This window comes from Leuresthes tenuis, unplaced genomic scaffold (assembly GCF_036924035.1).
Source record: "Leuresthes tenuis unplaced genomic scaffold, fLeuTen1.0.hap1 SCAF_22, whole genome shotgun sequence".
In the NCBI taxonomy this organism is placed as follows: domain Eukaryota; kingdom Metazoa; phylum Chordata; class Actinopteri; order Atheriniformes; family Atherinopsidae; genus Leuresthes; species Leuresthes tenuis.
In genome coordinates this window covers 20,133,746-20,277,924 of record NW_027325376.1, presented here as the reverse complement: position 1 = coordinate 20,277,924, position 144,179 = coordinate 20,133,746, and the positions used below count along the sequence as shown (strand labels likewise).

The following is a 144,179-nucleotide window of genomic DNA, read 5'->3' as shown; positions in this document are numbered from 1 at the left end:
TGTGAAACCTCTGCAGATGGTCCAGAATGCGGCGGCGCGTCTGGTCTTCGGTCAGCCTAAAAGAGCACACGTCACCCCTCTGTTCATTGAACTCCACTGGCTACCCTTAGCCGCCCGCATCAAATTCAAGTCACTGATGTTAGCCTACAAAGTGCTTAATGGAATGACTCCCATCTACTTGAATGCTCTTGAAAAGGCTTATGTCACAACTCGGTCCCTCCGTTCATCCCAGGATTGTCGTCTAGCAGTGCCTACACCACGCCTAAGACAATCCAAACTCTTTTCGTGTGTCATCCCACAATGGTGGAATGACCTACCGAGCGCTACCAGAACAGGGGCGTCCCTGTCTATCTTCAAGAAGCTCTTGAAAACCCAGCTCTTCAGAGAGCATCTCCTATCCTAGCACTTACCTTGTACTTTCCTACCCCCTCTATCTTTGCACTTTATCTTTCTGCACTTCCTTCTATGCCTGCACCCTATCTCTACTGTGTCAACTCTGACATAGTCAGACTAGTGGGTTCCTTCTATGTAGTTTATTGTTAGCTTTTATATAGCTTGTTATATCTTCATTTGTAAGTCGCTTTGGATAAAAGCGTCTGCTAAATACATAAACATAAACAGGATGGAGAGCTTCATGATTGCATGGCAGAAATATCTATCAGTGTTTTACCCAGACCAGATTTGACTGATACACCCTATGAAAATGCAGAAATAACTATGTTTGTTGATGGTTCAAGCAGGAAGAATCCAGATGGAACAAATGCTACGGGTTTTGCTGTAGTAACTGAAGTTCTCTTAAAGCAACCACTACCGAAGAAATTCTCTGCTCTAGTAGCCAAATTGGTAGCTTTAACTGAAGCTTGTAAATTAGGAAATGGTAAGGTTGTGAATATCTACACTGACAGTCAGTATGCTTTCTCAACTGTAAATGCTATAAATCATAAAGACTTGATTTTGGCATTATTAGATGCTATTCAGCTTCCAACTAAGGTAGCAGTGTGTAAATGTACTACACATACTAAAAGCACAAATCCTGTTTTAAAGGGTAATAGAAAAGCAGATGAAGAAGCAAAAAAAAGCTGCTCAACTACCAGCAGAGAGCCTCCTCTCCAAAGAGGGAACTCATACAGGAATAGACCATCAAGTGTTATGTGATATGCAAAAAGCTGCCACACAGACAGAAAGACAGAAATGGCTAAATAAAGGTGCCATTTAGGATACACAATCAAACTTATATGAGTGACCTGAAGTGAAACCCATACTGCCAAAAAGCTTGTTTCGATATGCTCATATGTATTGAGCCATGGACGATGTCATGTCATGTCACGAGGGTGCGGCAGAAGAAGGAAAAGTGTTATCATGTATGTAGTATGGTGGTGGTTTTCAGAGGAAAAAATTCTATCCATTATCTAGTCCACTTTACACTCTCTGGACCATATTTATTTTCCGTTATTCTAAACCTAGATGAATCTCATGAATCAACCGGGAAACCCTCTAATTCAAATAACAATAGAAAGTAATCTTATCGCCTCAGATTATCGTCTTTAAAAAGAACTGATCTCAACACTGGTATCCAGAAAACGGACCGATAAGTCCTCTCTCTCCAAAAGACCTTGGCGGTATGAGGCTGGAATCCTATTTGAGTCCTGGCTGATCAGGCACTGTGGTGCGGTCCGGTCCAGGTAAATAAGTCGAGGGATCCTGTTTGTGATGCCAAGATTGTTGTGGAAATTTTAGTAAGGCGCAGAGTTATTTTCTTCTGAGGAGATAAGAGGCTTTTATAATAATATCTTGCAAGAGAGAACAACACAGTACAAAGTACAGAATTGCACTGACAACTGAGGCAAAGACACTTCAGTTATATTGCCCATTGTCACATCATCGCTCCTTGGGTATAGTTGATAATTCTTATCTAGTCTACCTTTCCTCCCTAACCACAGTTGAGGTTAACCAGATATAATCGTAAATACCAGCTTCATCCCTTCCCAACCTAAAGTGCAGCTTTGTAATTATAATAAGGACACAATGCAGAAGACAGATTTAAGAAAACAGGACATGGTGGTATCTTGCAGTCATCTGCAGGTTATACTCAATACAATGCATATAAGATTAATTTTCCATTACAACAGGATACAATGGAGTATTACATGGAGAGTCTGAACATTCTACTATGCTTCTACTAATTTTCCACGATCAGAGCTATGCCTGACCCAGCTTCAGGTTGAAGAGAATACAGTGGATATTCTCTTTGATGTGGCCTCAAAGAGGACTTGGGAATTATAGAGACAGGTTTGACACCTTTTATCATCCCCACATCTGATTGAAACCTGTTTCGACATGGATAAATATGAAGGCCAAAGCAGTTTTAACTTGGTTTGAGTGAAGGAATTCATTTGATAGCAAAATACGAAACTTATTCTTTGATTCCTGAAGGTTTAGTGTTGTTTTTTCTTATACGAGAAAGTACAACGCTGTTTTTCTGTTGTAATATAAAGAAGTTTATGCTTGAAACCTGTTTAGACATGGATATACACGAAGGACAAAGCAGTTTTTGTTTTGAGTGAAAGAATTAATTTTATAGCAAAATCTGAAATCGGGAAGTGAAAAGAAGTCTGATAACTACCAGCTGTGTAAGGCATAACTCGTAAAAAATAAAGTGAATTCCGGTATCCTGAAGCAAAAGTGTGGTTCTTTCTTAAAGGAGCAAATATATGGAAGTTTATGCTTGAAATTTTGTTAGACATGGATAAATATGAAGGATAAAGCAATTTTAACTTGCTTTGAGTGAAGCAATTCACTTTATAGCAAAATCCGAAATCGTGCATATTTCGTCTAAAGGAACTTATTTCTGAAGCACAAGTGTGGTATACCTCATACAAGGTAACATAAAGCTTGAAACCTGTGTAGACATGGATTAATATGAAGGACAAAGTAGTTTTAACTTGGTTTGAGTGAAAGAATTAATCTTATTGCAAAATCCGAATTTGTACATGACCCGTCGAAAGGGGCTTTTCTTTTTTGTTCCTAACGTGTCTTTTGTATCCAAGATTATAGAGAAAATTGTATTTAACCCTTCAACGACTTTCTGAATGAAAGTTGAAGTCTTGATAACTTTCAATCAGGCTCCCGACCTCATCACAGCACTAAAACAGCTCTTCTCAAAGTGTTAAACGACAATATGTTGAATACTGATTCTGATTATGTTTCAGTCCTTGTTCTGTTGGATCTCAGCACTGCGTTTGATACTGTAGATCACAGAATCCTGTTGCACTGGCTGGAAAACTGGGTTGGACTTTCTGGAGCGGTCAGATCCTACTTAGAAGGCCGGAGTTATTTTTCTTACAATTGGCAGCTATGAATCTGAGCGACTGGCCATGACTTGTGCAGTCCCCCAGGGGTCAATTCTTGGACCTCTTCTGTTGAACTTGTATAAGGCTGCCTTTGGGTCAGATATTACAGAACTTTAACATCATTCTTCTCAGTTATGTAGATCACCAGACGAGCCCAGCAGACGTACTGTGTCAGTGTCTGGAGGATATAAACACCTGGATGAGAGAGAATTTTCTACAATTAAATGAAGACAAAACTGAGATCATTCTGTTTGGTAGCAAAGAGAAGACTCTTGAGACTCAGGCCCTTACAATCACTGACCAAGTTCGTAACCTTTCAGTGTTGATAGACTCATATATGACATCAAAGCCACATCAAAGCTGTCACAAAGGCAGTTTTTTACCAACTCAGAAAGATCAACAGAACTAAAGATTTTCTCTCCCAAAAAGACCAGGAGAAACTCATCCATGCATTCATCTCCAGTAGACTCGATTACTGTAATGGTCTTTTAACTGGACTTCACAAAAAGAGCATTAAACATCTGAAGCTCATTGATAACGCTGCTGCTACAGTTTTAATCACGACAAAGAGATCTGAACACATCACACTAGTTTTAAAATCTTTAGACCGCCTTCCCGTCAGTCACAGAATAGATTTTAAAAGCTCTTAGATCCAAGGACTCAGGTCCGCTAGTCCAGTCCAGAGTCCAAACTGAACAGGGAGAAGCAGCATTTCGCTGCTATGCTGCAAACAAGTGGAACGAACTGCCAGTGGAGATTAAACATTAACCAAATGTAGACATTTTTAAATCCAACATTTCTTTTCTCATGTGTCTATGCATGAAATCTGCACGGTATCTTTTAATTTATCCAGCCTGTAGCTTGTTTTTAAACATTTTAATTCATTTTAATAACTTAGTTTGTTTCTCTTTATATAATTTGATGTAGTCTTAATGCTTTTTCCACTCCCCGCTGTAATGCTTTTATTTTATGGAAAGCACTTGGAATTGTTTTGTACATGAAATGTGGTATACAGATAAACTTGACTTGACATAGAAATCTCTGAATATATTATTAATTTCTTGTGGTGATTTTGTAGGTTTCCCTGCTGAGTCCTTAATAGTGGGAAATAGTATTGCTTTTTCTTCGTTTCGTTTGATTTGATTAGCCAAATGTTTGCCAGATTTATTGTCATGGTGGAATTTTTCTTGTCGAAGTCTCTGAATTAAGAGTTCAGTTTTTTGTTTATTATCTTGATTAACTGAAGCTGATGTTTTCTCAATTCATTCTGTGTTTCTTCCGTTTAATTATGTGCATTTATTGTTTCAAGTTTTTTTGTAATTTAAGTTCTTCTTGACTTTCTTTCTTCTTTTATGAACAGATTATAATTTTTGTCTTTATATTACCTAATACTGCCTTACCGGTTTTCCAGAGTAGTGTACATGATGATTTTGGAGATTAATTTAATCCTTGGAAGAATGCCCTCTCTTTCTCAAAATAATCGTTGAAGTCAAGGTCATTAAGAAGAGATGTATTAAAATGCCATCTAGCGGTGTACTGATGTAAACTTGGTTGAGTCCAAGTAAAAGTTACTGGAGCATGATCGCTACCTATGATAAATTAATTTTTGACCCGGAGATCTCGGATAAAAGTGAGTTACTACACAGAAATAAATCAATGAGTGAATAGGTTCAATGCACAGGTGAAAAGAAAGAATATTCTCTGGCTGCTGGATGTTGTAACCGCAAACAATCGGCAAAGAGCAAAATCACTCTTGAGCTGTTTTATTGTTTCTGTGGATTGCCAAATATGTTTGTTGCTTGTATTACTGGATCTGTCCATTGATGGATTAAGTACTGTATCAAAATCACCTCCTATTATCACTGTACAGTTGGAAAGGTCTGAAATCGCTGAAAAAAAGTCCAAAAGAACAATGAATCATCACTGTTGGGGCCATAAATATTTCCAATTGTTACTGGTCTATTGTTAATCAATATATTTAAGATGATAAAGCGTCCTTACAGGTCTGTAAATGTTTTATTAGGAATGAAACGGATTCTTATGTTTATGAGGACACTCACCCCTCTCTGTTTTTAGTTATATGTAACAGAGTCAATTATACAGCAGTAATAAGTAGAATTATAATTACACAAAATCTGTTTAAATAGTTATTACCTGACATGTCTGACCTCCTGAGTCAATATGTGTACGGTGTACATTTTAGGACATCCTCAGGATCAGGCTTCAGCGTCAGACCTCAGATGAAAAGGTATAAGGTCTCAGGAAAACCTCTGTCACACTCGCACCAAAAAGGCTTCATAAAAAAACTTTTCACAATGAACGGCCTCAGAAAAAAATGTCAGACTCAACAGCATCAGCTCAAATGTTGTCACACTAAACGGCTTCAGCTAAAAAGTTGTTACACTGAAAAGCATCAGCTAAAAAGTTGAAAGGCATTGGGAAAATCAGTTTCATACAGAGCTCGCATTTAAAGTTGTTTTAAAGTTGTCATTTAAAACTGTTTCAGCTCAAAAGTTGTCATTTAAAACGGCTTCAGCTCAAAAGTTGTCACACTAAACGGCATCAGCTAAAAAGTTGTCACACTGAAAGACATCGGGAAAATCAGTTTCATACAGAGCTCGCATAAGCCTTACAGCACGGATGTCAAACTCCGGTCCTCGAGGGCCGCTATCCTGCAGGTTTTAGATATTTCCCTGCTCCAACACACCTGATTGAGATCAATGCCTCATGAGCTGGTTTGTGCAGAATGTAACAATCTTTTGAAGAGATTCAATTAATCTGAATCAGGTGAAGCAGGGAAAAATCTAAAACCTGCAGGACAGCGGCCCTCGAGGACCGGAGTTTGACATCCCTGCCTTACAGACATAGCAACAGTAACTAAGGGTGCATGGTGTAGTGAAGGGTCATATACGTCATCAAGTTGCGACCAGAAGAATGTAAAAGCAGAAGACACTCGTAAGTTTTATTTTTTCCTCTCCGTCCTCAGGACGCTCACACACACGCCCATCCATGCCCAAGTTCACCCCCACAAAACCTCATCTGACCCCTGACACAAAAATAGTTTGTAATTTTGGGCTACCGGTATATAAATAAAATTTGAGTTGATCTATTTAATTATCTACCTCTTGTGATTTTATTTCAAGGTTTGATAACCCAGAAAGGTTTTGACACCAGCATAAAAACTCTCTTAGCTGTAGACCAAAAAGGTAGGCTCGAATATTAATTGTTGTTGCAAAACAAGTAAGGAAAAGGAAACAAGAAGTTCAAAAAAAAAAATTTGACATTTGACATGAGAGATTTATTTTACAGCTGTCTGTGTTATTATTGGAATTCTATATTGCACATGGATCACATTTCTACTCTGTTCATTTTGCAGATGAACCCGGGACACCTAATGCATTTTTAAGTAAGGAACATCAAAATTATATAATGTTTAAAATAACTAGACGCTGCACATTCAGCTCCAAATGCAAAGAGTTTTATTTGACAACTGTTCGGCCTGCAACAAGGCCTTTGTCACGTCCCTCTTCCAGCATATATGATTCAAATGACAAGCTGAGTCTGATCTCCGCTCAAGTTGAATCAGATGTGTTGGAAGACAGAAACATCTGAAACATGCAGGGCAATGGGTCTCCATGGCCACTTTGCACAATGGTCAGCTTAAAGGTACATCTATATTACAGGCGCAGCAGAGGGTTTCAACAAGACCAAGAAGGCCATAGGGGGAGCTATAAAAAAACAAACAGTTTCCACTGTGCAAAAAAAAAAAATGCAGAACAGTGGCAAAGTACTGAAGGTTTGTGAACTGTATGTCAATGTCAATTTTTTTGATAGTCCTAAAATATGAATTGCTCTGTCATGTTGGCTAAAATGGCTAAACAGTGGCTGGCTCTGTTAAAGTCTCACCCAAAACGTTGTCTTGCATAAATAACTTGAAAAACAAACATGTCATCATACAATATGTCAAACTTGGGGGTCGTAACTTAATTGGGTCGTAAGACTACAGACATCAACAACAAGTTTCCCATATAAGTTTGCTGTTTAGTTGGCAGTAATGGCTGTGGGATATTGTCCTAGAGGATCTCGTCTAATCAGTGGGCAATGTGGGTGATGATGGTCTCTAATTGTCATGAGAGCAATAAAAATTGTCCTGTGCAGGTGGTTTTAACATTTTACTGTTTAAAAAAAAATTGGAAATTATCTGCACACTTGGATTATGCCAGTTTCAGTGTTAAAATGAACAAGCTTTCAGTCAGGACACTTTCTTCAGGGTTACAATCAGCACATGGGTTCTGTGGAGTCTTTTCTTTTTTCACACTTTTTGTGGTTTTCTGGCACCTCGGCAGTTGTTTGTTGTGAGTTCTGTGATTTACTCCAACTATTGCAAGTCTGTCAGTCCTGGGTGAGGGATCCCTACTCTGTTGCTCACCCTGAGGTTTCTTCATTTTGAGTTTTTCCTCAGTCGATGTGAGGGTCTATGGACAGAGGATGTTATGATGTTATGATCCCTTTGAGATATACTGTTTGTAAAAATGAGTTATAAAAATAAAATAGCCTTGTCTTGCCAATTTACTGTATAAAATCTACTTATATTTTGGATAACCTGACCATGACCTGTCTTACAGCTTCACCAACCGTCCAGGAGGGCAGTCTTGACAGACTGGGGCATGGCTAACCTAAGGGACACCGTCAGTATACGCCAAGGAAATCATCTATCAGCGCAGGCAGTAGGGCCAGCTGGTGGCACTTTTCTTTACATGCCCCCTGAATGCATTCTGCATTTTACAGAGGCCTCTGGACAGACAGACATGTGGTCCTTGGGAGCCACATATCTTGAGGTGTTGACAGGGTGTGCTCCATGGTCAGTCAGTAAGCAGCGCGAGTTGGCAATGCTTCTGAGTGCCCAAACACCACCACATGCCCTTGCTCAGCTCGATCCGAAGTTTGCTTTTCTTGGTGGTCTGTTAAGTTATGATGCCTCCTCAAGGGCTACTGCGTCTGAGGTGGTAACTTTCCTGAAATCCATCCTTGATTTTGTAAACCGTTATGGCTACAAGTGGTAGTTGGCCTCAGTGTTGTCTTCCCTTGCCCTCATAATAGTACATTACCTTGTGACTCTGTTGTGGGTTTGTTTAAATATTTACAGTGTAAGCAAAAAAGAAAAACTGTATGAAAATTGCTGGTTGAAAAGTTGTTGGCATTTAGGTTACATTGTTGTTCAACAAGGAATAAAGACACAAGTGAAGAACTACAAATACATTTTATTTATCATTTAGCATTCCTTTATGTTTCAGGGGAGGTTTTCAATAACTAATATAAGTTCCCAATTTGCCAAGAGAAATAATAAAACAACATTTCCTGCAGCTTCTGTGGCTCCTTAAACCTTTAGTAATTCCCCTCCATTATTTGTCTTTGTAATACTTTGTACACTTCATTCGCTTCCTGAAATGTTGGGGGTGTTTGAATGTCACTGCTGTTCATGGCAGCAGTGAATTCCTGGACCAGCATCAGGTAAGCAGCAAGACAACCGTCTGCTGTGCCAGGAAAGGAACTTTTTTTGTAAAATGTTGTGGCATATTTCCCAAAACTCCTGGTTTGCCACTTGTGATGCTTCCTCTCTTTCCCCGATGAGGGTTTTTGCATGGTCCAAGAGATCTTCGTCAACTAGGCACAACATGTCACCATAGCCTGAAGTTGTGGGAGGAAAAATTATGAACATTGTACCACTGAATGATAAAAGGAATCCAGTACCAGTAACATAAACCTACAACATATTTTAAAAAATTATTTTATTCTTTTATTGATGCCAATAGTGTTGTCATGACATTAGCAAAACACATTTTCTGTTCTTCAATTCCTCAAGATAAGGGAAATGTATAAACCTGCAATGCAAATTACATACCAGGAGGTGGTGAGGAGTGGAGAATGTCTGGCCTCCCAAAAGGACCTGGAGCATTGCGCTGCTTGCACATGTCATGTGTATTCTACAGTACTCTTTTCAGGTCTTCCTGGAGCAGTGGCAGGTGCGTATACTGCAAGCAGTTACTATACACAAAGAAATTAATGTCATATTTAAATATTTTAGTGGCATGTAATCAATCGGAACATTAATTTGAAGCTTCTACATAAACTTCTCCTCAAAGAACTTACATGTGTATTGCATTGTCCAATTCCAGGATGCCAGACTCCATCATGGCCTAAACAAGTGATTTTGGAAAAAGACGAGTTGTTTGTATTGGCATAAAAACAGTAAAATGTTAATTCTAAATGATACAACGTAACCCTCTGCTTTCAGAAACGTTCAAACGTAGCATGAATACAAAGCAGGTCATATTTCCTAGAGGCTAAGTCCCACAACTGGTATTCCTCTAAAGGAACAGGTGGGGATTCCTGCAAATCACAGCAACACTAATTTCATGAAACAAAAGTTTTATTACTCCAGAATAAATTCCAAAATTAACATCAGATTAGTATGTTATATCTTGTTTATATTTTCTATATCTTGTTTATATTTTCTACATCTTTGATTGGCATAAGTGTGTGTGGCCTGTTCCGTGAGGTCAAGAGGGAAAAGGAGGACATCTGATGAAATAAAGAGGTGATCCAGGATGAATCAGGGTTGTGCCTAGAGAGGATGGTAGAATCTTACAAGTCACTGTAAATACCGTAATAAAATGTAAATACCGTGATTACTGTTGGATTAAAAAAACAGGTGTGAGTATAAGAGTATAGGCATTCCTTCCATGATGCATGAATACAAAAGATTGGATTCATCTCGCAGCCTGTAATTCTTCCAGGAGTTAGCAACTCAAAACTTAACTATGGAGAATTAACCTTGCATAAATACAAACAAAAATGTTCACAGAAAAACAATGTACATGACTACTTAAACAAGGGTTAGCCCCATTAACCAAGTGTTCTGAAATGTGCTTTAATATAAAGGTCATGAAAGAATATAAGAATCATTGCATTTTTGTATTTATAATTTACAACCCAAACTTTGAAAATTTTTGGAGGGTTGTCACAAACTGGCTCAGTGAATGTGACAATGAGGGAGATCAGACAAAGTTGAATTAAGAACAAAAAAATTCTTTCTGCACTTCCTTCTATGCCTGCACCCTATTTCTACTCTCTCACCTCTGACAGAGTCGGACTTGTGGGTTCCTTCTATGTAGTTTATTGTTAGCTTTTTATATAGCTTGTTATATCTTCATTTGTAAGTCGCTTTGGATAAAAGCGTCTGCTAAATACATAAACATAAACAAATAGTTTATTAGAACTAAATCTAAAACCAACTCTACAATGAGGTGTGAAAGTCTGTAGGGTTTGTCATTAACGCAGTGCATGGATGAGTGGTCTGTGTGCTGTGGAGGTGTTGATGCAAAACCATTTTTATGTTCATTTGCAAATTACTTAGTTTTGGTACCTCAAATTTTGTCAGCCATTTCTTAATCCATGTCCTCTTTAAGATGCTGTTGAAGCTTTCCGCTCTCTAAACAACACACAAACACACACACAAAAAAAAGCCATACGTTTTTTGAATGTCATCAGTGCTTAATTACAAATATTTGTTTAAAAACTTGCCTGATTATGGACAGATGTCCCCATTCAAAAGCATAGCCGTGCCTATTTTCCCAGCTTGCGCATATGAAATGCAATCTGCATTAGACCTACAAGATGGTTTTCCTTCCCTCTGTCGCTCCAAATGAAGGAAGGACAGTCTAAGAAAATTCATTTTAAATCTTTTGTATGTGACTACATAAAAAAACAGCTTTTATCAAAAGTCCATAACTCCTATTCAATAAGAATTCCAAAAAAATGCAGTGCTTACCACCCAGCTCCTGTACTGCATCATAAAAATATCTTGCCACAACTCACTGCTTCCAATTTGACATGCCCACCTTCAGCCAAAGAAGTTTTCTAGAAAATCTGAATCACCAGAAGGAGAAGGTGCACATGTCTACACAAATATATAACTTATGGTAATCATTCTGGTTGCACATACAGTTGAGGACAAAATTATTAGCCCCCATATAAAAATCTCACTTTTTTGTAAATATTTCCCAAGTGCTGTTAAACAGAGCATGGATTTTTTTTATCCCTACAGCATAAAACTCTGACCACCATGTTTCACTGTGGGGATGATGTTCTTTGGGCTAATTAGTCGCCACTCCCTTACTTTCTCTAAGCATAAGCAATGGGTCTATGGACTCAACTGACCAAAGGACATGCTTCCAGTATTCATTATCTTTCTCCAGGTTGTCCCTAGCATACTTCAGTCTGGCTTGAAGGTGTCTCTTCTTCAGAAATTGGGTTTTTCTTGGTCTGCAACCTTGCCGTCTATTCCTGCACAGAGCTCCAGTAATTGTGAAAGGGAGAGGCAACTAACCCAAACAACACCATCCCCAAAGTGAAACATGGTGGTCCGAGTTTTATGTTGTATGGATGTTTCACTGTGACTGGAACAGGGAATCTAGTCAAGGTGGAAGGAATCATGAGGAAAGAAGGATATGTGAAGATTTTGAAAGAAAACCTTAAGCAGTCAGCAGTCAAACTGGGTGTGGGTTGTTGCTATCTCTTCCAACATGACAATAAACAAAAACATAGGTCACTCCTAGTGAAGAACGACCTCCAGAGGACCAAAGTGAATTTTATTGACTGTCCTGTACAAAGCCCTGACTTGAATCCTATAGAAAATGTATGTGGTGGTGAAGACCATGGTCCATGTGAGAAGACCATCACATCTGGAGGAGCTGGAAAGATTTCCCAAAGAAGAATAGGCTGAGACTCGACGGGAGACTTGTCAAGAGCCTTGTTGAAAAACTAAAACAAACAACTTTACGCTGTTATCCAGCAAAAAGGACACAACTGACTATTTTCATCAGAGGGCTAAAAATTTTTGTTTTTTGTGTAATAATTTTGCTTCTGTGTGCAAAGTAAATGAATGCAAGTATCCAAAATAAAGCTAAGATGTTTGAAAACACTATCTTAAAAAAAAAATCTTGGCTCTGTTTAACAGCACTTGGGAAATACTTACAAAAAAGTTAAATTTTCATAGGGGGCCAATAATTTCCTCCTCAACTGTATGTTGTCATATCCTTACTTCTACAGGGAGTCTATCAACAAACTGTTCTTCATTTAATATTAAGTATTAGATTTTTTTAACATCATGATATGGAAAAAGCTTTTTGAAGTTTTTAATCATACATACCCATCTATTCCCAGATGTATCAACATTCCAAAAAACTTGAGCTTGTCGTTCCCTAAATTGATAAAATGAATATGCCTTTGCCATGAGAATTACTAGTGTTACGATCTAAGAGGGGAATCTTTACAGTTAAAATGATTCAATTAGTACCATCAATGTGCCAGGTGTCATTTGGCCCACGGTGATGTAATTTCTTCTGACAATCTTTTTCTTTCCTGGCGATCTTCTATGGATACCACTGGTATCCAGCTTCCTCATTATTGTTGCAACGTCATTCCTGCATTATGAATGAATGAATAAAAAAAATTAGACAGTACTTGGTGACATTAACAGCATAATATAAAAACTAACCTGTAGCAGGGCTGCACTCCCCTTACATCTCGAACCCGTCTAACAGAAACAGCAAGACATAATTGTCAAAAGGTGGGCTTACCTGATTTGGTGTCCACAAGACAAAAGCGCACTTCTGATCTCTTTTTGTTTTAGACCATGTCTGAACAAGAAGTTTATCAATTTATCTGGAAACAGTTAAGTGTGACAACCATAGGCTAACTCCTCATCTACCTCTTGTATTGATCTTTAATAGCTGACCAGGGAAATTATCAACATTTGTTTAAAAAAAAAAAAAAGATAGTACAACAAATGTACAACAGAAGATATAGCTGCATTCTCTTAAAGGTAAAATATACTCCCACACAGTGAACTTCACAATTACTATATTCAGAATAGCAGAAGTACACACATCTATGAAATGTGACTATTATGAGATCAGGAGACATACACATTACATTAAACTGATAACATATGGATGCTTGTCCTCATAGCAGCTTAGTAGCTTGTAGGGTTGTCAAAAACTATATAAGAACTTTTGAGCTGATGCCATTTTATATGAGAACTTTTGAGCTGAAGCCGTTTAGTGTGACAACTTTTTAGCTGATGCTATTTTATATGAGAACCTTTGAGCTGAAGCCGTTTTAAATGACAACCTTTTAGCTGAAGCCGTTTTATATGAGAACTTTTGAGCTGAAGCCGTTTAGTGTGACAACTTTTGAGCTGATGCCGTTGAGTCTGACAACCTTTTTGTCAGGTCTCACAGAGGCTCTTGGGTTTTTGCACCTTGTCTTGTCACTTCCTGATTTATTTTGAAATTAACAACTCCTCTCGTTTCAGATAACTTGCTCTTCCTCCCGTGTCATGCGTCTCATCGTCTTCCCTGATTCCCAAGTGTTTCCACCTGTTCCCCTGGGTTCCTCATGTGTATTTAGTCTGCGTCTTCCCTTGTCTAGTTGCCAGTGTGTTGAATTGTCTTTCGAGCGTTCGTCCGCTAGCCTCCAAAGTGACAAAAGCCTAAGTATTCTAAGATCTTGTTTAATAATGATTTCCTCCTTGAGAGTGATTTTCTGTTATTAGTTTTGCCATAGTCATAGATTTAGTCAAGTGAAGTTTTGTTTGTCTTTGTCGTTTATTCAGTAGTATCTCCGGTAGAGGAGTGTCTTTGATTTATAACTATAACGTTCATAGCAACTCCATTAGAAGGAGTCTCCTTTTGTTTATTGATTTGTTAAATTTCTATAGAGCCTCCGACGGTTCGGAGAGGGATAAGTTTATTTGTAAGATTTATATAACCTTTTGTTTTGTCCTCCTAGCGTGGAGAGAACTTTCTTTTGATAAGTTTTATAGTGTCATTCTTCTCCCCATAGGTATCGAGGAGAGTGAGTTAGGAATTTATAATCTATTATTTTGCTCATCGAGTGACTATCATTATATAAATAAAATCTGATTATTGATACGACCCTGCATCTGCGTCCAGTGCTTTCACGGATTGTGACACTTTTAGCTGAAGCAGTTTAGTGTGACAACGTTTGAGCTGAAGCCGTTTTATATGAGAACTTTTGAGCTGAGGCCGTTCATTGTGAAAAGTTTTTTTTATGAAGCCTTTTGGTGCGAGTGTGACAGAGGTTTTCCTGAGACCTTATATCTTTTCATCTGAGGTCTGACGCTGAAGCCTGATCCTGAGGATGTCCTAAAATGTGCACCGTATTGCTAGCTTAAACTTGATTGACCGGAGGATTTTGTTTTTTACACCTTTTGTCAGGTATGTTTTCTGTGGTTTCATGTGTTGAATGCGGCCCCTTTTGCTGTTGTACTCCTTGGGAGAGAGGAGCGCAAGTTGATCACGACTGACCGGAGGATTTCGGGTTTTTTTTACATCTTTTGTCAGAATAAACGGAGAAAGATATCCTGGTCTGGGCCTGTTCATGTTCATTAAAAACACAACGCTAAAAGCTAACCGGTTACATATACTAAGCTGGAAATAAGTGAATAAATTGTGATGACATTAACTTGTTATGAACAGAGTAATAGAGGTTTGTTTCCTGGAGTAAACAAAACATTTATCCATATTTTCCTGCAGGTAGGCGGCTGTGCCGCAGGTTATTGTTTCCTCTGGGAAATTAGTACCACGTACCATTTTATTGACGGGCTTGTGAATTGACTGAGAATATGTACTCATCATCCTGAAAATAAAGTATTAAATGTTTCCACGTACCCCTAGAAGTATGCGTACTTCTGGTTGGGAATCGCTGATCTGGACGGGTGGCAACACCCATTCCGATATCCCACCATTCCGACATGCAAACGTCCCACCACTCCGACATCCCACTATTCCGACATTCAAACGTCCCACCATTCCGACAAGGATTTCCATATAAGGAAATGTGCGTTACTCAACAGGTGAGTCCCTTCTTTCTGTTCATGCAATTTATGTTTAACACATGTTTACAGATAAGCGTTATTAAAGACACAAAGTCTCGGCAACTGGAGGAGGAAAAGCAGTCCGCGGTGGTTTTCGATCACACACTCCAATGCCGGTTACATGCTGCCATTCCGACATCTCGCCAAGAATCTCTCGCACAAGAATCCAAAAGAAACGAAAGTTAACTAAAAGAAAGCAAATGAACAGCATGAAGTGGTCAAAATTGGTTTTACGCATGCCTATGTGCGTCTGGCACATGCGTCTTCGGACTCTCCCACATTGGTTTGTGGAAGAAAGCTATATGTTCAGCTGTAATGTCATGTAAAAACAATCTCTACATGACATCTACTCCCAGGTGTGACCAGTTACGTCCTTAAGATATCAACAGGCTGTATAAAGCCTTGCGCAACGGCTGTGTGTGTGTGCCAAATGCGCAAAGCCCATCCGCGCTTCCCATAATTTGAGCGAGTACTCATAAATCACGTGAATAACATGAATAAACGTTTTTACTGCATTTTGTTGTATTTTATACGTTCTATGCTGTCATTTCTCTCCTCTCCTATTGGCAAGGCAGAGCGCTCGCAACTGTGTCCTGTGCAGTAGCCGTGATCTGTAATTGCAATTATTACTTTTGCATATGATGACAGCGTGCAAAAGACGCATGGGCTCTGTGGAGAGCTCCGCTCCAGCCGGCTGATGTGACAGCTCACTGACACTGTATTTCTGCTTAATCAGTTTCAGTCTCGCCAGAGTTACATTCATATCTGTATTTTTATATTTGAAATTTCAGGGGATTTTGATAATAGATTATTAAAGTTTGTTTGCGAGGCTGTGGCCACTGCATGTGCAGAATTTGTGCGCCAAGGGCGTATTTGCGCCGGCATATCATTAGTGCAAAATGTTTTGGGTAAAAAATAGGCTATTAAAAGGAACTGTCGGAATGGCGGTATGTTTAAAAAAAAAATAAATAAAATACTTTCTAAAAATAAAAATACCGCCATTCCGACCATAGGAGGAAAAAAGTGTCGGAATGACGGGACGTTTGATAAAAAAAATAAGTGTCGCCATTCCGACAATTGGAGACCCATGTCGGAATGGCGAGATGTCGGAATGGCAGCATGTAACCGTTTTTTAAAAAATGTACACACTGATGCAACGTTAATTTTAGTGATCTCCAATTGGCGTAACCACGTGTCATTACCGCAGACGTGAATCACTATTTTACCGTATTTATACTTATCCTTAGCCAGCAGTTTTAAATAGGATTCTATGTCGCCCGCTCTGTAGTGTTGGGAAATTCGACTCTTTTGACTGAATCGGATAATTTACTCTCGAACAATAAACTGAACGAATATTTGAACGGATCATTTCGTTAATTTTTCCAGCAGGTGGCGCTGAAGCCCTACTGTGGACGTTGCACAAAACGGCCACAGTTCGAAACACTTAACACTGAAGGCAACATAATTTGCTTCAGCTGAGCTGACAAAATTCAATACACAAAATGCCACAAACAATTCAAACCATTTGAAAATCTGGGAAAGCAAATACATAGTAAGGTGACTTGTGTCTGTATCCTCCCTGCCATTGATGTTTAAAGCACGACAGTGACTCGTAGCTGTCACGTGACAAATTAACCAACGAGAACAATCCGTTCAACTCTGTCACCTGACAGCTGGTAGAGAACAAGTGAATGTAAAACTCACATTGATTTTGACAATTAGTAACACAATTAAGTGAGAAAAAAAGCAACAATAAGTTCCTTAAAATGTTACATGGTGCATTTATTGTGTCCTATTATTATTATTATTATTATTATCATCATCATTATTGTCTTTACTATATTCTATTATTTTATGGTAGAGTATAACACAAAATCAATATGCTGATATAATTTTCAAAAGTATTTATTCACATATTACATTATCATTTATCTATTTACACACTTCACGCATTACATACACAACAACACGATACATATCTACAAGAACCGAAGACCACTAATTAATTATGATTTCATGACAAATGAATGAACATCACAAATCAGACATTATTCGTTTCTCAGTCCACAGTAAAGCCCTGTGCGGGACTGTTTTCTTCACCCCACTCCCGCTGAATTTCTGACCATTACCAACCGCAACGTGTGTGTTACACTCCCGCCCGCGGCCGCAAAACTTTGAGAATTTATGCCCGCACGATAATAGAAATGCATTGATTTTGTGTCTTCTCCCGTCCCGCAGGAGGAAACATGTAATTTTATAGGCTATTAATAAAGAGATTCATTGACAATTGAGAAACTTCTCCAAATGTCAGACTTGCCTTGCTTTGTCTTTGTGCTGTAAAGACCTTCTTTGAGCTTCCTTTCCACATCATTTATTGACATCCTGTCGCTATAGGCTACATCCCGATCTCACAGTGTTTTTAGCCGCCCGCTCCCAATGCAGCCTGTAGTCCTCAGCCCCGTAGCTGAGCTGCAGTCACATGACAAATGAACAAAACAACGATCCATATGAATGATCCGGTTTGTGAACGAACTGTTGTGCCTACTGCTCTTCAGCCTGTCACGTGACAAATGAACGAAGACCCAAAGACTTGAGTCGTGAACGAATCAATACTGTTTCCTGTGCGAGGACCCGTCACCTGAGGAGTTGAGTCGTGAACGAATCAATACTGTTTCCTGTGCGAGGATCCGTCACCCAAGGAGTTGATTCGTGAACGAATCAATACTGTTTTCTGTCCTGGTGACTGAGTTTATGCAGCAGCCGCTTGTCATGTGGCGAGGAAGGGTACTGCATGAAAACGAACAAATCACTCTGAGACTACTCGTTACTCCCGAGGCATATAAAAGATTAGTTCATATCGAACGAATTGTTCACGAACGACACATCACTACCGCTCTGGCCCCTGGAATACATTTGACTATGGTCGCTGGTATTGGTAATGCCAAGTTTCTGACTATAGCACTGCCAATTACCAGGGTTTTGTCCTCAGTGGGTGTGTCGCTGAGTGGGGAAAATCTATTTGAAACGTGGACAGGTTGATGGTGAACCACGGGTTTGACTTTAGGACTATGACTCCTCTTCTTGACAGTCACCCAGCCACTCTTAAGTCCCGGCTGCTCGGGATCTGCTAGGGGATGACGAACAGAGCTAACTAGGCTCCGCACTGGCTAAAGGGGCCTGGCTCACTATTGGGTGGTTTTCAACAGTGCAGAGCCGAGCTTCAGATAACTTTGCCTCCAAAACTACAAAAAGACAACATTTGTTACATGTACCATTACTACTGAAGGAGGCAGAGGAGTAACTAAACATCTGACACACGGAGCAGGTGAAAGCAGGAGATGGAGGAAGAGAACTGGTAGCCATGCTACCCTAGAGAAACAGACACACCGCTAAAAAGTGAAAAATAAAGATCTGTAAGAGTGAGCGTTAGAATATAACAAGTATGCGATAGAGTTAACTATGCAAGATGTGTAAATTATAGGGAGAAATAAGGTGATTATTAGTTGTTCAAGAGGAGCAAGAAATATCACAGTGCACACACAAAGCAACAGGAAGTGATGCAATACGTCTTATCGCAAAACAAAGCCGCAAACCAATCAGTTAACTTCAAAACAACAAAAGAAACATAAGAACTGGGATGTATATTAGAAAAAACACAGGTTAGAGAATATCAACACATATGGGAGGTTGAACTAGCAGTGGTGGGCCTAAATTCTTTTTGTGTGCTCAGATATGGGAAATCCCCAATGTTTTATTGTTTAATAAGGATCAGTCTGTTGTGTCCCTTGGGTTAGGTCTTCTTTTTTCAACAAAGAAGGTCCATTTTGACCATATTTTATTAAATCTCTCCATCTGTAGATTAAGTGAGAGTGTAATTTTTTTCCATTCAATTTATGTCATCAATCGTATCCATCCATTCGCTCACTGTAGGTTCGGGATACAACCAGTGTCTAGTGATATTTTTCTTAGCTACAGTTACCATAAATATAAAAAGATATCTATTAGTGTTTCCGGTAATAAAATCTGATTTGCCTAAGATAAAGGTTTCAAATTGGTTTGGTATCTTTATGTGAAATATCTCCTCCATTGTTTTGTGAACCTCTAACCAGAAATTCTGAAACCCTGGGCATTTCCAAAATATATGCCAATGATTTGCATCTCGACCTCCACATCCTCTCCAGCATATGGGGTCTTCCCGTGTAATGGATTTTCATCTTTGGAGTCGTGAAAAATCTTATCAAACACTTCCATGAAAATTCCCTCCGTGTGTGCACTTGTGCATCTCCACAGAATTTCGCAATAGCTAAGCCATTCCTCTTTGGTTATTTCAAGTTGTCCTTCTTTTTCCCATTTATTTTTTATATATTCTGTGGCGTATGGATTTTTTGTTAGGAGACCTTGAGATGGCGCCTTTAGTTGATTAATTTGAGTTTTCCCGTAGACCTGGAAGATGCAATATTAAAAGAATTCTTGAGGTCAGTGTATATAGAATAATTACGAAGTTGCAAGAATCTGTAAAAGTCCTGCTGTTCTAAGGAAAATTCTCGTCTTAGCGTTTGGAAGTCTTTTAGTATTCCTTTATTTGTAAGTGAGTAGAATATTGAGATCCCTTTGCTTGTCCAGGTGTTAAATCTGAGGTGTAATTGGTTTGGTTTGATGTCAGGGTCATATGCAATCCAACTGATTACCCATAATTTATCCAGAAATTTATAATCTGTTTTGATTGTGTTCCAGATCTTAAATGGGAACTTAAGCCATGGCTTTTTTTTAGTTTACTTATTGTTTGTTTTATTTCCTTATTACCTATCACTGATTGAATTGGGGAATCCATAATTAAGGTTTTTTCTATATCCTTCCATCTTGCATTATATTTCTGATTACATGAATTTAATAATGGCTTGATCTGAGTAAAGTAATTTCTTAGCTGTAGGACTGCTGTTCCTCCTTCTTTTTTGGGTAGTTGCAACGTTTTAAATCTTACCCTCGGTTTTTTCTCTTGCCAGATGACTCTTGAGAGAATTTTGTCCCACTCATTAAATTGTTGGGATTTAATTCCGACGAGGAGAGCCTGAAACAGAAACAAAATCCTAGAAAGGATGTTCATTTTAATTGATTCTATTCTTTGTGCTGAACTCATGAATGGGTTTGAGTTCCATCTGGCAATATCTGCAACTTTCCTTTTTGATAAAGCCTATAGTTAGGGATGACTCAGGTGATCCTGAAACATCCCATAGTTAAGCTGCTATAGGCTTAGACTGCTGGGGGACCTCATCTGTCACACCTTTCCTCACTTTGCTCTCTTTTCCCCCTGTTTAATTTCTCAAATGATATTATGTACATGTGACATTATTGTGGTTATTAACTTGTGTTTCCCTGTTCTGACAGGTATCTTTTGAATGGTGTTTTTTCCCCCTCTTTTCTGTCTTCTCAAACCCGAGCTGGTTGAGGCGGATGGCCACCCTTCCTGAGTCAGGTTCTGCCAGAGGTTTCTTCCTGTTAAAAGGGAGCCGTTCCTTTCCACAGTCGCCACAGGCACGCTCAGGACGGGAGATTGGACTGAAGACAAGTTTCGGTGCAATCTGTTGGTTTCCTTAGCTTGGATATTGTTTTTGAATTGGCTCTATAAGAATTTATTGGATTATTTTTAAATTAATTTATTGGATTTCATTGGATTATGATTACAATGAATTGAATTCCAATTGGCTTGAATTGGACATTTGTTGTAATTTGGCGCTACATAAATAAAACTGAATTGAATTGAATTGAACTTTGACAGCTCTAATATACAAATATTTCCATAAAATAACCGACTGCAACACTTTCTGAAAAAAAAACCTTGCAGAGAGACATAAAGAGGTCACTAGGTATCTAGGGTAACCTAGATAAACAGTGAGTCACTGGAAATATTTAAATGTTGGTATACAGGCATACATACAGAAATTGTTATTTTTTTAAAGTTCACAGAACAGCATCATAGAGAGGATCTTGTTAAGTGTCTAATTACTCTCAGGTCAGTGAATCCTTTGTTAAAATCTGATACTGATATTTTTCGTGAAACAAAGCCTTTGTGAGAAAGCATTATTAATTTGACATGACATTTCGCAAACTAGGATAATTATATTTTTCTCACAGAGTGACTCATCCTCTCTACCTGCCTCCTCCATCACTGCCATTTTGTTAATCATTTTCTGTGTGCGTGAGTGTGTGAAATTACACTTACTGTGCTGGTTGGAAATTATCATATTAAAATATTTTAAACTCTGTACCTTATCTCCTTTCACAGTGTAAACTGTTATCATGGCTGAGAAATGTCATCACAAGAGTGTGACTATGTACATTGAGCAATTGAGAGGTATAAATGCTGGATGTACTATTAATTCCTGTCAGTTAACATTTTACTAGTTGCAACTGATGTTTGAAACAGACTATGAAACATAAATGATTCAGTTGAGAAAGTAAAGGGAAGTTTGTTTCTTTGGAAGACAATTTTGAAAAGTATTTCCCTAAATGTTGATTTTTGGTGGATTCTGGGGAAATAAATCAGCTGCTGGATATTTTGTGAATACCAGCTTATACTGTATATACAATACATAATATTATTTATTTAACCATAACCTGCTGGGAAAAATGATTTTTCTTTCATCTTCAGTATTATCTTGTGTTAATGTACACACAATGACATTGTGAGATGACACAAGCTGGATTTTAGTCTGAATAGAATAGAATAGAAAAATACTTTATTCAAATTTGTCAAGGAGCTCAAAAAAATATTTACAATGACAACAACAACAATACTACTAGTACTACTACTACTACTAATAATAAAAATAATCAATGACTAAATAAATAAATTTGAGAAGAACATGTCAGCAGTCACTCTTAAAAAGCCTTATGGCTGTGGGACAAAGGACCTCCTGAACCTCTCAGTCCTGCAGTGCAGTGAGATGAGCCTCTCACTGCAGCTGCTTCCCTGTCCTGCCAGGATGCTGTGGAGAGGATGTTTATTATTTTCCAAAACAGAATATAATTTCCTCCTCATCCGTTGCTCCACCACAGCACTGAGAACTGGCTTTATTCACTAGTTTGTCCAGGCGCCTATAGTTTTTGTCTGTAGTGCAATTCCCCAAGCAGACAGCAGCATAGAACAGTGCACTCTCAATGATAGTGTGATAAAACATGCATATCATATCACTACAGACATTGAAGGACCTCAGGAAGAAAAGATGACTCTGGCCCCTCCTGTACACTGTTTCTATGTTGGCAGACCACTCCAGTTTATTATCCAACACCACCCCCAGGTATTTGCAGGTCTGAACTGTCTCTATCTCCCCTCCATCAATGCAGACTGACTGGTATGGAGTTTTAGATCTCTTGAAGTCCACCACCAGCTCTTTGGTCTTCTTAGTGTTCAGGAGCAAACAGATCTTTTTGGTCCAGCCATAGGACTCCACAAGGTCCCTGTACGCCTTCTCCTGTCCACCGAATACAGAATACGTCTATATGTGGCAGGACTCTGAGTTGTACCTGAAGTCTGATGTGTACAGGGTGAAAAGAACCGGAGCCAAACAGTACCCTGCAGAGCCCTAATACTGCATTCCAGTGTTCCAGAAACACATCTCCCCATCCTGACATACTGTGGTCTGGCAGTCAGATAGTCTATTATCCATGATGTCAGTGAGGGGGCCACACCCACACCTAGAAGCTTATCTTTCAGTATGGGAAGCTGTATGGTGCTGAAGGCACTGGAGAAGTCATAGAACATGATTCTCACATATGAACCAGGCACATCCAGATGCAGCATGTACAGAATTGCGTCTTCCACTCCTATGTGTTTCTGGTAGGCAAACTGGAGGGGGTCAAGATCCTGAGCAACCTGCAATCTCATGCGGCGAACAAGGAGTCTCTCCAAGGTCTTCATGATATGAGATGTCCAAGTCACCGGTCTGTAGTCATTCAGCTACACCGGTTGCCCTAATTTGTATGAGACAAGAAGTTTTTCACAGCACTGGGACTTTTTCCATCTGAAGGTTCATATTGAGCCTATGAAGAGGGACTGCTATTTGACCAGCACAGTCCCTCAGAAGCCTTGGACAGACTCCATCTGGGCCTGCAGCCCTCCCTGACTGAAGTCTCCTGAGCTCAGCTCCAACCTCCTCTATAGTTAGACACAGATGTTGCAGCAGAGAGATGGCAACAGGGTGTAGCTGGACAGAGGAGGGCTAGTGGCGGGAGTTGCTGCAGAGGTAAAGGTCCAGCTGAACTGAGGAGGCCAGGCGGTGGGAGCAGCCACAGATGTGAAGGTGCAGCTGGATTCAGGAGGCCTGGCAGTGGAAGTTGCTGCAGAGGTGGATATGCAGCTGGGCTCAGGATGCCTGGTGGTGGAAGCTGCCGCAGAGGTGGAGATGCAGTCAGGCGGAGGAGGAGGCTTGGTGATGCGAGCTGCCATTGAGGTGGAAGTACAGCTGGGCAGTAAAAGCAGTGTGGAGGAAGCAGCAGCAGAGGTAGAAAAAGCCACACTATCAAACCTGTTGAAATAATAGTTAAAAGTATTGAAGTATACTGCTTGTTAGTTCTTCAAAGGTGGAAATACACAAGTGTGCTTTTGTTCTGCTGAATGTGTATTTGCATGGTAACAATATTCTGCCACTCTAAATAGCCTGACAACTCTTTTCTTTAGCCACTGTGAACAGTTGCTCTGGGGTGTCAGTGATTATATGTGTGGCGTCCATTGTGCTATCCACAATGAAGGTTAAAAGTCTATCATGCAAAGAAGAAGCCATAATTCAATTCAATTCAATTTTATTTATATAGCACCAAATTACAACAATTGTCATCTCAAGGCACTTAAATGATATAGTCCAATTCAAGCCAATTGGAATTAAATTCATTGTAATCATAATCCAATTCATTCATATAGAGCCAATTAAAAAAATAATATCCTAGCTAAGGAAACCAACAGATTGCACCGAAACTTATCTTCAGTCCAATCTCCCGTCCTGAGCATGCCTGTGGCGACTGTGGAAAGGAACGACTCCCTTTTAACAGGAAGAAACCTCTGGCAGAACCAGACTCAGGAAGGGTGGCCATCCGCCTCGACCAGCTGGGGTTTTAGAAGACAGAAAAGAGGGAAAAGAGGGGGGAAAAACACCATAACACCATTCAAAGGATACCTGTTGGAACAGTTCATAACCACAATAATGTCACATTATTTGAAAAATTAAACAGGGGGGAAAAGCGAGCAAAGTGAGGAAAGGTGTGACAGATGGGGTCCCCCAGCAGTCTAAGCCTATAGTAGCTAAACTATGGGATGTTTCAGGATTACCTGAGCCATCCCTAACTATAAGCTTTATCAAAAAGGAAAGTTTTAAGCCTAATCTTAAAAGTGGAAAGTGTGTCTGCTTCCCGGACATTTACTGGCAGTTTAGTCCACAACAGAGGGGCCTTTGAAGGCTCTACCTCCCATAATGTGAACCTGATCCAGAAACAGTGCCATCTTATCTAGACCAAAGCTTAAAGTGCACTGAGGCAAAGTGGAAAACTGTTCTGTGGTCAGATGGATTGCAATTTCAAAATCCTTTTGGACTGTGCAACCTCTGGAACTCTGCAACATTCCGTTTGACAGTAGAAGAATGTACACTGGAAGAGTTGTTTCCTGGGAAGAGTTCTTAATCCAAGTGTAGCTGGATTGAAATGAATTAACAACTTTATAAAAATGTCTATTATGTTAATAATTTGTGTGTATATGCACTGATGTGGCCTTGCATACATTTACGCACGATGAATATCGTAGAAAAATCATCTCATCGAAGAAATTTAAAAGGTTTAACATTTCCTTGTCGCAGATATAGAGCACAAATGGGTAAATGCTGCTCTCTAGTGCTATACCGTTGTAAGTGCATCTTAAAACGTCATCATCAGGGTGCTGGAATCTTTTACGCATGCGTCACAGGGGAGCATTTCAAACTGGACGGCGGGTGGTTGAAGCCTTCAAAGATTAAAAAAAAAACACAAAAGTTCCTTGCTAAGAATTTTACCAACAGTCTTAAGAAGATGACTAGCACTTTGAAAGGGATCACTCTCAAAGGCAGCGCAGAGCTGGTGGCTGAGTTTTTCTGTAAGTATTCATTTTAATTTCTTTCCGTAGCTCATTGCCAACGTTTTAGGCAGGCATACCATGCTAATATGCTATTCGACTTGCCTTAAGTAGCTTCGGTACATTTATCATGACAAGCGAAGCTCTGTGGAGTATGAAAAAAGTAAATCAAATATTTGGTTGAAAAGATGTAAATGCAAGGCTTTGATCGAATAGATGACTTCTTTAACTCTGTTTATTTTCGTACAATTTTTACTTTTGAGATGGAATGATGTTCACAGTTTTGAGTGCACTGCCCACCATGAACTGTGCTGGCGAGGAAGTCGATCGTAACAAAAGGAGAAGAGGGAAGAATTCACTTTATAGTTAAAAGTATATTATGTTACGTATTATTTCGACTATTATTATGTGTCTTCAGAAAATTGCAGCGTTTCACTAGGGATGTTGGTCACAGTGCGTGAACTTTATATTTTACAAGGACGCATGGTAGCCATTGTAAAATACCGTTTTATGATGCGTTTGTATACTTACCGTAAGTCGTAGATTAATACGCTTCGCTAAAAGCTAGATGTCTCAAATTTGGGTTAGTTGAAAATTGCAATAAAATGATGACACATTTGCAACTAAATACTGTTTACCAGACCATATTTAAACTGGAGCTGCACATGCTAACTTGACACGTATTTATTTTTTTAACTAACACATTGGAACTCTGAATACTCTGAATGTCCCACTCTTCGTTATATTTATCTTTGTTTTTCAGTTTAAATGTGAAGTTTTTAGTCATTTTTTTTTCCGAGTTGCTTTCAGGATTCTTTTTGCTGCTTCTTAGTCAGTCTTACTCCTAATTAACGAGCTACAGTATTGCTACATGTGTTTGACTATCTTATCTGACTCTCTTTCCTTCCCAGCATTTGGCATTAACAGCATCCTCTACCAGCGGGGCATCTATCCTCCAGAGACGTTCACCAGAGTCACCCACTATGACATGAGCCTTCAACTCACCACTGACCCCAAGCTGAAGACCTACCTGACCAATGTGGTGTCTCAACTCAAAGGTAGTCTCTATTCTAATGTCTTGCATTTTAGCCTCCTAAAGCTTAATCAGATGCTGCACTGGGAGGCAACATACTGTAGCTCAAAGTGAAAGTTGTCTTAACTGTATCTTTAAGACCAGAGTTAAACTGGTATGTAATCTAAGCGGTTATGTTTTTTGGGGAGTTTAATTTTTGGTTATAGCCAGTTTTTTTTTTTTTTTAAATAAAGGCTTACTAATAAGCATACTTCTCTCATTTATGACAAGCATGTGTAGGTTACAAAAAAATTAAAAGGCCTATCAGCACTCAGAATCAAGTTTCCTCTTAAGAATTCTTCTTTTATTGTCTGAAATCCCATTGTCAGAGTGAAAAATTTTACATCACACTAGAAAAAAAAAATTATTGTGTTAGTTAAACCAAAAGTGGGCTTTTAAAATGCACATAAACATGTTAATCAGACCAAAATCGTACAAACTTGAGCTTCTCAAAACTGGACAAATCCACCTAGATAATAAGGTTGGGGATTGAATCCACATATACACTCAACTAGACTCACATGGGCCTAACATGTCCAAAGTCCCGATAAAAGCTGCTGACATTCATATTGGTTTCTTTTATCAGATGAATAAATGTGTCAGAAATTATAACTGAAAATCTGCACATTAAGATGATAAATCATTCTGCAGTTGTTTAACGCATTCCCAGACTGTTGATCTACACCAGTGTTTCTCAATTCCGGTCCTCATGACCCACCGTCCTGCATGTTTTCAATGTTTCCCTCCTCCACCACACCTGATTCAAATGAATGGCTCCTTATTAGGCCACTGCAGAGCTTGATGATGAGCTGATCATTTGAATCAGGTGTGGTGGAGGAGGGAAACGTTGAAAATATGCAGGACGGTGGGTCATGAGGACTGGAATTGAGAAACACTGATCTACACTAATAAAATTCTGTTTTTTTACAACCACAGCTTAATCTGAGAAAATGGCCATTCAATATACAGTTTACATACACAGTTAACAGCATTTTGATGTCTGAGATGATTCAGTCAATAACACGATTTCACTCCTGGTTCATCCATACTAGGACAAGGATGGTGATCCAGTTATAGAGTCAAGTTGAGCTGTAAACTATTCATGCACTGGTTTCAGTTACCTGCCCTCTTCCATCACGTATGCAGCAGTGAACAAGCTTGTTGGGGTCTTGGCTCATTAAAAGACTAGAACCAACAAGACAGATCTGGGGCTGTGGGGTGGGAGGTTTTCTGTGAATATGATACTCCTGAGTTTTGTCGCTGTTTTTGTACAAGATGTTTTTTTTTCTGGAAATGAGAAGTGTTCTGGTGGTAACTGCTGCTATCAATCTTTAATTAGGTCACCCACCAGGTCTGAACAGCCCCTTTTTCCTCCACTTTTCTAGCTTGCTGATTACAGATACAAAGTGCATCAATATTAAACCTAGCTTGACTGACTTTACCTGTTCTGCTAAAAATGAGACTTCATTTTGTAGGGCCCAAATAGAATAATTATCCCAACTTGTTCTTGAGTCTATGAAGCATCCAGAAATAGACGATTTGATTTCTTAGCCCAGTGTGGCAGCTTCTTGGTAACAACACAGGGATGAAGGCTATTGCTGTGTTCCATCAGTTTGTTCTTTGTATTGCAGAGTGGCTTTTTGAGTGCACTGTGCAGAAGCTGGTGTTGGTCATCACGTGTCTGGAAACAAACGAGGTGCTGGAGAGATGGCAGTTTGATATAGAGTGTGACAAGTCAGCCAAGGAGAGCAGGTCAGCCCCCCTCTTCTCTGCGAGTCCTTTATTATTAAAACAGTTCAATGGGCATTTGTCACATTTGAAGACTAATCATCCAGAATTCTGTCCTGCATGTGTGTGAGTGTAATGATGCTCAAAATTTTTCACCCTGCCAACAAATACCAGGTGCCAAAATAATAAATGTATGCCAGTGATAAGTGCTGTGTATGTATTAAAGCCTATAGAGCAGCTGCTGGGCGCAGCAAAAGAGAAAGTTTACTAGAGATGGGACTTTTGACGCTAAGACTCTGAAGGCTGTTTTACTCTACTGAAGCTGACTCGCTTGAAACACTGACATTTGAGGCTTATATGCCACAATGAAACACCAAAATGGAGGTGACTGATTCAAACCTTTGGCGTTGTTTCATTCATCATAAGGAGATGCAAAATGCTCTATGTTCCATCCGTGCTTCAAAATATTGGAAAACTTTTACAATGATTCTCAGAATGAAGACACAGCTGCTTAAAACTGAATTTATCCTTTTGTGTTGGCACCAGAATCAACAAGACATGTGAATCGTTTAGAAGTTTGTGACTGCTATAATTACAGCTGACCACTAGATGTCGCTGGTAGGGGTCTATCTTGGAGGCTTTGAAGCTTCTTATCTTTTTTGGATATAATCAGGAAGAAGCCTCAAAAGCTTCACAAGGCTTTATCCACCCATTTCTTTGGTTTACAGGAGACTTAATATGCCAAATCGATTGTATACCATCAGACCTCAGTAGAAATCCAGAAGACTCAGGGCTGAAACTATCTTTTTGCTCTTTGAAAAAAATCCCTCAACATTACTCTTCTTCTACTGGATAATTGTAATATGGCCCTCCTACAGTGTAGAAGGATCTGCTGCTAAGATAGGCATAAACGATTTAATCTAAGGTAATATAGCATAACAATTTAATGAAGATAATGCATTCAAATAGAAACATAGTTCTTCATAATTTTCCTTTTTTTCAGACTTTGGTTTTTGGGTGAGACTCATTGGCAAAAGGAATAAACACCAATGGCATTTTGGGTGTTTGTTAGATTGACTCTTACCCGCAGGACCAAATTCACTTAAATTTGGTTTAGGTTTTTCATTATTAAAAGCATTTTAATAAGGTTCTTAATTACAAAATAAGCTTGGGTTTTACTCCTTTACTGATGATTCCTATAATTATCTTCTGACTGATTTTTAATACCAGTGCTGGGATTTGTCTTGAGCGAACGCTCATTTCTTCATATTCCAAGCAGCCAGACTTTGTTGTAATCTTTTGAAATAGTCTTGGGTATCAGTTCTCCAGGGGCCTCATGTACAAAGACTTGCATGGATGTCCTACTGAAACATGGCGTACAATCAAACCAAAATGCCCTCCAACGTACAAATATATCCGGATGTATCAATGTGTGCGCACGCATGCATCCAAGCACATTTCTTTTGTACATCCCAATCAACGTGGAATTCAGCGCACATGTCGTAGTACCCGACTCCTCCCTGTCCACGCCCCTATTTAGATATGCAAATAATATTTAAATTAGCCCTGCACCTGCGATTCCTCTCTGCACGATCAGAAAATAAAAAAAAAAGAATAAGTAAGACGGGATAAAAGAATAACTTAATGGAAAGCTAGATGGAGGTGCTACTTTCTGAAGTGGAGGCCCGCAAAATTGTCCTCTTTGGCACGCTGTCCTACGATATAAGCAGCAAACGTAACAGGAGTGGGTGGGAGAGCGTGAGCGAGGCCTTTAATGCTGTGGAGTATGAGACACGCACACAAGCAGAGGTGAAAAAGAAGTGGTCCGATATTATGGTGGATGTGAAGCGGAGACTGGCTGCCCATCGCCGAAGTGTGGCCTAAACAGGTGGGGGAGGCTGTTTGAACAGAGAGTCGGCACGGCTACAAGTGACACTGCTCTCTCAGGGGTGGTGGGTGTGGGAGTGTGGGTGGCTCTGATTAAAGGTAAATACCAGTATTTGTGTACTCACAACAAACGTGTTCATACAGCAACCTAGTGCAGAAGTGTTCTGGGGAAAAGGTGAGGCTGATTAAGACATTTCACACTCTACGCACGGGGTTATTAACATTTGCACACAGAGAACGATCAGGGGCTTATTAGAAGGATCTTAAGCTGTAGTTTAACCAGCAAAAAACAGCAAGTTACTAACTTTAACTAACAAAAACTAACAACTATGATGCTGTGAAGACGGGATAGAAATTGGGGGCGCACATGCTCAATGCACTTCATAGGGAATACTATTAGAACAATTACACGAATAAAGTTACCCACCAAGAAGCCACCCATCGCGCACAGTGCCAGCTTGGTCTGTTCCCAACAATTTTGTTACTGAATGTATGAATCGTGCGTTTGAACCAGGCCACCCCACAAAGCATTTGCGCATCACATACGATCTGTACATTGATGGAATGAAAATTTTTCCTGTTGATATACAAATTCATCATGTGATGGCGCTTTTATAGCACTGTGTGTGCAGTCGATCGCTCCGATTACATTAGGAAAGCTGGCTCTGCTTCAAATTATGCTTCAATGTTGGCCTGTTCAACTGCATTGTGGGAATTTGATATACCTGCTGAGATGCAGATAATTCCGTCCCACTTGGCTCGGGGTCGATTGGCACAGTCCCAATCGGTTGGCCAGCTCCCTCTGGAATGCCCCGGTTGCTTAAACCCCAGTGTGCACGCCACCTGTGCGCGACAGCGCATGGCCCCTCGCTGTGTTGCGCTCCAGCGCCGGCGGCAGCTCTGCGCACAGTTCCAGGAGGATTGCCCTCAAAACGGCTGATGAGCCAGTTGTCTTCCAACACGGCTAAAGCAGCCATTGTATTTAATAGTATGCACTGCACCACTTTGCACATACTTTTATATCCACTAGTGTAATTGCAAACACATGGGTGTGCTAATTGTTCTTCAGTGTTAATTGTCCATGTGTCACAAACGTGCAAATCACTCATTCTGAGGACAAATTGTGTTGACATTTATTTATTATAACAGTTTCCCAACATCACCTCTAAGTGTCGCCAAAGAATCAACAGTTGTAGAAAAGTGCGTACGACAGCCCTGAAGTGTGCGTGAGGCACAGCACATTTCCACGGTCATTTCGCTCTTGATACATCTGATCGTTGACGTGAAAAAGTGTGTGCGCCACTTTTTTGTGCGTACGTACCCTTTGTACATGAGGCCCCAGGTTTTTGAAGGTTTTTCCTTTTTGACTGTTCCTAAAGACTGCTTACAGAAGTAATAGAAGCTTGATGGTGCAAGTTGTGTTGAAGAATAAAGGTGCTCATACCAAATATTGATTTTCAAGCTCATTAGAATTGTACAAACTGTCTGTGCATACACTGTATTTCAATTTATGTTTGCATGTTTTAGTAAATCGTTGCATTATTCTGGAAATATATAAAGAAATGAGGAGTGGCTCAAAACCTCCCAGTACTGTGTGTTCAGAACTATCTTTTCACTGTTTAACAGCTAATTTTGTGTATTAAGTGAGTTGTCATATGTTCTTCAGTGCTCCCAGAGAGAAGTCCATTAAAACCATTCAGGATGAGATCCGATCTGTCATTAGACAGGTAACAGCCACAGTTACTTTCCTGCCGCTGCTGGAGACACCATGTGAGTAACTTCACTGTTTCTCTTTGCACTGACCCTTTTATACAAATAGTAGTAATAATTGTAGTTTGGTAGTTTCAGTTGTGGATTAGGGTCGTATCAACTGACTGTAAAATAATCAGTTCTGATCTTCCTTCTCCCCTGCAGGTGCGTTTGACCTGCTGGTCTATACAGACAAGGACTTGGTGGTTCCAGAGAAGTGGGAGGAGTCTGGGCCACAGATCATCGACCAATCGGAGGAAGTGCGTTTACGCTCCTTTACCACCTCCATCCACAAAGTGAACAGCATGGTGGCATACAAGAGGACCGACTCAGTTTAAGCCTCCAAGCAACACAAGCTGTAGATAGCACCAACCACTGCCACTTATAAAAACCAGTATATTTATCAGTGCCCTGTCGTACCTCACTGCCTGTATACAGAGGATCTGCTTCTCTTTCTTGAACTTCACTTCATCTAATTTGTCAGAGAATGATTTGATGAAATTCTGCTCCGTCTACACTGATGTAAATATTTCTCATAACCATTTGTCTGTTAGAAACAACTTTCTTTTCTTTACTGTCCCTGTTTCTGAAGTTTCTTTCAGTCTCTGTTTTAGAACATAGTTGTTGAAAAGTGCAACTTTTAAAAATGACAAGAAATAAATTCCTTTTGCTTTTCCCTAGTAGTATCTACTTATCCTTTAGTGTTTTTTGACCAGATGGTGACAGTATAACATACAACTTACACAGACTTAACACTTGGCACAATACAGAACAATCCACTGGGAGAATTCTTTTATCAGGCAAACTTTTTACTTGGCTCACTGTGTATAATGGTGTGGACAGATGCAGATGAGCAACACCTCCTTCATAACGGTGCCGTATCAGTACATTACATTTCATCACCTGCAGAACGTGTATGTGCAAACAAACACTCAGAGACTGAAGCAGTAAGGACATACAAGTTTTTAAAAGCACAAAGATCAGGCCACGGCACATGTACAGTCCTGTAGGGATAAAGGTAAAAAACAACTGCAGATATGGATGAGCTCTCTGAGAAAGTGTATTTACAAATATGGTGTCATTAAGATGGGACTGCTGTACCCGTTTGTTGCTCCGAGGTGGCATCTGTGCATACTGAGCACTACAGTTTTGTAAGAGAGTGTGAGACAACTGATGGCAACGATGAACAGCCTCTATCATTAACTTTGAGGTTGAATAAGAATTTAGGATGTGCATATTAACACAGGTAGAATTCAGTGTTTTAGTTGACATGCACAAATATTGTCTCATTGTTCTGCAGTAGCAGCCATATGCTGCTTAATGCCAGGTAGATTCACTTAATCTGGGATGACTTAATTTTTTCCTGCTGTTTTTGGATTGTAACCCTGGTTATGAATAAGTAATCATTCATCAGAGTTTAAACTTGTTAAACTTAATCCTGGTCAAGTGAGACAATTTATGAACCAAAATCCCCCTTTACTATTAGAATTAGTTCACTCACATATTTTTTGTTAGACTACACATGAGCAGACGGGGATATTGTTTAGTTATTTTGCCTTCTTTACTTTTCAAACTAATAACCTGAGGGTGTATTCAGTGTTCTCCTCTAAGAGGAGCCGTCCTCCAATTTGCATCAGATTTCTTTTGACAAAATGTAATGACAAAATTCTCCTCTAAGTCTCCTTTGTAGTTTTTGTGTTTCTTTAAAGACAGTGTTTGTTTTAGTGGCAAGCTGTGCATTATTTAATCTGAGAATTTACCTGAAATGTGATTGTGAAGTGTACTGTTTTCATAGGTGTCACAGTTTCTACAAAGAGAGGAGCCTTCCCTTTAACATATATGTCTTCTAACAGCATTGTCACAGACAAGCCAGTTTGCTGAGATGGCATCCTCGCCTGCATAACTGTTTGTGTCCAGAATGACAAAACAGAGCAATCTCTCACTTACACTATGCTGTGTTAGTTGAATTGTTCATCAGTTCATTTTCATGTTGACAGAGGCTTTGGTGGTTACAGGTTTATTCCAGAAACTGACTGTATATATTCATTTACACAGAGAAATGCCCCTCAGTTAAACATTTGTGGGCAAAAATATTTGTTCAGCTCTCTTCACGTGGTTTTTAAAAAAAGTTAGACACAACGGATTTAAACTTGTTTGTCCTTGTTTTTCCTTGAGTGTAGTGTAGCACTGTTGTTAATGCACTGCCTTCACTCTTTTCATTGTTTATATAAGATGGGTTATAATTTTTTTAAATTGCCCATGTGTACCATTTGGTTTTTGGTGCTCGACTTTGTTTTGTGTTTTCTGTATTCTGTAATACACCTCTGGTTGGGGCTTGTTTCATTGCTGTTCGTAATTTATAAGCTCTTCAGAGAGCATCTCCTATCCTAGCACATACCTTGTACTTCCCTACCCCCTCTATCTCTGCACTTTATCTTTCTGTACTTTCCTCTATGCCTGCACTCTATCTCTACTCTGTCACCTCTGACAGAGTCTGACTAGTGGTTTCCTTCTATGTAGTTTATTGTTAGCTTTTTTTATATAGCTTGTTATATCTTCATTTGTAAGTCGCTTTGGATAAAAGCGTCTGCTAAATGCATAAACATAAAGTAATTGGTTGATTTGGGTGTGTGAAACCCTTTTTGCACTTTAAAGAGTGACTTCACCCGTCATAGTTTGAACTGGACACATTTGGAGTCTTATTACAACATATGTAGGGAATTTCTTGCCAAATTGCACCATAAAATCAAACTTGTAACATGCACTGAATATGACCAAAGAATCATAATTTTGAGTCCTTTTTTCACTTTTGGAAAACATCTTGTACCCTGTGTGGTGAAGTTGATGATAGAAAATTAATGAAGTCATGTAAATTTCCCTCTCAGATTTAAACAGCTGGTGCGAGATGACATCTACACTGACATCTTATTATATGGTTTTTCAAGTTCTGTTAGTTTGACATTAAACTTATAAATCAAATTATATTGAGTCAGGAAGCCCATATTGAACAGAAATAATTGAATCATTCAGTCTGTAAAAACTGGGAGATAAAACCAGCATTTTTGGGGTGGGGTGGGGGAGTGGTATGGGTGTAGAGAGAAATTATATTGGTTTTACTTTTAATAGTGAATTTGTCCTATTTACCACAACAAGGCAGTAGAAACCAATTTCCCTTTGAAACATACAGGTCTAATCACTGTTAAAATTTCTTCCAACCGAGTTGTTTCTAAGAAAGGCCTTTCATAAAGAAGCATAGATGGAATTGTTTTTTAGTATGAAACTACATTCCCTATAACAATCATGTGCTCTTGACAAAAGGATGCCTTTACAATATAGAAATTCTAATAAATATAAAACAAAAATAAATATGCAATAGTTAAGACTGAGTGAAAAATGTATAAAAGACTTTTCCTATGTGGTGTGTGTGTGTGATGTGAAACAAAGACATCTAACAAGCGTATCTTGTAATTGTGACACAATGTAAAGTATATAGGTAATATAACATCTTGATCCCACTGGAAGGGTGTTCATTTCTGAGGATCTATGTCAAACGGAAGTCAATGCCAAATACAATAAAAATAGCCATGGTAATATAGCTTAGTGATTACACTGCTATTATCTATGGTAAGTGACAGAAAGAACAGGAAGACACTTCTTGAAAACTATGAAATGTACTTGACCTCGGAAGCACATTGCATACTGTATATACAACACATCATTACTTCCTGCTTGTTATGGGAGTTTGGAAAAATAAGCTTCAAAGGACATTTTAAGTTGGATTTAATTTCTTGTTGTAGCTCTTTTCTTATATCAGTAATGATACTAATGACATCTTGGAGTATAGCAAAAATGGTATCACAAAGTCTGGGTGCTCTGATAACAGACAGCTAACAAATTAACTAATTCTTCTGTAGTTTTTATTATTTATTTATTTATTTTTTAAATCCATGCTTGTGGCACTGCACTATGGATTGCAATGTTGGGAAGTCCATCTGCAGTTAAGTCAAACGTGACTAATGCGTCTGCCATTAAATATGCACTTTCGTAGTTCCCAGAGAATGAAGCCACGGTGATTTGTGTGGCAGTACTGAGTTTACTCACCAAATGCTTGTAAAATTAAAGGCCCATTTCCTCACTTTTTGTTTGTGTTTAATGCTAACTGGCAAATTTGACCATACTAACATGCTAAAAAAATATGGTGACCATAGGAACCGGTATACAACATCTCTGTTGTATCTGAAACATTAGCATGTTAGCATTGTCCTTGTAAATCTGCGTTTGTTAACATTTAGCTTTGTGCAACTAATAGCATGACTGTATTCCCAGATCTGTGAAAATAACTTGCTACGTGAGTACCACACAGAGGAAGGATGAACAAACCTGATGGTGGGTTTCCCTTTTCAAAGTAGGAAATTACTTTTCTAAGACACTTTCAGTGCAGATAAGATGTTATCCATCCATTCTAAATATCATGCTATTGTCATAAAATTCTTGTAAAATCAGCTTAGACTAGGAGAATCTTGAGAATTTAAACTGGTTGAAAGCCAAACTGATGCTGGGATCACACTAGGCCATTGACCAGCCCCTTCTCACAGTCTTTAGCCAAGCGATTCCAATGCTGTCGGTTTTTCTGGCATCCTTCCAGCAGTGGGGAGCAATACTCTGACATGCCAGCTAAGGTCTGTAACAGCAAAAAAGACAGTTTAGCAAGTGGGAAACAACAGAATGAACTCCAAGCAGATGGCTTTTCTCCATCTATTCATCAGGTTGTTTAGAGGGAATAGTAATTGCTCAATTACCTCATATAGCTGAATGCAAATTGCATCGATGAATGACACTTGCATACTGGGTATCTTATCTCTTTTCTCACGATTCATCAGGTCCTAAAACCAAAGGCATAAAAGAGTGACTATAACCAAATAACAAAAGACAAGTACAGATTTGTAAGAATATGTAGTTACTTATTACTTACTTATCACCAACTGATATAACTGCATATTTTATAATGTGTGACTAACAGATTATTTTTGGAAGTCTGAAAATGACAGGTGATACCAATAAACAGACTTGCAGCAGTTTTTTTTAAGACTTGCAGACAATTTATACCTGAGTCATTGTTTTCTGAGACTGTGAATATGAAATTAAAGTTAAAAGGCCAAAAAAGCTGTAATGTGTGTAATAAACTTTATTTTCTATATTTTGGTTATTATTGAGGAGATGTAACGTAAATTCCGGACTTTAAGCTGCTACTTTTTTTCCAGGCTTCGAGCACTAATACGTTTTTTTTCTTCTTTTTTTTCATGCCACCAAAAACATTTTGCTTCGTAACATTAGACCAAAAAAATTAACAAATGGTACCAGTGGTCCAATGAAATTGTACGATAAATCAAACACACTTACACTACTAAATTATTGTAAATCGGCCATTTGTACTCATCCTCAACATGGAAAACAAACGAAAAAATGCATATGATGCAGCTTTTAAATTAAAGGCAATCAATCTGAGATGAGATTGTGAGAGCGACAACGAAGAGACTGAAGTGAGTGTCAAAGTTCTGAGGCAGTTCAATTTGGACACTGAAGAGGATGACTTTGATGTTTTTAGTGCGCGGGAGGAAGATGAAGAAGGCAATCGATGACTTTTCCTGGTAGGCTACTTTTTTTTTTAGTTTTTTTTTGCACTGTTTGAAAAAAAGCATTTACGCCACATATTTGTGCGTTACTGATGGATCCATCCATCCATTTTCTATACCCGCTTTATCTGTCAGTCGGGTCTCGGGGGCTGGAGCCTATCCCAGCAGTCATCAGACGAAAGGCGGGGTAGTCCATCACAGGGCCACACAGAGATAAATGAGACAAACAATCATGCACGCTCACACTCACTCTTGAGGACAATTTTAGAGTTACCAATTAACCTAACATGCATGTTTTTGGATGGTGGGAGGAAGCCGTAGTACCCGGAGAGAACCCACACATACACAGGGAGAACATGCAAACTCCACACAGAAAGTGTTACAGGCACTGTTTGGGAAAAAAAGCATTTGCAGTATGTATTTCTTTATGTTACCATACACATTTAATTGAAAGTTTAAAAATTCTCACGTGCAACATCTTTCTGTGTAAATATCTCATATTACAATGTGGACACCAGTGATTTATAATTCGATGCAGCCTATACAAGTACAAAATGGATTTTCTTTTTAAAATTTGAAGGTGCGGCTTATATTCAGGTGCGTTCCATAGTCCGGAATTTACGGTACATTCTGATATGCAATTTCTCATACCATGCAATGAGGATAGTCTTTGTATTATTTTAAGCTTTTTAATTTAATACCAGACCATTTTTTTAGCATGACTATATTTGATGATTTAAAACAGACTTTCATTTAATACTGAAAGTAATTAAAAAGCTTAAAATATTACAAAGACTATCCTCATTGTACGGTATGATAAATTCTTAAGAAGGCTGGAAAGGTCTCAGTTTTGACTGAAGAACATACCTGAATTTTGTTGTGCTTTGAACCAAAAAATGTATATATTAAAAACCAACTGGCACAAATTAGATCCCTGAGATACACCACAACTTAAATTGTATATCCGACAAGATAATCCATATAAAAAACCCATTTAATGTAAAATAACCCCTGGAATGATACACAGTACTTACAATAGGCTCAATGTTCAGCTCTCGCCTCTCCTTGTCCCCCTGTTCAAAGAACTCAGTAGCCACCAGCTCTGCAATCTGTATCAGAAAGAAGAGGTCAGCAAGTTTTTATCATATCTTTAAACTCAGGCATGCACTAGATTTAAAAAGGTGGGTGTCTGATATTAAACGACAGAAGCTGTAGGGAAATAAAAAAAAATTTCTTTCTCTTTTTTTTTAATCTGGAGACAAGAAAATGCTTCTGCCAGAGTCAATACTAACTATTGATTAAAACTTATGACATTACTGGGAAAAAACATTCAGAATAGATATAAAAAAGCGCTAAGAAAAGTTACGGTGGCAAATGTCAGAAACAAGAAGTCTGTAAATTAACTATCTCTTTCTGTTTACAGAGATAAAAATGTGATCTGACTGCAGCCTAAGGCTCCGAGGCTCTAATTAGCATCACTCTGTGTGTATGTGCTGAAACCTGCATCTCTTGAAAGGCTTGGTAATCAAGCCTCAGCACTGTTACGCTGCAGGGGAATTCAGCTTGAGAAAGAGCTTATTATAGCTGACTAAATGAAGCATCTTTATTTACTTAATCTTGTGTCAGTGAAAAAAACAAAGTTCTTTATGTCCACATAGCACAATAAGTTAGATCCAAGACTCATTTAACTGGCAGTGGATAAGGAGTGGTTTGCTTAACTAAACTTCAAACAAGACCTACCAAAGGGTCATTTCAGCAGGACAATGCTGAAACCAACCATGCTGAACCATTCTATTCAGGGTTACAGGGGGCCTGGAGGCTATCCCTGCTACTATCAGGCAGTCATAAAGGTCAAAACCATCCAGAATTATTACAGAATATTGAAACTCATTTTATGAAATGGAATGAATAGCTTAGCAAATGGATTTGGTGAGGAAACTATTTGACATGTGGTTGCGTTCAGTATGGGACTGTGATAATCAGTGATGATTGGTGGTGATACTAACTGGGCTATCATAAACATTATGAAATGCAGCTGATTACATTTAAACAACAGATATACAATTTCTTGTACCATGCAATGAGGATCGTCTTTGTATTATTTTAAGCTTTTTAATTAAATACTGGACCATTTTGTAAAGATACAAACCTTAGGAACAACATCATGTACTATTTTACCACAACAATATTATAACAACCCCCCCAAAAGAATGACTTTGTATGTAATTGTCACACCGCAGTGAGGTCATCTGGGTTCGTTTTATTTTGTCTGGTCATTTCCTGTTTTATTTTGAAAGAGTAACTCTTCTCTCATTTTGGGTCACTTGCCCTTCCTCGTGTCACCAGTCTGATTGTCTCCCCTGATTCCCGATTGTGTCCACCTGAAAATTCAGTATGTCCTAATCAAAACAATAAGTAACCATGGTAAAAGTAGCTGATTTTTTGAGAGACAGACAGTTAAAATAGTAAAGGTCAAGGAAGAGAAGTGCACTGGCTTAGGTCTAACTTAATTGAAGAGAGGTTCGTACCAATGGCTTTTCTGTAAGATTAATCACCATTTCGCTGAAATTAGTTTTTTTTTTTTTAATGAAGTACTGCTCAATATAGAGTACAGCCACGGTATTCAGTTTGTTCTGTTCCATAAAATGGATTAAAGCTAAGACTTTGGCATTTGTCCTTTTTTATTATTGGAATATTTTCTGGTTGATTTTCTGGTTGATCCGCCTTCTCTTCGCTTAAAGTTTCCCCTCCAAATACATTGAGCAAAAAAATGGATGACAAAGAAAATAGACAATAGAGGCTATAACCTGCCATTGTAATGTTTCTTCATCCACTCATACAGCATAAATAGCAACTCTCTTTACGTCCCATGCCATTGGCCAAAGTCTGTGGCATTTGGGATGAACAAATTTAGCCCAAATGGGCATCAAATTAGGGGGGCATGCCACAACCCTGCCACCTACTGGGCAAAACGAAGATAAACAAAAACTTGTGCTACTGTATTTGGGTTTTAAAATACTTAGCCCATTTAGAAGGATTCTGTTGTTCTCATGGCAAGTATTTGGTGTTGTATCTACTCTAAATTGATTTTCTCAATGTGAAATAAACTTTTCTTAAAGTCAGTACTTCCAAAACAATTACACTTCCTGTTCACGGTGGGCGTGGTGAAGGCACTGAGGGAACGTTGGAGTGTATAGCTGCTCAGGAAGGGACATGATATGTACTGATTGCTTTGGCGCGAATCACTTGAATTATAACTGCTTATAACGTCATTATAGCTTTTTTTTGTGAAGCCATGAAGTCAAAATTCACCACTGACACCATCCTGCGATGAGTCAAAATTACATCTTGTCAACACTTTACCGTATTTCTGACTACTTTTGAAGTTGGTGTGGTGAACAAGGTCAGAGTAATAATCCAAAAAACAAATGAACAACTTCCTTTCAAATTGGGACTAATTCAACTTTGAGCTGCTGGGAGCTGCTGTCATTGATAACTCCGAATGACAAGGGATTGTATGTAGGCATGTATGTATGCCTCAGGATGAAACAGGAAATCCTTATATCTTAAGCATGAAACCTCCAAGCTTCACCAAACTTTTGCATGTTTCCCCTACAATGTTACAGAAATTCTGCCCCGCCCTCTGCTTAAACCAATATGTAGGAAAATTGTCTCACACATCTAACATACTAAGCTCTACAAAAAAGGGTTGTGGAAACACCTAAATGAAACAGGAAGAAAATGGAAAAGAAGAAGAAAATGGAAAATTTTAGGTGCAATTTTGGCCTTTTTTTAAGCCTCATATTTGAAGAAATTCTTACAAATTATATATATCACCCTGAACTTAAAGTATTTATTAGTGATCACATGTAAAGTATATTGCAGTGCTGGACTCGGAGTGCCAGAGCTCCCGCAGGAAATCCGTCAGGCCGAGCATTTCACATTTCTCACAGAGGTTGTACTCACACTTGTCAGAGTATAATTGGCCAGTTTTTAGTGGCATGAGCAGGCCAACCACTGTCCTCATTGTGTTCTTTGGATGTGATAAACAATGTGTGTGTGAGTGCTGTTTTAGGCGTGTATCTAATGTACCAGACCTATCTACTCCAATAGAGATGTTTTGTCTGACCCAGTTGTTTCGTCTTGCTATGTCATTCTAAGGTCTTGGACCATTTAAGGTCATCTATTGTGCAGTATGAGCAGAGTGGAAAAGTACCAGCTACGAACATAGGTTATTTAGTAAAATACAGAATATGAATACATAATGTCTAAGAACAAAGCCAATTATAACAGTAATGATTATGAGTCTCAAAATTCAGATGGAAGTCTGTAAAGTTATGACGTATGAATAACGAACCAAACAATGTTGTCTTCCTGTATTAAACATGGAATACAAGTAGAAACAGCAGGAAACATTGGTTAGCAGTTACATTACTTGATATAAATGTCAAATGTCATATAAAAGTTGTTGACTTCGTTTTGGGTTAAACTATTCAGTACTACAGACCACTAGGGGGCAATGTGGTTCCATAGGCCGATTAGTCATTTTCCAAAATAATGATTTCTTTCTTATTCTTCCAAGTACGATCGTGAAAAAAGGTCTTAAAATGCAGCTTGTAATCTCACTGAGAACATGAAAGAACTTGTACAAAGATATAAAGTACAATTAATACAGTTTCAAGATTCAGCTGCAAGTGAATCTGGGTGAGGTTATTCTAAAAGTTCCTGTCTCTGGTTTGGATCAGAGTCAGGGCAACTGTCACCGGTCGTTTACTTTGTCCATATAAGGTCGAAAGTGTCCTGGTCTGGTTTTCTCCAATATTCTCCTAAAGAGGGTTGTTTATTGTAGTCAAGTCATTGTAATGCATCCACCTAAATTTATGACACAGGTCAAAAGAGAGACTAGAAACTCCCCCAAAATGCTTTCATGGGCCAGAGGTTGGTGTAAATTTCTTTTCCTTGATGTAGAAATTCCACATCTGGTATTTACGCACGGACATCTCCACACCGGAATGTGGGAGATATCCAAAGTCTTAAGTTTGTATTAAATTTCACACTTGAGTTCGCTACACCGACAGGACATTTTTCCTAACCACAAAAGCGGCAGATGTTTGCAGGTTGGTGTACAGTGTGACAGCCCTTGAGGGTTTTCCCCAAACTTAAGAACACCTGAGAGGTGTTGGGCTCTGAGTCTTTTTTTCCCTCTGTGCAGCAGGGTTGCTGAAAATATTCTGGAAATTGTTGAGCACAGAGGTGCTGAGTGTTTGAATTAGGACAACAATTGAGCAAACCTCTGAAGCAGGTGGCTGTGAAGGAAGCCAGCCATGCTGTAATGTGAGATGATGCAAGTCCACTGTAAATTATGAATTGTGAAGGACTAGTCGCTTGGCCCTGCCCAGATTGTGTTAAGATGATGAACTTGTAACTGGAATTGTGGATACGCTTTTGGAGCGAGTAAGGTGTAGTAAGAGGACGTAAAGCAAGATGAGACCTTTACGTATTGGTGCCAAAGGCCAGCCTTTAATGCATAGAAGGGCAATAACCCATGGACCAAGGCACTCACTAGTTATTATTTATATGTGGAAATTATTTTCACTAGTCAAGGAGCAGACGGATACTGATAACTGATTTGATGTGAGAACAAAAAGGCTTGAAGATGGAATCTCAAGAAGTGTCTCAAGAAAACTCTGAACATGTATTCTGTTTCTCTAGTGGAATGTTTTAATATATGTGTTAATATTAATATAATATCTGCTTAGAACTCTCTGGAGTTATCTTGGTAGAGAAGGAAATTCAAATTTGATCATGAATTGGCCACAGGAGATATTATGAGAGGTCACAGGTGAGGCTGATGAAGCACACGTCAGCTTCATCTGATTCCCTGAATAAAACTACTAAAGGTTGTGAATAATTGAGGAATGACTGACTGACTGTTGACTTTGTGTGTGTGTAAAGCAGTTTGATTGTGTTAATTTGTGCTTCTGTGTGTGAAATCCTGCTGTTGTGTGTGGATTAGAAAATGGTTTTGTGTGAAAATCCAGCTTCCAACTCAATCCATCCGTTCACTCTCTTCATTCTTTTTTACTGCTTATTACATGATTAAACACACACATAGATTTAGTAATTACACCCTAAATACACACCCACACACACACAAGCTTTGTATATGTCACGAGTGTGATTCACTACTTGTTTTATATTTTATGTTATGTGCTGTGTTGGATTTGGTTTAAGTTGCATGTTTATTTATATTTTGTGTTTTGGATTTTTTGTTACAATTGTGTTTATTATGATTTGAGTTATTGCATGTATTATGTTTTTTTACGTTAACAAGTAATAGTGGATACACCTGTTGGCTGATCGCGGCGCCAGCCAAAGCTGTGAAGTCCCTGATGGACAATGCACTGTTAGTTGTAGGGCACTCCGGAGGAGAGCGAGTGACCCTCCTGTCCGTATAGTTGTATTAATAGTTGTATTATCCGTATTAATTGTGTTTTTAAAGCGGAATCCCACCTATTTTAAAGAGCGGACATTGGTTTTTATAATAAATGTGTTTTAAATTGTGCATCTAAGCTGTGGCTCATCAGTACCGCTCACTATCGTAGTTATAAGGAAAGAACTGCAGTCGGTGGAGAGGGGTGGTTTGTAAGTCATCGGTGGATTATTGCGAGGGAACGACCTCCTCCCCGTTACATATATATATATATAGTATTGAACTAAATAAAAGAGAAGCTAATGTTGGAAACATCTACTGTTGAACATCTACTGTTTTACTGAGGTTTTATTTTGTCATATTTTGATTTAGATTTTTGCTGGGTTGATGTGTGATCTGTATTTGTGTATCTATATTCTGTTTTGAACAGCCTAGTTAGGCCTGTTTCTGATTTATGTTGCTGGTTTGGGTTATATTGCATTGGGGCGGGCCCCTTGAATGCTTCAATAGTTTTATATTCTGTGACTGCAATGTCATTGCTATAATCATATGGTCTTCGGTTTCTAGAATATAATAATTAAGCTTTAATTAAACTGTATTTCTCACTGTCTCCAGCCTGTGAGATTGTATTTTGGCCATTCCTTAATTTGTTACTAGAGTGTTACAAATGCCATTTTGAGTTGAAGAGTAGGGTGTTGTTCAGTTGTTGTTTTTTTACCTACTAGATTACAGATTGGGAGGAGTTAATAAGACCCTGTGAGGCAGGCTTAGTGGTATGTCCTTGCAGGGCTGGTTGCTAGATTGTCTGATGTTCATGAAGGTGTAAATAAATGGATAAAAGCTTTTGAAGAAGAGACTGTGGGTAAGTTGTTAGATTTGGAAGAGATGAAGGCAGTGTGGGTTCATTGTTTTTGAGCTCCCACCATGGAGAGAATTTTGAGATACAGTGATAATGGTTGGATGTTGAACTACCGAGCAGTTGGAACGGAGTTTAATGTATATCGAACTACACTCTAGAGAGGATTACAAGCTGAGTATCCTGCAAAAGTGGACTCAAAAGCATTAAAGGGGGAGCCACGGTCAGAAACAGAGAGTCGAAAAAATACAGACATGATGAACTAAAAGTGAAGGAGCAGGATAAGAATATTTAAAGGAAAGGAGAACTGCAAGGAAACCAAAAAGTAAAAAATCAGACCATGATTACCGTAGGGGCACCTGAACAGGTACTTTCATCCTCGGGTGCAAAAAATTCCACCCCAGCTGTTGTGACACAACCGCCAAGTCCACTGCAAACACAGCTGCCAGTACAATCACCTTCAGTTGTCAATGTCTACCAATGTCTACTGATTACCCACAGCACCACACACACAACATTCAGAAGGGCAAGTTTGTTATCGACCCTGTCAAGGGTTTAGAAGGCACACCTGGAGGATGAAAGTCCACAGGAGCGTGTTGGGCTTGTGGCGAGACTGAACATTTTTCTGACAACTGCCCGAGAGCACGAGGAAACACAAATACTTGGCATGACAGTGACCTGCCCTTGTGGGGTGGAGCAAGAGGCCTGGAAGATCCATGGGTGAGTCCAAATTTTGGTTATTAGGGGTGCCCAGAGAATCCTAGATGGGAGGGTCAGTTCCCGGTCATAATCGTAGGAACTGATGAATAACTGATGCTGCAGGTTCCAATCAAGGATAAGCAAACTCCAATGTTGGTAGACACTGGAGCCACATACACTTGTGTTCTGTCAAATGCTGCACACCTCACGATGTCAAACAAATTAGTTGGAACAATAGGATTCTTGGGAATTAAGCAGCTAATCCAGGCAACTACTCCAGTGTGTTTAGCTACAGAGGGAAGTGAAATTAGAATACCAATCTTGGTATTTCGCCAAGGTATTTGGTATTTCGCCACTCCGATTAACTTGCTGGGGAGAGATGCCCTGTGTAAACTAGAAATTAAAATTTGGTGTTCACCGCAAGGTGTAATCATGGATAAAGACGGCCTTGAGTTTCCAGTGTTAACAGAAACGGATACAGCAAGAATCTGTTGGTTGGGGGACATTTCTGAGCCAGTAACAGTTGCACTTAATAAATAGGAAAAGACATTCGAGCCCAGTGTCAAAAATCTAGAAAACTGACACTTATTGTACAATTTATTATGATGTTTCCAAAAGTGGAGAGTTTGAAGAGCGATGGGACAGACAGACAGCACATTCAGAGATTATAAAATTTGACAAGTTAGTTCATTATCATTGTAAAACAAGGGGCAGCTATGAATGTGGAACCAAAAGCATTTTTTTTTTAATGGTACAATGTGCCAGAATCTGCTCCACATGTTAGTGAATGAGAATTTCAAAGCAAAGGATCTGGGGCCCATGATGAAAACTGCTTTAGGGGTAAAATGGGAACAAACATAACAAAAATTCAAAACAAAAACACGTTAATCTTCCAATCACAAGATGCAACAATGATCAAAATCTTGTGCAGCGTATCAGCGTAGCAGCGCATTGACAAAACCACAAGCAATAATGGCATTGGCAAATCAAACAGTTCAAACAACAAAGCACACAGAAGCAAAAACTAGTGAAAGTGATTTGTTGGAGGAAATGACATCTCCCCGTCCCAAACCAGGTGTGGTCTAAAAATTATGCTGATGTTGGTTGGTGAAATCTACTAATCCAGTGAAAGTAGAGTTGAGACCCAATTGTAAAACTAATCATCCTCAATATTTACTCAAACCAGAAGCAGAGGAGAGTGTGGGTGATACAGTTGAGGGCTTTGTAGGAAAATTAGTTTAGATTGAGACAGATAGAGTTTATAATACTCCAATATTTGCAGCCTTGAAAGCAGATAAGTGCAAGTACAGGCTAGTGCATGATTTGTGCATGATAAACGCTATTGTCTAGGACTGGCCAGCAGAGGTGCCAAATTCTTACTCAGCCGATGGGTTGAAGCAACTCCATCCAAGAATTTGGGAGCTGAGACAGTAGTAAACTTTTTGGTGAGGGGAAGGGATTCCCCGGTTTGGCATACCATCAGAGATTAGCTCAGACAATGGCTCAGCGTTTGTGCAGAAGATTCTTCAGCAACAGATGAGTGCAGAGTTCCGGTGATGGGGCTGGACTGGATGAGCTTCATCACATCGCATTATTATTGTCTGGTTCTTCCCGATTTTCTGTATTGTATGTGGTACAAAACTGTGGTTCATTCATTTTGATATTTTAGCTTATTCATTTTATGTTCATTACCAATCATAACTATTCACACATACGTCCATTGCCACTCGTGTGAATCAACTGTTCAATCACCCTTACTGAAAGGGTGATTAAGTGATCGGTCACCAAGTGGGGATAGGGCCATAGGAGAATTTTCCCGTGGTTTTTCGCTCCTCTGTGCTACGAATAGGGGATGATCCAAATGATAATGTTAAAGGTCTTTTTTGTGTTTAAGTATTATTTGCACTAAGTTTTGGTAGTGGAATTTTTGGTTCAGGGTTTAAGTTCACATTCTATATGATTTTCAGTTTTTTTTGTTTTTTATTCATCATTGATTATGTTTTATATATTTTTCTTTTTGTTATATTTTCATTCCATTTCTGGGTGAATTTGTTTTAATTATTAATTTTTATTTTTAATAATTTTGTGTTGACTATGTGTAGTGATAGTTTAGGTTTTAAGGTTACGTTGTTTACTTTTCAAATAATTGATTAGTGATTTCAGGGGGGATATGTTGGGGGGAGCAGGGCCTTGACACTGCTCGAACCACATATTGTTTACGGTCAAAATGGATCTCTGTCTTGGCGAGGACAAAGATATAGTAGCAATCTCAGACAAAATAAATTCTGGCTGATGATGAAGAAGAAAAACAAGTGGTCAGCCATTAGCTAACTACAGAAACCAGCTATAAGGACAGAGGGAGCTGTGCACCATGAAAGGACAAAAAAATGCAGGACAACACAATAGAGATAAAGAAACAGATTCTTTTTTTTGTTTACCCTTTTTTGCACAGGCCAGGGCTTGGTGATAGCTGAGATGTCACATGCAGTCATCAGCATGGACCTAGAGGTGGGGGGCAGAGTGACACACAGTGATTTCCACAGGCCCACTCCCTACACAAAAGGCTGTCAACACTTCCTTCTTACAGCATTCAATTGCTGTGAGTGATCATATTTGACTGAATGTGTCATTATATACATGACGTATTATATCATATTTGTTTTATTAATGTAACTACAGGGAGTTTTTGTACAAGTCATAGCACCTACGACATGAAGCAAACAGGGTTCTTACCTCCATTACTTTCTTAAAAAGAAAAAATATATATATATAAATATATATATATATAAATATTTTGGGAATCCATGCTCATTTCAGTTGATGAAATGAGAGCATGGATATCATGCTTATGTGTTAAGGAAAGAGAGTCTGAGTAGCCTTTTCATAATGTCTTTTTAAACCCACCACTTTCTTTTAGGGCCATATTGGGACGTTGCCTCACGTTGCCTACCATTGCTTCCATTTTGTGTGTGAATGAATACATAGCACGTAGTTATAGACTTAAGACGTGCTGTATGAATGGGTGAATATGGCATGCAGTGTTGAAGTGCTTTGAGTGGTCAGTTGGACTAGAAAAGTGTGATACAAGTACAGTCCATTTACCATTCATTGCTCTGAGAATGTTCTCATATATGTCTGCTGCTCACAGGAATGAGTGGTGTTCAGTGCAGAGATAATTTGCTTAACAGGCAAATCACACAGTAGCTACTGCAAAAAAAAAAAGAGAGCTAAACCAAAGTTAACAAAGAAATATTTCCATAACTACACTTAAAACATTTATTCAATAATCAGGATAAAATCATGTGAAAAACAAATTACATTCTCTTTAATTTAAATTTCCAAACAATTTGGAATTCTACAGTAAATAAGATTAGTCACAAGTGAAAAACATTCAAGACAGAGATAGGCTCTTCGCTAGAAGAGAAAAAACTGACGCACGGGTTTGGTTTGCATCTGAACAGTTACAAGACTCCTGGAACAATGTCCTTTGGTCAGACAAGATCAAAGTGGAGATAATACTGTGTCATAATACACAGCAGCATGTTTGGATGAACCCAAACACAGCTTGTGAGCGCAAACTCCTCTCACTAACTGTCAAGCAAGGTGGTGGAGTGTTGTTGATTTGGGCTTGTTTTGCAGTATTCTAAAATCAGATGTGAGTCCTTCTCTAGTAAGGACCTGATTTGTATGTGTTTTTGCAGTTGTTGGAAATTATGTGCTCACCTCAGTAAGTCTCGGTGATGTTCAATCTCCCAAACAAACTGGCTGTTCTTGGTGAGTTCAAAAAACTCCTCTCGCCTCCTGAGAACATACATGTATGTCAGTATTAGACAAATACACACCTGCCACTCTCCCCATCAGCAGCTATGCTTCCAATTTAACTTTGTCTTTTGGCACCTACTTCATGTAGAGGGCGAGGTCAGTGGCCAGAATTGCCCTCTCAATCATCTTTAAAGTGGCCTTGTACTCGTCCAGAGAGAGACCACTCAGGATCTGGTTTCCCTGAAGACAGACAGAGACGCTGAGTATCAGATATTTCTGTATAATGTTTTAGGATTTCAGTCGGCTGCATACAGGGAGCCATCCCAAGGAATAGCAATACAGTATATACTCGATAACACTGATTGTGATAGACCACCAAAGCATTGCCATGACAATAAATTAACAACTGATTCCAATCCAGGTTTTGAGTGAATTTTTATACCTTTATTTTGACACTTTATTCCACTATACTGAATGGACTATAAAACCAAATAAATCCCAGGAGAATGGGTCCAGTAAAGCTTCAAAATTTGGTAATAATTATCTGTGTATTAGACCCAATAAACACCCTATTTCATATCACAAATTATTAAGGGTGGGCACATTAACGCTGCGTTAAGTAATGAATTCATTATCGCCGACAATTATTTGTCCCACTTCCCATTCCCATTAACGCCATTTTCATTATTCATTATTTTTATTGTAAACGTCTGTTGCTCACTGGGTTTTATTTTGAAAAAGTCCATTGTGGTCGAGCCTAGTATGCTTACTTCTGTGGCGCAGCTGACAGAGCCAAAGTTATTTGTAAGCACTGCAACGTTGAATTGTCTTATCACCGAAGTATTTAATTTCTTTCAGTGTACAGTTCCAATAAAAGTGCGTTATATGGCACTTTTGAATTAATTATTGGATTTTGCGTATAACAACGTGATTAATCACAGGAAATCATGCGATTAAAGAATTTAATATTTGCCAAGACCACTTGCAGATGCTGGTATGGCTAAATACATCAGACCAGACAAGTACAGCTTTATTTTCTAAATTAGAAATATTTTCTGTTACTACTTAAATATCTACAGTTTAGTCATTAATTCAGCTTCAGATCATAAGTTTGTTATTCTGTATCTTCTGTTGGTCATACATTTTATGCATTACCTTTAAATTTGCTCAAACCCTATTCTCATCACTTTTGGGTCTTCACACAGTCCAGTCTGTAAATATTCCATCCATCCATTTTCTATACTTGCTTAATCCAATTTAGGGTCACAGGGGGCTGGAGCCTATCCCAGCCTTCATTGGGAGAGAGGCAGGGTCACCCCTGGACAGGTTGCCAGTCCATCACAGGGCCACACAGAGACAATTCAGACACATAACCATTCATGCTCACACTCCCTCCTAGGGATAATTTGGAGTCACCAATGAACCTAACATGTTTTTGGGTGGTGGGAGGAAACTAGAGTACCCACATGCTTATCTCAGATGGACAGAAAGACAATGAACATTTAGTGTGTTACTGCATTAAATTTTGAATTTATGTTTATGTCAAAAGCCATTTAGATATAATATTTTCTCTAATCTGGTATTTAGTTGGAGGAGGGATGGTACAGGGTAAATAATAATTAACTGACTGAAATTTCTCACATGTGAATCATAGCCCTGAAATCATCTGGAGGAGGTACAGGTTAGAATACATATCTGAATCTGTCAAACTGGAAATTGAGCGGACTTGACTTTAAAAGCTCCTAATTATACAAAGTTCATGTGTGGAAACTAGTATGTTTGAGTGAATGCACGTACAGGGCTGTTGAGGATCATAAGGCAATGGTCGAAGTGGTGATGCTCCATGGTGGAGTGGCAGTAGAGCTGGGCTAGTGGGTGGTCACTCCTGGACAACACACACAAAAGAAACCCACAGTGTGAACACATTATAGTCCCATACATGCATATACAACTATACATACACCTCTGTGCCTCTCCTGCTGTACCTCTGTATGTAGGAGTTGTTAACTCCTCGGTGGTCCAGGTCGTGGCTGAGAGTTGCAATCATCAGAGCCAAGATCTCCAGATCGCTCAAGTTACTCTGTCCGAAGTCAGGTGGAAGAATTAAGAAAGCACAGATATTAGGAAAAAAAAGATTGGAGGAGAGAATCATCCACATTATGGTAAATGACAATCTGTTGCTTTCACCAAACCTTTGGACTGGGGGATAAATCTAACTTAATCGGTTAATCAAATTTGTCGTTTAAATTTTTTTTAAGGAATATGTATTACCTGTTTAACTTACAATACAACTGTATCAAAAGGGCACTTTAAATCTGCCAGAAGTTTGACAATAGATATGATTAGAAATAGAAATATTATTTACTCTTGTAATAGCTCCCATCTGATATGTTCAATATTTACAAGTTTACAGGTGTTATCAAAAACAGAAAACATTAATTACCAATAGGCGGTTCTGTTTTGAAGTGAGTTTGAAGGTCGACTGTGTCACTGTAAGAGATCTGTAAATTTTCTGCAGTACATTTTCTAAATGGCGAAAAATTATGCCACTGGGAATTGAAACAATGAAGTTTAAAGAAAGTAAGTTAGTTTTCAGTGCTTATGACAATGAACTGCTTTGTTAAATTTATTATTCATCTCTTAAAGCAAAACAACTTTGAACTTTGTTTTGGAAAGCAAAATCTGTTTTTAATCATTCCTTTATTTTTTTCTGTAGTTTGATCTTTTTGAAGAACGAAGCCAAAAAAAGGAAAAGAAAATAGATAAAAAGACATCAAATTTTCGATGTCATATTCATCATTTTTTGTAATCTTTTGGAATTTTTAAAAAAAAATTTGATTTCACCACTCCCTGAAAAATTCTACTTACACTATAGGTTGAAATGCAAGAATACTTGCAAGCCACTGTTCTAGATTTGTTTGTCAAAAGAGATAACTAATTCATTCAATAGTGAACAGTTTTTTTGTTTGTCTTACTACCAAGTGAATTTTCTTGGTATAAATGTGTTTGATTTCTTACAATATAGAGCAATGACCTGAAATATATAGACTATAGAGACTGTTGGTACACCCTGTTTGCAGTTACAAAAAAAACCTGACAGTTTTCCTTTAGAGAAAATATGAAAATACATAAAGTATGTTGGTTTGGATGAAAATGACTCAATGATTTAAGTGTTTTAATAAACAGCATAATTCAAGGTAACCCTTCTTCCCATCCAAAGTGACAACTGCCTGTCCCTACCTGTAAGTGTCCTGACTTGAGGAGTGCAAACATGCACTGAGCTGTGTTGAATGCATGTCTCCAGTTGTGATACGCCACATTCTTCCTGTAGTTCTTCTTAACACTAAGAATCCACTGACATAAACTCTACAGAAGAGAAAATATGCAGAAAAATATCAAATCAACCACCCTGAAGCGAGCTACTCAGAGCAAGAAGATAGTAACTTTTTTTTTGTTATTGCAGATATGAAACCAAGATATTTCATGTTCTGTCTTGTCAACTTAGTCTCAATTGTTAAAAACGAATCCATCTTTGCATTTCAGGATTGCCAGATGTTCCAAAGAAGAAGTGAAGCTTTTACTATTTCATAATGTTGCTAATATTGCTTCCTCTCCATAATACTTAACCCTTTAACATCCTGAGTAGGATATTAAAGGTAAAGGTCAGCACATTTTTCACTGACTATACTTGATACATGCATAAACCATCTCTAAAACTTGGTTTAGATAATTTTGGTAATGTGAAAAGAAAGCATGTGTTGTGACATTACTTTTTCAAAAGTTCCGACTTTTACCATAAACTGTCCGACAAACATTTGTGAAAAAAGTACTGATTTTGATTATTATTGCTCCAAGGAAATTAAAAAATGTAAAGAGACATTTTTCCTTTTCTTTTTTGTCAGTGTCGAAGTTAAATGGTTAAAATACATTCTGACATTGGATACCAAGTGATGAAGCATTTCAGATGTTATTTTGTCACTTTATTGTTGCCAAAACATCTTAAGGTATGCAACTGTATGGTGTCATCAATGAACTTTTCTGCATTATTGCTGCCATCACACAAGTGGAAATGAGCTTTGTCAAGGGCACTGATACAACCCTATACCATCACAGAGTCTGTTCTTTTAGACTTGTTGCTGAAAACTATCAACAAATATCTTGAACACTGATTGGTCTAGTTCTAGACAAAGGTTTCACACAGTAATCCCTCACCTATGTGGTTGCATCAGCTATAGATTAATGACGGCTCTTTATGTAGTGCCGTCTGAAGGATCAGCGATCACAGGTATCCAGCTAAGGCCTAAAACCTTCCCTTTTTTCTGCTGACACTCCAGATTTATTTGATGGTTAAAATTATTCTGCACTGCAAAGGAAGAAATATGCAAATCCTATCAAATCTTTCTATGAGGAACATTGTTTTGAAACATTTCAGTGATTTTTGGCAGCCTCTGGCCATCTTTGCTCTTCAATGACTCAGATTTTCATAGATACTGCTTTTGTACCAAATCATGATTAAAATCAACTGTCAACATTGCCTCTTTGAAATACCATCATCATTCTCATTGTTTTTAACCTCTTTACTAGCTCTAAATTGCCCTGGTCTTTTTTTAGAATGTTCTGTAGGCCTGAAATACAGGAATGGATGTATATTCACAAATTAAACTAAGCTGATGGGACAAATAATGAAATGTTTGGGTTTATACTACCTGTAACAAAATAAAGAAAATTAAGTTTCCAAGTAAGAATCACTGTTTCTTTTTAAATTGGAATTTTCCATTTCATCTACATTTAATTTGTGGGTCTATAAAAATATCAGTTCTAATTTGTGTGGCATCCATATTAGATGTGACTGAAGCCACGTAAAACTAGTTCAGTCTCAGACACCATAAGAAGCCCCGAACCATGATTCTGCTAGTCAAATTCCAGCTCATTTTCTCCTTAGGGATCATTGTAATATGATCAGAGATCAGAATACATTACTGTGCAACATTTAATATACTGCAATAATAATTCAATAATATGTTGTGCAGGTCAGCTCCCACGGTGAGATGCTTGAGGGTGGCTGATGTGTCAGCTCTCGGTGTGAATGTTAAACTGACAAACTGCTCTGCTGGAGGGCCCAAATCTTCTCAAATCAAATCTTTTCTTTGTGGAGCCTCTTTCCGCAGGCACTCCGGAGGTCAGCCAACAGCATACAAGGACCTCTTCATAAGGATAACATACTGAGGAGAAGAGCCAAACCCACCACCGATGCTGGTGCCGAAGGGGAGCCTGGGGTCAAACAGACATTGGTAATGGAGGTGGTGTGAGTGAGTAATTTTTGGAGGGGAAGTGTTTTAGGCATATGACACAACTATCTACGTGTGTGGGTGGGTGGGGGCATGTGTGAGACATAGGGATGCAGTTAGACAGAACAATTAATTAATCCTCCTGGCCCCTCCCGCCCCGAGCAGCAACCAGGAAGCAGGGGTGTGGGAAGAAGACCCCTCCCCTCACCCTTCTGGCTCTTCAATATTTTCTAATAGTGAGCAATTAAAATTGAGGGGCAGCCAAACTTGTAGAACTGGGAGCGCGGCCCTCTGGGCGGGCCTACATACCCAAAGAGCCCCGCCCACCAGATGCCACTCAGTGTAACCACCCCCCAAGACCTAATGTGTGTGTGTGAGTGTGTTTGATAAGTAGTAATGTCTAAGGTGTAATTAAAACAGGGGCGGGGAACTGCAGAGTGCAGCCAAGGGGACCACCTACGTGGCCCCATCCACTACACCCCACAGAACACACATGCCCCCCCAAAGCCCTTCATGTGTGAGTGTGTGCTGTGTACAGGAGCCAAAAGGGAGAGGGGTATGGGGATATACACCGGGGGAGCTACTCTCCCCCGGAGAGGGCAGCCAGGGACTGGCTGCAATAGGCATCCCCGCTACCTGGGAGCCAACACAGGGCAGGAGGGCCTGATGTCCACCAGGCTCGGGGCATGCAGCGACCATATTCCGGGAGCTACTGTACCCCCAGAAGGTACCCATCCCGCCCCGCCCCACCCCACTCAACCCAACCCCACCCCACCCCGGAGGACCTCTACAAAAAACAAACAAACAACAACAAAAAACAAACTAACAAACCACCCGGTCACACCAGTCGCAGCAGCCCGGGCCTGAGACCCTTGTTCTTCGCTTTCCAGTTCATGAGAATAGTTTTCTTTGCGATACATAACACTGTGAGAACCATGTGTGCTGAGTTAATTTCCGTGTTGATGTTGTCTAAGTCACCCAGTATGCACAGTGTGGGGCATGCAGGGATGCTACACTTGTTGATAGGTCCGTACAGACTTCACGCCAGAACTTCTGGACAGGCGCACAAAACCACAAAGCGTGTGCATAATCATCAGGTGTGTTATCTGTGCAATGTGAGCAGATGTTTGAGTGTGTTAGACCCATCCTGAACACCCTTTGTCCTGTATAGTGTGTTCTATGAAGGATTTTGTATTGTATGAGCTGTAAATTAGGATTTCGAGTCATTCTGAAGGTGTTCAAACATATTTGTGGCCAGAAGCTATGACTAGAACTGATGGATAAATCTGCCTCCCATTTTGAGGATGGTAGAGACATTGTGTCATCTATCTTAGACAATCATTTATATAATTTTGATAGTAGTTTTGGGGTGCAGATGCTTAAAAATTCTGCTAGCCTAATCGGGAGTTGTAAGTCTGGTTGGTGGAGGATATATTTCTTTGTTATTATAGACTTAAGTTGTTGATATACTAGGAATTTATTGCTGCCTATCTCATGTTGTGATATGAGCTCATCAAATGAAATAAAATTTCCATTTTGGATTATATGTTCCAGATGTTTGATTCCTTTGATCTTCCACAGAGTAAAGTTTAGCTTTTTTTTGTTTTGTAGTATGTCAGGATTGTTCCAGATGGGTGTAAACTTACACGGGACAAGTGAGGAGTTTGTTATTTTAAGAAATTCCCACCAGGCTGTCAGAGAGGTGCTGATGTTAATGCTTTTGAAACATTTGTGATTTTTTACATTTTGACTAATAAGTGGCAGGTCAGAGATTTCCAGATTATCACACAATGCTTGTTCTATATTTATCCATGGTTCATCTATTGGGCTAGGTTTAAACCATTTTGATATATACTGTAACCTATTGGCTAAGGAATAGTGCTGAAAATTAGGTAAATCCATTCCACCACAGTCCTTGGTCTTCTGTAGGGTTTTCAAGCTAATACGTGGTGGTTTGTCTTTCCACAGAAATTTGGAGATGCATGAATCTAGTGACTTAAACCAAGTAGCAGATGGGGGATCATTGAGAACAAATAATTAACTTTTGGTAGTATCATAATTTTAATGGTTGTAACTCTCCCCATAAGTGATTATAGGTAAGGACTTCCAACGAGAGAGATCGTCCTCTACTGTCTTTAATAATTGCACATAATTTAGCTTTGTTAGCTCTGAGATCCTGGAGGAAATGTTTATGCCTAAATATCTAATATTTCCTGACTGTAAAGTGATCACAGGTATATTCTGGACCCTACAGTTAATGGGCAGAACTGTGGTCTTAGACCAGTTGATAGAGTAGTCAGAAAGTGCTGAGAATTTATTTATGAGTGTGATCGTGTGAGTGAGAGATGTTTGAGAGTTCTGAAGGAAAAGTAAAACATCATCAGCATAAAGACTTATTTTATGCTCAATATTTTGGGGTTGGGTGCCTTTAATATTTCTATCTTGTCTGATAGCAGCTGCTAAAGGTTCGATGAAAATAGCAAAAAGTGAGGGAGAAAGTGGGCAACCCTGTCTTGTACCTCTCTGCAGACTGAAGCTTGGAGAGGTTTGATAATTTGTCCTGACACACGCATTTGGGGAGCTATATAATATCCTTATCCAGTTGATGAAGTGTGACCCAAACCCAAATTTGTTTAATGTTGCGAATAAAAATTTCCAGTTCACTCGATCAAATGCTTTTTCTGCATCTCAAGAGACTATTGTGGTTTCCAGGTTGTTGATGGTAGAATAGTCTATAAGATTAATTAGCCTGCGAGTGTTAGTGGATGAGTGTCTACCCTTTATGAAACCTGTCTGGTCAGGATGTATTATAAGTGGAGTTATTTTTTCTATTCTTTTGGCAAGGGCTTTACAAATTATTTTGAGGTCTGCATTTATTAGAGATATTGGGCGGTAGCTGGATGGAAGTATGGGGTCTTTTCTTGGTTTCTGTAGCAGGATAATGTTAGCAGAGTTCATGTGTGGGGATAATCTGCCATTCTGCTTAACTTGTAATACCATTTTGTGAAATGCAGGTGCCAAAACAGTCCAAAATTCTTTGTAGAACTCTGCTGTAAAACCATCTGGTCCCGGGGCTTTGTTACTAGGCATATGTTGAAGGGCTTCATGGAGTTCTCCTATTGAGAGAGGTGAATCCAGAGCCATTGCCTGTTCGGTTTGTAATTTTGGAAGGTTGATATTACTAAGAAACTGATCTATGTTACTGTCTGATGGATCATTTTGTGATGAATATAAGGTTTTATAGAAGTCCCTAAAAGCATTGTTGATTACATCGGGGTCATGAGTGACATTTCCTTTTGAGTCTTTAACAGAAGTGATTGTTGTTTTCTCTTTGTTTCTCTTTAGTTGGTTAGCTAGGAACCTTCCAGATTTATTGCCGTGCTCAAAGTTCTCCAAGTTAAGTCTTTGTATCAGAAACTGTGTTTGTTTATCAATAATTTTGTTTAATTCAAGTTTAGCTTTTCTTAGTTCATTCAGTATGTGTTCCTCTTTGGAGGTACTGTAGACAATTTCTAATGATTTAATCCTGAGTTCTAAATCTGGTATCCTTGAACTTTCCCTCTTTTTCTTATTTGATGAAAAAGAGATTATTTTGCCTCTCATAACTGCTTTTCCGGCTTCCCAGAGAGTACAAGCTGACATTCCTGGCAGGTCATTATTTTCTAAATATACAGACCATTCCCTTTTGAAATAATTAATAAAATCAGGGTCTTTTAGTAATGATGTATTAAATCTCCAATTCCTAGCTGGTGGTGTAACTCTGTTATTCGTCAGTGTGATAGAAACTGGAGCGTGATCACTGATAGTGATGGGGTGGATTTTGGTGTCTGAAATATCCCTCATCAAGGAACTGCTAACTAAGAAATAATCTATTCTTGAATATGAGTGGTGTACCGGTGAGAAGAAGGTGTATTCTCTAAGAGTGGGGTGGTGGGAGCGCCAAGCATCACAAAGACCAAAATCTTTCATATACTGTTTAACAATATTCGTGGACTGCCAGTTCCGCTGACTTCCTGAAGTACTGAGTCTGTCTACTCCTGAGTCTAATACCATGTTAAAGTCCCCTCCTATGATGAGTGTGTTATCTGAGTGATCAGAGAGTGAAGTGAAAAAGGAGTGAAAAAATGAGGGGTCATCCACATTTGGACCATATATATTTGCAATGCATAAATTCATATTTTGAATAGTTAAATTAACTATTAGAAATCTACCTTCTGGATCTATAACTGTGTTGTTTACGGTGAAATTTACTCTTCTATTTATCTATTTATGGCTACACCTCTTTCCCTGGAGTTGCAACAGGCTGAGTACACATGAGGAAACTGTGCTGTGGTGAGAACATCAGCTGCAGTCTTTGATAAATGAATCTCCTGTAATAAAACAATAAACCTGTAAATCCTTCAATTTATTGGAGATTTTTAATCTCTTCTCCCTGGACCCAACTCCATGCACATTCCATGAGATAAACCTCAGCATGGACATGCTCAGACTAACGCAGTGAGTGCTGGATGCTTGCTAAAAGCATCCCGTGCGTGTGTGTGCATATATGCTTCCATGAACATGCCATTGTTGGTGTTTCAGTTGTCAGTATGAGCTTGCTACAATATGTACTTGCGCTGTTGATGCTGTGTGGAACTTGATTATGTGCTCTGCTCAAAACTCTATGTGCGCCGTGCTTGTTAACATTACTTATTAAGGTGGAAACGCAGCGGGTTGGGGAAGAAAGACAGAATAGAAAAACAGTGCAAAAGAGTGGAAGAGTGAGGTAGAAAAAACAAAAACAAAAACAAAAAAACCTACCCAAATAAACAAATATGAACTGCATATATCCTGTGCTGGTGAGACTGGCAGTGAGCTATATATTTTGCCTTGATAGATAACTGTGAATTGGATAGATTATTTCATCTTACTTATATGTCATCTACAGTGAAATGATTCATACAAGTTAACGAATACAGATCACCTGGAGTTTAGAAGAGCCAAGGAGTGGTTTCCTGTCCGTTGATGAATAATTTATCCACCACGATGACAGCCTCCTTCCATGAACTTTCTCCGGATGGGGAACAGAACCCTGCGTCTTTCCAGGATTTCTTTGGGAAACTGGTCGTTGACGCTGAAGCCCGTTCCTCTCAGCTCCCTGCAGCGGCCCCTCACCTGGACCTTCTGTTGGAAATGCTCGAACTTGGCTACAATCGGTCTCGGTCGGCGGGCATCAGGTCTCTTCCCTTCCTTCCCAGGCGGTGGAAAGTAATGTTTTTCACTACATCTACTGGAAGTTTCAGTTGATTTTGGATGAAGTTTTTCACTGCCAGTTCAGGATCCTCGTCTGCCTGCTCCGGGATTCCAGAAAACACCAGATTGTCCCTTATACTACGAGCCTGTAGATCAATAATTGATTCTTTCATCCTCTTGTTCTCATCAGAGATCCGGCTCATTCCTTCGGTGAGTGATTTCACCGATCCTCTGAGGGCTGCGTTTTCTGCAGCCAGCGTCTGCACCTGTTGCTGGCTGAACTCAAACGACTCCCGTAATGCCTGGAACTCTCTGTGTAGAATTTCTAACAGAGACATACGGGCGTCGAAGCTGGATAATTTGTTATCGATCGATGTTAAACTGTCCGTAGAATCATTACCAGGTGGAGACGTCGCTCCGGGTGACTCTTCATTACGACTTCTCTTTGAGGTTGAAGCCTTGCTGCTAGCAGATGGGGTTTGGTTAGTTTTCCCCATGACGATCCTGTCAAAACACTCGTCGATGAAATCCGAGAGGCTGTCCAGGCTTTCTTCACTGTACTCAAGTGTTTTGTTTTTGTTTCACCCGATAATATATTTATTTAAACAGTAGTTATTGGCGTAATTATAATCTTAGTATATTGTTTGCTCTATTTGAGGCGCGCCTTGTTTGAATCTGCCGATAGTCTCACACAATCTCGCGACACTACAGCATAGCTCTCCACTCTCAGCATCACTCTCCACTCCTGGTTCGGTTCTGCTGGTTCGGGGTCTTTGGTGGCTTGGGGGCTGCTGGCCCCCTGGTGTGCCCGCTGCACTACACCCCAGTGGAGTCGAGCGAAGGAGGACGTGTGGATGTATGGGACGTGAAAGTGTGTGTGGTGATGATTGGGCCTGGATCTGGGACTAGCTGTCGCCTGGCCTGCCTGTGCTTTTCCCGATGGGGGGGGTGGCGTTGCCTCTCCCCGCTGCTCGCGACTTCACCCACCTGTGGGCACGTCTTGACTCCCAGGGCACTTGGCCAGGGGTGCTGGCGCAGGCGCTGACCCACTGTGTGGCTGTCTGGGGCGCTTGGCCCTCCTGGGTATTGGGTGGGGCCTCTGCCGGGGGGTTTGGGGGCGCTCGGGCTCCTGGGGCCCAGGTCCAGTGCACGGCCCATGTCTGGGCGGCTGGGGCCTGGCGGGGTCGGTGGGCTGTTGCCCCTGGCTCCCGGAGGGCCTCTGCCCTATGCTTATGGGGGCTCTTTCCGGGGGCTTCCTCTGCAGTCTTCTGGGTGGATGCGTGGTTGCCCCTGCGGTGGGCTGCCTGGGTTCTGTGCTCCGTGGGGGCTGCTAGTGGCCTGGGTCTTGTGGCCCTCTCTGCCTGCTTCTAATTGCTTGGGGGGGCTGTGGATTGTGGCCCTGTACGCTTATACACTCATAACTAAGCACGGTTATCATGTAGGTCCTGTGCCATGGGTGTTGCATGTTCTCACACACACACACACACACACACATTCATTAGTCCAGTAGCATGGTCGCTAAGCAGTGAATGTATTATCATGTCGTCTCAGGTCATCTATATCCACAGCTGTGTTGTATGCGATTGCCGCTTCTTGTGCTTGTTTTTGTTTGTTGGTGTGTTTGTTTTTTCTCTGCTTGTCTGCTTTCAGGTGCTCCTGGTGGCGCTAAGGCTGGATTCCCCTCAGAGGCCATGGATTGTTGTCTGTTTTGTTTGTTTGTTTTTTACAGGTGTAGCAGCTGGTTGTCTGGTTTTTGTTTCTATTTTTGTTCTGTTTCCTCTTCTTTCCTCTTCTTCTTTCCTTGTCCCCCGGTCCGGTTCAGTTCTATTACATGTCATATATTGTAAACAGAAATAAATAAATGGGCATCAAGGGGAGCTTTACATTTATAAAACTTCCCTTGGCAAAGCAAATCTGTTTGGCATCAAAGGTATTCAGACTACAATTCTGCTGCCATAATGCTGAACAGGACAAGGGGAAAAAAAAAAAAAAAAAAAAAAGAGAAATATCAATTCAGTTGTAAATGCATGCACTCGCGTTCCAAGACAAACGCACACACTCACGTTCTAATGGTCTAATGCTGCTGACGAGAAGCAGCTTGTTCTCTGCAGTTCATAAAACAGGAAGCTGCCTTTCTCCTCTCCCATGACATGAAAACAGGATAGCAAATGGCTTCAATGTTGTTAGAGAGAATTCTGGACTGCTACAACTACCTTCATGGTGTATATTTTATTCATGGTTTGCTCTGATGTGTGTATGTAAGCCTTTATTTTTCTGTTAAAAAAAGAATAAAGGTACCCCTGCTGAATACTTCTGTCATTGTGAACAATAACAGAAAGATGAACTGGTGTCACGTCACATTTTGAGTTTTGTTTTGTTTTGTTTTTAGGTTCTGGTCATGTTTTTTCCCCTATCACGTTAGGTTCACTCACATCACCTGTTTTTGTTCACAGCTGCACTCCATCAAGAAAAAATAAAGAAAATGAAGAAACAAAACACAATCAGGGCGTTTTTGCCCAGCAATATGTTCAGGGTAATGAAAGGAGGAGAAATATTTTTGGGTACTTCATTGAATCTGCTTCTAGAAAGTAAATTTGTTTGGCTGCACTATAAGGAATTCCTAATAGTACCACTAATATCATTAAAAATGTGAGTTTCATTGACAGTATGCATACTTAATTATATTTATAAAAATATGTTGTGGTTTCCAGTTCACACACAAATGTTTAAATAAAACATATTTTGCGTGAAGCACGAGGTTTTGGTGGGTGATTGGTGTTCCAGACAGTTTCATAATGCATGGCTGGTGTTAATCGGATAGGCCTTTGTTTTACAATGTTCATTGTTGTTTATCCTTGATTTCAAATAATTCTACAATTACAAAAGTAACTACTTGAGCGCCCAAATTACTCAAAAATAACTTCTTGTCATTTGTTGACAGCTTGGGGGCACCCAGTTCAAAAATCCAATCCCTGATTTCACACATTCTTTCTGCATAATTTCTATTTCACCCTGAAGGTCAAGCAAGAAGATCTGTATTTCTTTTATAGAAGCAGGACCTCGTCATGGATTCTTTTGAGAGTGAAAAACATAGATCAACAAAAACATCACATTTACTGTCTGGGGAACAATTATAATAATAGTCATTCTAAAAAAAAGTTGCTTGCAGTATGAAATAAAACATGTATTCTTAATGGAGAGTGTTTTAAGCATTGCATAACAAGGAATTTCAGTTCTTACTGTGTGTTTCATCTGGAAGTTTTGGACAAGGTTGAGGTCAACAAACATGCGGATAGTCGCAAGCGTGGTTTCAGTGTCCGATAATTCAAAGTCGCTGAAGCTGAAGTCCAGGATATGCAGTGACTGTGCTGATGGAACTGTGGCAACCTTCAAACACAAATAACACACATAAAAATAAGAGGGAATTAAAAAGAGGCTGCAGATTCAATGTGACAAATCTAAAAGTACAATTAAACTGGACTAATAGCATCACCTTGTTGATTCTAATTCTGGTTTCTGTTGCTGTTACATAACAGCTTAAACAACCCAGTTATGATATTTTTATCTGTGCCACACTGCATGTAGTGACCTACAAATCAAGTTTGTGTCCTTTAATCAGTCTGTGCTGTTAGTTCAGACACTTCAAAGAGAACAGAACAGGTCCTCTTCAGACAGTGGTGACTTTGTTAAGGCTGGGCAGAAAGCTCGGCTGCACAGCCAGAAAACAAGTTAGGTACAACAAATAAACTACTTGACAAAATCTTCTGGCTGCAGGGAAGTTATTATCTTTAATTACTGGATGTGAAAGATATACAATATACTTAGTGCAAACAACTTTCATCATCCATGAGAAAGCAAACAATAACCAGATGGAATGCAGCAACATTGCTGAAATCTGTCCAATAGGGAGAGACTTGAAAAAGGTTAAAACACACAGAGGTTTGCTCATCTTGTAATCTGTAATCTTGCAATATTAAGAAGAAAAAAAGAAAATGAAAACCAACAGTGAGCTAAGCATTTTAAATATCCATTACAGCTCTATGTGTAATGATCTATGTTTTGAGTTCAGTTTTTCCTGTATTTTCTCCCATAGTTTTGTATTTTTATGATCTGTAGTTTGTTTTGTGTTTCCATTGTTTTTGTCTTTTGAGTTCCTAGTGTTTTTCCATAGTTGATCATTTATTCTTCTGGTACTGTATTCTTAATTAGTTTACCTTTTCATGCTTTCTGATCTGTAGCTGGTCTTGATCATTATTCTATAGTTTTCTCAGTTTTTGCTCCACTTCCTTCACTTGTATTTATTATCCTCAGCTGCCATCACACACCAATCAATCATCTTTATGTAAGATCCCTGGTTTTCCTCAGTCTTTGTCAGATTCTTGCCGTTCACATTTTTACCCTGTGGGTTTTTGCCTCCCCGGCTTGTTTTCAGTTGTTCTCTGTTCGAGGGTTTTGTTCACAGTCTAGTTTTTCATGGTGTTGCGGCATGTTTTCTGTTTAGTTTCTTCTACTTCCAGTTTCATTTGTCTGCATCTAGGTCCTCCACATTGTTACCTAGCACACATCATGACACTGTTTGCTTTAGGTGAGTGATCTAGCAAGAGCAAACTGGCTAAATTGTTTAAATATCAAGCACGTTTTAATCTACTTTGCAGGGTTTTCTCATTAAGATTAGCACATGAGCTTAAGAATGTCACACATACTCTCACATTAATAAATCAAATAAATCTCAAAGTTAATAAATCATTATAAAAGTAGAGTAAAGTTCTTTTAATGACCTAAAAAATGTTTTGTAATCATTTTAGTCACAGTGTACCCAACAGTAACCCTAAGCCAGAGTGAGTAAGAGCAGAGTAGAAAAGTGAAAGAACAGGGGAAAACATGAAGGATGGGACTTGTAGGAATTTGTAATGTAGAGAGATATAAAATGTTGGCATAATGATGGGTGCAGTCTGAGTCATCATCTACTAAGATAGCCTCTAGGACAGTGGTCTTCAACCTTTTTAAGCTCAAGATTGACCTCCATCTTGGTGAGAAGCAAGATCTACCTTTTGAAGCGTTGAAAGAAAAAGACAGCCCAGTTTGTTGTTCCAACTTGACACCTTTTATTCAGGCTAATTTTACTTGAATTATGTGAAATGCTGTAGTACAATGTTCAAATTAATGCAACAAAGAAAACTCTGTAACTAGCATATCAAAATGGCGATAGCTTCACATCAACATCAATTCTAAGTTATTCAATTTCATTTCAACACAAAAAGAAAAGTAATGTGGAATTTGTGGAATTTTCCACTTATATGAGGACAGTATTATGTTTATGGTAGACAAGCAGATCGTATCAAGTGTTATGCTTATTCAATGAAGCTTCATTCAAGTGTAGCTGTATAGCTGGGAGGAGTTCGGTGAGGCCATGGAGAACGACTTCCGGACGGCCTCGAAGAGATTCTGTTCCACCCTCCGGTGTCTCGGGGGGGGGAGCGGCTCACTGTCAACACTGTGTATGGTGGGGACGGGGCTCTGCTGACATCAACTAGGGATATTGTGAGTCGGTGGGGGGAATACTTCGACGACCTCCTCAATCCTACCGACACGCGTTCAGAGGAAGCAGAGTCAGAGAGCTTGAAATGGCCTCCCATTTCTGGGGCTGAGGTTGCCGAGGTGGTCAAAAAGCTCCTCAGTGGCAAGGCCCCAGGGGTGGATGAGGTCCGTCCTGAGTTTCTCAGGGCTCTGGATGTTGTAGGGCTGTCTTAGCTGACACGCCTCTGCAGCATCGCGTGGACATCGGGGACAGTGCCTCTGGACTGGCAGATTGGGCTGGTGGTCCCCCTCTTTAAAAAGGGGGAAAAACACACCAGAGGGTGTGTTCCAACTACAGGGGGATCACACTCCTCAGCCTCCCTGGTAAGGTCTACTTGGGAGTACTGGAGAGGAGGATCCGTCGGATAGTCGAATCTTGGATTCAAGAGGTGCAGTGTGGTTTTCTTCCTGGCCGTGGAACAGTGGACCAGCTCTATACCCTTAGCAGGATCCTGGGGGGTGCATGGGAGTACGCCCAGCCAGTTTACATGTGTTTTGTGGACTTGGAGAAAGCGTTCGACCATGTCCCTCAGGGAGTCCTGTGGGGGGTGTTCTGGGAGTATGGAGTGCCGGACCCCTTGTTAGGGGCTGTTCGGTCTCTGTTTACCAGTGTCAGAGTTTGGTCCGCCTTGCTGGCAGTAAGTCGGACGTGTTTCCGGTGAGGGTTGGACTCTGTCAGTGCTGCCCTTTGTCACCGATTCTGTTCATAATTTTTATGGACAGAATTTCTCGCCGCAGCCAGGGAGTTGAGGGGGTCCGATTTGGCGACCTCAGAATCGGGTCTCTGTTTTTTGCGGATGATGTGGTTCTGTTAGTGTCGTCGAGCCGTGACCTTCGCAGCCGAGTGTGAGGCAGCTGAGATGACAATCATCACCTCCAAATCCGAGACCATGGACCTCAGCCGGAACAGGGTGGAATGCTCACTCCGGGTCGGGAATAAGATCCTTCCCCAAGTGGAGGAGTTCAAGTATCTAGGGGGTCTTGTTCACGAGTGAGGGACGAATGGAACGGGAGATTGACGGGCGGATCGGCGCAGTGTTGTGGGCTCTGCAAAGAACCGAAAGAACAAGATCGAGTATACAAGCGGCTGAAATGGACTTCCTCCACAGGGTGTCTGGGCTCGCCTTTAGAGATAGGGTGAGAAGCTCAGTCATCCGGTAGGGACTCGGAGTAGAACTGCTGCTCCTCCGCATTGAGAGGAGCCAGATGAGGTGTCTCAGGCATCTGGTTAGGATGCCTCCTGGACGCCTCCCTGGTGAGGTGCTCCGGGCACATCCCACTGGGAGGACACCCCAGGAAGACCCAGAACACGTTAGAGAGACTATATCTCTCTGCTGGCCTGGGAACGCCTCGGGGTCCTCCCGGAGGAGCTGGAGGACGTGGCCGGGGACAGGGACGTCTGGGCTTCTCTGCTCAAGCTGCTGCCCCCGCGACCCAACCCCCGGAGAAGCGGTAGATGATGGATGGATGGAAGTCTCGACTGTCATGCTGTGGAGCCAGAGTGCAATCCGGAGAAGTGTGGTACTGAACCTTTGAATTAGAATCATGCTCCATTTAAATGCTCCTGTGAATATTCCTGTGACTGCAGCGTTGATACAAATGAACTGTGTGTGTGTCACAATAAACCAAAGGTCCAACCGACAGAATAACATTCAGTAAATTAAATGTGTATGTAATAACCGTCTCCTACTCGAAACTGGTACAGATGAAAACTCACTATAATTAATTGTCTTTTATTATATCAACGCTGTCAACTGTTTCCTGTATATTATGCTTATGTTTCATGTCTGTGTTATAAGTATTGTATTAATGTACTCTTTGAATGTTCGTTGGGATGCTGGGATAAGAGAGATTAATTTTTCTTTTATAAAAGTTAATTTAGGAATGAGGCCAAACCAAGTCAGACATCTTACTGGTTGAGAGCTAAAAACGAAACTCCGCCCTCACCGGTGAAAACCAAGCCCGCAGAGATTCAAAGGGCTCTCTTGTAAATTTCTTGACCTCTTTGGCTTAGACTTGTCTTTTTTTAAACTTCGCCCTGACTTTGTTTATTTTATTTTATTCACTACTTTTATACACTTACTCACAAAGAAACTCCAAATGGTAGACTGAGTTTAATCCCAAAAGGAAAAGAGTTTTGCGATTTGTTTCCACTTAATCCATTTCCCTTTTGATAAAGTTTACTACTCAACCACAGATCCAGCATCTTCGGCCAAAGAGAGACATGGCACGCACCAAGTGCCATTCAGCTGTTCCAGAGCAAACCACTTTGCCAAAGGAAGGGAATCCACAAGTACCAGCTGGGGAATTCACATAATCAGATTTAAAAAAAACAAAATACCTCTAAACCACCAAACTTTTCGGGCCCGTCTTATCAACAATGTCATCAATAATGTCATCCCTTATGCCTTGGGGTGTGTCTTCCACGAGGGAGTACTCATTGTTTTTTTTTTATGAGGCTGCAGTAGCACAAACCAACAAACACGCCACGACTAGCTGCTGGCATGGCTCTATTCCAGCCACGTGATTGGTTCAGCGTGGTGCAACTCTCGCTGTCATTAACTATTCGTATTGTTTGTCAAAAGATGGATGAATGTAATCTATCGAAAAGTATATCGACCATGTTTCATATCTCTATCAAGGAAAAGTTATTCCTCGATAGCTATCGTTATTATTGCCAAGCCCTAATTAAGATCGGGCTATGTCACGAATGATGCGTAACAAGCGAGTTCCTCCGCACTCATAAGATTCCGGTGGAGTTAGTGAGGAGTCCCAGCTCTCCATGGATTACCATCCCAGCAGGTGCAGGTGGCATAGAGAAAGGAGGCAAAAGTGAGGCTGCAGGGCTGGCATGCAAGCCAGGCTACAGAGGCAGCCACTTAAACCACCGCTTCCCAGCCTATTTCTCACAAATTAAGATCAGATTTATTGTCATGTACAGTCATACACAAAATTTCTCCTCTGCTTTTAACCCTTCCAGGTTGGCAACTGTTGAACACACACATGCACATGCACAGGTTCACACACTCATAGAGACAGATGCCATACGCTGGAGTGGTGGGCAGCCATTCAGAGCACTTGGGGAGCATGGGGGAACGGTGCTTTGCTCAAGGGCACTTCAGCCTCAGCCTCACCTCAGGTTCGGCAACAAAGACCTCTACAGCACAGTCCGAGCCAACATGAAGAGGGGCATCAGAGAGGCCAGGGTAGACTACAGGAGGAAAATAGAGGACCACCTGGGTAGCAACAACAGCAAGCAGGTGTGGCAGGGAGTTAAGCATCTGCCCAACTACAGAACCAACCTCGGAGCTGCTGAAGGTGACCCTGTGCTGGCATAGGAGCTGAATATCTTCTTTGCCCTGTTCGAGGTCACAGAACCAAAGATGGCAACGCTGTCAATCCGACTAAGGCAGCTGGTCTTAATGGTGTCCCGGGATGTGTGCTGAAGGACTGTGCAGACAGGCTGCCTGGAATCCTCACAAAGATCTTTAACCAGTCCCTGGTACAGTCCACTGTCCCACCCAGCCTGAAATCCTCAACTTATAGTCCCTCTGCCCAAGAAACCCCAGATCTATAGCCTCAATGACTACTGACCAGTGACACTCACTCCAATGGTGATGAAGTGCTTTGAACAACTGGTCCATAGTCACATCACAGCAGTCCTACCCCGCAGCCCTGCCCCCACCCCACCAGTTTGCTTACAGAGCAAACTGAGCCACAGAGGACGCCGTAGCCACAGCACTCTATACTGCACTATCGCACCTGGAGTAGCAGGGGAACTATGTGCGGATGCTCTTTTTGGATTATAGCTATGCTTTCAACGCCATCCTCCCTCACAAGCTAGTGGACAAACTGGGGGACCTGGGGCTTCCTTACACCACCCTGCATGTGGACTTATAGCTTCCTCTCTGAACACAGACAGAGGGTTAGTGGGCTACCACATATCAGCCTTAGTACCGGCTCTCCCCAGGGCTGTGTGTTGTGTCCTTTGTTCTACTCCCTCTACACACACGACTGCTCCCCTGTCCTCTTCACCATAGTGAAGTTTGCGGATAACACCGCAGTGGTGGGGCTCATCTCCAGTGGGGGGGGGGCGAGACCGCATACGAGGTGAGTTGGAGCAGCTGTCAACTTGGTGCAGGGACCAACAAGCTGCTTTTGAATACCTCAAAGACCAAAGAATGTTTATGTTTTTAACAGACGCTTTTATCCAAAGCGACCTACAAATGAGGATATAACAGTACAGCTAACATTAAAGCTACCAATAAGCTACATAGAAGGAAACCACTAGTTAGACTCTGTCAGAAGTGACAGGGGTGACAGTGTGGAGATAGCAGAGTGCAGGCATTGAGGGAAGTACAGAAAGAGAAAGTGCAGTAGATAGCTGCTAGGCTAGGAGATGCTCTCTGAAGAGCTTGGTCTTCAAGAGTTTCTTGAAGACAGGGACGCCCCTAGCACTTGGTAGATCATTCCACCATCGTGGAACAACACATGAAAAGAGTCTGGATTGTATTCAGCGTGGTGTAGGCACTGCTAGTGTGGGAGAGCAGGGCTTTGACACTGCTCAAACCACATATTGTGCCTTGACACTGCTCGAACAACATATTGTGTGCTGACACTGCTCGAACTGGATGTTGTTTAAGGTCAGAATGAACCCTGTCTAGATAATGACGAAGATGTAGTAGCATTCTCAGACAGCAGGCACCAGGTAGGTAGGATATCTTTTTCCTAACCATTAAAGCGGCAGACGTTTTCTGGTTGGTATACAGTGTGACAGCCCTCTGGGTGTTTCCCCAAATTAAAGAACACAGGAGAAAGTGGTGGGCTTGCCTTGTAAGCCTTATTTTTCCTCTGCGCAGGGGGGCTGCTGAAATTATTTAAGGAAAACTGTTGAACATAGAAGTTCTGAGTGTTTGAATTAAGACAATAATTTGGCAAACAGTAGCTTGTGAGATGTGTTTGTGAAGCAGGTGGCTGTGAAGGAAGCCAGCCGTGCTGTATTGTGAAAACACACACATAAATTTCGTAATTACAGCCAAATTTACACACAAACACACATAGGAAAAAAAAAAAAAAAAAAAGAGATTCTCATAGGACCGGAGTGGAGACAGGAGGAGAGTGTGATGCTGAAATATCGGCAGATTAAAAAATGGCGCGTCTCTAATCGAGCAAACAATATAGTAAGACTATAATTACCCAAATAACTATTGTTTAAGTAAATATATTTTCGTGTAAAACAAAAACAAAACACTGGACTACAGTGAATAAAGTCTGGAAAGCCTTACAGAGTAGATCAACAAGTGTTTTGATAGGATCATCATGGGGAAAACCAACCACATCCCGTCTACCAGCAAAACGGCTTCTACCTCCAAAAGAAGTTGCAACGAAGAGTCACCCGGTGCGACGTCTCCAGCTGCTAATGATTCGACTGACATTTTAACATCGACTGATAAGAAATTATCCAGTTTCGACGCCCGTATGTCTCTGTTAGAGATTCTACATAGAGATTTTCAGGCATTACGGGAGTCGTTGGAGTTCAGCCAGCAACAGGTGCAGACGCGGGCTGCAGAAAACGCAGCTGTCAGATGATCAGGGAACTCACCGAAGGAATGAGACGGATCTCTGATGAAAACAAGAGAATGAAAGAATCAATTATTGATCTCCAGGCTCGCAGTATGAGGGACAACCTGGTGTTTTCTGGAATCCCGGAGCAGGCACAGGAGGATCCTGAACTCACAATAAAAAACTTCATCCAAACACATATGAAACTTCCGGGAGATGCAGTGAAGAAAATCACCTTTCACTGAGTCCACCTGGGAGGAAGAGACCTGATGCCGCCCAACCAAGACCTATTGTGGCCAAGTTTGAAAACACCACCAACAGAAAGTGAGGGGCCGCAGCAGGGAGTTGAGAGGAACGGACTTCAGCGTCAACGACCAGTTTCCCAAAGAAATCGTGGAAAGACGCAGGGTCCTGTTTCCCATCCGTAGAAAGTTCATGGAAGGAGGCTCCCGAGCGGTCATCGCGGTGGATAAATTATTCATCAATGGACAGTTGTACTGCGACCAGGACACCACACCTTGGCTCTTCTAAACCCCAGGGGCCTCATGTACAAAGGGTATGTACGCAGTGGCGTACACACTTTTTCACGTCAACGATCAGATGTATCAAGAGCGAAATGACCGTGGAAATGTGCGGTGCCTCACGCAAATTTCAGGGCTGTAGTGCGCACTTTTCTACAGCGATTGTTTCTTTGGCGACACTTACAGGTGATGTTGGGAAACTGTTATAATTAATAAATTTAAACATAATTTGTCCTCAGAATGAGCGGTGTGCACATCTGAGACACATGAACAATTATCACTGATAAACAATTAACACACCCATGTGTCTGCAATTACAGTTAGAGTGAATATAAAAGTATGCGCAAAGTAGTGCAATGCATACTATTAAAAACAATGGCTGCTTTAGCGGTGTTGGAAGACATAGCAAATGGTGCAATAAGGAGAGAGCGTGTATTTAGAGACAGACATGATTTGGTGGTACATGAGGACAAGTGGCTCATCAGCCGCTTTAGGTTCCCGAGGGCAATCCTCCTGGAGCTATGCGCAGAGCTGAGGCCGGCGTTGGAGCGCAACACAGAGAGGAGCCATGCACTGCCTGTTCCCATACAGGTGATGACCACGTTGGGGTTCCTGGCAACCGGGGCATTTCAAAGGGAGCTGGCCGACCGATCGGGACTGTGCCACTCGACCCTGAGCCGAGCCATGCCAGCCGTGTGGGACGGGATTATCCGCATCTCAGCCAGGTATATCAAATTCCCACAATACAGCTGAACAGGCCAACATTAAAACGCAATTTGCAGCGACAGCCGGTTTTCCTAATGTAATCGGAGCTATCGACTGCACACACATTGCTATAAAAGCGCCATCACAGGATGAATTTGTGTATATCAACAGGAAGCAATTCCATTCCATCAATGTACAGATAATTTGTGATGCGCAAATGCACTTAACTGACATTGTGGCGAGGTGGCCTGGTTCAACGCACGACTCCTACATTCTGAGTAACAGCATTGTTGGGAACAGCCTACAAGCTGGCACTGTGCGCAATGGGTGGCTTCTTGGTGAGTAACTATCCGTGTAATTGTCCTAATATTATTCCCCATGAAGTGCATTGAGCATGTGCGCAGAAAATTTATATCCCGTCTTCACAGCATCATAGTATAACTTGCTGTTTTTTTGCTGGTTAAACAACAGCTTAAGATCTTTCTAACAAGCCCCTGATCGTCTCTGTGTGCACATGTTAATAAATGTCTCAATGAGTCTCACCTTTTCCCCGGCGCACTTCTGCTCTAGATTACTGTATGAACACGTTTGTTGTGAGTTACACAAATATAGGTATTTACCTTGGGGGTAATCAGAGTCACCCACATTCCCACACCCACCACCTCTGAGAGAGCAGTGTCACCCATAGTTTGTCGACTCTCTGTTCAACTCTTCAGCATTGAGGGCCTCGCTCACGCTCTCCCACCCACTCCTCTTACGTTTGCTGCTTATATCATAGGCCAGCGTGCCAAAGAGCACATTTTTGCGGACCTCCACTTCAGAAAGTAGCACCTCCATCTCACTTTCTGTTAAGTTATTCTTTTTTCCGTTTTACGCATTCTTTATTTTCTGATCGTGCAGAGAGGGGAATCGCAGGTGCAGGGCTCATTTATTTACAGTAAACTGTCAAAGCAAAATAGATAGCTCACTGCCAGTCTCACTAGCATAGAAGGTTATGCAGGTTACATTTGTTTATTTGGGTTTGTTTTGGGCTTTTTTCTATCTCACTCTTTCTTCCCCAATCCGTTGCGTTTCCACCTTAATACATAATACTAACATACACGGCGCACATAGAGATTTGAGAAGTACACGCAATCAAATACCATGCTTACACCGCTTTGACAGTGCACATACACATTTTAGCAAATGGCGCACACACTCACTAACAGAAGCACAATCAATTGCATGTTCACGCAAGCATATATGCACACACACGCATGGGATGCTTTTAGAAAGCATCCAGCACTCACTGCCTTAGTCTGAGCATGTCCATGCTAAGGTTTATTTCATGGAATGTGCATGGAGCTGGGTCCAGGGAGAAGAGATTAAAAAAATCTCCAATTAATTGAAGGATCTACAGGCAGACATTTTTTGAGAAAGGGAAGGGCCACAGATTGAAGTCTTCCTGTGCTGAATTTAATCTTAGTATAACACAAGATTTAAGTGTTGAAAGTTGTGGAGTTATAAGAGTTATTTCTATTGACTCTTCTTTGTTTATCATCCATGTGGGATTTGGGAGCAGGTGAGTACATCTGACAATGTGTTCAGCCTGCTGGATATTTCTCACAGATGCACTTACACTATGACTGCTGTACAACCGGTACAACCACCACTCTATTTGGCACAGCACATGAACTTATCATCTGACCTGCCCAGAGTCTTACCCCGACTTCAAAGCTTTATAGCTCTGCATAAATACCTCTTGTCCTGTGAGAGATCCTGCTTGGTTTCAGCATGTAATGATACAAAGCAGAGATTGTTGATTCTCTTATTATTACTTTAATCTGGTAATGTGCAGCCCTGAGCTGCACTGTATCCAGACACCATCTGATTCTGAATCTTTGTCTGGTCTTAAAATTATTCATCTTAATGTGTGCAGCTTATTAACCAAGATGGACATGGTTAGGATTTGGGCTAAATCAACAGATGCTGATATTGTTGTAATTTCAGAAACTTGGCTGTCCAAATCTATTTCTGATGAATATATTAAAATGGTTAGTTACAATATTTTTCGAACTGACAGGCCAAAGAAAGGTGGCAGTGTTCCTATCTATATCAAATCAAAATTTAATGCTGGCCTAGTTCTGTCTGAATCCATCTGCAAAAAAAATTAGATTTTTGGCATTGAATGTGGAAATCACTGAGGGCCTTTGCATAACTGTTGTTGGGTGCGAAAGGCCTCTATCTGCCTCCAAGAAAGCGTTAGACTTTGAAGCATCTTTTGTCAAGACTGAATTACAGTGAACTTGTTTTAGCTGGTGATTTGAATTGGGATTGGGATTGGCTTAAGCCAATTTCTGATATTATGAAGATGGAAACGGGCAGACTGAGTGATGTTATTTATGCGGGAGGCAAAGGAGAGGGTGCTGTCTGACACCCAGAGTTTTGACCTGAAGGGAGGGAGAGATGGAAGACCTATCATTGAAAATAGAAAAGTTATGGAGTTTGTTTAATGTAGATTTTGTGCCTATTAAAATAAGTTCTGTTTTATTGCAATTTGATTAAATTAAGTTTGAGTTGAACCAGGATTTTATTTCAAGGAGGCATTTGGTGACGGATAAAGGTGGAAGTGTGGCTTTGGGTTTGGTTGAGAGGTAGAGCTGGGTGTCATCTGCGTAGCAGTAAAAGTGAATATGATGTTTGCGGAAAATGTGACCAAGGGAAGAGGGTAAATGATGAACAGCAGGGGCCCCAGAACAGAGCCCTTGGGGACACATGAGGTGACGGGGACTGGATGGGAAGTGAATGATTTTAACTGAATGAACTGAGTGCGGCCTTAAAGGTAAGATATGTATTTGTGATGCCAAGAGAGGAAAGTCTGTCCAGAAGGATGGTGTGTGAGATTGTGTCAAAAGCTGCAGTCAGATCAAGCAGAAGGAGAATGGATTGTGAACCGGAGTCAGCATTAAGGAGGAGGTCACTAGAGACTTTAAGGAGTGCTGTTTCAGTGCTATGGAGGGGATGAAAGCCAGTTTGGAATTGTTCATATAAATTATTGCAAGCTAGATAGATATGGAGTTGAGCAGCAACTGTTTTTTCAAGAATTTTGGAAAATAATGGAAGATTTGAGATTGGACGGAAATTATTGAGGTTATTGAGGTCTGAGCCAAGTTTCTTGAGTATTGGGGTTACAGCAGCTGTTTTGAGGGCGGAAGGAACAACACCAGTGGTAAGGAAAGAGTAAATAAAGTCTGTGATGAGAGTGGACAGAGAGGGGAGGGTGGCTTTAACAAGGACAGTGGGAAGAGGGTCTAATTGACAGGTTGAAGATTTGGATTTTTGAATGAATTTGGAGACGTCATTGACTGAAAGTAGGGTGAATACTGAAAGTGAATGGGTGGGGGCAAATGGAATTGGGGTAGATGAAATTGAAGCAGAGGTGAGTATAAGCTGTTGGTGGATATGTTCTATTTTTGAAGAAAAAAAAGTAAAATCAGAGGAAGGTGAGGAGGAAGTGAATCCAGCGGTTTGGTGATATTGGCAAGTAGGGCGAAAAGGGCATTAGAGTTACCTTCATTTGATTAAACCAGAATAACATATGGATTTGGCTGTAGAAATGCAGTCTTTGTAGTGCAGATCTGAATACATATCTTTGTGCACAGTAAGACCAGTTTTCCTGTTGAGTCTTTGAAGTTGACATCCTTTTGCTTTTAACTGTCTAAGAGTGGGAGTAAACCAAGGTGCAGTATGTGCAGGTGAATGAATGAAACAGATCTGGTTTTGAGTGGAACAAGATTATTTAGAAGGTTATGAAGGCAATTGTTGTAGAGTGAGAGAATTTCATTCAGGGTGGAAAGCCTGTCAGCACTGGGAAGGTTATTGATACAAGAAGATAGATTGTCCAAGTTGATGTCCTTGATTTTACAGAAAGTTGTGGTAGGGGTTAGATTCGGAGAGTGAGAGATTAACACTGAACGATAAAAAAAAACACGCCTGAAAGAGGCAGGGAATCTGCTTTGCAGCTAAGAAGTATAACACCTGAGCAGCAGATTAAGTCCAAAATATGTCCATTAATATGTGTGGTAAAACTGAAGTGTTGCTTTAGTCCAAAGCAGTCCAAGCAGGATGTGAAGTCTTTGGTAAGAATATTATTGGCATTGTCCATATGAAAATTAAAATCCCACAGAAGTAATATGTTTGGTGACAGTGTGGAAAGGTGCATCAGGAATGCTGAAAAGTCGGTAATAAAATCCTTGTTAGGCTCCGGGGGGTGATACAGGGTGGCAACAATAGTGGGAATAGACCCAGAGAGCTGACATACAGCGGCCTCAAATGAGTGACAAGCACGAACATTCATAGGCGCTATCCTCCACTTCTCGCGGTAGATTATCACGAGACCTCCCCCTCGACCGGAATCACGAGGTTGAGCGATATAAACAAACCCCGGTAGCATCTTTTTGCCATGTTTCAGTTGAATATAAAAAGTCTAACTTACCGTCAGCGAGGATATCTTGTACAAGATACCCCTTACTTGTGAGTGAGCGGATGTTAAAAAGACCGAAGTTGACAGTAGTCCTGGTGTGGTTGACAGCCGTGTTAGCTGACCTAGCCAGGGGGGCCAGCACACTGTGATCAGCACGGCGACTGGTGTTCCTCGGTGGACACCGAGCAGTAGACCAGGAAGACTTGATGGAGTTGGATCCATCCAACCAGGGGTTACGGCGAGAGCCACGTGTATGTTTTTCCGATGGGGCAGGTGTAAAATGTCTGGGTGTAGGAGCAGAGCTGGTGGTGGTTGCAGGTGCAGATGTGAGCGTAGTTTATGATGTTCAGCGGTTGAGTACTGGAACAGTGCTGTCGTTGGGTGATGGACTAAAAACAGGACAGTCCAGGCAAGCACAAGTCACACATAACTAGCCAACATAGTTGCCAAAGCCATAGCACCTGCGAAGGCAGCGGGGAGGCTCTTCGCCCAAACACACACAGACACGGATGTCAGCTAACTCATGAAATAAAAAGTCTAGATTAACGAATGCTCGACACATAGATAACAACTGCAGAGTCCACAGGTGATAATAAAATTAAATAATTTAGAAGCCTTAAGGAGCTTCAAGGAGAAGAAGCCGATGTGCAGCGGTAGCTAAGACACGCTACCGTTCACTCTAATGTGTTTTTGCTTGTTAATTTCTAAAATATCTTATTTGAGAAAGACCTGAATAATTCAAAAACAACATTGAAAAATGTTTTCTTGACTGGATTCTTTTGAAATTTCTGTTTTGAAAAAGTATTTATTAAGAATATTTGCAGTCTTTGTTTTCTATTAAAAAAAAAACGTATTGTGGATTTTCTAAAATGTTTATCACAATTTTCAATTTCAAATTGTGTCAACTGAAACGTGTCTTGAATATTTGCAAGTTAATTTTTTATAAGTTTTTTAAATTTTGGGCTTTCAAGATGAAATTTATAAACACTGAAATGCCTGAAATGTTTTCCATTTTGTTCAGTTATATCAAAAACACATTATTCTTTTAAAACATGAATGACTTAATAAAACATTGTTACCTGAAACTGAATTATTTCTAAAATACAGTCACCTGTTACATGCCATAGTATGTTGTTAGAAATTAGGGATGGGCATTTATAGTGGTTTTTGAGGTAGACAAAGCCAGATCAAGATCAAGCCAATTAATCAAGCCAAGTCGATTGATTGTCACATCATCTTGACTGCATCACTAAACTAACATTAATCAACGAAGTAGTTCCTGTCATTTGCTGTCACAGGAACATTTAGCTACAGCAAAACCAGTCATCTTTCATTGTCTTTCTGTCTGTTATTTTTTGTTGCTGATGCACAACATTTTTGTGAGAGTTTGATAAGTGTGTCCTCATTGCGCTGTTAGAAGCTAGCTTCATCTCCCATAATTTGCATTTGACTTTGTTGTCGAATGGGCGGCTGTAGCTCAGGAGGAAGAGCAGTTGTACCAACAATCGAAGGTTCACACTCTGGCTTCCCTGGGCCACATGTCGAAGCATCCTGGGGCAAGATACTGAACCCCACGTTGCCTACTGATGCATCTATGAATGTGTGTGAATGGATAGGAAGCACAAAGTTATGCACAGACTAAGACGTGCTGTATGAGTATGGGTGAATGTGGCATGTAGTGTTAGAAGCGCTTTGAGTGGTTACTTAGACTAGAAGTGCGCTATACAATTACAGTCTATTTACCATTTGTCCAATGAAATATTTCCTGCTTCGCTTCTTTTGTTGCCGTTGCCCACATGTGCTACAGTCTGTTGTTTCTGCTATAGGTGCAAACAGTGCCATAAACATCAGTTCTGCATAGGGGGTGCCTTTACAACTACTCGACTAATCAATTAGTTGTCCACATCCCTATTAGAAAATAAATCTCGTTTTGTTCACTAGCTTTTGGAGACTTCTGTAAAAAAAAATTTAATTTTGCAGCATATTTTATAGTATATTTTAAATAGCTGAGCTGTTTAAACATTTTCCCATAAAATCTTTCACAAAATTCAATTCTGTTTGGGATATTTTATGTTCCTCTTTTTCTTTTTTTGGACAATTTGCAATTGATACCAGCATACTTCCATAGAAAAATTACCATTGTCTTGATTAAGCTTTTAGATTGATGGGGATAATATGCACAGTGGTACATTCTCTGGTCATCAACATCAAATGCCACATAGCCATTGTCAAATGTCATTATGTGGTTGTCCAAACATGCATTAGTGCTGAGAGCACACATATAGACCCATCTCACTAGAGTTTTCTTGCTGATTCAGGAGTGAGGTATTACATTACATGACTGCTTCACGAAAACTGCTTCTCGGGACCCATCAGGACTCTGACTGTGTGTTGTGTAAGTGTGTTTACAGCTGTGTATGATATAATCTTAATTTGTGTAAGCATTTGTGTGTATAGTTAAATTAATAAATCTTAATTTACCACGGTTACCTGGAGTTCCTGCGTTTCTTCCTCTGTGGCAGAGGCATGATACGACAAGACCTGGAACACAGACAAGCAAAGAAAGATGATGTTTGCAGGCATATTAGAGTCTCTGCAGAGAACACATACATTGCCTGTGCAGCTGCTCTCTGACAGGCACTTCCCACAATTCTTTTCATCAGCTGTTTGCTATTGCTAGTTTGTCAATCTAACACTGAGATGATTGACCATGCACATCCACATTCACTCCACCTGTTCACATGTAATCACGTGATAAAATAATAATAAATAATAATAAAATAATTAACCCAACCTGCATGTCTGGTCTGTTGGCAAAGGCAGCGCCAGGGTAGGGCTTGGTGGGCTAAAGGCCCACCGTAGTTGAACCAGAAAAAATACTCTCTGTGGGAGGAAGTACCAAATGATTTTTGGGGAACATGAAAATACTAAGCAAAGATGCTCCTTCTTGTTTGAAAGATCTGGGGCCTCAAAAAAGTGGCATACGCTCTTTTTCACGTCAACGATAAGATGTATCAAGAGTGAAATGACCGTGGAAATGTGTGGTGCCTCATGCCAACTTCATGGCTGGCATATGCACTTTTATACAGCTGTTGATTCTTTGGCGACACTTAGAGGTGATGTTGGGAAACTATTATAATAAATAAATGTGAAAACAATTAGTACTCAGACTGAGTGATATGAGACACATTTGAGACACATGAACAATTAACACACCCATCTATCTGCAATTACACGAGCGGATATAAAAGCATGCGCAAAGTGGTGCAATGCATACCATTAAAAACAATGGTTGCTTTAGCAGTATTAGAAGACTTTGCAAATGGTGCAATTTGAAGAGAGCATGTGTTAAGAGACAGAGAGGATTTGCTGGCACATGATGACAACTGGCTCATAAGCTGCTTTTGAAGGCATTCCTCCTGCAACTGTGCGCAGAGTTGCGGTGTTGGAGCACAATACAGCGAGGAGCCATGCGCTGTCTGTGCCCATACAGGTGATTACCATACTGGGGTTCCGAGCAACTGGGGCATTCCAGAGGGAGCTGGCCAATTGATTGGAACCGTGCCAGTCGACCCTGAGCCGAGCCGAGCCGAGCCATGCCAGCCGTGTAGGACGGAATTATCCTGGAACTATCCCACACATTATCCCACATATCTCAGCCAGGTTCAAATTCCCATACAATGCAGTTGAACAAGCCAACATTGAAGTGCTATTTGCAGCGAGAGCTGGTTTTCCTAATGTAATCGGAGCTATCGATTGCACACACGTTGCTATAAAAGTGCCATCACATGATGAATATGTATTCTTGTATATCTCAAGAGGAAACATTTGCATTCGATCAATGTACAGATCATATGTGATGCACAAATGCAATTAACCAACATTGTGGTGAGGTGGCCTGGTTCACCGCACTCTTCATACATTCTGAGTAATAGCATTGTTGGGAACAGACTACAAGCTGGCACTGTGCGTGATGGGTGGCTTCTTGATGAGTAACTTTATTTGTGTAATTGTCCTTATATTATTCCCCGTGACGTGCATTAAGCATGTGCGCCCCCAATTTGTGTCCCGTCCTCACAGCATCATTACTAGTCGGTGGTTAAAGTTAGTTATTAATGTTTTTTGCTGGTTAAACCAGAGCTAAAGATCTTTCTATCTAGCCCGATTGTCTCTGTGTGCAAAGTACTTATGTTAATAACCTTGTGCGAAAAGAGTCACCCACGTGTCCCCACCACCCCTGAGAGAGCAGTGTCATTCACCCATAATTGTGCGACTCTGTTCAAAGAGGGTGGGCTCCTCTTCTCCTGTCCCCCCGTCAGTTTTGGCCACACGTTGGTGGTGGGCAGCCATTCTCCGCTTCACAGCCATCTTAATATCGGACCACTTCTTTTTCACTTCTGCCTCGACTTGTTTGCACTTCTCTGACCCCATGGCATTGACAGCCTCACACACACTCTCCCACCCATTCTTGCAGTTGTTGTTTATGCGAGAGGGCAGCGTGCCAAAGAGCACATTTTTGCACGCCTCCACTTCATAGAGTAGTACCTCCAATTCGCTTTCCGTGAAATTCTTTTTTCCCTGTCTTGTTCATTCTTTTTTTTTTTTCTGATTGTGCAGAGAGGGGAATGTCAGGTGCAGGGCTAATTTAAATATGATTTGCATATTTAAGTAGGGGCGTGGACAGGGGGGGTCGGGTACTCCAACATGTGTGCTCAGTTCCACGTTGATTGGGATGTACAAAGGAAATGTGCTTGGATTCATGCGAACGCACAGATTCATTCATCCAGATATTTTTGTGCATAGGAGGGCTTTTGGGTATGCCATGTTTCAGTAGGATATCCAGGCAAGTCTTTGTACACAAGGCCCCAGGTTTTCATTGTGGATTTTCCGCCATACCCCTTGCCAACAGAGATGTCTCCAGATTCTTGAAGTCTTTTGATATTGAGTACCATTGACTAAACAACACAGCATTGTACAATGCTGCAGAAGCAGCAACACTTGAGAGGAGGGAAGACATGCACTGCGTCCTCTAATTACATTTATAGTTATTCTGTATTTTGGGGTCAGTTATTCTTGTCTTTCTTTGGTTCTGTTTTGTCTCCTCTTCCTTAGTCTCATTCATAGTTTTAATCAGTTTCCCTGTTTAGGTCATTATCCCCACTCATCACATGTATTCAATCTTCTCAGCTGCAATAAGTCACTTATCAGTTCCCACAGTATTTAGGCTCTCTGGTTTCTCATAGTCATTGTCAGATCCTCGCCATTATCACTTCATGTTTTCTCTGTTAATTCTAGTTCATGTTCTTTGTCACTGTCAGGGTTCATGGTTTCTTAGGTTTCTCATTTTATCAGTTTAGGTTTCTGGTGTTCCGGCATGGCAGCACTGTTTGTTACTCTTACTAAATAAATCAAGTTAAGTTCTCCTACAACCTCCTGCCTAATCTGTGTCTGCATTTGGGTCCTCTTCTCATCATCTCCAATCTCTGTGACAGTAGGATCTGACCAACAGATTTGTACTGTTGGGTTGTGGTTTTTGTTTTTCCTTTATCTTCATCGGAGGCTTTTGCATTAGGTTACATTGACATTAACTTCTCGTATGCATCACCAGTGTGCAGAATGTGTGTGTTTGTGAAAGAGAGGATGTGTGCGTGTGCGTGTGCGTGTGTGGGCGAGCGCGTGTCAAAATAGCAACGAGTCACGTAAGCACGGTGAGCACCCACCAGCAGAAAGATAAATCGGCGCCCCTGGGTCGGAGCACCGTGCACTTGCAGAGATTTTTAAAGTGGACCCTACTTCTTTCACCTTTGTGATAAGCTCTCCAGTCATGTCACAGCCTGCCTCTACAGTCACATCTCTGCCTGGCTCTTCTATTGGTGTGCAGCTGGGAGTTGCCACCACGTCTAATGGTCCAGTTAGATGCTCCTTCGTCTGCGCTCTTTACAACCATGTCTCCAAGGTGGTCCCAGTAAGGGACGCTCCTCGTATCCATGTTTCTGAGGTGGTCCCTGTGGGGAATGCTACTCATTTCCATGTTTTGAGGTAGTCCCAGGACCGCTCCTTCTCACATCTATGTCTCCAAGGTCCTTCCCGTCTCCGAAGGGGACCTGAAGAGCTTACCTCAGCCTGTTTCTGTTCCAGTCTCCGAGGGAGCCCAAGTGGGCTTCCCTCAGCCACATCCTACTCCCGCCCTCGAAGGGATTCAAGTGGTCTCACCCCCATCAGTCATGGTGCCTGCTTTCTTGGGAGTTCTGCTCTGTCTGCCATTTGGTCACCCGCCTGAGAGACTCATGTTCTGCCTCACATCCGGCTGCCCGCATGACAGACTCATGTTCTGCCTGACATTCGCCTGCCTGCCAGAAATAATCATGTTTCGCCATTGCTGGACATCCAGCCATATGCCACAGAGGTCGCTGCTCCTTTGTTGCTGGTTATCTGGCCATCCACTAGAGAGGTCCCAGCTGCTTCGCCACTTCACTCAAGAAAGGTTGCATGCTCATCTGTCGGCCATCACCTCACCAGTTCGTTCTTGTCCGGCACCCAGGGGGTGCTGGAACACCAAGGAAACCAAGGGACCATTTTTCACTTGCCTTGCTTGCCCTATTTTATGCTTTTTTTAAACTTGTCTTGGCCATGTTGTTTGTGCCTTCCATTTGTGTCTGGCTGGACTGTTAGCTTTGTATGAATTAAACTAACTCAGAATTTATTTAATTGGATTTGAATGGGTTGGGATTGTATTACAATGAATTTTTTTCTAATTGGCTTGAATTGGATTGTATCTTTGAAGTGCGTTGAGACAACATTTGTTATAATTTGGTGCTTTAAACATAAAATTTAATTAAATAGAATTGAATTGTTACTGTTTCTAAATAAATGAGCACTAATCAGTACGGAAAAAAGAAAGAGGAAGAAGAAAACTAAACTGCACATTGCTATGCTTATTAGTATGTGTTTATTGAGAAAAGTGCCCTGCATGTATATAGAACACTCAGCCACACAGAAATTTCTCCTTCTAATCCTGTGTACAGTGTGGTATTTGTCTTCCAGATGGCAGATCTGTTTTGTAGGTGCAATGATAAACAGTCATGATACTAATCTCGCTTGATCTTAGTTATTTTTTGCTCTATTATTTTCTTGATGAAATCTTTTGATGTTCTTAGAAATAATTTATTTCATGGTTGTGTTGTTAGTTCTGAGATATGGAAAAAGGAGACTTCTTTCATGTTGTGCTTTTACCCTCCCAAGAAAACAAATTACCTTAAAAAACTATTGTAAAACTGAATACCTCCTAAAAATATGAGAAACCTAACTCATAAAACCAGGGTCTGTTATGGTAGTATGCCTTAAATAAATGTTTATATATGTTAATGCATTTGGCAGATGCTTTTATCCAAAACAACTCAAACTCATATATATACTTACACACTCGTGTATATATATACACACACACACACATATAAGTCCTTTTATTTCACCCCGATCATTCAAATTCAAATCTATGTGACAGTGAAGGTGAAATAAGACTCAGGTGTTGTTTTTATCTGTATGACAGCAATTAGGTGTGAGATTTATCAAAATCAAATTTTCACAACACAAGTTGTTGGAGGCATACTGTATCATGGCCTGAACTATCTATATGATGTTTTAGCAGATAATCGTGCAAAAATATACATTTGTCATGGTTCAAGACAGTATCTTGGTAAGATAATGGTACTGAGAATCTTCTACACACATACTAACTTGGTTTTGGAACATAAAAAATACATGCACTAATATAACACTGTGAAGTTGCATTCTCAGTTACAATTTTGTGCAGTCTATAGTATATAAATATAGTTTATATACTGTATAAAACTGACCTCCAAAGTGACTTCCTGCTTGGCCATGGCTCTCTCCACAGTTTCATACATCTGTGTGTTCTGAATTCCAAGGCCGCAGAAGATGGCGAATGCTTCCAGGAACTGTTCGTCATTTCTGTTGAAAGCCTTCACGCTGCTGGATGCCTCATCCATTTCGTTCACCAACTGACATACTCCTACATGCACACACACAAAACACACATTGCAACTTCAGGTTGGCTTGCTGTACTTATCATGTATCTTATCTGAGATTATACTGACAACCTAATGTGCAACAGCGTGGAAAAAATATGATATCTGGGATTCTTTGCATTTAATTTTGCATTCTGCTTTTGACTCAGAAATTGAGCACACATCACAGTTGCCTCTACAAATGTTTAAGTGTATGACAGAAAACAGAAATTTCCTTTCAAAATGGGGTCTAAAAATTCCAGTTTTTCTATTACTTCTTCATTTGGAAGTGACAAACAAGTACACAAGTCAAATAGCACTCTGCTAGCTGTTCCCTGGAAACTTGAAATATTACATTTTTTGTGCTGTTTGCATTTGTCTGAATTATGTGATAAAGATACCACACAGCAAATCGGAGGCTACATACCTTTCTAGCTTTATTTTATTTCCCTTATTGTGTATGTAAGATCATCTACAGTTAAAGTTACAGTGCATGGCAATAAAAATTTTCTATGAGAAGAAGTTCATTGTCTCATAAAAAAAAAAACTGTTTTAACAGCCATATTACTGCCATTATAGGCAAGAAGAAGAAGAGTACCGTTCAGAGGGCAACAATGAAGAAGAAAATTGAGTAATCAGTTGTTGTGGATGCTGTTTTGTGTGGAAGTTTGAGGCTACATAGAGTATTTGGGAAACCGAGGATCATGCTTATTATGTAATGTAAGAACAGGCAATAGTCCATGAATCTACCTCATCCAAGAAGCGAATACATGAAGGGACAAAATGTATTTGGGACAGGCACAGGTAGAAAACACGAATAAAGATAGATGTGGCTTTTTTTTAATGAAAATTGCTAATGGAGCACAAAAATCTTCAGAATTATGCTGAAGTTTCTTGTTCTCTCCTCAATGTGTCATTTATACTACCAATATCAATGGAATTGGGATCCAGATAGTGGGTGAACAGCATTTGAGATGGTTGCTATCTACAGTTTGACAGTAGTATTTTCAAGCTCTTACTTTCAATGAGCTACCATAAGTAGTGATAAGACCTTTCATGTGGGTGACCTGGGTTCAAATCATGTCACCCCTGCATGTAAGGTATTACCTCATGGGTCCTTAGGCAAGACCCCCTTATGCTACCTGCCTACCCGAGATGTGAGTGTAAGTCGCTTTGGATAAAAGTGTCTGCCAAATGCATAAACATGAACATGTACCTATGGCAACCCATACACTCTCTCTAGAGCATTTGATAGCTTGGGCATGTTTGTGCTTGCACCAAAGTATTTATATGCATCATTCCTGCAGAATGAAGGAGTGATGATTTTGGTTGCTTTTTCCATGCAGACCTGCAGTCAAAGTCATAGCTTAACCGCATGTAAGCTTCAGAGATGTCGCAATGCTTTCATCAAATGTTGATTGGCTTAAAGTAAGCTTGAGCTGAAGAAGGCTGGCAACAACTGATTTCATAACAAAGAAATTGAAGTGATAATGTCAAACATCTGTTACATCTTCATTGTGTAACAGTTTCACTCCATCAAAAAACAGATCTTAGTTTATTTACTATGAATTTTTTTTACACAGCAGAGCAAAGCTAAAGGTTCCACATATTTCTGAGACTGCTCCCAAGTGTAAGCAGCAAGTTATAACATGCAGACACAGTTTTTCAAAGTCCCAACACAGAGAAGTCACTTATGTTCAAGCATCGGAACTGCACGGAAAGAACTGTGTGTCTGCTAGTGTAAGTTTTTTCTAAGCTTCTTGCCAAATTCTGTTGGCAATATCAGTTGTTGTTGAGAAAGTGATCGAAACCCATCCATGGGTGAAACCTGTTGCTGAGTAGCCTCGGTTGGGCCATCGCAAAGCAATCAGAGTATTCAGGGGCTGTGAACGGGCAGTCACTCCCCTCTCTGAAAACACTTGTTGGTTAACTCTTGGTGGGCGGTCCTCTCACTAAGGTTAGAGCTTTAAAAAACTCCCTACAGCACACTGAAGGTATCGGAACTGCACGGAAAGAACTGTGTATCTGCTGGTGTAAGTTTTTTCTCACATGTAGCCATCCTACTACATGCCCGCTGGACCCCCGATCCTACTAATCTTCTCCAATCCATTGCTCCTAATGTAACTGCAGCAGTCACGCATGTGATTAATGCTTCACTGACATCGGGCACATTTCCTACCACATTCAAGCAAGCTCAGGTTACACCGCTGCTCAAGAAACCTTCCCTCCCTCCAACTCATGTGGAGAATTATCGGCCGGTCTCTCTCCTCACGTTTCTGTCTAAAATCATTGAAAGGGCAGTCTTTAAGCAGGTCACCGATTACCTCTCACATAACAACCTCCTTGACCCAAACCAATCTGAGTTTAAAAGTAGACACTCCACCGAAACGGCTCTGTTGGCTGTGACAGACGCCTTAAAAGAAGCCAGAGCGACAGCTAAGTCCTCTGTACTTATCCGGCTCGACTTATCAGCTGCATTTGACACTGTCAACCACAGTATCCTTTTGTCCATACTCTCGAGCATGGGCATCACAGGGAGAGCACAATCCTCGTTTCAATCATACCTCGCTAGTCGGTCTTTCAAAGTATCCTGGCTTGGTCACACTTCTGCAGCGCACCACCTCGCCACAGGGGTCCCCCAAGGTTCAGTACTGGGACCTCTTCTCTTTGCCATATACACCAACTCACTGGTACAGATCATCCGATCACATGGCTTCTCATACCAATGTTATGCTGATGATACCCAGCTCTATCTGTCATTCCCACCTGACAACCACACGGTCTCAGCACGAATCTCAGACTGTCTCTCTGACATATCAACATGGATGAATGCCCATCACCTCCAACTTAACCTCCCAAAAACTGAACTGCTTGTCTTCCCAGCCAAACCAACCATACACCACAGCATCTGCATCCAAACCGAATCCCTATCTCTTGCTCCATCAAAGGTTGCTAGAAACGTGGGTGTCATGATCGATGACCAACTAACCTTCAAAGATCACGTTACCTCGGTTGCTCGTTCATGCCGCTTTGCATTACTAAACATAAGAAAGATCAGACCATACCTAACCCAACATGCCACCCAACTCCTGGGGCAGGCCATGGTCATCTCCCGCCTTGACTACTGCAAAGCTCTCCTCACTGGTCCCCCACCCTGTACTATGAAACCTCTGCATATGGTCCAGAACGCGGCGGCGCGTCTGGTCTTCGATCAGACACGTCACCCCTCTGTTCATTGAACTCCACTGGCTACCCTTGGCCTCCCACATCAAATTCAAGTCACTGATGTTAGCCTACAAAGTGCTTAATGGAATGTCTCCCATCTACTTGAATGCTCTTGCAAAGGCTTATGTCACAACTCGGTCCCTCCGTTCATCCCAGGATTGTCGTCTAGCAGTGCCTACACCACGCCTAAGACAATCCAAACTCTTTTCATGTGTCGTCCCACGATGGTGGAATAACCTGGTGGAATGACAGAGTCCATCTTCAAGAAACTCTTGAAAACCCAGCTCTTCAGAGAGCATTTCCTATCCTAGCACTTACCTTGTACTAACCTACCCCCTCTATCTTTGCACTTTATCTTTCTGCACTTCTTTCGTGCTTTCTGCCTGCACCCTATCTCTAATCTGTCACCTCTGACAGAGTCGGACTAGTGGGTTCCTTCTATGTAGTTTAGTGTTAGCTTTTTATATAGCTTGTTATATCTTCATTTGTAAGTTGCTTTGGATAAAAGCGTCTGCTAAATACATAAACATAAACATAAGTTGATCCACATCCCCAAAAATGTGGCTATTTCACCATTAAGGGTCAAATTGTTAAATTACTACAATATAAGGTCTCCTATACAAACATTTACCTTTAAGTTTTTCATCGTGTGAAACTCTCACAAAAATTACTTCTAACAATCACAAAAACAATTGTAAAGGGGAGAAGAGGATAGCTGGCAGCACTGAAAAAAGTTCTTTACTTTCTCTACTTCTTCTTGTATTTGCTTTTCTTTAGGTGTTAAATATCTATTGTATCTATAATACAATGCTAATATATTCTAATGCTAATACCGTATTTATTAAACATAACATTAGCTACACTGAACAAAACTGTTTTAATTGAAAGAGGAAGAACATTTTGTTCCAATAAACTAATCTTGAGCTTTTGATCTTGCTCATCAAGATTCAAAGGTCGGACGAGAAGCTACGAGGACCTGTTTGATCTCCACAGAATATCCACCGCCATTAATTATTTTCATTGCCAAATAATGGAGTCCCGATTATGCTGATGATAATCACTGTGATGGATGGAGTGTCAGGACTATTCATAGATAGATAGCAAATGTGGTATTGATATGCTGGATTAACATATTCTCAGACCTACAATTTAAAAGTCTCTAGTGTCCAGTGGTAATGTCCAATCATTGCTCACCTTACCAACACCTCACCTCTTGCTGGGATAGACTGATATTCTTTAATGTATTCTAGTATTTGCTGATACGAAAATATGGAGGAAGATTATACCACTAATTGCAATGACCTTGTTGCCTTACTGGTTAAACCTGGTCGACTGAAAACCCAAAATGGGCAATATCAAGATTTTTTTTCCGCATTTTTGTTGCTGTCATATGCAAATGAAAAAAGTTTATATACACACACACACATATATAGTATATTTAAAATAAAAAACCCAAGAGAAGAAGACAAGAATATCATACCTATGACTTTGTCCTTTTTGCAATTCTTGATAGGAGTACAAAGCAAACTTTTAATCTGGTTGCTGGTGTGATCTGAGTTTTCACTCTGTCAAAAAATAACAGGGATGATTATTAATTTTGGAAAGGAAAGAAAAGCAAAGGAAAAGAATGGAAAAAAAGAAAAGAGTACAGACCGTCCAGGGAAAGCGCTGGTCCTTATTGACGTCAGCAATATTGAGAGGCTGCATGGTGTTTTTAACATACTGGGCATACATGTAGTTAATCTGACTGACATCACAGTCCCTGGTAAGAAACACACAGCAAAAACAACTATCTAAAGATCTATCAGAACTATCTAAAAATAATGATGCAAAACAACAGTCTCACTTAGATTAAACTTTTAAATCAAATTATACACCATAACAGATCCACCAGCATTTATATTCCCCAGAATGCCTGCAGCATGATTTGCTGCTGTGTTTGGGATCATTGGGCCTCATGCAAGAACCGTTCGTACGAACAGATTTGTTCTTAAGTCGTGTGTATAAGTTATTTAAGAGAATTTGTGCATTCACTAATGTTTTCGTATTTTAAGTTTTCTTTCAGGGACGAACAGAATTCACGAGTGATCCAGACCTGTTGTAGGAGTTACGTGAAATAGTCTGCTGTTATTCTAATCAAGTTTGCTTGACTAATGGATTGTATATTTAATTACTTTGAAGCAATCATAAAATATATAACCCAGAATTATGCTGACATCATTCTGTTTGACTTAAATTATGCACTATTCTGAGGTTAACTTGACTCTGTATATAAGGTCAATAGAATGTGTAACCAGCGACTGACTTGCTACTTTTGGAAGCCTTAGCACAGGGGTATTCAACAAAAACTTTAAGAGGTCCAGTTAGAGAAAATTTCCTCAAGCTAAGGTCCAGAACATCATACCATATATATATATTGAAGTAGCCTCATAGTTGTATCAATATCTGCATCTGATTGTTAGATTAAACAAAGTACAACTCAAAAATATTTATTGTCACTTAACATTGAAGTATACATGTATACATCAAAGTACACATATAAAAATAATATTTTTTCCTCTTATTAGGTTAAAGAAGGACTGCAATAAAAAATAAAATAGAGACAACAAATAAAACAGCATTTGAAAAATTGTATACTTAAAATAAAGTGATTCATTTGGGAAAAATAAATTAAATGTACCAGCAGCTTGAGTTTCCCTTTTTCTTTAACTGTCTCAACAAATTTTTACAATAAATTAATATAAACACACCTTAACAATTGAACTGTTTTACAGTTTCTCTTTCTTCCCCTCTTATAATCTTATGCCACCACTTTCTGTCGTTCAGTGAAAGAACTGAGCTTTAACTTCAGCTGCCAGGACTTGAAAGGACTTTCTCTGTGACTTGGAATGGTGTCAGGGCCATTCTCATACACACGTGAAGGTGCTCATTGGTGAGCCTGGAACATACTTAATTATGTTCATTGAGGAGAAAGCTGCCTCACAGCTGTATGTGGACCCAAACATGGTCAGGATGAACAGGGCTACTTTCCTCAAACCTGGGAAAGCTATCTCAGAGACCATTTGGTGGCTCCAAATGGTGAAAATGGCAGGGTCAGTTCTGCTAAACTGCTCTTTCAGGGCTATATCTTCTTGCAGATCAATCAATTGAAGCTGGAGAGGCCCATGAAGTGCTGTATGACTTATTTTGAGAACCCCCTGACATCTGTGATGAGATATGGGTTCTGAATGAACATGGTGAGCTGCTGTCCAAAGCTGAAGCTGTCAAAACGTTTGCTGAAATTAGCTTATCAACAAAGTCAACAAAATGAGACACATCTCTCTGTCACTGAACCTGTCCCTGCACTACTGGGAAGTGTGCACAGTCTCCCTGCAGGTCTTCCTTGAACACCTCAAGTTTCTTCTGAAAGAAGTCATGGTCATCAGTTCACAAACTGAATTGTCCTTGCCCTGTAGCTTCAGATTCAGTTCATTCAGATGTGATGTGATATCAACGAAAAAGGCCACATTATCCATATTTTTCTCATCTTTAAAAAAGAGAGAAAACTAGAAAACTGTGTTGCCTTCTGACTTCTTAGCTCTGCTAAGAATCTTGCTACTTCCCTTCGGGTGGACAAAAAGCGCTCCAACACCATTCCTTTGCTGAGCCGTCTCACATTGTTGTGAAGTAAGAGATCATCAGCGTTTGCCTCAACTTCTCTCAGGAATTCCCTGAGCAAGCGATGCTGATAGGAAGAGGATGCCCTGAGAAAATTGATCTTTTTCACCATTGTGTTCATCACCTCAGCGTGCTCATCAGACAGGGTGGAGCGCAGGACAGATTGATGAATTATGCAGTAATAAGAGATGAGGTCTGGATTGTCCTCTTTCATCCTTGCAACAGCTCCTTTCTCTCTTCCTCGTGGCAGGAGCTCCATCTGTGGTTATGGAAACTACTTGTTTTGGCTCTGTTAACATCTCCTTAATTGCCATGTAGATGTCCTCTCCTCTTGTGCTAGTCTGAAGGGGAGTAACACCTAACAGGTCTTCACGGAACACATTCTTGTCTTTGCTGAAGAACCTTACATAAACTAATAGCTGAGCATTGTCAGACACATCAGTGGACTCATCTACTGCTAAGCCTACACATGATTTGTGACACATGACACATGCCTTATGGATAGCTTCATCCAGCTGGGTTAGCACATCCTGGGCTAAGATTTCTGATTTCTTTGTGGTCGATGATGACGACATAGGTATTTGCCTAAATTTGTCACAGAGCTCTTCTTTTTGTTTTTCCTCAAGAAAGGTCTCTGCTACTGCACTCATGCACTCCTTGACAACCCCTCCATCAGTAAATGGCTTTTTGTCTTGACCCAAAATCCAAGCAACTCTGAGGGAACATTCATTAGCACATTGTTGGGCAGTAAATGAATGGGTCAGGATCCTGGTTGATTGCTCATATTGGTATCTGAGAATGCTTATTTTCTGTGACCTCAGTTCAGACTTGAGTGGATATGTTTTGATGAAAAACTTTTTGTTTTGTCCCATAGTGACGTTTCAGATTGGCACTTTTAATGAGCGCCACGGTTTCTGAACATATGAGACACACTGGTTTTGTGGTCCCAGTGGGAAGAATGAACAAGAATGAATCTGTCCATTCCGAGTTTAAAGCTCTATTTTCACTATCCTCTTTTCTCTTCTTAGAAAGTGCCATTACATTTCTCTGTCTCGCGCTCACTCGTCTCTCCCTGTCCTCTCCTGTCTCGCGCTCACTCGTCTCTCCATGTCCTCTCCTCCCTGTCTCATGCTCACTCGTCTTTCTGTGTCCTCTCCTCCCTGTCTCGCGCTCACTCGTCTCTGTGTCCTCTCCCTGTCTTGCGCTCACTCGTCTCTCCCTGTCCTCTCCCTGTCTCCCACTCACTCGTCTCTCCGTCTTCTCTGTCTCCCACTTACTCGTCTCTCCGTGTCCTGTCTCGCACTCACTCATCTCTCCATCTTCTCTGTCTTGCCCTCACTCGTCTCTCTGTCTTCTCTCCCTGTCTCCCACTTACTCGTCTCTCCGTGTCCTGTCTCGTACTCACTCATCTCTCCCTGTCCTCTCCCTGTTTCCCACTCACTCGTCTCTCCGTCTTCTCTGTCTCGCGCTCACTCGTCTCCTCTCCCTGTCTCCCACTTACTCGTCTCTCCGTGTCCTGTCCCACACTCACTCGTCTCTCCCTGTCCTCCCCCTGTCTCCGGCTCACTTGTCATCTACCTCTATCGCTAACTTCCCTTTTCACCTGTTACGCGCCTCTCATCTCTGTATTCAGAGTCAAGCTGCTGTTTACACAGATTTGATTGGCTGAGCAGCATCATGTGGGGTGGCTTAACTGGGGTGTGAAGTGCCCCATCAAAATGTAGAATCCCTCAGTAATTTATTGATTATAGGTCTGGGTCCGGATAGGACGGCGTCTGGGTCCGGACCCAGACCGTGGTCCACCTGTTAGTGACTTCTGCCTTAGCGTGTCAGGCTTTTGGAAGAGACCATGTGTTCTGAGACCGTGGAGATATCGTTGCTGAGACAGACGAATGGCTGACATCACGATATAAATTGCCAAGGACTGTGCTGTTGCAATTATGCAGCTTGCTAGAGCCGCAACTCCAGAGAGAAACACGTCAATCAAACCCAACTCCACCACACGTCCAGGTCCTCACCACCCTTGGATTTTTGGCCACGGGAACCTTTCAGAGGGAGATTGGAGACAGATCAGGTGTGCCCCAGTCCTCTGTGAGTCGTGCGCTACCCTTGGTCATCAAAACTCTCATCAGTTTATCACCCATGGTACATCAAATTCCCATACACCGCTGTTGAACAAGTACAAATTAAGAGGGACTTTCATGCCATGGCTGGACTACCAAATGTAATCGGAGCAACAGACTGCACACATACGCATCATTAAAAACACCCGTGCTGTTGTGGAGCGCACTGAACTGAAGGCCAGGTCACCCACCTGGCCTTCAGTTCAGTGCGCTCCACAACAGCACGGGTCTCGATACAGTGGGGGGCAAACTGCTCTATAGCCCAGAGAAGTCATGACTGCGTTTTGCACAATATTGCCATGAACGAGGGTCTCCTACTACCTGAAACAGCCCAGCTAAACCAGAAGGTGTGGTGCTGGAAGACCCCCTCATGGACCACCCCATCAAAGTGCCATCATGATGAGGCAACAACTATGCAACGACACGGCTTTAGTTACAGTCATTAAGCGCCTGCCTATGGCCAGAGTTTTTTTTTATTTCAGTGACATTATGAACTACAGGTGAGACCGTATTAACAGCACTTGTAATTGCTTCCCATTTCTTCGCTTTAGCAGGTCCCTTAATTCCACTTCTGACACTGCTAAAAATGACAGATTTTCCTTTTTGGATCTCTGAAAGCAGAATTTCAATCTCAGAGCCCGTAAAGTTTTTGCGCCTTGATGCCATTCTCATGACTCAACACTCAACACTTCCTGGCACAGGAAAAAGGAAGCGTAGCCATATATGGTATTATTTTGGGGGTGGAGTATGCAAATTTACTATCCTCGTGCACATGCACTTATATACTCACAGGTGGCATTCATTATTTACTTAAGTCGTTTACACACTTTTTCCGAAGTTAAGAGCATTTGTTGAATCTGAGGTAGCGTGTTTGACCTTCTTACTAAAAAGGTTAGAGAAATTTAGAATAAAAATACGAAAATGTTCTTGCATGACGCCCATTTCATGACCCAGTTTCAGCTAAGCTTTAGCTGTAAAACAAATGGCCTTACACTTGACTTTAGATTTGATATACAGAGGAGTGCGAAGTTTTCAGGGGCCTCATACACAAAGGGTGCGTATATGCACAAAAAAGTGGTGTATGCTCTTTTTCACGTCAACGATCAGATGTAACCAGAGCGAAATGACCGTGGAAATGTGTAGTGCCTCAAGCCAACTTCATGGCTGGCATACGCACTTTTCTACAGCTGTTGATTCTTTGGCGACACTTAGATGTGATGTTGGGAAACTATTATAATAAATAAATATGAAAACAATTAGTCCTCAGACTGTGATGTGCACGTCTGAGACACACAAACAATTAATATTGATAAGCAATTAACACACCCATGTGTCTGCAATTACTTGAGTGGATATAAAAACAAGTGAAAAGTGCTGCAATGTACCATTAAAAACAATGGCTGCTTTAGCGGTATTAGAAGACTTTGCAAATGGTGCAATTCAAAGAAAGTATGTTCAGGGACAGACAGGATTTGCTGGCACATGATGGTAAACTGGCTCATCCATTTTGAGGCCAATACCCCTGAAACTGTGCTCAGAGCTGCAGCTGGCGTTGGAGCGCAACACAGAGAATAGAATAGAATAGTCTTTATTGTCATTGTACGGGGTGGTATAACGAAATTTGAGGGTGCTCTCGCAGAGCTACTGTGCACAACAAAAGCAACAAACACAAAACAACAAACAAAGCCAGAAACATTATTTAGCAGGTAAAAACAATAAAGCATGTGTTCAGAGACAGAGAGGATTTGCTGGCACATGATGAAAATTGGCTCATTTGAGGGCAATCCTCCTGGAAGTGCGCGCAGATCTGCGGTCGGCGTTGGAGCGCAACACAGAGGCCAACTGATTGGGACTGTGCCAGTTATCCGCATCTCAGCCAGGTATATCAAATTCCCATACAATGCAGCTGAACAGGCCAACATTAAAGCGCAATTTGCAGCGATAGCTGGTTTTCCTAATATAATCGGAGCTACTGACTGCTAACAGCATTGTTGGGAACAGACTACAAGGTGGCAGTAACTTTATTTGTGTAATTGTACTATTCCCTGTGACGTGCATTAAGCATGTGCGCTCCCAATTTCTATCCCGTCTTCACAGTATAAATCCTAGTCGGTGGTTAAAGTTAGTTTCTTGCTGTTTTTTGCTGGTTAGACTACAGCTTAAGATCTTTCGAACAAGCCCCTGATTGTCTCTGTGTGCAAATGTTGATAGCCCTGTGTGTTAAGTGTGGAATGTCTTTATCAGCCTCACCTTTTCCCTGGCGCACTTCTGCACTGCACTGTAAACTCGAACACTACTACTAATTAAAAAGTCCGCTATCAAGTCAACCCAACTTTAAGTTACTAAAGTTACGAACAAGGACTGTAGTTATAACTTCTTGCTACTTAAATTGTTTGAGTGCTCATCACTATTTTACTCAAAACCTTTGAATGTACGGGGATGTACAATGCAACGACGTCAGTGCGTCATTAGGTTGGCAGGACCAAACGAGGCAAAATCAAACCAACATGGTGGTCGTGAAGCAAGGAGAGTGCATCGGTTACTGAAGTTAAGAAAACTTATAAGTATAAAGTTGTCTGAAACTCACCTGCATGTTGTTTAATTGCAAAAATGCCACAACGAAATTGTACTTTTTTTGTTTGTCTGTGCTTTTTTACACATTCAGTGTAACACGTGGTCACAGTTACCGGTCTTTGGGGAGGACATTTTGTGTGAACTGAGTGCATTAATCATAATTACGATAAATATTTTCAGTCGACGGCATTGTTATCCTTTTATAAATGTGTTTCTGCTAGTAATGTTAACTTTTGCTTAAAAATAAGCTGATATGATCCGGTAAAGCCGCCTCCCCCTCGAGGTAAAAAGAAGATAGAGGGTGGCAGCGGCCTAAAATATTAGCAAACTATAGCTGCAGTTTGAACTTTTCTGTAATCGTTCTGTGTTTTTAAAATTTATAAAATTATTTATTTATTTTTAGCTTAAATATTCTAATTAGAAATTTGGACTGTATTATTTGAATGGTTTCAGAGTACTATTTTATGTCATCCCACAGGATCAGACACCTGAAACCAGTGAAGAGCACTGAGAGCAGTGAATGGCATGGAACCTCTATGGTAAACATTAATCTTGAAAGAAAGAGACGGAAGACGACTTTTGTTTGAGTAATGGAGTGGAAGTGCAAATTGTGTACTGTGTCTGCAGACGCAGTATTATTATTATTCCGGCACTACACAGCCATTATTCTACAGTTAGCCCTCTACCATGTCTCCATGACTCTTGTATTTGTACATTTCTGTCCTTTAATGCCTTGAAAATTCCTTTGTCACGGTTTCACATAGATGTGTGTAGGCCAAGTGACAGAGCACAGGCAGAAAGGGTAGCTTTTACCTGTTCTGTGTGTAACTTGAAACAGCCCTTCTCACGAAACATTGTTCACTCATTTTAGGGGCCATTTAAAAAAAACGCGAGACATGCCCATTTAAAAACTGTAACTACAGCACAAATGAATAGTCTTCTTTTAATACACCCAGAAGTAGGATACACACAAATGGTCAAGACTTTCGTGATGAGATAGTTTCAACAGAAAATGCTACAGTTCTGTTGCTGTGTCTAAAGTGGTTTGGAGAAAAACACTGAAATATTCTACATTTGTTGTGAGAAGAAGTTTATTTGAGTATTCTGAACTTAAAAAAATAAAACTTTATGAGCTGTGTAAAAAAAATTATCTTTTTGGTTACTGACCAGTATATTTTTTGAGTTCAAAGATGTTCATCAATTAAGTGCCATAGCATCAGAACAAGTCATTCCAAAAAATTAAAAAATATATACAAATTAAAAACAAAGTACAGAACTCACAAAAAACATGATTTGAGTGTAAATGATTTGAAAAATGAAAATACTCCAAACTTACTTTTACTCAAAAACTTTGAGGTAATCAGTTTCCAAAAAAGAGTATTCTAAACTTATTCGGGTTTACAGTGAACTCACAACACGTTTGTTGTGAGTTACACAAATAGATAGGTATTTACCTTGGGGGTAATCGGAGTGACCCAAGCACTTTTGGCTCACCTCCACTTCAGAAAGTAGCACTTCCATCTCGCTTATTTTATCAGGAGAAGAGGGGCCAACCTTGTTTGAACAACTGTCGACAACCAGTCGATGTGATATATATCACTATAAAAAGTGGTTCGCCAACACATTCAAGATGTTAAATCTAAATGATTCATACATACTAGGGCTGAACGATATGGACAAAATTTCATATCTCATGCCAGATATCTAGATATCGATTTGGAATGGCCACTTGATTAAAATGTATTCAGGAAGGTATTTTATAATGCTTGTCCAGCATCTGAACCATTTTTTTTAAAGCCCTCTTTCGAGACTGTGTACACGGGAACCAAGTCTTTTGCAATGTGGTATATTATAGCATCTGTAATGTCTTTATGTCTGGTGCACGTCGACTCGTACAGTGTAATGCTACTGAACGCAAGAGCAATCGAACTTTGCTTGGTCTTCTTTTGGGATGACTGAGAAGTCCCCGGTGTTACTCTCATTGCAATACAGTCTTCGTGCAGCACGTGATAGTGTTGTTTCCGGTGGTGAAACAAGTTTGTTGTGCTACCTTAATTGCTTCGCTGCAATTTTCCCCTAGCATGACTGGCACAACACTTCGCTCTAGTTTACATTGTCCTTTTTAAATCCAAACTACCTCCAAATAATGGAAGATGATTTATGTTTTGTCACCAAATCAGTTTCTGCACCGCTACCGCCCGCATTATCTTCCGCACTCATGTCACTTTTCTTTCTTTCTTTTTAATTTCCCCACTGTGTATGTAGTGTGTGCGTGAGTCTTCCTCACTCCTTCCCTCATATGTTTGTCATTGGTTGTCTTCATCTGTCAATCCACAGCAAGCATGAAATAAGGTTTGTCGTTGGCTGGCCTTAGCTATGCATTCTAGGGCAATCATAAAAATGATGTTTGTTTTGACCGCCAGAGCTGTACATGCAGGGCGAGTGCGGGAGGCAATCTATATCGTTTATATCGTTGCTTTTTCGATATTAATATCTTGAATGTTTATATAGATACGATAACGATATATTGTTCAGCCTTAATACATACAGAAATAGGAGTCATGTTTTTGGGTAAGTAGCTCTTTAACCAGCTAGGAGTGGTTGCCAGGTTCGATAGTACCCGCGATTTATACGTATTACGTGACCAGCACGCCTCTATTAGGTCAACAACCACACTGCTACAATATGCTACTAGGCAAGCTAAATGTAAAAGACGGGAGCGAGATCTGGCAGCCTATTAAAAAAATGCAGCATGGTACAACCACGTCTTTATGCTTAGGACATATAGAGACTGTAAAGCGTCATTTGATACCTTGAATAACACTATAAAATGCAAGCTATTATTGTAGTGGCAATTACTTTAATGGGACTTAATAATGACAACCAATGTGTTCGTTTCATAAAGATTATAGACTGAACATACTAAAACACCTTTTCCTTTTTTAAACTGATGTTTACTCTTCTTCCGTACTTTTTGCCTTTTTTTGGTGCGCCGTCGTCATGAAGGGGCTCCGCTAGTGCTTCCCCTACTGGCTCACTGAAATTATGGCCCGCTGATAGAAATGGTTGATAACAGCCTCCTGAACCTACCAGTAGGTTTAGTAGGCGTCTACTAGTCCATATAAAATGGGACTGATGTGTGTTGATAACGTCCATTGACTAGACTGACAAAAGTCAAATCGACTCGTGTGTTGAACCAGGGCACCTGGTTAATTGCATTTGCTCATCATATATGATCTGTACATTGATCAAATGAAAATGTTTCCTGTTGACATATACAAATTCATCATGTGATGGCGCTGATATAGCAATGTGTGTGCAGTCGATAGCTCCGATTTCATTAGGAAAACCGGGTCTCGCTTCTCTGTTACTTTAATGTTGGCCTGTTCAGCTGCATTGTATGGGAATTTGATATACCTGGCTGAGATGCAGATAATTCCATCCCACACGGCTGGCATGGCTCGGCTCAGGGTCGACTGGCACAGATCCAATTGGTTGGCTAGTTCTCTCTGGAATGCCCCGGTTTCTATACCTCAGTGTGCACAACATCTGCGGGCACAAGCAGCTCATGGCGCCTCGCTTCTCATCCAAGATGGCGGCGCACACAGTTGCAGCGGCTGGAGGCTCCCCACTACCTGTGCACCTTTTTGTATTTCTTATATTTTATGTCTTTTATTTGTCTCCTTATGACACTCCCGTGTCGCAGCAACCCCATCTACAGCCACCAAGACCTGATACTCATCGGATTTCACGCAAAAATGGATATTACAAGCACCTTCTCACGGACTCACAACATCCCACCGGAGATAACGAGACTGTCGGGCGCCCGTGGATTATTATCGGGCCCGGCAGGCGCCGAAGAAAGGGAGAGAAGGCAGAAACGCTGATGCCGGGCAGGACTACCAGCTAAGCTAAGAAATCAACCGCACAGACCTCCACTACCATCAATCTTCCTCACGATCGCCAGAGCCCTCGCAAACAAGATGGATGAGCTGCAGTCACAGATCGCCTACAACCACTTCGTCCACGAGTGCTGTCTGCTGATTGTTAGCGAATCCTGGCTGCGCCCGCATATCCCCGATGCTACAGTGGAGCTAGCAGACCTTCACGACCGGACCGAAGCCTCCGGTAAGAGTATAGGAGGAGGACTCTGTATTTATGTACTTGAGAACTGGTGCTTGGACAGCAGAGCGACACCTACTGCTCACCGGCCATGTCTGTCCAGTGCCGACCGTTCTACCTGCCACGGGAGTTCACGGCAGCCTTTGTGACTGCTGTTTACATTCCTCCCAGCGCTAACGTAAGCATGGCACTAAACAACAGAGAGCTCATCCGGATGGCGTACACATTATAGCTGGGGACTTCAATCAAACAAACCTCAAGACCGTACTCCCCAAATTCCACCAGCACGTCAAGTGTGCAACTAGGGGAAAAAACACACTGGACCATGTTTATTCAAATATAAAACATATAGGGCAGCACCCCTTCCCAACCTTGGACAATCTGATCACCTCTCTCTGCTCCTCTTCCCAGCCTACACCCCCCTCAGAAGGCAAAAAAAAAAACAGTCACACAGACCATCAAAGCCTGGCCTGGAAATGCTCTCACCCAGCTGCAGGACTGCTTTGCCTGCACGGAGTGGAGCATTTTTGAAGATCAGGACCCGGACACATACACAGAGTCTGTCCTCTTCTACATCAGGTGCTGCGTAGAAAATGTCACGGAGGACTGACGGATCCAGGGCTTTCCAAACAGATGTGGAGGAGCATCTAGGCTCTGACCAACTACAAAGGCCAGCCCCCTCCCACATCCTCCAGCAGCAGCTCACTGGCAGAGGAGCTAAACAGCTTCTTTGCCCGCTTCGAGACCACTACCACCACTCGCCTGCAGTCACTGCCTCCCCTTGGTCCCAGTACCCTGCCTTTCTCTCTCCAGGAGCACGAGGTGAGGAAAAACCTGAGAGCAGTGAACCCCATGAAAGCCGCTGGTCATGATGGCATACCCGGGTCGGTGATTAAAGCATGTGCCGACCAACTGGCAAGAATCCTAACCAGACTCTTCAAACACTCCCTGACACATCCCACAGTCCCCACATGTCTGAAGACCTCCACCATCGTCCCCATTCCCAAGAAACCTGCCATAGACAGCCTGAACGATTACAGACCCATCGCCCTGACATCTGTAATCATGAAGTGCCCGGAGCGATCAGTCTCCCAGCACATCAGAGACTGTCTCCCTCCCTCCCTCGACCTCGATCAGTTTGCGTACAGGCTGAACCAGTGTACGGAGGACACCATCGCCCTCACGCTCCATACAGCTTTGAGCCACGTGGAGAACAAGAGGAACTACGTGAGGACGCTCTTTGCGGACTTCCGCTCAGCGTTTAATACGATCTTACCGGACATTCTTTTCAATAAACTACTGGAATTACAGATATCCCTCCCCACCTGCAACTGTATTAAAAGCTTTCTGACGAGCCGCCCACAGACTGTGAGACTCGGCCCCCACCGCTCCTCCACAATCACACTCAGCACTGGTTCCCCTCAAGGCTGTGTTTTGAGCCCTCTGCTGTACGCCCTGTACACACATGACTGCTCTCCAGTCCACCCAACGAACCACATTATAAATGTGCGGACGACACAACAGAGCTCCAGGCTCATCTGCAACGGTGATGAGACAGTGTACAGGGCTGAGGTGATGAAACTGTCATCCTGGTGCTCAGATAACAACCTGACCCTGAATATCCATAAAACGAAAGAACTCATGGATTTCAGGAAGATCAGACAGGACCACACACCCCTCCTTATAAACGAAGAACAGGTGGAGACTGCCAACACCTTCAGGTTTCTGGGCACCCACATCTCCACAGACCATTCCTGGACTCACAACATCAGGGTCCTGGTAAAGAAGGCTCAGCAGCGGCTATACTTCCTGCGTGTCCTCAGGAAGAACAATCTGGACACGAAGCTGCTGCTGGCCTTCTGTCATTCCTCGGTGGAGAGCGTACTGACGTACTGTCTGGGCGTCTGGTATGCAGGCTCCACAGCTAAGGACAGGAAGGCAGTGCAGAGGGTCATAAACACTGCCAAAAGATCACCAGCTGTCCTCTGCCCTGCCTGGAAAACATCTCCACATCCTGCTGTCTCTGGAAAACCAGGGCCATCACAGGAGAACCCTCACACCTTGCCCTCTGGGAGACGCTACACGTCTAAAAAGTCCCACACCAGCAGAATGAACAAGAGCTTCTTCCCCTGGGCCATACCAACTACATTTTACACTTTTTTTAACCTGTCACACGGTCTCTCCCTTGTGTTCTTTATTGTTTTTAAATGCTAAATAATGTTTTTGGCTTTGTTTGTTGTTTTGTTGTGCACAGTAGCTCTGCGAGAGCACCCTCAAATTTCGTTGTACCACCCCGTACAACAACAATAAAGACTATTCTATTCTATTTTATTCTATTCTCTGTGTTGCGCTCCAACGCCAGCTGCAGCTCTGTGCACAGTTTCAGGGGTATTGGCCTCAAAATGGATGAGCCAGTTTACCATCATGTGCCAGCAAATCCCCTCTGACCCTGAACATACACTTTCTTTGAATTGCACTATTTGCAATGTCTTCTAATACCGCTAAAGCAGCCATTGTTTTTAATAGTATGCATTGCAGCACTTTGCTTATGTATCTCAGATGTGCACATCACTCAGTCTGAGGACAAACATATTTATTTATTACAACAGTTTCCCAACATCACCTCTAAGTGTCGCCAAAGAATCAACAGCTGTTTTAGTTTTAGCTCTTTTGAATCTACGATTCTCAGTTTTTCCCACCCAAAGTGGAAATCACAAAAACCTCTTGTGTTTGTTGTTGTGTATCGTCCACCTGGCCCTTATTCTGAGTTTCTGTCTGAATTCTCAGAGTTTTTATCCCAGTTAGTGCTGAGTACAGACAAAGTCATTGCAGTGGGTGACTTTAATATTCATGAAGATGTTGAAAATGACAGCCTAAATATTAACTTTTCTATATTAGACTCTATTGGATTTTCTCAAAGTGTTCACAGACCTACTCACTGCCGTAATCATATCCTTGACCTTATGGCTGACTTATGGCATTGAGAGTGAACAGTTGACAGTGTTCCCTCATAACCCTGTCTTGTCTGACCATTTTTTAATAAATTTTGAATTTACATTACTTGACCATACGGCTTTTTTACAATTTTACATATAGAAGGTGTCTATCAGAAAATGCTGTAACCAGTTTTACCTAAATTTTACTCCAGTAGACTCTTGTTGACAGCACTATAACGCTTGAACTGCTTATTATTCATCATTGATAGAAGAGAATAAGAACAATCCCAGGTTTCTTTTCAGCACTGTTGCCAGGCTGACAAAGAGTCCGAGCTCTGTTGATTGCTCTGATGTATTCCTTTAACTCTCAGCAGTGATGATTTCATGAGATTCTTTATCAATAAAATTGTTTCTATCAGAGAGAAGATTGATGGAATCCTTCCCACTATAATCACTAATGTATCATCAAGTAGAGCAGCTTTAGATGTATCTTTAGAACCTGATTTGTATTTAGCTTCTGCCCAGTTGATCTCTCTGAGCTAACAACAGCAATAGTCTCTTCTAAACCACCAACTTGTATTTTAGACCCAATCCCAACCAGACTGTTCAAGGAGGTTTTCCCCTTAATTGACACTTCCATATTGGATTTGCTCAATCTGTCTTTGTTGACAGGATATGTACCTCAGACTTTTAAGGTTGCTGTAATTAAACCTTTACTTAAAAAACCCTACTCTTGATTCAGAAGTGTTGGCTAATTATCGACCTATATCCAATCTCCCTTTTTTGTCTAAAGTTCTTGAAAAAATAGTTGCAGTTCAACTTTGTGATCATTTACATAGAAATAATTTGTTTGAAGAGTTTCAGTCAGGATTCAGAGTGCATCATAGCACGGAAACAGCACTGGTTAAAGTTACCAATGATCTCCTCTTAGCCTCTGACAACAGACTTGTGTCTGTGCTTGTACTGTTGGATCTCAGTGCTGCATTTGATCGATCACAGCATTCTGTTACAGAGGCTTGAACATGTTATTGGGATTAAAGGAACTGCATTAGACAAAACATACACAAAAATGCAATAGGAAGAATCTTCCTCACACATTGGAGTAAGTCATGGAGTTCTTCAGGGTTCTGTGCTTGGACCGATAATTTTTACTTTATACATGCTTTCATTAGGTAACATTATTAGACAGCATGGCATAAATTTCCGTCGCTATGCTGATGATACTCAGCTGTACTTATCTATGAAACCAGATGAAACCAATAGGCTGGTCAGACTACAAGCATGTCTTAAAGACATAAAGACCTGGATGACTCAGAACTGTCTGCTTCTAAATTCAGACAAAATTGAAGTTGTTCTCTTTGGACCTGAGCGCTTCAGGGAGAAATTGTCTAGTTATATAGTTACTCTATATGGTATTTCCTTCGCTTCAAGTTCTACAGTGAGGAACCTTGGAGTTATTTTTGACCAGAATTTATCATTTGACGCACATATGAAACTGGTTTCTAAGACTGCCTTCTTTCACCTTCGTAATATTGCTAAAATCAGGAACATCCTGTCTCAGGGTGATGCAGAGAAACTAGTCCATGTATTTGTTACTTCAAGACTGTCCCACATATTCTCTGAAAAGCCTCCAGCTGATCCAAAATGCTGCAGCAAGAGTTCTGATGAGAACTAACAGGAGAGATCATGTTTCTCCAGTTTTAGCTTCTCTTCATTGGCTCCCTGTTAAATTCAGAATAGAATTTAAGATTCTTCTTCTGACATATAAAGTTCTTAATGACCGAGCTCCATCATATCTTAAAGATTTAATTGTAAGATATTTTCCTAACAGAGCACTTCGCTCCCAAACTGCAGGTTTACTTGTTGCTCCCAGAGTTTCTAAAAGTAGAATGGGAGGTAGAGCCTTCAGTTATCAGGCCCCTCTCTTGTGGAATAAGCTGCCAGTAAATGTCCGGGAAGCAGACACCCTTTCCACTTTTAATATTAGGCTTAAAACTTTCCTTTTTGATAAAGCTTATAGTTAGGGATGCCTCAGGTAATCCTGAAACATCCCATAGTTAAGCTGCTATAGGCTTAGACTGCTGGGGGACCTTATCTGTCACACCTTTCCTCACTTTGCTCTCTTTTTCCCCCTGTTTAATTTCTCAAATGATATTATGTACATGTGACATTACTGTGGTCATTAACTTGTGTTTCCCTGTTCCAACAGGTATCCTTTGAATGGCGTTTTTCCACCCTCTTTTCTGTCTTCTCAATGGATGGCCACCCTTCCTGAGTCTGGTGCCAGAGGTTTCTTCCAGTTAAAAGAGAGTCGTTCCTTTCCACAGTCGCCACAGGCATGCTCAGGACGGGAGATTGGACTGAAGACAAGTTTCGGTGCAATTTGTTGGTTTCCTTAGCTAGGATATTGTTTTTGAATTGGCTCTATATGAATTAATTGGATTATTTTTAAAGTAATTAATTGGATTTCATTGGATTATGATTACAATGAATTGAATTGCAAATGGCTTGAATTGGACAATATTATTTAAGTGCCTTGAGATGACATTTGTTGTAATTTGGCGCTATATACATAAAATTGAATTGAATTGAAATGTAAAATATATTAAAATATATTTACAAATTCAGTTAAAAATGTTGGTTTACACACTAGTGTGTGCCTACATGCAATATGAATTTATATACACAATACATTCAATCCATAATTTCCACAGACAGACTCGCATCGTTTCTGTCATGGGGCGCTAATCAAAGCATCCCAGCAGTGCAGCTAAACAGCCAATCGTGTACTATTGCCAGGGCAAATAAAGAAATATTTGGCCAATCAGTGTCGCAGAATTTTATGGTCTTGGGGCGCTGAAAATATTGCACCAGCAGCAGATTTCAGGTTAAAAAAGGCTTGTGCAGAAAATCCAGAACTTCCCTGACCTGCCATCAAAAAACATGAGCCTCCTTGAGCTTATCACTTTTATACATGACAAGGATCTATCAGAGATGTACCCCAACTTTTAGACTGCTCTCAGGATTGCACTTATTCTGCCAGTCACTGTGGCTCAAGCAGAAACGAGCTTTTCAAAACTGAAGTTGATTAAGTCATTCCCGAGGTCCACCATGTCTCAGGAACAGCTTACTGGCCTTGCTGTCATCAGTATCAGTCACTCAATAGGGAAGCAGATTTCCTATGATGACATTATTGATGATTTTGAATCAAGGAAGGCCAGAAAGGTTTTAGTTTTAGTTTTCTGTTCTTAATGCAATAGTGCATGCAATAGTGTATATGCAATAGTGTCTTAATGCAATTATATTTTCTTTAGTGGGTTTTCAAATTTGAGTGATGAAGGATTTGTGTTATTTAGAATATTTTTTCTATATTTCATTTGTATATAAGTCTTAATATTTTATATGATTATTGTTCTCTGCTCTTACATTTGTTACACATATGATTGTATATATTTGGGGGGTAATTCAATTCAATGTAGCCACTGTGTGTGATGATAATGAATCCTTTGAAAAAGCCCCTGACACAAATGTCATCTAATGGCTTCAGAGAGAGGAAAAGGATAGTTTGCAAATTCAAAGAAATGTTAGTTCTAATAAATTGTGGAAACAGTTGGAGGATGCCACAAAGTGAATCTGCAGGACTTGATTAGCTGAGGGTGATCCTCTTACCTTTTGGGGGCATCTAGGACCTTACCCAGCTCCTCGTATTCCATGTGAAAGACACCGGAGAAGGAATTCTGTAAAAAGGAATAAAAACAGTCTTACCTGTCTTAGAAATGAACAACTGAATGATGTAGTTAGGATTTGATACTGGAGCAATGTGAGTTTAGAAATTTGGAACACAAATCGACAGTTTTGGTTCTGTCTAATTCAATCGCAGAAAAGCATTCTTTGTGTATTCCTTCAGATTAACTCAAAAGTGTTTTTTGGCCATATCAGCTTTCTTGTTCCCTCCAATTAAGTTTTTACAACAAAACCCACCATTCAAATACCAAAAGTCGAGCAGGGATACTGCACGTACTACCAAAAACCAAGCATGAAAAAAAGGATGTTGCTCTTTTAGCCACGAACCCTTACCAGAAGGAGATTTATTTCAACATTCAAGAGCTCCTTTTGCATTTACCCCCTTAAGCAAAATTTCTACTCTTCCAGAACATCGACGACGTCGACATTCACCATGCCGGTAGGGGGGTGTGGCTGTGCGTTTGTGTGGTTTCAGGGGTTATAGCCGAATCCTTGCTTTTTCTTCCAGTCAGTTAACAACAGTAAACAATGGCAACCGAGGTGGAGCAGCTGTATTTGCAGTTGGAGCTCATTAATATTGGTAAATGGTAAATGGACTTGTACTTGTATAGCGCTTTTCTAGTCTAACTGACCACTCAAAGCGCTTTATTGAAGAACAAATGCTTAAATTGCAAATGTTGAAGTCAGGCGAGAGAGAAGATGATCGCGGGGGTTGTCTGTACGACCGGCCGAGGCTGGGAACGGGTGAATTTACAACACTGGTTGTGAATTCACTGGTTCACACTGGTTGTGAATTCACTGGTGTGAATTTACATCCTGGATGAACAAATGCACTTTACATAATTTCAAATGTCAACGAGCTTCTTCACCGTATACAGCCATTAAGACCGGAAATTACGTTCTGAGCGGACCGATCACAGGCCTTTCGGCCCACGTCTACGCGACGTGTATTTTAGTGTTGGGAACTTTGAGTCTTTTGGCTGAATCAGATCTTTAACTCTCGAACAGTAAATTGAACGAATCTTTGAACGAATAATTTCGTTCATTTTTCCAGCAGGTGGCGCTGTAACCCTACTGTGGGCGTTGCACAAAACGGCCACGGTTCTAAACACTTAACACTGAAGGAAACATAGTTTGCTTCAGCTGAGCTGATAAAGTACAATATACAAAATGCCACAAACAATTCAAACCATGTGAAAATCTGGGAAAGCAAATACACAATAAGGTGACTTGTGTCTGTATCCTCCCTGCCATTGTTGTTTAAAGCCCGACACTGACTCAGTAGCTGTCACGTGACAAATTAACGAACGAGAACGATCGTTCAGCCCTGTCACGTGACAGCTGGTAGAAAACAAGTGAATGTAAAACTCACATTGATTTTGATAATTAATAACACAATTAAGTGAGAAAAAAGTAACAATAAGGTCCCTAAAATGTTAAATAGTGCATTTATTGTGTCTTCTTCTTCTTATTATTATTATTATTATATTATTTTATGGTAGAGTATAACACAAAATCAATATGTTGATATAATTTTCAAAAGTATCTATTCACATTATTACATTATCATTTATCTATTTACACACAACACTATACATATCTACAAGAACCGAAGACCACTAATTAATTATGATTTCATGACAAATGAATGAACATCACAAATCAGACATCATTCATTTCCTCCTTCGTTTCTCTGTCTACAGTAGCGTCCTGTGCGGGACTCTTTTCTTCACCCCGCTCCCGCTGAATTTCTGACCATTACCACCGCAACTTGTCTGTTACATTCCTGCCCGCAGCCGCAAAACTTTGAGAATTTATGCCCGCACAATAAAAGAAATGCATTGATTTTGTGTCTTCTCCCGTCCCGCAGGAGAAAACACGTCATTTTATAGGCTATTGATAAAGAGATTCAAGGACAATTGAGAAACTTCTCCAAATATCACACTTGCCTTGCTTTGTCTTTGTGCTGTAAAGACCTTCTTTGAGCTTCCTTTCCACATCATTTATTGACATCCTGTCGCTAGGCTACATCCCGATCTCACAGTGTTTTTAGCCGCCAGCAGTTGAGTTGTGAACGAATCAAAACTGTTTCCTGTGCGAGGAGCCATAACCCGAGGAGTTGACTCGTGAACGAATCAAAACTGTTTCCTGTGCGAGGAGCAGTAACCTGAGGAGTTGACTCGTGAACGAATCAAAACTGTTTCCTGTGCGAGGAGCAGTAACCCGAGGAGTTGACTCGTGAACGAATCAAAACTCTTTCCTGTCCTGCTGACTGAGCTTATGCAGCTGCCGCCTGCCATGTGGCGAGAGAGGGTACTGCATGGAAATGAATTAATCATTTCTGTTTCCTGTCGTGCTGACTGAGTTTATGCAGCAGTCGCCTGTCATATGGGGAGGAAGGGTACTGCGTGAAAACGAACGAATCACTCACTGAGACTACTCGTTACTCCCGAGTCATATAAAAGATTAGTTAATATCGAACGAATCGTTCGCGACCGACACATCACTAGTGTATTTAGAATTTTTTGGAAGTGCATGTCAGGCTACGGCGGAGGGGTCAACATCGACGACGTCGCTACTTAGTACCGACATCGTCGACATGACGTTAAAGCATAAACTACGACTTATAGGGACTTGTTTTCTCTCAACCTGCACTCCCAATCCTTCGCAAAGGATATTTTTTCCATTTTTAAGAGGTAGGTACAGGATGTTGAAGACGAACAAGACTTCATTGTTAACAACTCCCTTATGAGTTTCCCCTTCAGAGTACAAAATCCGGGAGGAGAATTCAAAAGAATTTGTCTTTAATTTTGTGCTTGACACAGCTGTGGTTATTGCTGCAACAGCGCACAGGTGTTGCATAGCATCAACGGGAGGAGAGTGTGTTCAGGGAGATTCTCCATTCAGGTAAGTTTATTTGTAATGTCATAAGGTGTTCCAAGCCATGTTATTTTTTTACTGACTAAAGAAAAAAAACAAGACATGTAATCTCTAACTAGAAGGCTACACCAAAACGTTTTGAAGCTCTTCAAGTTTCGTTCTTCATTTCATTGTGAAAGCTTAAATTTATTTGACAAAGTAAAGGTCTGGGACAAAGTGCACATCTTAAATACTTCAACCAACAAGCTAACCAGGTTCATGCTAATATATTGGTATTGTAACAAGAAAGAATCCTTACCTGTAGCTTGGGTAAATCACATGTTCCTAATAACCAACAAGTATGCTTGCTTGTTACTCTATTGTTGTTTTTTATACTGTACAGTTGTGTTTTGTTATGCACTTTTTAGTCAGGGCCTTTGTTTGTTTGCGTATTTATTGTATGAGTCATGTCAAAGACAAATTTCCACTGCTTTGCAATGGAGACTAAAGTTTTTCTGATTCTATTGTGACCTATTTAGCACTTTTTAGATCAGTACAGTTTTAGGATGTCAACCTCAGAATGGACACTCCCATAGACGTTACATTTGATTTGAGACCACATACTAATATGCCTGGAAATGTAAATGTGCCCCTTTGACTTTTTCATAAAGTAGGTATGATAGTCACAGTGAGTATGTGTCAGGATTTCTGGGGCAGTTCTGCGATTCCAAGAATCTTGGTGGACAGATTGTGATGACACTGACATGTGCTGACATCACAAATTTATTCATGTTATTTCTGGACATAAAGCCTTAGTCTTGTATGTTGAAAGTTCTTCACCCACAATAAGTGGTAGAATAAGTTCCATTGAAAATCACCTGATAGCTAACGAGGTTCCTTCAGCTAATGAGGAGCCACCTGGCATAGCTAATCCCATTAACTGCTCCCTGGCAAGCCCTGAGCAGCTGGGACCCTAGGCTGGCTGTGTAACTGTCAGGAAGAGGATGAAAAGTCATAAAATCAAGCCTGTGGTTCACCATTAACTTGTCCAGGAAAGTATAGAGGGTGCCATAGCCATGGCAGGGCGACAAAACACACTAGCAGATTCAGCAGACAAACGGCCGATATGGATTCCGATACCGATCTCAATTATTTCCCAAAGCACACTTATTAGACACTTATTGCACACCATATACATTACATAGTCACATTACTTCATCTTACCATTTCAATTACCATACAAATGTGTCAGTTACCAGGGGACTCAGGACACAGACGCAGGGTCTTTTGGATTCTAAGAGGGTTTTACTATCAAAGAAAGCTCACAGAGCACATCAAGGCAGGGCGATCCCCAGGCAGAGCAAAGAAACTGGGCTGTGAAAACCCTATGCGCTCTCCTCAGTAACTATGGCGTGGAGGACGAGCGCAGCAATGAAAGTTATCCAACATAAATCATGACCCCCCACCCCCAATCATCACCCCCACCCATCATGAAGTGCTTCAAGAGGCTAGTCCTGGCTCACCTCAAAACCTGCTTACCACCCACACTGGACCCCTTCCAATTTGCCTACCGCCAGAATAGGAGCACGGAGGATGCCATCTCCACAGCACTACACTCTGCCCTTGCTCACATGGACAATAACAACACTTATGTGAGAATGCTGTTCATAGACTTTAGCTCCGCATTCAACACCAACATCCCCTCCAAACTGATTAGCAAACTCAGTGACCTGGGTATCAATGCCTCCCTCTGCAACTGGGTACTGGACTAACCAACAGACCCCAGTCTGTTAGGCTGGAGAACCACACCTCCTCTACACTCATCCTGAACACCGGCATCCCACAGGGCTGTGTGCTGAGTCCTCTGCTCTACTCTCTCTTCACCTACGACTGCACGCCTGTACATGGTTCTAATACCATTATCAAGTTTGCGGACGACACAACGGTGGTTGGCCTCATCAGCAACAACGATGAGATGGCATACAGAGAAGAGGTTCAGCATCTGGCAGAGTGGTGCGCCGCCAACAACCTAGCTCTCAACCCCAAGAAGACCAAAGAGCTCATTGTGGACTTCAGGAAGAAGAGTGGCACACCCACCCCTATCCTTATCGACGGGACGGAGGTCGAGCGTGTCACCAGCTTCAAGTTCCTGGGGGTCCACATCTCCGAGGATCTCTCTTGGTCTCTCAACACCTCAACCCTGGTCAAGAAGGCACACCAGCGCTTCTTCTTCCTGAGGAGGCTGAAGAAGGCCCATCTTTCTCCTCAGATCCTGGTGAACTTCTACCACTGCACCATCGAGAGCATCCTCACCAACTGTATCTCAGTATGGTATGGCAGCTGCTCTGTTGCAGAATGAAAGTCACTCCAGAGGGTGATGAAAACCGCCCAACGCATCACAGGTTCCCCACTCCCCTCCATTGAGACTGTCCAGAGCAAGAGGTGCCTGCGGAGGGCACGCAGTAATGTCAAGGACAGCTCTCATCCCAGCCACAGACTGTTTGAACTCCTCCCCTCTGGGAGGCGCTACCGGATGCTCTGTTCCCGGACGAGCAGGTTCAGGAAAAGCTTCCTCCCTGCAGCGGTCACCCTGCTAAACTCTCAACCTCAGGGTCCCCCCCCATGACACACATGCACACACAGTGACTGCGGACTGCCACACACACAGTGACTGCGGACTGCCACACACACAGTGACTGCGGACTGCCACACACACAGTGACTGCGGACTGCCACACACACAGTGACTGCGGACTGCCACACACACAGTGACTGCAGACTGCCACGCAAACCCCCCTTTACCCCCCTTCAGCCACTGAACCTCGCACTGAACTGTTAGTACTGTATTGTATCTATTCTCTTTATTCACTGAATTCACTTTACATACGCACATACTCTGCACTTTAACCACTTTTACTGCTGTTTTGCACTTCTGGTTGGATTCTAACTGCATTCCGTTGTCTCAGTACCTGTACTTTGTGTAGTGACAATAAAGTTGAATCTAAAATCTAAATCTGTTTCTGTGCTCCACAGCATATATCTGGGTCTCTGAAGAGACAATCAACTAAAAAGATATCAGATATAACACAAACCTTGTTGCTCTAGTTGAGGCTACATATATCTGAAAATAAATTTTAGCTTACAGTATAAATCACCAGCATCCCCATCTTTTAAAGGCAGGAAATGCCTGCCTTTACTTCGGAGACATCTGAGAGCAGCAGGATTAATGTGCTAAGAAGTCTGTAGCCTCTGATATGGAGCACTGAACACTGAGCTATTATGCACAGAGCCACTCTTACTTACTGTGATTAAATCACCAGCAATAACAACAGGCAGCTACAAAATAACCCACTCAATGCTACATACAATATATTCAACTGCATCAGGTCCATTATGATTTACTCTTCTGCAGGATGTTAGATTCAAAACATTGTAAGATGACCGAGAATTTGAAAGTTCATTGATTTCTAGCAAATCCATCATAAAAAGTGCCTTCTGCACAAAAGAGAGAGCCATTGTAACATGTTGCCTATGATAAATGTCACTGTTTGCTCTTGTGACTATCATTTACTCATATTATGACGCAGAAGTGGATGTTTATTTTTAGCATTGACCTGAGCTCTGCTTGCCAGCTATCCATAATGTTTTATAATGAAACTCATGCAAGGGCTTTGTTGGAAATCTGAGGGCACTCAGTGTATTCAGAATTACTAATCCTGCACAATCTATCATAAAAGCACAGCTTGTATTCTTTGTAGATTGGTTTAGTGTGTGTCTGTATATGTGCTGACCATTGAGTCCTCATCAGCGATAAAGACAGTGCAAGCCTGGGCCTGCATGAAGGACAGGATGGTTCCTGCAATCTTCCGCAGTAAAACTTCCAGACACTGCTGCTCCTCAAAGATCAGACTGGCCAGGTCCAACAATACCTGCACACACATGTATGTAAACTTACCATACACACATTTGCACCTGTGTGTGCAGAAACCTCCAGAATGACACAGTCACACTCACCTGATTGCGTCTGTTTTCTATCTGTGACGTCTCATACAGCTGTGCGTTGTGCAGAACGATCCCAGAAAAGGCCAAATAAGCTGAGAAATCCTGTTTGAGAGAAAAACAACGATATCTGAGCACTATGCTGGGCGAATAAAGGAAGGAAAAAGATGGACTGGTGCATGAAAAAAAAAGTTATATTATCATATTAAGGGTAGAAACAAGATAAACTGAGGTAAAGGGAGACACAGCATATTATCATGTGAAAAAGTAAGTACTCCCTCATTTAATTCTAAAGTTTTATGTATCAGAAAATACAGTAATAAAAATTATCTGGTCTCTGCTATTTCTTAAAATGAGGTAAATACAACCCCTGACATGACATGACATATTGACATGGCACTGGTTTCTTTACTGAACACCCTAAGTCCACCCTATGATTCAACATCTTGTCAAACCACATTTAAAATAGAATAGAATAGAAAAATCCTTTATTCATCGTTATTTAATACTTGAATTTAATTAATCGTTTTTATCAATTCTAAATTAGTCAATTTAGCAGTAATAACTTTATCAAATAGTTTTTTTGTATGACGTCATCAGTCTCTCCCATTATTGTAGAGTAATTTTGGTCCGCTCTTTTATACAATGTTGCGTCAGTTCATTGTCTGCATTTTTTTTATGCACGGCTCTTTTTATGTCCTACCACAGCATTTCAATGAGGTTGAGGTCTGAACTTTGACTGGATGATTGCAACACCTTGATTATTTTTATTTTTCAGACCTTGCTTTTGAGATGGTGGACCTAATTTTAAGACCTGGTATGGATCAGTTAATTTTTTTTGTTCTGATATGTAAAACCTTTCAATTAAAAGTATAGTGTGAATATCTTTCTCACCTGACCGGTTTAAAGACATGCTCAGATCAGTTTAGAGAATCCTACTGCTTACAGATGTCGCGTTTACTTTGAAACTCTCAACTCTCAAAGAGTTGAATCTTGGCAAAGACTGGTAGACAGTTTCAAGTTTCTACACTAAAATTAAACAGTTAAAATTACTAACCTTTTCATCTTGCTCAGTGAAAGCACCATCCTCCCCACATTTTTTGTTAATAGCCTGAGCCACTCCAACGACCTGAAATAAGTTTGATAACAAAGCAAAGGCAGTCAAACCAGTAGTTCTTGGTAGTGCCTGGTGAGCGGGGCTGTTGGGACAGCCTCCCAACACTGCATGGTTGCCTGCCCCCGGTTTTGACTGCACAGATTTAGATCGAGGCCTGGAGTGGGGGGGTGGGGGCACTGTCTACAAGCAGTGGCGTTGGCTCCTCCGTCTTTGTCTCACCACTGTTTTAAATGTACTTTTTTGGCATACAGTTATGTCCCGCTACACTCATCAAGAGTGTCTAGGATATATATATATAATATATATATATATATATATATATATATATATATATATATAATAAATGTCATCTCAAGGGGGGGGTGGGGTGGGTGGGGGTGAGGAAAGGTGTGACAGATGAGGTCCCCCAGTAGTCCGGGTCTATAGCAACTTAACTATGGGATGTTTCAGGATCACCTTAGCCATCCCTAACTATAAGCTTTATCAAAAAAGGAAAGTTTTAAGCCTAATCTTAAACTTAGAGGGAGTGTCTGCTTCCCAGACATTTACTGGCAGCTGGTTCCACAGGAGAGGGACCTGATAACTGAAGGCTCTACCTCCCACTCTACTTTTTTATAAATATCTTACAATGAGATCTTTAAGATATGATGGAGCTTAGTCATTAAGAGCTTTATATGTGAGAAGAAGAATCTTAAATTCTATTCTGAATTTAACAGGGAGAAGCTAACACTGGAGAAATATGATCTCTCCTGTTAGATCTCATCAGAACTCTGGCTGCAGCATTTTGGATCAACTGAAGGCTTTTCACAGAATTTGTGGGACAGCGCAGTAATAAAGAATTACAGTAGTCCAGTCTTGGTACTGCACTTGACTCATGCTGGGTGTCTGGTGCCTAGCGGGGCCTTATCTCCTTTACACTATGGCCGTGGAGGCTCTTCTTCTGCTGTTGTCTGGGCTGGAGTATGGCTTTCCTGTGATGGGCTGCCTGGTTTCTTTCTTCCGGGCTTCATGGGGGCTGCTGGTTGCCCGTGTCTGGGGACCCTTCCTGTCTGCTCCCGATCTCTGGAGTGGGGGTGGTTGCAGCCTCTTTCCTCCATTATTAACCACAATTCATGCAATACTTTTGTCATATATTTTGCGTGCACACACACGCATGCTCACCCACTCAGTATAATGGTGCTGCAAACTATGATGAGAACACTGGCTCTATGGGCTTCAGGTATGCTGTGTCTCTGGGTGCAGCAATAAAAACAAAAAAATAAATAACAGGAAAAAGATGGCAGATTTAATGTCCATTTTGATGAACCACTATCAGGGAAACGTTATGAGTTGGATTGTTGACATAAATCTGGCATGTCTGCTTTTGCATTACCACTCGCTTTTCTTTTTCCTTTTTGATCTCTTACTGGCTCTAGCTTAGTGCCACAGACTTACAAACCTGTATGATTGTAAGTGTTACAAAGTGAGCTAAATAATGGTTATTTCAGCTGCTGTAATGTTATCTGTCTGTAAATTTTCTTTGGATTTCAGCAGAACTGCATCCTCGGATCAGCATTTCTTGTGAGACTAACAATGTGCTTACTTCACGCCATGTTTATATGAGGTTTGGTAAATGGTAAATTGACTTGTACTTGTATAGCGCTTTTCTAGTCTAACTGACCACTCAAAGTGCTTCACTTATTCACCCCACTCACACAGACTCATACAGCACATCTTAAGATACTTAACTACGTGCTTTTCAAATCATTTCTAATCATTCATACAGTGTGGGCATTCAGTGTCTTGCCCAACATATAGCCAGAGTCGGACCAATTAAATTAAGTTATTTTATGTGTTTAAAATCAAATCTGAAAAATTTAGACAAACACACCCAGATTATACAGTTGGGAGTTGCATTTCTACCGCATGTATATATTCATTCAGAGTCAAACTCGCCTAGATCCTTTGCACACCCTCTACAGTTCCCTTTAACGAGAAGCCAGTAACAACAGGGAGTAACAACAAGAGATGTTGTGTATCTTGCTTGTTATTCTTGCTGTACTGAAACATGAATACTGCTCCTTATTTGTAACTCACTTTGGATAAATGCACCCTAGAAATGGAAAAAAATACAATGCAAATTTAAATAAATTACTTTGTGGATATTCAGTGCACTGAAGAAAATACATTTTTTCTTAATAAACAAGGCTTCAAAAAAATGACTTGGAGACTGTTGCAGTTATTTTACAAAATTGCCTTTGAGATGGTAGACCATCTCATCTACAGAAAGAAACAAGCAAAATTCCCAAAATGTCAAACACCTTGGTAATGACCTCAGAACTAGATGTAATTCCTTCCCAGTTTGGGTTTTCAGTCATCCATTTTAATTGCCTACATAATATCAGGCCTAATGGACCTTTGTGTGGTATATAATGCTGACCATCAACTCACCTCATCTCTGTGGTTTTTGATGGGCAGACAAAGTATACTCTGTGTTTTGTAACCTGTGATCAGGTCGACTTCTGCATTGAACCTTGGGTCCTGGGGAAGCAAAGAACACATAAATGATCCTATTAGTAGGCATGCTTTCTGATACATGCACTGTATGTCACCACTGTGTCGAAGCCATTCCTGATATAAAACTGTGCTATCAGACTATGCTCTGTTGGTGTTGTTTACACTTCAGCACGCCAGCACATAAATTTGTCACTCCAGACTAAGATCAAAAAGCTTTGAATGTCAGGCAACAGTATACAAGGCTTCAAAGTGGCTTGTGTAACTCTCAACAATAGGTACCAAATATTTTAATAATGTATAAGCACGAGGCGTCACCTACAATCATACCCTCAACAGCCACCTACAGGTACAACACCTGTGGATCCTGTTTGTATAAAGAGACTGATATTCTGTCATTTCTGAACACATGTAGCTGCCAACATTATGCAAACAAAGGCCTCTTGGTTTTCAAGAGGCCTCATCAAGAGAAGTGGCTTCTAAAGGCATATTAAAGATTGGTGGATGGAGAGACCTTTTGTTTTGTAGACTTTTCTCCCATTGGCAACTTCCCACCCACCAGCTGACCTTTAAACACTGACTCTCTCTGTTCATTTCTGTCATCTTCCAGACTATGTTTATGTGTGGAAAAAAGTCATGACCAAAGGGGGAATATCAGACTTTCCTCAGTCCCCACTTAAAATCTAATTTGATTTTGTTTATATAGCACCACTTAACAATGATTAAAGACAGTTTGCTCTAGTAGATTATGGCCCCCAAATACCAAACAATAAAACCAGAACTATCTGAACAGTCTTCTGTAATTAGGGTGAACTAACCTTTTGGTAAGTTAGTTAGTTAACTTATCTTGGCGAAACTACTGTCAACCATCTTATTATTGATAAAGCATCAATGGCTCACATTGCTTCAAAGACACGCTGCCAGTATAGGAAACAGTGAAAGCAGACAGTGAAAGCAGCCATGTAATTCTACTTGTTTCTGATATTACTTTAGTTTTTTCAGAACCTTTTTGGAAACAGCTGTCAACAACTTGAAACAAGACAGAATATCCACAACAGAACACTTGATGAAAGAATATCCATCATCAGCTGTTATGCATGGGAAAAAGTACAACTGTATAATTCCACTGTCCAAAAGCCTTGACACTTGAAGTAAATCAGAAAAATCTTAACTCTATAATTGTGTAAGATTTTACTGTAAAAAATGCATGTTCTCCTGGATATACTTGGTACACAACCTTTAGACATCAATCTGTTGTTAAGGACTATATTCTGCATGTAAACATACACACACACTGAAGTCAGGCTGATATGAACACACACAAAACACATTTAATTATAGCCACATCCTTGCTCCCCTCATCCAAAGCAAACAAACACTACACACACATCTGCTTCTTTTTGAAAACACTCATAACTCTTCCAGAAGGTCAGTTTCTGTGGACATTAAGCCAGAACCACACACATACAATACTCACTTACAAACCCATATAATAGTGGCAAAGCTATGTCCATATGCATTTCTTTTCATTCTAACACAAAGCTGACAATGATCAGTCTGTCACAAGTTTACTGAGGTAACCAGGGAGCTGTTGGAAATAAAAATGGAGACACAGATGGAGTAGTTAAAGGTCAGAAGCTCCACCTGTATAGGTGGGGTTAGCGGTGCCCAGTGCTGAAATTTAATCTGCAGCCACAAGTTAAAAAAATGTTTTTAAGGTGTTCACATTACTTACTTCCAGTTTATATCTCATTTATCTATTCACATCTACTATTGGCGGAAAGCTCCCATCCAAGTCCATTAAAATTAAATGTAATCCTTGTGCATTCAGTTAATTTCAGTTCACTAATTCTTCATAGATCCCCAAAGATAACTTAAAAAATGTTTGTAATAAATTCTATGAACAGATAAAAATAAGGAGATCAAATAGTCATTATAAGCAGTTATTAGTCCGGTTTCTTCTCACTAATGAAACTAATCTGAAGCAATCCTTTGAAAAGCCACAAAAAAAAGTGAATTAGACACATTTCCATTGATAGGTTTAAAGTCAATAAATTAGGTTGTGTAGTGTCACTGGAGAGTGAGAGTGGCAGTTTGCCTAAATTGCTCATGGTTGTAGTTGTCCCGAGTTGAATGAGTTGCAGGACAACAATTATTGTGGTGGACATCCACAAGAGGAATTTTGGAAAAATATTTTCTTCAGGAATTACTTTCATCTTTGGGAATATCTGGGAAAGCATATTATATATGGGAAGACGCTGATAAGCTACAAGAGGAAAGGACAGTTGTGGTCTTAAATTATCTTTTTTTCAAGTCACAATCACATTTTGAAAACCATTGTATGCTGTTCAGGAAGCTGCATCTGCAGCTCTTCTTTTCTTATCAAACAGAACAATAGGTTATTAGCTTAATTTCAATTAAAAGTATAAGACTTTCAATTTGAGTGTAACCTTTGTATATTTGAATTTTGCTGTTCACAGACACACACACAGACACAAACTCAGACCAAATACCTCATATGCACTTTTGATATTAAGCTGTTGTCCCGTGGCAGCTACATGTCCAACTATGCCCTTGTTCCACTCCAGTCGAATGCAGCTGCTAGATGATTCTTCAAGCGTAGAGCCCTCGGCCACATCAAATAGCCGGCTTACCAAGAACTTCCTGTTGGAGCTGTCCTCGCCCACCTAGTACCACATACACAGTGACAGTGACTTAAAATAGGAAAATGAAAATTAATTGAAAACAACAGACAATTTTATAGCTCAACTCAGACCTTCTGAAACAACACTGCGAGTTGACAGTTACTGTTACTATCATCCGACTTCAAAACTACCATGTAGACATTGCAGTGTGGCCCTGACTTAATTTGTATTCAAAGTTAGTTACACCAGAATCTAATTGTTTATACACTCCTTCCGAATTCAAAGATATATTTTTGCTAAATTAATGTTTGTTACACAGCATCTATATCAGATCTTGTGTTTTACTTGTGAAGCAGAATTAGTCTGTCCACTTACTGTCAAAATGTGTGTAACATAAAAATGGACTGTGAGTAGTTGCAGATAGAAAGGTTTAAAAAATTTGTTGGATAATCAAAGATATTTCTATTCCAGGAAAAAGTGTTGTGCTAAGATGCAAATTGATGTTCATGGATAAGATGTTCGTGCTAATTGTAACTGCTTTGAAACCAAGCTGACCTGAGCTGTTGTTCTTGACTTAAGACAGTGACAAAAAGTGAAATTTGTATGTGCTTCCTAATACCACTATTTCCTTTCTTTCCAAGAACAGGACAAGAGGAAAAAATACCCAGAGCTCTAGAAAATAAGTCATTACATTAGCTTTGTTTAGCACAAAGATTGAAGCAGAGAAATTCAGCAACTCTGTGTTCAGCTTCACTAAAAGTAACAATTAAAAGCACTTCATCTTTCATGTTTAAATGTGAGGACCAACAGAGATGTAAAATACATATTGTGGTTTCCGTAGGGTTACTTGCTAATCCCCTCTACCTCCACATGTAGCACAAGAGCCTGAGAATAATATTTATTTTTCCCATAACTATAAAAACCATTGCATTTAGTGATTAAGCCTCTTCTTTTGCCATTTAGGGACCCAATCCTTAAAATACAGTTTCTGGTGGTGGAGACCAATTTAAAAAGAGATTTCATACTGCCAAAGTAAAGAAGCATAATTATGTCTTCCTTCCCCTAGCTCTAGCTGATGGCAGAGCTCCAGCTAAAACAGTTAGAAACATATGACAAACTCTCTTGCTCTTTTCATTCCTACCAAAAACAGAGAGTAGCGATCTGCAGCAATCAGTTCATTGATGTGGAGGAAGATCTTATGGCAGAGCACTGTCACATCCAGATGACTCGACACATCCTTTACCAGCTCCAGGAGTCTGGTGCAGTGGTCCCCACTGCTGCTCCCACCTCCATTACCTCCTCCCCCACCAACACCACCCATAACTGATCCCCTAAAAGGAACAGTTTCACGGTCAGCGTCACTCAGAAATGTTAGCGAGCCCTCTGAGTCTTTAACCACAATGGGTCTGAGCGGTCGGTCAAACTCTGATGCTGAGATTTTGCGAGTTGGGGTGCTGGGAGCCGGACTGGGGACTATTGCCAGTGAGGGGCAGCGGTTATCCAGTAGGTTCAGGGTGGGTGGGAGGATGGTGGAGGTGCAGGGTGGTCCAAGATCTGTGGATGAAGGGTAGGCCAGCTGCTGTGAAGAATTTTCTTTGGACGCTGATGGCTGGATGGTGTGGACGCGGTCGGCAAACCAGGCATTTACCATCTCCCTGTTGAAATACAAAAGAAAATTGGTCAGTGTCTAAAACATACCAGGTGGGTAAAGCAAGTAACAGTATTTTACTATATCTGCTGTTGGTCCTCGGTTTCCCACAAAACAGCTCTGAATCATGCAAGACTCTAGACACCAGCAGTACATCATTGAACTTGCGCTGAAAGCAGAGCTGGAGCTGCTACAAATTAGATTTGTTTCAGCACATCCTGACACCTTGAAGTCATAGTCTGTCCCTCCTTGGATGTCTTTCAGTAGGTTTTCATTTGTGCTGACTGAGAGCACTGCTCAGACCTTGTGACGTTCTTATCCAGTATTTTTGCCATTTAATTCTTGTCAGTCAATCAGGTTTTTACACCTGTACATTTCACCCAAATACGACACAGTGACAAGGTGCACTGGCAGAATATATAGTGCCTAATATATCCCTTCCACTCTTTCGGTAATAATCAAGATTATTTGCTTTGTCCATGAATAGTCATACAATAGCCATACATTTTTTTTGTTCAATTTAAATGCATTACACAAATCTTCCCATCCCTGGGAATTAAAAAAAAAAAGAAAAAAATGTATTATCAACTCAGCGGTGACTTTTGGAACACAAATTTTCATCTGGTCCTGAATCAAAATAGAGGCTAGAACAGTCTTCTAATTTGGGCCTGGTAATATGAGTGAAGATTAGTCAACAATAGTGTTTAATTCTCGTTTCTTGTGTTCAAAAATAGATTTTGTTGTCCAGTCAAGGTGAAATAGGCAATGGGTAAAACTAGTCTTGTCATGCACACCAGGCGCAGGTCATTCAGTGTGGTTACATGCGTGCCATCGGATCAGATTAATGGCTAAATTACAATAAGATTGAGTTATTCAGTTCATGTAGACACCTTAATCTGACAAGAAGTTTGTGCCATAACCATGCTCATCACAAATGCAGAGGGATGTAGCTTCATCTTGCTCTTCGTTCACCATCTTTCTCGAATGCCTTAGTTTTGGTGGTGCTGGTGGTGAAGACGTCAATCGGAAGTTGCTCTATTAGCGATAGTGGAAATGGGTACAGCGCTACCTATCGTACAGGGGTATGGCATGCTTTGTGCCAGTGATTTGATTCATTCACCGCCATATTGACACAGGATAATTACCCTTGCTCAGATAAGGAACATAACCCAACTACAGTTATAATCGAGTTAATCTCATCATGTAGACCCACTGATTGAGAAGACGCAAGCCACTCATGCTGAAATGTGATTGGCTCTGGGCACCTAGAGATGGAACTTTGGCTCAAACCTGATTGGCTCAGAAAAAAAGCTGAAGGTAATGCAATAACAATAGAATTGACAAACAAATGAGAAAAAGAATAAGGTAAAATCTCTTAAAAAACAAAACATAAAAGAAATTGGAGAAATAATAAGAAAATATTAAACAATACATAGAAGTAAAATATATTAATTCAAAAATAGAAACAAATAAATACATGTGAAAATAAGTTGTTTTGTCAATGTATGTTTAAAATAAAATGTTTTGTTATTTGTCTTTATATATTCATTTCTGATTATTCTTTTATGAATTTGTCTATATTTTCACTCTTATCTATGTTTGTGTACATTTCTTAATTTATTTTCTTATCATTTTAGATTTATTCTTTTTTTGTGGCATTGTTCCATACACCAGTTTTATCCAAGTTTTACACCAGTTTAGACCAAAATCATGCAAAACTCTTTTCTTTGTATTATTTTTTCCAAGCTCTTTCATCTTACATCACTGCAGTTGAAGAAAATAAGAATCAAGTGTGACGATTTCCCAGTGCCTACACATTTTTGTGTATTTATCAGCAATTGTGAGTTGCTGGACTGGCAGCAGGAAAATGTTAACATGCTGGCCTACCATTTATAGCTTTACTGAGAAATACTGAGGGTAATTTACCCTCAGTACATTTAATTCAAGTAGAATGACTCTCAGAAATCTTTGTGCCAAACTAAAGATTTTTTCTGAGAACTGCCCCTAAGGGCTTTGTTTAGGCAAATTTTAGACTTTTTATTCCAAAAGAGGAAATGGAGCACTGCAGCTGTAGTCAACACAACACCCATTTCCCACCACACAATGTGGCTGAAGTTTTCCACAACAGATTTTAACATGAAATACAACTCCACGAAGGCAGAATATATTAGAGACAAAAAAAAAAGTGTGTAGCCATCTGTTTTATTTTTTGTTTCTCTTCTTTCTGTGTACTAACTTGTGCAAACTATTCATTTTGGCACGTTTGGCATGAAATTCATGTTAATCTTTAAGTGATAATATGAACAAACTCCATAAGAAAGAGGAGGCTGAGAGCCACAATAGAAAAAAACATCTCCTGGTGAAGCTGCCTCTTATTTTACTTTAATGAAAAAGCCATTGAAATGTTATAAGTCACACAAAATAGGATCACAATAGTAACTGTTATGGTAACTTAAGCACTCAAAATGTAATGTAGGTGAAGATTTGACAACTGCATTGTTTATTTCTAGCTTCAGATTGATCTCAAACAGTTTGGATGGATGGCTAAGAGTAAAAAAGCAATATTCAAACAGTCTCCTTGTACAAGGAGAGCACTTCATAAAGAGAGAGCATACAAATTAAGCTCTACGCAACTGGCTCTAAGCATTCAGGGGTATAAGCCAATTATGGATAAATTCTGACTGGCTCAGAACAAACGTGGGATGTAAAAGCAAAGACTAATGAAAATAACCAGGACAAATGAGTAACAGAAAAACTAAGAGGCAAAAAACTAAGGAAAAATAAAAGGAGAAAAATAATAAATTAAACGACTAAATAATGGAGAAAAATACATATAAAAATGTAATTTACATACAATATAAGATAGATATTTATATAATATATATATATACAGAAGTAAATAAAAAATAAATGTGAGCCTAAATGTTTTTAATGCTTTTGTTTTTTCTTTACATTTCCACATTCATTTAAAGATAGGTATGTGTCCTAATTATTTTCAGTGTGCAGACTGATGATATTTACAAAATGTTAAATCATTAAAAATCTAAAAAGCAATCAAAATTTTCAAGTGTATTCTATTAAACAATATTTAACAATATTTAAACTCAACATGTGAGAATGAAAATGGCATTTGCATGCTCAAGTTGAATGGAAATGTACCAGCTTGTGCTTCCAGCATAAGCAGTTTTAAGTAATATAACATCAAAGAAAAGAAAAAAGATTATTATACAGTACTGTGCAAAAGTCTTGAGCCACCCCTCATTTCTTTAATATTGCCAGGAAAGTGGAAAACAGGTGCATTGAAAAAAGTGAAATGCAGTATATAAGAAAAAAACACTGTAGAATTGTAACAAACTTGGAAGTCAATATTTGGTATGAGCACATTCACTGACCATTCTCAGATAAGCTTTCTTGTAATGTTTTTAAGTTTTTAACTTTGGATGTTGGCTGCCTTTTGTTCTATTCCTCCTCTGGGGAGGATCTATCTCTCCATAAGACCTATTGCTACTGATTTTCAGTCCACTTCTTCTGTCATTTGGCATACCTCAGCCTTTTCCCAAGAGATCATTACCGATGAAGCATCAATTCAGGTGTATCTCTCGGGTCAGGTCTTTACTGGATTTTTTTCGTATTTCTATAGGACATCACTTTCAGATGTTGGTCATCTACAGTAGATTTATTTGATCATTTTTGTTTATTTTATGCCTTTAATGGATAGAACAGTAGAAGAAAGACAGGAAGCAGGGGGCAGAGAGAGGGGGGGTGACATGCAGCAAGGGCCGTCTGGTGCGGGACTCAGACCGGAGTCAACAGCAGCGAGGCCTCTATACATGGGACGCCTGCACAACCCACTACGCCACAGACCACCCCAACAGTAGATTGTTTGCGGGGGAGTTTGTGTCTTCCATCCCAAAAGTCCCAGGTAACGCAGGGCTCTCAAGTCTCACGCATTGAGAGTGACAGTCACACTTTTCGATCTTTTGTCACTTACAAATGAATGGGTCCTTATCAGGCCACTGCAGAGCTTGATGATGATCTGATCATTTGAATCAGGTGTGGTGGAGGAGGGAAACATCAGAAACATGCAGGGCAGTGGGTCATGAGGACCGGAATTGAGAAACACTGGTCTAATTAATCCACACACATTTCAGGCATGCACTCAAACTTAGGATCGAAAAAGTGCTGAAGGTCACGTGACTCACCCTGCAGTGATAGGTTCTGTTTAGCTGAGTGGAAACCTGGACAAGAGGGTAAAGGGTGCTGCCTGTGAAATTAACAGTGGTGTATTGAGGCCGCGTTCAGACAAATAAAACGTGGACGAGTGAGTGTCAGAAGGAGTCAAGTGGAGTCTCTCTCGCTCCATCTCCCATTGAGCTGCCTGCTTTGCCCACAGGACCCTAATGTATTCAAGGGAGGTGTGGCTGAATCCCTCTGGAAGAAAATGCATCTCAGCCAAAGCAAAATTTTGGCTATTGTGTGCAAACCCTATTGAATCCCAATGACAAACAGCAGAAGGGAAAATAATTATGTCCTCTTGCAGGGCTTTTTACGATACTTATTTCAAGACAGAGGCTGAATGTTTTTGTGTTGCTGGATGAATAGAAAACAAAATTAAATCACCACTGTGGTTTAAGTGGATAAAAGGGCCAGAAGGGGTTTGGCACTAAAACAAACACGGACCTAAAGTTTCAAGGGCTGGTAAAATGTTACTTCTCCAGAAACATAGATTTGGAATCTGTTTGGCAAAGGAAGACTAAATCGCCACACTCTCTGGGGTCTTTAAGTGCAGGCACTTTCATTTATGGCACTGACATGTATGTGTGAGGCTTGTATAATTATCACCAAAAAGCTATCCAACAGTAAGCAATGAAAATTAAACGGTCACTGACAGCAGTAAAAGTTAATGATTAAAGTGGACGATGAAACAAAATAAGCCTGAACTGTGAGGAAGGAGACCACAGAGTGGATCACATCAGCCCTCACTTACACAGCACTGCAGGTAGACCACTTCAAGGCACAGGCACGAGTGCACAGTGCACCCCACATCTCATAGAGCCACATTCAGTTCCATGTTTTCCTGTTGAATATGACTTTTGTTATAAACAACCTTCAATTCTTAAAAGGTAGTTAATACTGATAGTAAAAACTGTAAACTAAAAGGGATTAAACATATCCAGAATCTGCGCACAGTCACATCTACATACAGTGAGCCCTTAACTCTGTCACATTATTACCTTGACGCCTTCCTGGCAAAGTAGGAGTGGGTGAACTCCAAGTGGTCGTCCAGCCACGCTTCCATCTTCTCATTTTCCGTGGAACAGCGGTCCACCATGGCGCAGAAGCAACGACACAGTCTCCCCACTGCAAACTTCAATTACCGTTTACATCTGCACGCGGAGCGGTATCAGAGACATGCAAGTGAAAGAGAAGGAGAATGAAAGAAAGAAAGAGGCTCCAACGAAGAGCTCCTCACGAACCAATACGTCGGACTGGCGCGCAGAACGTTAATACAGCGGTGACTGTGCGCTTCCTCGTTGATGAAGCGAGAATGGGAAGACTGGAGAGAGCGAGAAGAGAGAGAAAGGGAGCAACATTTACCCTCTCATTAAAGGAACGTTACAAACATCAGTCGTAGAGGCAGAATAGCTTGCAAGCTATAGCAATGTTCCTATGTTGTCAAGCGCTTTGTTACTACGTTAAGAAAGGTGCGATACAAACAAATTAGTATTGTTATACTGTCATTGTACAATATTAGACATAAAGTAGTACAAAGAGTTTCAAATTAGTTTTTTGAAAAATGCTCATCGTTAAGCTGATGTCAGTAATGCAAATGCAGAAATAGAGGCAATAAGATAAGTCTTGAGCCGCAATAACAAACTTCTGGAATATTTCACAAATAATTACACTTAGTGTCAACAGCATCTTAGAGAACCTGAGTGGAGTTCCTGATGTAGGCTATTAATTGTTCTTGGCTCATTACTTGGTGAAATTGTGTTTGGACAAATCTATATAAAGTCCCACAGCCGCATAATTTACCTAAAAACTAGTTCCAGAATGTACATTTAAAAGAGATTTTCGTTCGCCGTCTTTCTCGAATGCCTGAGTTTGTTGTTGTTGAAGACGTCAACCTAAAGGCTCTATTGAAATGGGTACAGCGCTATCTATCGTACTGCGGTATTGCATGCTTTGTGCCAGTGATTCGATTCATTCACCACCATATATCCAAGGAAAATTACCTTTGATCAGATAAGGAGCATAACCCAACTATAGCTATAATCGAGTTAATCTCATCATGAAGACCCACTGACTGCTTCTCCAGAGAGTGCTCTGACCACTGCCTTCTCAACCCAAAGAGAAGTTTCAATGCAGTATAACTAATTTGTATTTTATGAATTTGTTTTATAACGGATAATGATTGGACTAAAATAAATTGGATTGTAGTTTTCTTGAATTGGGTTTTATTGCACTTTCATCTTTTAAATGCACGTTATAAATAAAAACTGAATTTAATTTAATTGAATGAACAAAATACCCATGGGTTAATTTTTAGGGGGAGGACACCGCTGCCACATTACGAGCCACATTCACATATTTACATTTCAATACATTGAGGGTATTCACATGTTTAGCACTTTGGAGGAAATGTGGGATTTAGGATCTTATCCAAGAACACTTTGATATGTGGAATGGAGAGGAGATTAAAACCAGCAATCTTTCAATGATTGATGCCTGCTCTCAACTCAAAACATCCTCTCTCTGGTGAGAACATCATAACATCCCTTTAAGTCCACTTGGAAAATAGCTGTTTGCTTCTCTATTATAATCGTAAGCATCTTTTTATGCTGAACCTTTAATGATCATTAGTGTGACATCATGTTATTTTAAATGGAATATGACGAAAGGAGTTTTGATTTTTGATTTAAAGATGCAAATCTAGTCTTCTCCTCTTTGATGTTTTTTTCTAAACAGTCCCTCTTCCACACAATGATCTCAATAAGCTTTTGTAATACACTGTCTAGTATCACAGCAAGTGAAAGTGGCCCAAGGATGATAGCTCACTTCATACACAAAAGTTGAGGAGTAATATAAATGTCCCCAAGAAATATTTGTATCTATCTTTGCATCACGGTGCACACTTTAATCTCTCAGGAAAAAACAATCAAAGAGGTTTACCACTGAATTTTGCGCCAATATTTGCTTGGCTGATTTAAAACAAGACGAAAATGCTGTCTCTTCAGTGTTTGCCTAAAATTTCTCTGCACTGACAAATTATATACAAAAACAACATAATCTGAGATATAGATTTCACTCACCATAAACCCTGTTATGTGGCTGCTAATACAAAATAAAATACAAACAATGAATATGTATATTGAATCTTAAAACTGGAGGAGCTCAGAATTTTATTGATGGAGTCTAATGCTTTTCTACTTCTGTATCTTCATTCACTACTCTAGTCTCCAGTGTCCTCCCAGCTGGACACATGGCCTCTGCTGGAGGTGTCAGCTTACCAGCAGATGGTGACTGGTCCCAGAGGGAAGTCATCCCAACCCCCATCAAGCCTCTTACCCCCACCCTTACAACACACACAGCAAATAAAAGAATACAAGGCCTTGTATCAGTCTAATGGTTAGATCATGGAGAAGAAAGCAAAAAGAAGCAGCTTCCTTGTTATGGTATGTGTATTGTCACCTTCAGTTAGTTTGCATCTTATCACATAACATGTCCTTTATTCTTTTAAGATGTATGTCTATGTTTGGAGCATGAGGGCGCAGTATCAAAGCCTTCTAATTGCACCGCAAAGCATCTAAGAAAGACTTTGATACACTTTCATGCACTGGTTTAGACTGCACTCACTAAATATGATAAATGAGGGCGGATGCATGCTTGTCACTGGAATGTGTATACCAGAGAAGACATTGTTTAATTTTAAGTTATTTTGTCTGATAAATTTAATGAAATAAACAATGTTGTTCTGTGATGGATTAATGACCTGTCTGGAGTGCACCCTGCCTCTCCAGCTGAGACATATAATCCTACAATGGGGACTGGATAGTGTAGTGGTAAGACTGCCACCTTTCATATGACCTGGGTTCAAATCCCCTGCATGAAAGGTACTACCTCCAGTAGGGGTCCTCAAGGGCAAGAGCAGGAAGAGTAGCACTGTCATCAATGATCAGCATTCTAACATATTACTTACATAATAGCTGATGATCCTGCAGAAGTTGATATTTCAGTTGGTGTGTTATCACCATTATAGTCTGATATAGTACTTAGAAAATTGTTGTAGGACTTTCAAGTGTATTGTGTTACCTTTTTGTTTGTTTGTCATGAAATAGTGTGCTTCAATGGAAACACTTGGGAATTATCCTTGCCTTTCAGGATGCAATAATAACAATAATAGATCAGTTTGCCATTTTACTTGCTTAAGCTGTTTCAGTGCAGTGTTGTACAGGTGCCTGTACAGATGTACTTCCTCGCTGAGCCTGTTCTCGAATTGGTCCATCTGGTTTGTCATTCTCTGCACGCACCAAGTCACAAATTTTGACTGGTGCATGACTACGCATCGCACTGCCTTTTCATGGCGCGAGCCAAGCGGAAATACTTCATTTTGACGTCATGCACCGTGCACGCCGTGAGCAACACATCAACTATATAACAAGCTTAAGTCATTTTGGATAAAAGCGTCTGACAAATGCATAAACAATGGTACAATACTTTCTGCAACACATCAGATGTGCCTGTTCTGTTGTTGCATATGGTAAAAGCCTGTCTAACATAACTAAAGTTTTTATCCAGTGAATTCAGAGGGGATTTTAATTTATAAACTTCTTTCCACATAGGTGGTGTTTCGGCCTTATTTTCATATGCTATACAGACTATCCTCCATTGTGTTCAGCAAAAGGAAATAAATGTATTTATTTTACAGATAAATTACTTTATGCCTCTTTATGATATTCATGTGTGTGACTTGCATGCAAGTCAACTGAATTTTCATTCGTCCCTATGGGAATCCCAGTTTTTATTATTATTTTTGCTGTGACACTGTCTGCCAGGAAGTTTAATAAATGAAGCAGCAAACAGACTAACAAACTTGGGAAAAATAGGAAAGGTTAATTTTTGTAGTTTTCTGTATTTATTCCCCATTTATTACTCTGTTTGCGAATATGTTTATCAAACTTCTGGGCACACAGGGCAGTCTGCCTCTGAAAGTTATAACAAATGTAAAACATTTTCAATGTACTCAAGATGAGTTTTGAAGGAGAACAATATAGAAAGGGGAGTCTTGCACATTTGTTGAAGACTGACAGGATTCCCATAGGAATTAATTTCCTTCCAGTACAATCGCATATGAATATATAGAAATTAGTGGTTTTGTGCAACATTCAAGATTTTGTAGAAAATTAGACAAATTGTTCACATAATGATAATCAGACACAAGGACCTACGTCTACTAAAGGTGGGCAGTTCAGATAGATAAAGGTTTCAGTCTTTGAGTAAACACTGTATGTTGACAATTACTGTGCTATTACAATTTAAAGTACTGAAACCGTATTGCTCTGTCACATACACACAAAATGGTCAACATAAAAACAAGGCTGAAATACTCTCTGTTTAGACACAGCATCGGACAACGTACCCAAGCTAGCAGTTTTGAGAGGGTGTATTTAGGCAGAATGTGATGAGCTAAATAACTGTCAACATTGATGTAGAGTGTATCAAAATGGTAAAAAATTACAGATTTATTCCGAAACAACCAGGCGTCAACTTGTGATGCAAGTGAGTTGACAGAACACATTGACGCAAATTAGCATAACATTTGAGCTGAGTTCTTAATAATATTTCCTTTAAGTCCATACATTTTTTTGTGTAATTGATATATGGGAGGTGGAGGGGATGGGTTGGGCCAGTTGTGGGCCAGTTGTGGGCTGGTGCAGTCAGAATTGTCCCAGTGGATTTTTATGTCCCACTCCGCCCCTGACCTCCACTCGCCATTTTTGGATGAAGAATAAGGATGAGTACAATCCCAAGAAAAAACATCTCAACCGTGAAGCACAGAGGTGGAAACCTCATGCTTTGGGGGTGTTTTTCTGCAAAGGGGACACAGCGACTACACCATATTGAGGGGAGGATGGATGGTATCGCAAGTATTGTACCATCGCAATATCGCAAGATTTTGGGCAGCAACCTCCTTCCCTCAGTAACAACATTGAAGATTGCTTGTGGCTGGGTCCAGCAGGACAATAACCCGAAACACACAGCCCGAGTAACTAAGAAGTGGCTCCATAAGAAGCATTTCAAGGTCCTGGAGTGGCCTAGTCAATCTCAAGACCTGAACCCAATAGAAAAATCTTTGGAGGGAGTTGAAACTCTGTGTTACCCAGCAACAGCCCAGAAACCTGAAAGATCTGGAGAAGATCTGTATCGATAAGTGGGCCAGAATCCCTGCCACAGTGTGTGCAGACCTGGTGAAGAACTACAGGAAACGTCTGACCTCTGCAATTGAAAACAAAGGTTTCATGGCTCTGGATTAACCTCTCTCAATAGGAGAACTCCATGAAGCCCTTCAACATATGCCTAGTAACAAAGCCCCAGGACCAGATGGTTTTCCAGCAGAGTTGGACTGATTTGGCAACCACATTTCACAAAATGGTATTACAAGTTAAGGTTAAGTTAAGTCCCCACACATGAACTCTGCTAACATCATCTTGCTACAGAAATCAGGAAAAGACCCCATACTTCCATCCAGCTACCGCCCAATATCTCTAATAAATGTAGAATGTAGAAATAATTTGTAAAGCCCTCACCAAAAGAATAAAAAAAATAACTCCACTTATAATACATCCTGACCAGACAGGTTTCATAAAGGGTAGACACTCATCCACTAACACTCGCAGGCTAATTAATCTTATAGACTATTCTACCATCAACAACCTGGAAACCACAATAGTCTCTTGAGATGCAGAAAAAGCATTTGATCGAGTGAACTGGAAATTTTTATTCGCAGCATTAAACAAATTTGGGTTTGGGTCACACTTCATCAACTTGATAAGGATATTATATAGCTCTCCAAATGCATGTGTCAGGACAAATGATCAAACTTCTCCAAGCTTCAGTCTGCAGAGAGGTACAAGACAGGGTTGCCCACTTTCCCCCCTCACTTTTTGCTATTTTCATCGGACCAAAATATTGAGCACAAAATAAGTCTTTATGCTGATGATGTATTACTTTTCCTTCAGAACTCACAGACGTCTCTCACTCACACGATCATACTCATAAATAAATTCTCAGCACTTTCTGACTACTCTATCAACTGGTCTAAGACCACAGTTCTGCCCATTAACTGTAGGGTCCAGAATATACCTGCAATCACTTTACAGTCAGGAAATATTAGATATTTAGGCATAAACATTTCCTCCAGGCTCTCAGAGCTAACAAAGTTAAATTATGTGCCATTATTAAATTGCACAATTATTAACGATCTCACTCGTTGGAAGTCATTACCCATATCACTTATGGGGAGAATCGCAACCATTAAAATGATAATACTACCAAAAGTTAACTACTTGTTCTCAATGATCCCCATAAAACCATCCGTTACTTGGTTTAAGTCACTAGATTCATGCATCTCCAAATTTCTGTGGAAAATCAAATCACCACGTATTAGTTTAAAAACTCTGTAGAAGACCAAGGACAGTGGTGGATTAGATTTGCCTAATTTTCAGCACTATTTCTTAGCCAATAGGTTACAATATATATCAAAATGGTTTAAACCTAGCCCACTAGATGAACCATGGATAAATATAGAACAAGCATTGTGTGATAATCTGGAAATCTCCGACCTGCCACTTCAAAACGTAAAACATCACAAATGTTTCAAAAGCATTAACATCAGCACCTCTCTGACAGCCTGGTGGGAATTTCTTAAAATAACAGTCTTCACTTCTCCCGTGTAAGCTTACACCCATCTGGAATAATCCTGACATCCTGCAAAACAAAAAAAATGCAAAACCTTAGTCTATGGAAGAACAAAGGAATCAACCATCTGGAACATATGATCCAAAATGGAAATTTTATTTAATTTGATGAGCTCATTTCACAACATGGGATAGGCAGCAATAAACTCATAGAATATCAACAACTTAAGAATTTCTAAACATCTTCACCCAAAAACTGCTATCAAAAATAAATAAATTATTGTCTAAGATAGATGACACAATCTCTCTACCACCCTCAAAATGGGAGGCAGATTTATCCATCAGTTCTAATCATAACTTCTGGCCACAGATATTTTTGAACACCTTCAGAATGACTCGAAATCCTAATTTGCAGCTCATACAAAACAAAATTCTTCATAGAACACATTATACAGGACAAAGGATGTTTAGGATGGGTCTGACACACTCAAACATCTGCTCACATTGCACAGATAACACACCTGATGATTATGCACACGCTTTGTGGTTTTGTGCGCCTGTCCAGTAGTTCTGGCTTGAAGTCTGTGAGGACCTATCAGCATGGCTTAAGTGTAGCATCCCTGCATGCCCACACTTTGCATACTGGGTGAGTTAAACAAAATCAATGTGGAAATTAACTCAGCACACATGGTCCTCACAGTGTTATGTATCGCATAGAAAACTATTCTCATGAACTGGAAAGCGAAGAACAATCTGTGTATTAACCAGTTTAGAAATGTTCTTTTAGATTATATTAGCATGGAAACAATGTCTGCCTCCTCAAAACATCAGTTGGCTGAATTTCATTCTCTCTGGTCCCCGCTGATTAGCTTTATCACAGTGGTGGTGGTGGGTTGCTGTCCCGTCGCTCTGGGCGGCTGGGTGTGTGCTGGGGGGGGCTGTGTGGCTTCGGGCGTCTGGTGGTCTCTCAGGTCGTGGGGACCAGGTTAATCATTGCTGGGGGGGGACTGTGTGTCGGGCTTGGAGGGCAGTTTTGTGGGCTTGTGGGTGGGCCTGTCTTGCGGCGTGGGGCAGGGTCACTAAGGGGCCCTGGGGTGGTTGCCGCTGGCTCTGGGCCAGGTGGCCGGGCCGCTCTGGCATGGGTGGTGGTGCTGGGCCTGGGCCCTAGTGTCTGGGCGCTGCCTTGCGCCCCTGGGGGTAGCCCTACCTGTGCCTGGGGGGTCTGGGTTGCCCTGGGCACGCCACATTATGGGTGGGTTGGTGCAGGTCCTGGTGCCGGGCTGATTGCTGTGGGACCTCCGATGTGTCCTTAGGTTTTTTTTTTTTTTTGTTTTTTTAGGGTGTTGAGGCATGTGGTGGGGTGGGGCGGTGCTTTTCCCCTGTTGGGGGAGGCCTGGGTGATGGTGGGTCTCAGGCCCGGGCTGTTGCAACTGGTGTGACCGCATGGTTTGTTTGTTTTTTCTCTTTTCTTTATTTGTAGAAGTCCTCTGGGGTGGGGTGGTGTGGGGCAGTGTGGGTGCCTTCTAGGGACAGCTCCCCGAATACGGTAGCTGCAGGCCTCGAGCCTGGTGGACATCAGGCCCTCCTGCCCTGTGGCAGGTCACAGGAAACAGGGTTGTCTATTGCAGCCAGTCTCTGGCTGCCCTCTCCGGGGGAGCTTCTCTCTCATACCCCTCTCCCTTCTGGCTCCTGTACACAGCACACACTCACACATGTAGGGTTTTGGGAGCGTGTGTGTTTTGTGGGGTGCAGTTCCCCGCCCCTGTTTTAATTACACCTTAGACATTACTACTTAGACACACACACATACACATTAGGTCTTGGGGGTGGTCGCAATGAGTGGCATCTGGTGGGCAGGGCTCTTTGGGTATGTAGGCTGCCCAGAGGGCCACACTTCCAGTTCTACAAGGTTGGCCAGAGGGTTGAGAGGAGGGGTCTTCCCACACATGTGCGGATGTATGGGATGTGCAAGTGTGTGTGGTGATGACCGGGCCTTGGTCTGGGACTTGCTGTCCTCTGGCTTGCTCCACTGGCCCACTGTGCTTGGCTGTCTGGGGCGCTTGGCCCTCTCAGGTATTGGGTGGGGGCGCTCGGGCTCCTGGGGCCCGGGTCCAGTGCACGGCCCATGTCTGGGTGACTGGGGCCTGGCGGGTTATGTGGGCTGTTGCCCCTAGTTCCTGGGGGGCCTCTGCTCTATGCTTATGGGGGCTCTGTCCGGGGGCTTCCTCTGCAGTCTTCTGGGTGGATGTGTGGTTTTCCCTGCGATGGGCTTCCCGGGTTCTGTGCTCCGTTGGGGCAGCTGGTGGCCTGGGTCTTGCATGCTTCTGATTGCTGGGGGGAGCTGTGGATTGTGGCTCTGTACACTTATACTCATTACTAAGCATGATTATCATGTAGGTCCTGTCCTGTGCCATGGGTATTGCATGTTCATGTACTCACACACACGCATTCATTCATTCATTAGCCCAGTAGCATGTTCGCTAAGCAGTTGATGTATTATCCTGTGGTTTCAGGTCATTTTTGACCCCCAGTTTTGTTGTATGCAATTGCCGCTACGTGTGCTCGTTTTTGTTTGTTTGTGTGTTTGTTTTTCTCTGCTTGTCTGCTTTCAGGTGCTCCTGGTGGCGCTAAGGCTTGATTCCCCACAGAGGCTGTGGATTGTCGTCCGTTTTGTTTTTACAGGTGTAGCTGCTGGTTGTCTGGTTTTTCTTTATATTTTTGTTCTGTTTCTTCTTCTTTGCTCTTCCTCTTTCCCTGTCCCCCGGTTCGGCACTATTACATGTGAAATATTGTAACAAAAATAAATAAAAGGGCAGTTGATGGGCATCAAGGGGAGCTTTACATTTATAAAGCAAAGCAAATCTGTTTGGCATAAAAAGGTATTCAGATTACAATTCTGCTGCCATAATGCTGGACAGGACAAGGGAAGAAAAAAAGAAAAAGGTTTCTGTACCAAATATTATTAATTAGTATATTAGTAAAATATCAATATTTTTCTATTGTATAAAGTACTTGATTTATGCAATACAATGTGAATTGAATATTTAATAATCATACAACGGGGCTTTCTGGATTTTTTTTTTGTAGATTCTGTCTCTCACTGTTGAAGTGTTTTCAGTCTCTTTTCAAACCTGAAGTTATTCTTATTGTGTTTCAGAGCATTTGTAATTGTGTTAAGACAATTACAGCTTGTCTGTACCACCCAGCTGTTTTAGTAACTTTTTACCTGCCCATAAAAGAATAAAAACCTTTTACTATAATAGCACAACAGAATTATCACAGTATGTTGTAAAATGATTAATATACAGAGATGGAAACACAATAGACTGCACAAGCTGTCACAGCTATGTGCCTAACTGACTCACAAAAAGGACCCAAGAACAGATGCAGAACACTGGGAGATTTAGTTAGAACAGAGTTTATATACAGGTCAATGGTTTTGGAAGCCAGAGGGAGGATCCGGGTAAACGTGGAACTCAGAGAGGAGGGAGATTTTTTTTTTTTTGATGATCCGAGTAAGTGATTTGTCCAGTTAAAGGTAATGATCAGTTCTTACTAGGTCCAGCTGGGAAACCAGAGTGGAGGGGGAGGATACTGGCTGTGGTTCGGCAGTCTGCGATGGGGCAAACAGGCAGGTAGGTGAAACAGGAAGATGTCAGGAATCTAACAGTGAAAACTAGGTCATTAGCAGGGGAATCCAGAGCAAGGAGAATTGAAGACAGAATGGTTGACTTCCTGGAAACCTACTTAGCCCCACCTAAGACCAAGAAATCACAACAACATCACAGCCAAGCATGATCGTGACACAAACAGCAGCATGCAGAATCTAAAAGGAAGCTTCTTTAAAATTACTTACTGATAAACCCCACTTCACTTTGTTTATCCCCCTGTGGTTAAATGAAAGCCGACATAATTGAAAGGCGGTCAATATGTGAACAGTGTGTGTATGAGAGAGACACTGAATCCACTTGACAGAAGTGTTGGCTGGGTTTTATTTTCACACCAGATATTGTTTTTCTTTTTAGCCTCCAAGAATACAGAAGACACCTGAATGGGTAGCTAAATTTTGTTGTTAAAACAGCTACATTTTTAAAACAAATAAAATTAGATTGAATAAGGCAAGTATTTTAGTATATTGTAGTATTTGAGTATTGAATATTTGTATGGGGTCAGAATTGATTACATTTTTGGTTGACCAGGGAAAACAAAGTCTATGAATTAACATATTTTACGGTTCTATTCAAATGCTGCATGTTGTCAAAAGGGAAAAATTGGCCAAAAAAGAGAAGCCATTTAATTCACTTCAATTAAAAAAAAAAATGAGGAGGCTGTCAGGATTTGGTTTCAAAGGACCATCCAACAAAGGTTTAGTCTTTCCTAGGACGGATGGGCAATGGCCAACCACTTTGTACCAGTAGTTAGTTGAAAAATATTTTTCAATGCAACATTGTCAAAACTTTGATCTTTCAACATCTACAGAGCAGAATATTGTGGACAGATATAGGGAGTCTGGAGGAATCTTAGAAGAAAGGCCAGCGATGGAACCCCCTGTTGGATGACCTTCAAGGCCTCAGATAGTATTATATGAAAAACCATCATGCCACCGTGATGAATACAGCTACATAGGCTCAGGAGTACCTTGAAAAATCATGTTGCTCAGACACCACACTGAAACACCTGCTGGATAACACAGGCAGGTCACTGCCGTAAACCTGTCTCTGAGCTGTTTTCAGAAAACTAATAAGCAAATTTCCATACATAGCCTCAGTATAGAACCACTGACACAAAAACATGTCCATCCATTTACGATTCTTCCTTTATCCTGTTCAGAATCAGAGCCTAACCCAGCTGTTACCAGGAAGGAGGTGCGGCAGGAACAATGCGGATATATCCGCAGTTCATCACAAGACTGCAGAACAAATATTTTCCACTATAATAACCTAAATCAGGTTGTGCCCAGAGAGACCATAGACATACATACCATAGAGTGAACACACTCTTACACTCTTGGTATGACACAAGCTGTGTCATACCAAACTTTCCATTGGAGTTAGTGAGAGAATTTGAAAGGTTTCTCTCGCTTCAAGGCTCATAGCTGAAATTCTTTAAATGTGAGCTCTTTAGTAGTTACATTGGCTGAAAGAGGACAAATGTTCCTACATTTGAAGGTGTAATTTGTTTCTGTAATTTAAACTGTATGAAAGTTAGAGGAATTTGTTTGAATATCAGAAAAAGCCGAAAATGATCAGTGTGTCACTCTGCTGGCTTCTTATTCATAAAAATCAAGGAGCAAAAATGTTTGTTTTTGAAACTCATATTTCAAAATTGGCTTAATATTTGAAAAAGCTTAACCATTTGGTAATAGCTTAATGTCTTGTGACACGTTAAAAGTTTGAATGGTGTCTGAAAGTATGTAGAAGTAGTTAACAGAGTTGAAAGCACTTTCCATTCATTTGATGGATGGGGAAATTTTAATAAAAGTTACATATTTTAAAAAGTATAAAATTCAGAAATACCCAAAGATATAGCATAAATCTCCTGAAAACATATGGAGGAATAAGAATTTAAAAAAAAAAAAAACTAGCTAAAAAGCTGTTCCTGTGAAACAGCAGTAAGAATGCTTATGGAGTTGAATGGGGTTAGCTGACCATGCTAAAAATGCTAAAAATAGTGAAAATTTTAGCAGCCAAAACTGTTGCTAAGGTATTGGTTGAAGGAATTTGAAGTTGAAAAAGAATTTAGTGAAACTATTTGAAGCTTGTTTGAAGGCAGACTTGTTTAAATAACTGAAAAAAATGGCAGAAGTGTCAGCAAAGAAAAGCTGAAGGGTTAAAAACAACAAAAGGATTTCAAGCAGAATGAAAATAAGTGAAAAGTCTTGAAATCTTGCTAAATCATTCTAAAAGGGCAAAATGGAATGGATATGCCAGCTCAATTGGAACTTTATTTAAATTTTAAAAGTGCAGAAGTGACAGCTGAAGAGCATTTCAGCACAGAGATGAACAGTTCTCATGAAAAAGGTCAAATGGCTCACCAGAACACTGATATCAAATGGGAAACAGAGGAACACAGGAAAGAAAGAAATGGGTTAATTCAAATCAGCTGATTTGAACAATGGGCTGGAATAAAATGGGCTCACACTTACTTTAAGATGGAAGTAATGAATAGCAAAAGAAAAGTTAAATTTTAGTAAAAATAAAAAATGTTGCTGAATGAAGGAAATGAAGGGTTGAATTTCAATGCTAAATTTTGTCTTTGGATTTTGACTTTTGGTTTTTCATTTCCCTTTTTTCTTCTTCTCCTTCTGCTGAAAGGTTTGAAAAAATGCACAAGTCTCAGCAGTAACAGGTGAAGGGTTAAAAAGAAGAGAAGAAGAAGAAAAGAATGAAAATGAAAAACCAAAAGTGAAAATTTAGCAGAAAGAAGAGAAACAATGCAGAAATATGTGAAAATGAAGCAGTTGAATTTTACTAGAAAAACATTTGCTGGATTCTTAATTGGCACAATATTCTATGAAGAAAGTGAAATGTCAAGTAATAGTTAAAATGGCTGCAGTGTAATATGTAGCGGAGTGAAAGAGAGATGTCAACACAGCGATAGGAATGTTTGTAAACATTCAGCTACAGCTTGATGATCTCCCTCCCAGTAGAACCAGCAGAAATGGATACTATCACCTCCTGTGAGAAAACTGTAAGAGCGAGGAAAATAATTTGAAGACCGTAAGAACCAGAAGGGTTAGCGGAACGTGGTAATGTAGTTTTTATTTCAATGTAGTGAAAGATTTTTAGTTGAACCTTTCTCTGGTGTCATACCAAACTTTCCATTGGAGTTAATTAGATATTTGAAAGGTTTCTCTCATTTTAAAGCTCATAGCTAAAATTCTGTAAATGTGAGCGCTTTAATAGTTACATTGGCTGAAAAAGGACAAAGTTTCTTACATTTTAAGGTAAATCAGAATTTGCCTTAAAACAGTAAGAAAAACAATTGTGAGAATGCTCACAATAAAGGGAAACAAGAAAACAATAGTGAAGTGTCCCAATGCTTTTATACAGCAAGAATCATTGGATCAACAATCATTACATATATGTACCAATATGTGCTCTAAAACCAGCAAACTTCTTTTTGTGCATTCTTTCTTCAAATAAATTTAAAATAAATTTGTTTTCATACGCTTACACACCTGCATTATGTTCTAAAATATTAGGCCTAAAGTATTGTATCAATTCCTAACAGATTAATGGACATGCACACAGATACACACACAGTGAGGAGAAATAAAGGGTGGGCATCTTTCTCTTTTGTCAGTGGACTTTGCCCTCAGGCTTTTCCATCTGGAGCCGATCAGTAAGAAAGTCTGAAACATGAAGGAAGGAAATAAAAACCTGAGTTGGCCATCAGCCATGCCTGAACAAGACTCAGCTCTCAATCTGCCATCACTGTCTGGATGCTAATACTTAAACATGGCTGAAGGATTCCATGCGCTTGTCTGGATTGATTAAAAAAAAAAAATCCCCTCCTTTGCTGAAAACTGAAAGCTAGCACTTCGCAAATCAACAATGCAGCCAGAAAGCTAAAACTAAGAGCTCTGCAAAACAATAACAACACAGGTCGGCCCAGCCAGGAACTTAACCCCTCAAAAATCCTCAGTGAAGAAGATAAAAACCTACTTTTTAACATCACCTCAGATCCTGAAAATAGGGCTTTGTGTGAGCAGAGCTATGTTTAATGACTTCCCTCCATCCAGAAAATGTTCGAGAAAACACAGACTTGTGTCTGCACAATGTCTGCAGAGAGTGGGGACAACAGGAGTAAATCTGAATATACAAGCGGAGAGTGAGAGCGACAGGGAGCCACGCCCTGAAAAATAATCACTGAAAAGTCTTCAAAAGCACAAAAATAGAGTACCACTGACTGCAAACAGGCTGACATAAGCTGCCTTTGTGAAGCACTGCACTACTCACTTGAACTACTTGGCATGCCCTTCCAGCAAACAACACTTTCTGTGTGTAAACACAGCTGCCTGGGTAAAGGTTGATGCACCAAATCGCAATTAAATGCATGTTTCCTGAGCAGCACACAGGAGACAAAGATAAGAGGAAAAAATAGAAAGTAATTCTGTTTGTAGAAAATGTAAATAAGCCTCCTACTGTGACAGTGCAAAGTGAAAACAGATGCGCATTAGCTATTCTAATTATTAATTAGAAATAACTTTTTGTTACAGGAGTTTTTGTCTCTGTTACATAGAATATTGAGCATGTTTAAATGTTTTTACTTTACATATGATATATGCGAGTAAATTACCTCCTTTCTAACGTTGCCTTTGGTTACTGCATATTATAATAGACTTCAGCCTCCAGGGACATGGGATATGGGACATCCTTGTCCTGTTACCAACAACTTCATCATTCAGATCATGAGACAACAATGACATGTTGTATGGTCCATATGATTAGAACACTGTTAGACCACTGACAGTGGAGGGTTGAAGGACAATCTCTTTTGGGAAAACATGTATATAAAATGAATTACAATGCAGTCTTCCTACACCCCCTGACGTTCCTGTGTTTTGCCTCCCAACTCCTCCGCCACGCAGCCTCACTCCTTTTCTCTCTGGCTGTTGACCTGTCCAATTCCTTGTCTTCCATTGTAACATTGCGTTGTGCTGCGGCTATCTACTTGCCAGTTGATGGTTCATGAGATGCACCTCTGAGCGTTACATGCCGCCATTCCGAGATCCCACCACTCCGACATGGGCCTCAAATTGGCTTAATTTTCTAATAAATGTACTGTCATTCCGACATTTTTTCGTCCTATGGACAGAATGGCAGTAGGTTTTATTTTTTATAAACATTCCACCATTCCTTTAGCCTATTAAAGCTATTCCTATTAGAGGAACTCCACAACCTCGTAAACCAACTACATTCAATTATTATCAAAATCCCCTGACATTTCAAATATCAAAATACAGTTATTAATGTAAATCGGGCGAGTCTGAAACATATTACATCAAGCAGAATTACAGTGTCAGTGACCTGTCACAGCAGCCAGCTGGAGCGGAGCTCTGCGTCTTTTGCAAGCTGGCATGATATGCAACATTAATAATTGTAATAGACATCAATGACAGCTCACCTGTGTCGGACGTCGCTGTGCTGCAAATAAAACCAATTTCATACATTAGGCTACCCAAAATTATATATTTTTTATTAGTTTTAAATCAATAAGTTAACAGTGCTTGCCTATGTTTGTTGCTCCTGTTTGTGTTATAAACTATTTGAATATCATTAATTAACTTTTGGAGAGCGTTTTGAAAATTACCACAGACTCATGACATTGTCAGGGTCTGACGGGGGGGGGCTTTGATTAGCCTTTTAAAGTCTGCATCACATCTGCACACATGTCTCTTAAAACGTGTAAAATGGAACAGAAAGAAGAGACTGTTAGCCTATCTGTAGAGTAACGTACATTTCCTTATATGGAAAGCCTTGTCGGAATGGTGGGATGTTTGCATGCCGGAATGACTGGGAGCAAATTTCCAATTCAGGACAGATTAAAAAAATATATATCTCAGAAATGTATATGCTTGCAATGCAATGAACTAATGCCTAAATGTTGGAGGGGGGGGGAACTATTCAACAGAGACCCATTATAATATATCTTGATCATAAGCAATTGATATAGGACACAGCAGAGAATTGTACATTATAATTTACATGGATGTACCAAAGCATTTGCAACTTGTTCAAAGAAATGAGAAACTGCTTTTTTGATGTGCAAAAGTGACACAATGATGTCAATTAAGATTGAACAAGTAGTTTTGAGAATTTCAATTCTAATCTGGAAATGTACCAAAGCAACTGAGAAAAACTGTAAATGAGCAATGCCCTCTTTCCTATCATGTATCTCCTTGACGACTCAAACATTCTCCTTCCTGTTCACCGATCATCTGTCTTGTATAAGAGACGCTCATTCTGATTTCTAATTATTATTTGTTGTTTTAGGGTAATGTTCAAGTGCAATGGTGTAAAGTCCTGAGTAAAGTCACATCTTGGCGGTAGTGGTTCCAAGCCAGTCTCACCAGAAATTGTGAAAATGGAACATTTGTCCACATCACCAGCATATAAAATTGTCTTAATCCAGGCTTAAGAGTCATGAGACAACAACATGTTAGGGTTGTGCCACATGGCAGGAACTGCAACCAATGAGCATTTATCTCTGTAGTTTGTAACAAGTTAAAGTTTTGTAGGGTTTAACGTCACCTCTTTTCCCCTAATATGGTATCTTTGTCCTCCTCAAGAGTGGCAGCTGTTGACATCACTATGATGCAAGCATCAATCTTGTGAGCTTCATGTCATAGGAGTTAAAATGTCTTCAGTAGTGTGACAAGAGCTGCATTGTAGTAGAGAACTGAGGAGGGAAAACAAACAGCTATTGCAGATCTCTAGCCTTTAATGGGAAATTGCTATGTATTTTTCCACAATGTACATGAAACGCATCAGTGGTCCATACAGGGAAGTGAACACAT

The 144,179-nt window shown here is 40.5% G+C and overlaps 2 protein-coding genes across 2 annotated transcripts; one reads left to right on the top strand and one right to left on the bottom strand.

The window, feature by feature from the left end:
- The first annotated feature begins 25,285 nt into the window (after positions 1 to 25,285).
- Positions 25,286 to 32,517, top strand: mad2l1 (MAD2 mitotic arrest deficient-like 1 (yeast)). The gene is made up of 5 exons (XM_072376983.1): positions 25,286 to 25,426; positions 26,317 to 26,463; positions 28,109 to 28,229; positions 31,759 to 31,862; positions 32,007 to 32,517. The coding sequence occupies exons 1-5, from the start codon at positions 25,363 to 25,365 to the stop codon at positions 32,177 to 32,179; spliced, it is 609 nt and encodes a 202-aa protein (XP_072233084.1). The 5' UTR covers positions 25,286 to 25,362; the 3' UTR covers positions 32,180 to 32,517.
- A 3,083-nt stretch (positions 32,518 to 35,600) lies between these two features.
- Positions 35,601 to 127,247, bottom strand: pde5ab (phosphodiesterase 5A, cGMP-specific, b). The gene is made up of 22 exons (XM_072376974.1): positions 126,974 to 127,247; positions 121,233 to 121,746; positions 119,960 to 120,133; positions 117,384 to 117,473; positions 114,894 to 114,965; positions 113,852 to 113,941; positions 113,629 to 113,766; positions 106,905 to 106,972; positions 89,477 to 89,585; positions 89,304 to 89,388; positions 84,428 to 84,603; positions 79,062 to 79,112; positions 62,985 to 63,131; positions 52,465 to 52,590; positions 51,210 to 51,304; positions 51,022 to 51,109; positions 49,364 to 49,464; positions 49,186 to 49,263; positions 47,901 to 47,964; positions 38,509 to 38,583; positions 36,641 to 36,724; positions 35,601 to 36,522 (listed from the first exon to the last, which is right to left on the bottom strand). Exons 1-22 carry the CDS (start codon positions 127,069 to 127,071, stop codon positions 36,403 to 36,405), a joined length of 2,643 nt encoding a protein of 880 aa, XP_072233075.1. The 5' UTR covers positions 127,072 to 127,247; the 3' UTR covers positions 35,601 to 36,402.
- Positions 127,248 to 144,179: the final 16,932 nt, after the last annotated feature.

Coding starts and splice junctions, on each gene's coding strand:
- pde5ab (XM_072376974.1), bottom strand. CDS start 127,071: ATGGTGGACCGCTGTTCCACGGAAAATGAGAAGATGGAAGCGTGGCTG. Junction 117,474..119,959: donor ATATCAAAAGTGCATATGAG/GTATTTGGTCTG, acceptor TTGCTTCCCCAG/GACCCAAGGTTCAATGCAGA. Junction 51,305..52,464: donor TCAAGTCAGGACACTTACAG/GTAGGGACAGGC, acceptor GACTTCGGACAG/AGTAACTTGAGCGATCTGGA.
- mad2l1 (XM_072376983.1), top strand. CDS start 25,363: ATGACTAGCACTTTGAAAGGGATCACTCTCAAAGGCAGCGCAGAGCTG. Junction 25,427..26,316: donor GCTGGTGGCTGAGTTTTTCT/GTAAGTATTCAT, acceptor TTTCCTTCCCAG/CATTTGGCATTAACAGCATC. Junction 31,863..32,006: donor GCCGCTGCTGGAGACACCAT/GTGAGTAACTTC, acceptor TCTCCCCTGCAG/GTGCGTTTGACCTGCTGGTC.